At 45.4% G+C, this 144179-nt stretch overlaps 1 protein-coding gene across 1 annotated transcript; it reads left to right on the top strand.

The window, feature by feature from the left end:
- The first annotated feature begins 37256 nt into the window (after nucleotides 1–37256).
- Nucleotides 37257–102294, top strand: LOC134965256 (L-amino-acid oxidase-like). Its single transcript, XM_063941750.1, has 7 exons — nucleotides 37257–37443; nucleotides 49582–49802; nucleotides 63022–63131; nucleotides 69208–69409; nucleotides 70587–70655; nucleotides 99828–99961; nucleotides 100557–102294. The coding sequence occupies exons 1-7, from the start codon at nucleotides 37257–37259 to the stop codon at nucleotides 101338–101340; spliced, it is 1707 nt and encodes a 568-aa protein (XP_063797820.1). The 3' UTR covers nucleotides 101341–102294.
- The last annotated feature ends 41885 nt before the right edge of the window (nucleotides 102295–144179 follow it).

Here is a 144179-nt window from a genome sequence, read left to right as displayed (position 1 = left end):
GGTCCCCCCCTCCAGCCACCCAAGGGCCAGGGGTGAAGGCCAGGGGTGAAGCCCAAGGCTGTCCCCCCCATCCAAGGGCGGTGGATGGGGGGCTGATAGCCTTGTGAAAAAATAAGAATATTGTTTTTTGTAGCAGTACTAAAAGTCCCAGCAAGCCTCCCCCGCAAGCTGGTACTTGGAGAAGCACAAGTACCAGCATGCGGTGGACAAACGGGCCCGCTGGTACCTGTAGTACTACTACAAAAAAAATACCCCAAAAAAACAGGACACACACACATCGTAAAACTTTATTACATACATGCACACCTACATACATACATACTTACCTATGTTCACACGGGGGTCGGTCCACTTCTCCATGTAGAATCCACGGGGTACCTGTGAATAAAATTATACTCACACAATCCAATGTAGATCGGTCCTCTTCTACTTGTAATCCACGTACTTGGCAAAAAAACAAACCGAAAAACCCGAACCACGCACTGAAAGGGGTCCCATGTTTACACATAGGACCCCTTTCCCCGACTGCCAGGACCCCCCCTGACTCCTGTCAAAGAGGGTCCCTTCTGCCAATCAGGGAGCATAACGTCGTGGCACTCTCCTGATTGGCTCTGCGCTCCTGTACTGTCAGTGAGGCTGCGCACTGAAGATACAATGTAGCACATAGGCGCTCCATTGTATCCAATGGTGGGAACTTTGCGGTCAGCGGTTGAGGTTACTCGCAGTCAACCGCTGACCGCAAAGTGGGGGGTATTTTTTTGTAGTAGTACTACAGGTACCAGCGGGCCCGTTTGTCCACCGCATGCTGGTACTTGTGGTTCTCCAAGTACCAGCTTGCGGGGGAGGCTTGCTGGGACTTTTAGTACTGCTACAAAAAAAAATATTCTTTTTTTTTCACAAGGCTATCAGCCCCCCATCCGCCGCCCTTGGATGGGGGGGACAGCCTCGGGCTTCACCCCTGGCCCTTGGGTGGCTGGAGGGGGGGGACCCCTTGATTTAAGGGGTCCCCACTCCTCCAGGGTACCCCGGCCAGGGGTGACTAGTTAGTGATTTAATGCCAGGGCCGCAGGGACCTATATAAAATGTCCCCCGGCTGTGGCATTATCTCTCTGACTAGTGGAGCCCGGTGCTGGTGTTAAAAATACGGGGGACCCCTACGCTTTTTGTCCCACGTATTTTTGGCACCAGGACCAGGCACAGAGCCCGGTGCTGGTTGATCAGATATGGGGGAACCCCTGTCATTTTCCCCCCATATTTTTTCAACCCGGACCGGCTCAAAGAGCCCGAGGCTGGTTTTGCTTAGGAGGGGGGACCCCACACATTTTTTTTCTTAAATTTATCCCTTTCACACTCCTTCCCACTGATAAACATGCACGGATCTCACGGATCCATGCATGCCTATCAGAACACGGTAAAAAAAAGCAGGTCTATTTTAAAACTGCTTTTTTTTTTTACGATTTGTATTTTTTCACGGCAGTGTTTGGCTATTTCCGGCAGTGTTTGTGAAATAGAACTTTTAGTTAATTACCGAGTTGTATCAAATAACAACCGTATTTGACCGATGGTGTATTCATTCTTTTTTTTTTATTTTGACTTTAAAAAAAATACGAATGCCCTCATCACTGCCGAGATTTGAGTTTAGTAAATTCCCAAGATGACACTTTGATGAAAAAACACCAAATCGGTCAAAATCGGGAGCTTAGTAAATATACCCCCTTGTCTCTATTTGCCGATGATATACTCCTTACAATAACTAATCCGCTCATTTCTCTCCCTAACCTATTCTGCGAACTTTCAATTTATGGTAATCTTTTGGGGTACAAAATTAATCAGTCGAAATCGGAAGCCTTACCTCTTCACATCCCTGGGTCCACTAAAACCCTATTGCAATCGAATATTGACTTCTCTTGGTGTAAACACTCGCTTATATATTTGGGAGTTCATCTGACCAAATCTTATGATTCTCTTTACCACACTATTTATTCCTCTCTTTTTAAATCAATGCTCCGGGATCTTCAGCACTGGGAATCCTATTTTCTGTCAAAGATTGGACTTATCAATGCCATAAAAATGAACGCGCTTCCTAAGCTTTTGTATTTGTTCCAAACCCTCCCCATAAAAATTCCCTCACACACTCTCCACACCATTCAAACTGCATTTTGTAAATTTATTTGGTACCACAAAAAGCAACAAATTAAGCGTGATATATTAGCTAAACACTCACAGAATGGGGGTCTCAGGCTTCCCATCCTTCAACGTTATTTTCATGCTACTCGGTTGAGTCAACTATTAGCCTGGCATGCTGCGCACCACACTAAGAGATGGGTCGATCTGGAGAGTGATTTAATAGGTATCCACTTGATTTCCTTTCTGCCAGGGGCGTAGGCAGAAATTTTTGGGCCCCATAGCAATATTTTGAAGTGGCCCCTGTCCTAATGCTTCTAGAGATACACCTCTTCGCAGCAATTGCAAATTGTATACATTGTAATTGTGCCCTAGTTGATTTTCTGAGTCAAAGTAGTGCCTTAGTTAATGTTATGACCGATAGTAGTGCACAAGTTTATTTTATGAACCATAGTAATGCCCTAGTTCACATTATGTCCCATTGTAGGGCTGCCAGTGCACATTACGTAACACAGTAACCCAAATTCTTAGTATGACATATAGTGCCCCAGTTTATATTATGCCACATTACAGTGCCTTCACTTGATATTATGCTACATTAAAGTGCCACAGTTCATATTATGTAACATTATAATAACCCCAGTTCATTTTATACCACATCACAATGATCAAGACCAGTGGCATAACTAGATGTATTGTAGGCCCAAAGGCAAAATTTTGTAAGGGCCCCTATGTATCTACTAATGAACAATATATAACACCTGTAACTGTGACAGCTGCACTGCCTGCACCTATGGTAGCTATGCCATTCTATATAAGACATGTAACTGAGACAGGGAAAGTGGGCCCCTTTCAGCTCTGGGCCTCATAGCAGCTGCACTGCCTGCACCTATGGTAGCTACGCCCTTGCTTTCTGCCATGGTTACTACGTAAGCTTTATCCACAATTTCACTCTCCTTCCCCTACGGTTGAATTGACGCTTTGCTTTTGGAAATCTTTCGACACAAAACTAAAGCTGTCTTCAAATCTGTCTCTCCTTACTTACCTTTGGAATAATCCCACTTTCCTGAAGCACACTTTCCTGAAGCCTGATCACCCGTCGGATCCATGGGGCCAGTGCTTACTGTCACACTTGGCTGGAATTGAGAATCTGGCGACTGAGACTTGCCCGAGGAAGCAACCGCCTGTGGATGGAGAAAATGAGGGGGCTGTATATAGTTCCTTCTCATGAGACAAAGGCCAATGGAAGACATAGTCTGAGCTAGGAGTCAATGAGTAGTAGTTGAAGAAAAGAACTGCGGGCTTGTGACTGCGGTTAGAAAGACGAGGCTGAAGAGAGAGAATTGCGGAGTTATGAACTGTGGCTTGAAAGATGTGGCTGACAAGAATGAACTGCGGAATGATGAACTGTGGCTTGAAAGACGTGGCTGGGGAGAAAGAGCTGCGGAATGATGAACTATGGCTTGAAAGATGTGGCTGGAGAGAACAAGCCCTCTGCTGCAGCAGCTCCCTGCATGACGCCTCAGGTCCCCAGCCCCTGGCCACCAGCCCCCAGGTGCCAGACAGATGCGACAGGGGCCCGCGCTGCAGCAGCATCCTGGCGATGCAGCCCTAGAACCCGTCAGAGCGGTGAGACCCGGGACCCCCGCCAGAGGTGACAATCCGGACGCATGACCCATAAAGGGTGAGGTATAAGCCCATGTAAGGAGTTTCTTTCGAAGGTTCAGAACAACAAAAGTCCTTCCAGGTGGGGTAAGTGAACACGTATGGGTTGCTGAGAAGGAGGTGGGATCCAGGATGAGCTGACCTCCTGAATGGTGGATTCTTCTGAACATAGAGAATGAGACAGGGCATCAGCTTTCCTGTTAAGTGAACCTGACTGGTAGCTGAGTTTAAATCTAAAACGGGTAAACAAGAGAGACCATCTTGCTTGGCGTGGATTCAGGCATCGAGCCGATTGTAAGTACAAGAGATTTTTATGATCCGTGATGACTGAAATCGGATGTTGAGCTCCCTCCAGTAGATACCTCCACTCCTCGAAGGCTAGCTTGATGGCCAGCAGTTCCTGTTATCCAATAGCGTAGTTTTGCTCAGTGAGAGAACACTTTCGTAAGAAGAATGCACAAGGTCCTTGAAGAGCTGAGACAAACTGCTCCCACACCTACAGTGGATGCATCTACTTCGACCAGGAATGGGCGACCGAGATCAGGTTGTCGGAGGACAGGAGCGCTTGTGAAGGCTTCCTTCAAAGATGAAAAGGCTTTTAATGCCTCCGGAGACCACTTGGTAGGATCTGCTCCTTTTCTAGTCAATGTAGTGATGGGCGCTATGATGGATGAATAATTCTTAATGAGTGTTTGATAGAAATTGGCAAATCCTAATAACCATTGAATCCCTTTAAGAGTAGTAGGTAATGACCAATCCTGAATTGCTTGAACTTTAGCGGGGTCCATCTGTAACCTCTCCCTGGAGATGATATAACTGAGAAAAGGAATCGAAGATACCTCAAAAGTACACTTCTCGAGTTTGCAAAATAGCTGAATCTTCCTTAAATGGGTTAGAACCTCCTTAACTTGCTCTCAATGGGCTTTCAGATCTCTAGAGAAGATTAGAATGTCATTCAAGTATACTACCAAGCAGTTGTAAAGGAGGTCTCTGAAAATCTCGTTGACAAAATCTTGAAAGACTGCTGGGGCATTACACAATCCGAAGGGCATTACTAGGTATCGTAATGCCCGTCGTGGGTATTAAACGCTGTCCTCCATTCATCTGCTGAGCGAATGCGTATCAAATTGTAGGCCCCCCGTAGGTCCAATTTTGAGAAGACAGTAGCTCCTTTCACTCTGTCAAATAATTTGGGGATCAATGGCAATGGATATCTGTTTTTAATGGTTATCTCATTGAGACCTCTATAGTTTATACAGGGCCACAGGCCCCCATCTTTTTTCTTCACGAAAAAGAAACCTGCCTCGGCCGGAGAGGTAGAAGGCCGAATGAAACCTTTATCCAAATTATCCCAGATATACTCAGACATTGCTTACATCTCAGGGAGTGAAAGGGGGTAAGTCTGACCCCTGGGTGGAGTCTTGCCTGGAAGCAGTTCAATGGGACAGTCCCAACTTCGATGCAGAGGCAAGGTGTTGGCCCCCTGTTTGCCGAAGACATCCAAGAAGGACTAGTATTTCATCGGATGGCTGGAGGATCTAGAGGTACAGAGAGGTTTCACCGTGGATAAACAGTTCTGAAAACAAGATTCTCCTCAAGCAAGCACATCCATAGTTTGCCAGTCAATGTGAGGATTATGTCTATGTAGCCATGGAAATCCTAGGATCAGTTCATGAGAGGCTTTAGGAATTACAAGGAAAGAGATGTTTTCTGAGTGAAGAGCTCTGACCCTCATTTTAAGGGGTATAGTATGGAAAGAAATAATCCCTTCAGGAATATAACTACCATCCACCGCAGTAACAGAAATAGTTTGATCCAAACGGACCGTTGGTATTCCAGATCGTTTAACCAGAGCTGATGTAATGAAGCTTTCAGCGGCTCCGTAAGTAGTGCAGGAATGAGGAGGAGGAAGGAAGGAAGCTCCAAATGAGTTAGCAAAACAGACTCTTAATAAGTAATTCTGGGGACTCTCCTAGCTTAACCTCTCCGTCACAAGCTAGGAGCTGGCGTTTCCCGGACTTTGACTGCAGGATTTCACAAAGTGATCAGATGCGCCACAATACATACACAAGTTTCCTTGTCGCCGTCTCTGTCATTCCTCGCTGGTGAGACTAGAGCTATTGATCTGCATAAGTTCCTCTGTTGATGGAGACGGCGGCTGGGGAGGGGGGTTGAATGGGACGATCCGACCTTGCTTTCTCCAGGTAACGTATCTTAATTCTAATTTATTGCAGAGGGAGATTAGTCTATTCAATTTCTCAGGTACATCCTCAGTCACCAGGTCATTCCCGAAAGCTGCAATTAGGGCTTCTTTATTCCAGTTTAGCTCTGAGGAGAGAGTGTGGAACTGGATCACTAACTGGCTGATTGTTATGCACACCAGTGCCTGCAGGAAAGTACTGGTGTCAGGACTGTTATGCACTCCAGTGCCTGCAGGAATGTACTGGTGTTTGAACTGTTATGCAAAACAAATGGACTCACAGACAGACTAGGGAATATGACATAACGCACACAGAAGGTGGTAGGGTAACAAAATACACACAACGTGAACAGAGAAGCCCAGAGGCTAAGGAACTGGGTATCTCCCTTGTATTAGAACTGCTCAGATGTGAAAAGCAAGATGTTGTGTTTTAATACATAGAAAACCCGAAATGCTGTTGCTAAGGGCAACAGCAAAACCCTAAAGGGTTACCAACGGGTGTGGCAGTAAACTCCTTGGTCAGAGATGGAATGATAGACACAAGGAGATTCTCCACAATCCTAATTCTCACTTGCAGTGCACAGGTTCGGTTTACTGCCACTAAACTGACCCCTGACACCTAGCACAGTGAGACAGGATTAGACAGGCAAGTCTTAGAATACAGCCGCAAACTTGCTAAGTTCACAGAGTAGTAACAGAACCCCAGCAAGCTAAACGACTGACTCCAGTCTTACTGCTAGGTCTGGATTGGCAGAGTGTAATACCAAATCCCCAGGCCTATTTGCAGTAAGCAACAAACAAATACAAAGCTACACAGTACTGGCTAACTTTCAGAAACTGACTAACCAACAAAGATTCAGCAGCATCTGCTTACCCTGAAAAGAGGCCTTATAAAGCAGGTGCTGTCCATGCCCCACTCAGACCTCACAGACTGTGAGCACAAAAACCAGCACCGGATCCCCTGCCATGCACAGAGCCTATAACCACTGCACAGCAAAAGACCCGAACCGGAGTATCAGCTGCGCTCAGGTTACTCCGCTAGCACTTGTCTCCCGGTTGCCATGACGATGTGGCAGCACAGGGCAGTCTTCCATTCATCCCCCTCTCTTATTCGGATTAGATTGTACGCACCGCGTAGGTCAATCTTAGAAAAAATGGTGGCAGTACGAAGCTGGTCAAACAAGACCGAAATGAGAGGCAGTGGGTATGAGTTTTTAATCGTGATACGGTTCAATTCCCTGAAGTCGATGCAGGGTCGCAACGAACCGTCCTTTTTACCCACGAAGAAGAACCCCGACCCAACTGGAGACTGTGAAGGTCTGATAAATCCCTTAGCCAAGTTCTCCTGAATGTACTCTGCCATAGCCTGAGTCTCAGGACGTGACAGGGAGTACAACCTGCTCTTGGGAAGCTTAGCATTTGGCAACAAATCAATGGCACAGTCATAGGAGCGATGGGGAGGTAGTACCTCTGCAACTTTTTTGGAGAACACGTCCGCAAAATCTGCATAACACCCTGGCAATCCTGGCAAACTTAGCTGCGAGAACCTGACTGGAAGGCTCAAGCAACTCCTGAAACAATCAGTACTCCAACTAAGAATCTCCCCAGAGACCCAGTCAAATTGAGGATTGTGGGCCCTTAACCAGGGTAACCCCAACACCAATGGGGCAAAAGTACAGACAGTCACATAAAAGGACAATTTTTCAGAGTGTGTGGCTCCAATAAACAAAGAAATCTGGCTAGTGCAAGAGGTAATTTTACCTTGGGATAATGGTTCCCCGTTTAACCCACAAATCTCAATTTCCGATGCCAAGGGTACTAAGGGAACAGAGTGTTTCAGGGCGAATTGGCGGTCCATAAAAACCCCGTCGGCCCCACTGTCCACAAAGGCCTCAGTCTTGACAGTTTGACCGAGGATCTTCAAGGTCACCGGAATGATAAAAGTCTTCTTGGGAAATTCTGACTTCTGGCCTGACAGGATATTTCCCATCACCCTCAGGCCCTGAAGTTTTCCGGCTTTTCTGGGCATGATACTACCACATGACCTTTATTCCCACAGTACAAACACAACCCCTGCTGTCTCCTCCGCATCTTCTCACGCGAGGAGAGGCGGGTAGCCCCAATCTGCATAGGCTCCTCGGAAAATTCCTCAGAGTCTGAGGTTCCCTTGGGAAGGAAGGAAATCTCAGTCTCCCTTTCAAGCCTACGCTCTCTCAGCCGTCTATCCACCCGGATGGATAACTGCATGAGCTGATCTAAGCTAACAGGCAAGGGATGTTGTACCAGTTGGTCCTTTATCTGGTTAGAAAGACCTCTTTGGTACTGGTGTCTCAGGGCTGGGTCATTCCACTGGGTATCATGGGCCAACCTCCGAAACTCCGTACAGTAAACCTCAACTGGCCTTCGCCCTTGCTTAAGGATCGAAATCTGAGCCTCGGCTGAGGCCGTCTTGTCAGGGTCATCATACAACATGCCCAGTGCCGTAAAAAAAGCATCAACACTTTTAAGCGACGGACAGTCAGGCTGCAACCCATATGCCCAGACCTGTGGGTCTCCTTGTAGCAAGGAAATCACTATGCCCACCCGCTGAATCTCCGACCCAGAAGACTGAGGCCTAAGCCGGAAGTATAGCTTGCAGCTCTCCTTGAAACAAAAGAACTGCGAGCGATCTCCAGAAAAACGATGCGGGAGATTTACTTTCGGCTCCTTAACCCCTGCAGGTGCTGCTGCTGCGGGAGCTCCGCCAGCAGCCTGGGAGGTGTGCATTTTAATGGACAAATCATTACATTTTTGAGTCAGGACCTGCACCTGATCAACCACCTGTTGCAACGTATTTTGAGGGGTATGCTCCATATTCCCACAAAATTTCAACAGGAGTATTGGGCTGCTGAATATGTTATGCACACCAGTGCCTGCAGGAAAGTACTGGTGTCAGGACTGTTATGCACTCCAGTGCCTGCAGGAATGTACTGGTGTTTGAACTGTTATGCAAAACAAATGGACTCACAGACAGACTAGGGAATATGACATAACGCACACAGAAGGTGGTAGGGTAACAAAATACACACAACGTGAACAGAGAAGCCCAGAGGCTAAGGAACTGGGTATCTCCCTTGTATTAGAACTGCTCAGATGTGAAAAGCAAGATGTTGTGTTTTAATACATAGAAAACCCGAAATGCTGTTGCTAAGGGCAACAGCAAAACCCTAAAGGGTTACCAACGGGTGTGGCAGTAAACTCCTTGGTCAGAGATGGAATGATAGACACAAGGAGATTCTCCACAATCCTAATTCTCACTTGCAGTGCACAGGTTCGGTTTACTGCCACTAAACTGACCCCTGACACCTAGCACAGTGAGACAGGATTAGACAGGCAAGTCTTAGAATACAGCCGCAAACTTGCTAAGTTCACAGAGTAGTAACAGAACCCCAGCAAGCTAAACTACTGACTCCAGTCTTACTGCTAGGTCTGGATTGGCAGAGTGTAATACCAAATCCCCAGGCCTATTTGCAGTAAGCAACAAACAAATACAAAGCTACACAGTACTGGCTAACTTTCAGAAACTGACTAACCAACAAAGATTCAGCAGCATCTGCTTACCCTGAAAAGAGGCCTTATAAAGCAGGTGCTGTCCACGCCCCACTCAGACCTCACAGACTGTGAGCACAAAAACCAGCACCGGATCCCCTGCCATGCACAGAGCCTATAACCACTGCACAGCAAAAGACCCGAACCGGAGTATCAGCTGCGCTCAGGTTACTCCGCTAGCACTTGTCTCCCGGTTGCCATGACGATGTGGCAGCACAGGGCAGGAGACCCTAACACTGATAGCACGAGTGCCCTGACGTAGGTGCAGGATCTCCAGTGAAGCGGCCGTAGTCCTACCTGGCTCATCAAAGATTTTATGAAAAGTGGACACGAATTCTGGATAATTTGAGAGGATAGGATCCACTCTCTCCCACAAAAGTGAAGCCCATTTCAAAACTTGCACTGTGAGAAGGGAAATTATGTAGGCTATCTTGGACCGTGCCAATGGAAAATTGGCAGATTGCAACTCAAACTGGATTTTGCACTGGTTGAGAAATCCGCAGCATTGTTTCGGATTACCATCAAATTTGCTGGGTGGTGGCAAATGTAATCGAGGGAGAGAGACTGGTACAGTAGAAATTGGAGCTGGAGACGCTAATACAGGAGTGGCCGTAGAAACTTGAGGTGCCGCCATGGCTGCATGGAGAGAATCCAGGCGATGGGACATACTCTGCATGAACTGCACAATTTGGAAGTGGGAAGCCTCCTGCTTACTCAATCATGACAAAATAGCCGCTGTGGCATCGCCTACTGAAGCCAGATCACCCATCGGATCCATGGGGCCAGTGCTTACTGTCACACTCGGCTGGAATTGAGGATCCGGCGACTGAGACTTGCCTGAGGAAGCAACCGCCTGTGGATGGAGAAGAGGAGGGGGCTGTATATAGTTACTTCTCATGAGACAAAGGCCAATGGAAAACGTAGTCTGAGCTAGGAGTCAATGAGTAGTTGAAGAAAAGAACTGCGGGCTTGTGACTGCGGTTAGAAAGATGAGGCTGAAGAGAAAGAATTGCGGAATTATGAACTGTGGCTTGAAAGATGTGGCTGACAAGAATGAACTGCGGAAAGATGAACTGTGGCTTGAAAGACGTGGCTGGAGAGAACGAGCTGCAGAATGATGAACTGTGGCTTGAAAGACGTGGCTGGAGAGAACGAGCTGCGGAATGATGAACTGTGGCTTGAAAGACGTGGCTGGAGAGAACGAGCTGCTGAATGATGAACTGTGGCTTGAAAGACGTGGCTGGAGAGAACGAGATGCGGAATGACGAACTGTAGCTTGAAAGACGAGACCGAAGAACTCTGCCTTAAGGAATTGAAGACTGTGGAGGTCCTGTGGCGGCCGGGATTCCTCTGCTGCTTGGAGTCCCGGTGGACACTCTATGAGAGGAGGTGGGCTGGAGGCAATAGGACTGCTGCAGCAAAAGATAGTAGCTGGAACCAGGGCACCTGGAACAACCTAAACCAACCTCGGAGCACAGAGCTAGAGCACCTTACACAAGTAAGCAACTTGAAGCACTGGCACTCTTACTCTGGGCTAGCCCCCTTTTGTAAGGGAAGCCAGCACTGAATTGGCTGGACACAGAATGGGACTAATTGGCTTCCTTGGACTCCAATATGGTGGCCACTAGCAGAGAGGACATACACACAAATACAGGGATTTAGTATGCAGACTGAACTCCCAGACTCCCGGAAGCCGCACTCCTCACCAGAGCCCTCTACCGCAGCGGCTCCCTGCATGACGCCTCTGGTCCCTAGCCCCCGGCCGCCAGCCCCCAGGTGCCGGACAGATGCACCAGGAGCCCGCACCGCAGCAGCAGCCCGGCGCCACAGCCCTACCACCCATCGGAGAGGCAAGACCTGGGATCCCTGGCCGGAGGTGAGAATCCGGACGCTGACAGGTATCACTAATTCCCTACACTTTCAGTACTTGCAAATCTGTCATTCTATTCATTCACTATGCCTTTCATACCCACTGCCTGTTCCTTCCCACATGTAAAGATTATGTTTATAAAACCCTACTGACAATGCTGTGATCTCTGTCCTCTACAAATCTGTTCTGGCATTGGACTCTCCCCCTCTGGAGCTTCACGAACGGGCTTGGGAAACAGATATTTGGTGATGATTAGACAAGGAGGTTTGGGAGATAATTCGCTCAGCGGTATCTAAATGCTCTATTAGTGTCGCCATACGTGAAAACTCATACAAGTTTACACGTGATGGTATCTGGTACCGGAGGGGTTACACCGCATCTACCCTAATGCCTCTGACTTGTGTTGGAGAAATTGCGGACAGATAGGTTGTTTTTATCATGTGTGGTGGACTTGCCCCATGATTGTACACTATTGGAACATGGTTCATTGCCTTCTTGTCCACTTTGTTGACTTCTCTGAGCACTTTTCCCCTGTTAACCTACTCCTTTGTGATCCTATAGAACATGCCTCTGAGGATTTCAACAAACTGGTTCTTCATGTGTCCTGCACTGCTAGATATAAAATTGCCCATCATGGAAAACTCTCTGATGCACCCAGTCGTCAAGAACTCATAAATAGAATATGGTTCGTTAACAAAATGGAATACATTACGAGTCTACAAAACAACACAGTAAAACAATTCCACTCCATCTGGCTCCCCTGGTTTAGATTTCATAATGCTCCTCTACCAGGTCTTTGTTAATTACAGACCTGGATCTGTAAGCATTTGCATTTTTACCTTTTTTTTTGTTGTGTTCCCCTCCTGTTCCCCGATCCGTTAGGGGGTCCTTACCATCCTCCACTCTCTTTACCCCCATATCCCAATCTTATTTCTATTTCTCCTCTCTTTACCATTCTATCTTTTCTTTTACCACTGACAACACTCAGGTTTATATTTGTTTTTTTACATTTATGTGTGTTTCCTCATTGGATGTTTAAGACTTCTTTCAGAATTTGTGTAACCGACGTTGACTCTAGTTTTATACCTGTTTACTGTTGTCTGTTTTTATACATCTGTTACGACTGTGATTATATATCTGTTTACTGTTGTCTGTTTTTAGACATCTGTTACGAATGTGATTATGTTTCACGGTTACTATTGTACACTGATACCTCCTATCTTTTTTCTATATTGATATGTTACTTGTCTTTTCTTGCATTGTTTTTTTTTTTCTGGATGTATATGTACAACTCTTTACAATAAAATCTATATGACTTTTAAAAAAAAATGGAAAAAAAAGAAACCCACGAGATTTCACAACATAGGTCTCCAGGCTCCAGGAGGTGAAAATATCCAATCTTGATCCTGTGGTATACACCAGTTCATTTGCATCCCAACATTAAATCCAAGATTATCTTAATCCCTGAAAATGGAGACGGGGATACAAATTCGGAGGCTTTGGCCCCTATTTTTTTTTTTCTCCAGTAATGTGGTAATTAATTATATATTTGCTTGGCTGTAGTCCTTTCCATTCCACACCAATATAGGAGTGGAGGTGAAAGCCTGTGTGTTGTTCCTGATTGCGTGTGCATCTCTAATTTTTAATCACCTTCTTGACACTGTCCTCTTCCTCTTGCCTCTTCTCATAATATGAAAAATCATGAAAGAAGGAAGCAGTATGTTTGTAGCTAGCTATGATTCTGAGAACTTGGCGAGCTTTTTCCATGGGGACCAACTGTCGCTGAAATGACGGGTTTATTAAACTGTGAATGTCCTCTTTAAACAACATAAGGGTGGGTGGGAGGTCCCAAGGACAATTCCAGCTTACACCTTTTTTTTCTTTGCATTATGTGCTCTTTGGGGCCTAGTTTTTAAAACTGCCATCCTGTCTGCCACTGCAGTGCCACTCCTAGATGGGCCAGGTGTTTGTGCTGCCCACTTGTGTCGCTTAGCTTAGTCTTAGCGATCTTGGTGCAACCTATTGGCCTAAAAAAAAATAGTGTGAGGTGTTCAGAATAGACTGGAAATGAGTGGGTATGAATGTTATTGAGGTTAATAATACCGTAGGATCAAAATTACCCTCAAATTCTGTGATTTTAGCTGTTTTTATGTTTTTTTCAAAAATCATCCAGATCCTAAACCAAAACCCAAAAGGGTGGTTTTGGAAAAACAAATGCAGATCCAAAACACAAGCGGGGATCCAGATCCAAAACCAAAACAGAAAACATGAAAAGTGTCCGCCGCACATCTCTAATATATATATATATATATATATATATATGTGTGTGTGTATATATATATCTCTCTCACACGCACACACACACACACAAACACACACACACACACACACACACACACACACATATATATATTAATTCAGTTAATTCAGTGCTTAGTCATTTCCAAAAAAAAGGAAAAAATTGCTAAAAGATTTTTAAGCACAATCCCCCCGAAAATGTATATTATTTAATAAGAAATTCCTATTATTTCAAAAAGATATTAAATGGGTTTGCCTCGTTAAATCCTCTTGGAGTCAACATATCCAGTTCAAAGATCCATTTAGCTTCACATTTCTGTAGCGCAGTTTCACAATCTCCACCACGCCGTGGCTTTGGTACATAATCAACAAGTATACATTTAAGACTAGCCAAGGAGTGCCCAAACTACATAAAGTGTATGGCTACTGGTTTATCAGATGTCTTTGTTTGCAATGCCCATCTAAATCAATGCTATATGATTAGCCATCTGATCGCGGAAGCATCGCTTAGTCATCCCCACATAGTAGAGGCCACATGGGCACACTAGGACATAGATGGCAAAGTCCATCATACAATGTAGTCTGTGAGTTATGGGGATCTTTTTTCCAGTATGTGTGTGGGCCAGTGAGGGTCCTGTCAGTAAAGATCTGCATGATGTGCAATCTGTACACTTAAAACATCAGTTTTTGGGCTTTGGCAACCAACTAGCCTGTTGGATACTAGGTTTCATCATCGACTGCATCAATAGAGATTGGGTCCACACCTATAGACACATAATGATGGATCCATGCCCAAATTCTTAAGTGCTGGGTCTGAGGAAATAATAGGCCAAATCTTGGCTATGTTACAGCAGGCTTTGTTTATTGCCACTTTGTATGTACTTGTTAGCGACACAGAAACATGTCATTAGTAAGTTACTGACATGGCGGTTTTGCCTCCTGTATTTTCTGGGCATCTAACAGGAGAACTGTGTGACATCGTCTTATCACGACAAACTGACCCTGAACAGGCAGTGAGGACGAGCGGTCACTGTGAGCGGAGCAGAGCGGAAGCGGAAGTGATGAACGGGAGCGTAGACACGCGTACGTGCGGGAAGAGGAGTAGGAGGCCGAGTGCCGGGGCTGCCGGGGCTGAGCACAGCGGAGCGATCAGCGGGCAGCAGGGGGATCGCTGCTGCTGCCGCCGCTGTGTGTGTTTGAGGTCGCTGCTGTAGCTGCTGTGTGTGTGTGTGGGAGTGAGGCAGAGTGTGTGAGTGTGAGGGCCCTACCACATCTGGGCCGTTGTTGCTAGCGCAGTTAGTTTGGTGTAAGTGTGTGAGTGAGCAAGTAAGTGTGTGAGGGCCACATTCAGTGTGTGAGAAGAAGGAAGTGAGAGGGCTGCTGTTGCTGGGTGAGTGAGTGGGCACTGCTGGGGGTGAGAAAAAGTGGGAGTACTGTAGCAGGGTGTGAGTGAGTGAGAGGGTGTTGCTAGGGGAGAGAAAGGGAGTCAGGGCTGCTGCTGGGTGAGTGAGTGCTGCTGCAGCCACAGCCTGCGTGAGTAAGGACTGCGAACTGTGGACAAAGCAGGTGGCGGAAACCGGGTAAATGAAGCAGGTGGCGGAAGCCGGGTGGACGAAGCAGGTGCCGGAAGCCGGGTGTGTGGCAGCAAGTGAGAAGGAGGTGCGGATAGCTGGAGCAACTGCAAGGAGGAGTATCTGTGACGCAGGAGAGGGCCCACTCGGATAAGTATTGATTATCTACTTATGTATGTGATTGAATTGACTGTTTCTGCTGTGTGAATTTCACAGGTAAGTCATAGTCAATATCGTATTGCATAGTTTTGTATTGTTTTGCATTGTTCTTCGGAAGGTAATAGGTAGTTGATTTTTCAATAAATGGGAGGGGCCATGATTGAGAATCTCACTCAGTGCGTGTCGTGCAAAATGTATGCACACCTGGAGCAGCCGACCCAGTGCAAATACATATGCACATGATGTATGCGAACGGTTGCCTTGGAAGCCCAGTTAACTGATCTAGAGCAGACCGTTGCGTGACTGAGAGATATTCATAATCTCGAGCAAGGTTTAGATAGAACAATGGAGGAGTTGTGGGAGGGGTCACTGGTAGACAAGGATAATCAGGTAGCTGGGACACTAGAAGGAAGAATAAGAGGGGGAGGCACGACATCTCTGATCTATCAAACCCGAGCAAATTTGCCCTATTGGACGAAGATTCGATGGATGATAGCGAGGAAATGACTGAGCCGAGGTGACTGTTCCCTCTAGCAACCGGAGGAGTGGTCCCTCTGGCTCAGATGGGATGAAAGTTAGAGAGGCATCCAGGCAGATGGTGGTGGTAGGGGACTGTATCATCAGGAAGGCAGATAGGGCAATATGCTACTGGGATCAGGATCGCCGTATGGTCTGTTGTCTCCCGGGTGCTCGGGTACGGCACATCGTGTACCAGGTAGATAGATTGTTAGGAGGGGCTGGGAAAGACCCGGCGGTCTTGGTGCACGTCGGCCCCAACGACAAAATTAGTGGTAGGTGGGATGTCCTTAAGAAAGATGATAGGGACTTAGGCCAGAAACTAAAAAAAAGGACATCTAAGGTAATATTCTCCAAAATATTACCAGTGCCACGCGCTAGCCCAGGGAGGCAGAGGGAGATCAGGGAGGTAAATGTGTGGCTTAGAAACTGGTGTAGGAAGGAGGAATTTGTATTCCTGGAACACTGGGAAGACTTTTCAGTCAGGCGCCATCTTTTTTGTCGTGATGGATTGCACGTGATTGAGGAGGGGGCTGCGGTGCTGGGGGGAATGATGGCTAGTAGGTTGGAGGAGCTTTTAAACTAGGAGCCTGGAGGAGGGTTTAGTTAGGAACTATGGGTCATGCAGCAAGAATAGTAAAGATGGTGGTAGTGAGCTAAATGGGGGTGGATAAGGGGGGAGGGAAAGAGCAGCCAGCAAGGGCAAGGGTATTTGCATGGGTTCTAAAAAGGGTAGTAACAAAGGTATTGCCAAAACATTAACTAACATTTACGTGTCATCATTACAGCATATAGAAAAGGATGTATGTAGCATAACGGAAAATACTTATGTCAGGGTGGAGAATTTAGGCCGAACACTGGGTTGATCAAAGAGAACAGTAAGGGGGGCAGTATTAAGTATGGTGGGGGTGGAAAGGGAGCGAAAAGGACAGTCAGTAAGAGTAACTCTAGGGAGGCTCTAGTAAACCATGATAGGATACCTTTAAAAACAAGTGGGCAAGGGAACCACTAAACTAAAATGTATGCTTGCCAATGCAAGAAGTCTAGCAAGTAAAATGGAAGAATTGTAATTGTTAGCATCAAGGACTGAGTATGATATTATAGGTATTACAGAAACATGGTGGGATGACTCTCACAACTGGGTTGCAAACATGGAGGGGTATTCTCTTTTCAGGAGGGACAGGGCAAGCAAAAGAGGAGGCAGTGTATGTCTTTATATTAAACAATCTCTTAAACCATACTTAAAGGAGGTAATTTATGAAGGGACTGGCGATAATGTGGGGTCACTATGGGTTGAAATCTCAAGTGGAGGTACTGATGTTAAAAAAACTAGTTATAAAAGGCACGTGCTACAAACAGCCAGATAATTGCATACATGAGGAAGAACAACTCTTGCAGCAAATCGAAAGGGCTGCAGGATTGGGGGGCTTCCTAATGATAGGAGATTTTAACTATCCTGATATAAATTGGAGTAATGATTCATGTGTTAAAGCTAGGGGCAACAGGTTCTTAAATATGTTAAAGGATCACTACTTGTCTCAATTAGTTGAGGACCCAACTAGGGGTAAAACTACTCTGGATCTAGTAATTACTAATAATGTGGACATCATATCGAATACTAAAGTTGGGGAGACTTTGGTTAACAGTGATCACTATATGATCACATTCGACATCAGTTTTAGGAAACATAGCTATAAGGGGTTAACAAAAACATGTAACTTTAGGAAGGCTAACTTCAGTATGCTGAGATGTGCACTAAACGACATTGAGTGGGAAGTTTTGTTTCATGGTAAGAACACTTCGGAAATGTGGGATGCTTTAAAAGGGTTGCTAGATAGCAATATTCAAAACATTATTCCCATGGGCAGTAAGCGCAGGAGTATCAAACTTAAACCGATGTGGCTTAAAAAGAAGGTCAAGGCAGAAATCAATAAAAAGAAGAGTGCCTTCAAAGCATTTAAATCTAATGGAAAGGAGCATTCATTCCAGTACTACAAGGAATGCAATAAAAGATGCAAAAAATCAATTAGAGCAGCTAAAACTGAAAACCAATCCTAATTTTTTTTTAAATACATAAACAGCAAAAGATTAAAAAAGGAGAACATAGGTCCAATAAAAGATGAATTTGCAGTATTGATAAATGATGACGAATCAAAAGTGGAAATACTGAATACATTTTTTTCATCAGTGTTCACCAGAGAAGAACTGATTGTGGGAGTAGTACATAACGATAGTGACAGTAAAGATTCATGGTTAGATACTTGTTTAAGTGAAGAAGTAATTAGAGAGAGACTATGCAAAATAAATATTAATAAATCACCTGGCCCAGACGGACTTCATCCAGCAGTTCTTATGGAGCTTAGGTCACAACTAGTAAGACCCTTATACTTGATTTTCAAAGTAACTGGCTGGACAACAGGGTACAGCGAGTAGTGGTCAATGGGAAGTCTTCAAGCTGGACACTAGTAGTCAGCGGAATACCACAGGGGTCCGTACTCCGGCCACTACTGTTCAACATATTTATCAATGACCTAGAAATAAGCCTGAAAAGCACAGTTTCAATCTTTGCAGATGATACTAAACTGTGTAGGGTAATTAATTCAGAAATAGATGTGGAGTTTCTGCAGAATGACTTATCTAAACTTGAAATCTAAATGGGGAATGAGGTTCAATATAAAAAAATGCAAGGTTATTCATTTCAGGACTAAAAACAAACTTGCATCCTACATATTAAACATGGAAAGTCTAGGAGTAACAGTTTTGGAAAAATATTTTTGGGTACTCATTGATAATAAGCTTAATAACCGTATATAATGTCAAAGCGCGGCAAAAAAGGCAAGTAAGGTGCTAGCATGCGGAATTGAGATAAGGGGCGAGGATGTAATTCTGTCATTGTACAAATCATTGGTGCTTCCGCACCTGGAATATTGTGTTCAGTTTTGGTCACCATTGTATAAACTAGATATCAGGGAACTTGATAGGGTTCAAAGGCGAGCTACTAAATTGATTAAAGGGCTAGAGGGACTGGAGTACGAGGAAAGGCTTACTAGGTTGAATATGTATACAATGGAAAAGAGGCGTCTAAGAGGGACATTATTAATGTCTTCAAATATGTAAAGGGACACTACAAAGAGTTATCAGAGGAATTATTTATTAAAATAACTCTGTTTAGGACACGTTGGCACTCATTGAGGCTGCAGGACAAAACATTCCGTACGCAACGTAGGAAAGGGTCCTTTACCGTTAGGGCAATCAGGATTTGGAATGCCTTGCCAAAGAAAGTGGTAATGGTGGACTCTATAAATGCATTTAAAAAAGGATTGGATGAATTTCTGATTGAAAAGGATAACCAAGGTTACAACATTCAAAATATTGACATTGTTAATCTGGGTGTAACTAGTCTTCAGCAGGTACAGTAAAATAAACTCAACTTAATACAGATTACAGGTTGAACATGATGGGCATTTTGACTTTTTTCAACCTCAATTACTATGTTACTATGTTACTATACTACTATGAATGTCAGCCTCGTGGGATCTATGCCATTCTTGCAGGCACCATCATCTTTTGAGAATTTTAATCTGGCCTTAGCCAGGCATCTTTGTAGGGTGGATGGTGAGTAATCCCTTTATGTGAAGCGTTTGGACATATCTGTAATTTAGTGTTCAGCAGCCGCCGAACTAGAATTATTTCATTGAATCCGAAAAAAATGAGAGATAGGTAAACTCTCTTTGAGGACTTGGATGATGGCTCGAGGAATGCAACAAGGTATTTTCATCTGTACTTTACCAATAGAGTGTAGTACCTAATGCAGTTACCTCTCAGAATATCATAACATCCAGGAAATTAATCTCTGATGAATGAATCTAACTAGTAAAATGAATAAGTGTGTCAAGATGGTTTAAGTAGTCAACCATGTCCATGAATTGAACCTCTGTACCCGACCAAATCAGAAATAAATCATCTTTAAATCTGTTATAATACAAAATACTGGCACCAGACAATGGCTCTATATAAGTCTGCTCAAATTCGGCCATATACAGATTGGCATACGCTGGTGCCAGATGTGAGCCCATGGCTGTGCCATTATTCCATATAAAGAAATCATCACTGTCCTGAAAATGGTTCTTAGTACCACCCATGTCAGTTCAACCAAAAATTCTGTTGGTGGATTCTGCATTTTACTTAGCAATAAAGCACATCTGATCACATCCAAATCATCTTCGTTGTGGTATGACTGTATAAAGCAAAGACACATCAAGTGTTGCAAGCCACACCACTTCAGGTAAGGAGGTGACCGTCTTAAGACTAGTAGGTAAGTCATTTGTGTTCTTTAAATACCTAGGGATTTCATCCACAAATGGTTGGAGAAATGAATCAATGAACTGTGCCAATGGCTGTAACACAGCGTTTCGGGGGCAAATTATTGGCCGTCCTGCTGGCATATCCAGCTGTTTATGGATCTTAGGGAGAGTATGCAGTATGGAACACACAGGGTGCTCCACCTTTAAACAACCAATAACCTTAGTGTCAATCCAACCAAATCTGTGTCAGCTGCCCTTTCGTAATTTATCAGCCAGTGTCAGGTGACTAGTGTACCTTTTAAAAGCCATGCAGTTTATGGCAGGTACACCTTACACCAAGTGGGCATATTTGCAGTTATATTATGTGATACAGTTGCCAGGTTTTAATTTTTATGATTTTGTGATAGTGTAGGACCTGCATGAAGGTGGGGTACCTTGGTGAGCGGTATGCAGGCTTCCGTGCATTGGCCAATTCACTAACTAAACCCCCATCATTTATTCATTTATTCATTGATGTTGTGAGGATAAGTGAGCTCATTTTGGTGAGTGCTGAACTTTTTGTTTTTCTCTCTCTCTCTCTATATATATATATATATATATATATATATATATACATACATATATATATATATATATATATATATATCAAACAATGACCTGGCACTCAGTAGTGGATACAAATCGTAAATGCTGCGGTGCCATCCATAGCTCCAATGGCGTGGGCCAATATTAGGAACTGTAATGCAGCGGCACTCAAGCAGTCTGATTAAGAATATAAAATGCAGCTTTATTGGTCCTATGGCGTTTCAGGGTTTTACCCTGTCATCAGGGACAGGCGTTCTCAACTTCATTGGTCTTCGTGTCTGCTGACCAGGAAAGAGGGAGACTCCCAATGTGCATCGATAAGTGCAGCCATGATCAATGGGGTTCAGTCTGGGACACAGGAATGGGTAATCGTGGCCACGGCTTTTAAACATGGCAAGGCTGAGCATTGGAAGCAGGTCTGGATAAATACAGAAGTGGCCTGAAAGATAACAATGGCCTCTCCTCTAATCCAGGGAGCACCTCTAATTGAGTGGAGGGTGATGGAATGTCTTGAGAGTTGGTCTATATGCACAGTAAGTACCCTGAACTCTGGCACTGGGCATCCACCTAAAATCGCCACTTAGACAGGCTCCCCGAAACCCCTTTTTTTCTATGGTCCAGGATGCAACCCTCTCTTCACTTGATGAGAGATTAGATACCCTGGGAAAGGTTAATTACAAAGTTGTAGTGCTCCTCAACTTCCGCAAGATGGCAAAGAAAAGCTGCTGGAGCAGTGCCAAACTTTGAACACTCTGCTTACCCCTGATGGCGAACAGTGGAAATGCAAAATTGACCACATGTGCCATAAAACATGATAAATATGGAATCCTGAGTTTCTTACATGAGCTAAAGATGACAGAAATTTTCCCCACTATTTGGGCTGCTCTACCACTCTTACTGTTATAGTGTCTGCTGCTGAAAGGAGCTTCTCTAAGCTTAAACTAATTAATATTTACCTGAAGTCGGCTATGAAGCGAGAATGTCTCAGTGGACTTTTCATCATTAGTATTAATCATGTGCTCTCACTACAGCTGTTATATCATGGTATGATTGATGCCCTGGCCTAGCTGTCATAGGTGCATGGAGTGCAGCTGCTAAGGGGCCCAGAAGCTGAGAGGGGCCCACCTTCCCTGTCAAAGTTGCATGTATATTTTTCACCAGTGGGTGATACAAAGGGGCCCTTACAAACTTTTATCTTGGGACCTACAATATACCTAGTTATGCCTCTGGACCTGCTCATGCTAATGTGGTAAAAAATGAACTGTAGGGCATTATAATGTTATATAATATGAACTGGGGCACTGTAATGTGGCACAATGTGACGGGGAGGCACTATAGTGTAGGCATAATATGCATGAAATGAGGACATTATGGGGGTGATTCAATTGTTTTTTTTGCGCCCAATCTCCCATCTAAAGTGCTGTTTGGAGACTTTTCGCACATTTCAGCTGGCCACCTCAGGAAGCTGCAACCTGAAATGTGTACACACGCAACTTATTCACACCCAAAAGCAGCAACAATTGAATTGTTCCATCGGGCACCCAAACAAAATAGCCACTGTAAAAACAATTGAATCTCACCCTGTATGTCATAATGTGAATTGGAAATAATGTGTATTGGCAGACCTACAATGTTACATAGATCGGGATGCTTCATGCAACACATTTTGAATGTGATGCATCCTATCACTCACTTCATGCATATTGGCATTTATTAACGCCGTATGTATGAAGATTTATGCAAAGGACAGCATTTCCAGTAAGAGCTGTCCTCTGTGGTGTGGGAACTTCCAGGCTTGTGACCTTCTGTGCATGCATCATTTAGGGGGTCATTCAGGTGCAATTATTCTTCCAGATAGGAGGGTGATAGATCTACTCTAGAGATGTTTTGCTCCCACTTAAACTCCAATGTCAAAAACATTGAATTTACCTTTCAAATTAGTACAGTGGATGTAAACTTTTTAGACCTCAGAATATATCCAGAAGGTGATAGAATATACACTGAGAATAATGTAAAACCTACGGATTGTAATGCTAATATTAATTATGATAGTAACAATCATGCCAACTGGGTTAAGAGCATACCAAGGAGACAATTTCAACGTCTTCGTAGGAACTGTACCCATATTGCACGTCAAATCAGCCACGAAATGGACAGGGAATCTGTTCTAAAGAATAAACGGAACAAAATCCAGGGATAATGTTTATTACTAAATATACTGCACAACATAGACAACTGGAGAAGATCATTAAGAAACATTGGGGCATCTTAACTAAAGATCCCCTATTGCAAAGCCAAATTGCTAATAAACCAAAATTTGTCTACAGGAAGGCAGACAACTTGAAAAACATGCTAGTCAAAAGTGCTCTTGCTGTGGACAAAAGAATAGCCAGAGGTTTTTTTTCCGATGTGGGACGTGTAATTTGTGCAAACATTGTAAAACAGACAGCAAAATTACCCATTATTCATCTAATCAAACAAAATAACAGTTTCCCATTAATGATTTTATTACCTGTGGAAGCAAAAATGTTGTATATTTATTGGAGTGTGAGTGTGGCCTCCAATATGTCGGATGAACAGGACGTATGCTTAAAGAACGTATGAATGAGCACATCAGAACAGAAACATAAAGAAGGGTTTAGAACAACACAATGTTTCTCTGCATTTTAAAGATACACACAACTGTGATATAAAGTATCTCACTAGTTTCTGTGGAATAAAAATTGGCAAAAGAAATTGGAGGATAAAAAAACCTAGAGGAATCCCTGGCTAAGTTAGAAATGTAAACTATATATCAATTAAAACCATTGACCCCAAATGGGTTAAATATTGACTTTCAAACAAAGTGGTTCCTGTAATGATATATATGTATACTAACGTTGTTACAGGTTGTTAGGAAATGTTTTTTTTTTTTTATATTAACCTTATATATTCTCTATATGTGTGTCTGTCATTTCCCCCCCCTTCCTGTATGGAACAAAATATGGACTCCATCACAAATAATGGATCGGAACACTGGCAAGCACATTCCACCAACATTGTGGTATACTTTAAATAGCCCTGTCTAATCTGTCACAGATAAGGATTTAAGGCTGCTACTTTGTATTCACTCGTATTTGTGTGAGCCGGGACATGTTAATTCAGCAGGAGCTCTTAGAGAAGTGATCTAGCTGCCCTTCAGCGTATTTCAATTGGTGTGGTCCATTAGGTCGACATGCATTAGGTTGACATACATTGGGTCCACCACTGAAGGTCGACATGCATTAGGTTGACATGGTCATTAGCTCGACATGCACAAGGTTGACATGGAAAAAGGTCGACATGAGTTTGTTTTTTTTACTGTTTTTGGTATCGTTTTCTTCGTAAAGTGACGGGGAACCTCAATTAGTGCACCATGTCCCCTTGCATGGCTCGCTTCGCATGCCATGCTTCAGGCAAGGTTCCACGCTGCACTCGGCACAGGGTACCATTCCCAATTGTAGTCCATGTGGATCGTTAAGTATGAAAAAGGTGAAAAAATGAAAAAAAGTGAAAAACTCATGTCGACCTTTTTGCATGTCGACCTTGTACATATCAACCTTATGACCACGTCAACCTAGTGACCATGTCGACCTAATGCATGTCGACCTTCAGTGGTCGAACCCAATGCATGTCAAGCTAATGCTTGTCGACCTAACAACCGCCTCCCATCTCAATTAATGGTTCCCTAGGGTCACGTGATACCAGGCCCATAGATTAATGAAAAAAATAATGGATGGTTATTATTAGCCCATTGGTAATGTAGGAGAGAGGCCTGCCTTATGAACATGCAAAGGAGAGTAGATTGCAGTTATGTAAATCTAATTAGCATAATATGTTTAAAGATATTATGCGGAGTTAGAGCCTGTGATGTGTATTATACACTATAAATACTGTGTTATACTTCGAGCAGTTTATTTTAGCCTACTACAAAAAGAGGATTTGAGGCTGGATACACTGTTTTTATGTTCCATTTAGTGTCATTACAATTGTATCAATGTGAAACATTTTTGATTGTATTAATGTGAAACATCTTCATTCGGCAGGACACTTTAGAGAAGGGATTGTAATACCCTTCAGTATAAAGCCATTTTCTTTGCAGCCCATGTATTGGTTACCAAGGGTCATGGGATATCGGACCCGGAGGTAAATTGATGTTTATAATTAGTTTATGGACATTACAAGTAATAGTACTGCCTTATGAATATGCAACAAATAATGTAAGTGTGCTCATAATAAACGGGGCACATCAAAGAATGATGGGGGAGATTCCGGGATGATTGCAGCCAGCAACTTTTTGCTGCTTGTGCAATCAACTAATCCCCACCTATGGGGGAGTGTATTTTTGCTTAGCAGGGCTGCGAATGCTTGTGCAGCCCTGCTATGCTAAAAAAGTTCAGCAACCTAGGAGTAAGGCTGGAGCTATTTACCCTGTGCGACGGATCCACCTCAGGAAGCTGCAACCTGAAATGTGTACACACGCAACTTATTCACACCCAAAAGCAGCAACAATTGAATTGTTCCATCGGGCACCCAAACAAAATAGCCACTGTAAAAACAATTGAATCTCACCCTGTATGTCATAATGTGAATTGGAAATAATGTGTATTGGCAGACCTACAATGTTACATAGATCGGGATGCTTCATGCAACACATTTTGAATGTGATGCATCCTATCACTCACTTCATGCATATTGGCATTTATTAACGCCGTATGTATGAAGATTTATGCAAAGGACAGCATTTCCAGTAAGAGCTGTCCTCTGTGGTGTGGGAACTTCCAGGCTTGTGACCTTCTGTGCATGCATCATTTAGGGGGTCATTCAGGTGCAATTATTCTTCCATATAGGAGGGTGATAGATCTACTCTAGAGATGTTTTGCTCCCACTTAAACTCCAATGTCAAAAACATTGAATTTACCTTTCAAATTAGTACAGTGGATGTAAACTTTTTAGACCTCATAATATATCCAGAATGTGGTAGAATATACACTGAGAATAATGTAAAACCTACGGATTGTAATGCTAATATTAATTATGATAGTAACCATCATGCCAACTGGGTTAAGAGCATACCAAGGAGACAATTTCAACGTCTTCGTAGGAACTGTACCCATATTGCACGTCAAATCAGCCACGAAATGGACAGGGAATCTGTTCTAAAGAATAAACGGAACAAAATCCAGGGATAATGTTTATTACTAAATATACTGCACAACATAGACAACTGGAGAAGATCATTAAGAAACATTGGGGCATCTTAACTAAAGATCCCCTATTGCAAAGCCAAATTGCTAATAAACCAAAATTTGTCTACAGGAAGGCAGACAACTTGAAAAACATGCTAGTCAAAAGTGCTCTTGCTGTGGACAAAAGAATAGTCAGAGGTTTTTTTTCCGATGTGGGACGTGTAATTTGTGCAAACATTGTAAAACAGACAGCAAAATTACCCATTATTCATCTAATCAAACAAAATAACAGTTTCCCATTAATGATTTTATTACCTGTGGAAGTAAAAATGTTGTATATTTATTGGAGTGTGAGTGTGGCCTCCAATATGTCGGACGAACAGGACGTATGCTTAAAGAACGTATGAATGAGCACATCAGAAACATAAAGAAGGGTTTAGAACAACACAATGTTTCTCTGCATTTTAAAGATACACACAACTGTGATATAAAGTATCTCACTAGTTTCTGTGGAATAAAAATTGGCAAAAGAAATTGGAGGATAAAAAAACCTAGAGGAATCCCTGGCTAAGTTAGAAATGTAAACTATATATCAATTAAAACCATTGACCCCAAATGGGTTAAATATGGACTTTCAAACAAAGTGGTTCCTGTAATGATATATATGTATACTAACGTTGTTACAGGTTGTTAGGAAATGTTTTTTTTTTTTTTTTATATTAACCTTATATATTCTCTATATGTGTGTCTGTCATTTTTTTCCCCATCCTGTATGGAACAAAATATGGACTCCATCACAAATAATGGATCGGAACACTGGCAAGCACATTCCACCAACATTGTGGTATACTTTAAATAGTCCTGTCTAATCTGTCACAGATAAGGATTTAAGGCTGCTACTTTGTATTCACTCGTATTTGTGTGAGCCGGGACATGTTAATTCAGCAGGAGCTCTTAGAGAAGTGATCTAGCTGCCCTTCAGCGTATTTCAATTGGTGTGGTTCATTAGGTCGACATGCATTAGGTTGACATACATTGGGTCCACCACTGAAGGTTGACATGGTCATTAGCTCGACATGCACAAGGTTGACATGGAAAAAGGTCGACATGAGGTTTTTTTTTTACTGTTTTTGGTATCGTTTTCTTCGTAAAGTGACGGGGAACCTCAATTAGTGCACCATGTCCCCTTGCATGGCTCGCTTCGCATGCCATGCTTCAGGCAAGGTTTCACGCTGCACTCGGCACAGGGTACCATTCCCAATTGTAGTCCATGTGGATCGTTAAGTATGAAAAAGGTGAAAAAATGAAAAAAAAAGTGAAAAACTCATGTCGACCTTTTTGCATGTCGACCTTGTACATATCAACCTTATGACCACGTCAACCTAGTGACCATGTCGACCTAATGCATGTCGACCTTCAGTGGTCGAACCCAATGTATGTCAACCTAATGCTTGTCGACCTAACGACCGCCTCCCATCTCAATTATTGGTTCCCTAGGGTCACGTGATACCGGACCCATAGATTAATGAAAAAAATAATGGATGGTTATTATTAGCCCATTGGTAATGTAGGAGAGAGGCCTGCCTTATGAACATGCAAAGGAGAGTAGATTGCAGTTATGTAAATCTAATTAGCATAATATGTTTAAAGATATTGGGGTATATTTACTAAGGTCCCGATTTTGACCGAGATGCCGTTTTTTCATCAAAGTGTCATCTCGGTAATTTACTAAGCAAAAATCACGGCAGTGATGAGGGCATTCGTAATATTTTGGAAGTCCTAGGAAAAAATCACGAATCAATACACCATCGGTCAAATACGCCTGCAATTTGCTAGAAATCGGGAATTTACTAAAAAGTGCAAAACACAAACACTGACGACAATAGCCAAACACTGCCGTGTTAAAATACAAATCGTGAAAAAGTGCTAAAAAAAAACAGACCTGCTTTTTTATCCCGTGTTTGTATAGGCATGCACGGATCCATGAGATCCGTGCATGTTTTTCAGTGGGAAGGGGGGGGGGAAATGTTATAAATTTTCAGGAAAAAAAATGCGTGGGGTCCCCCCTCCTAAGGCAAACCAGCCTCGGGCTCTTTGAGCCGATCCTGGTTGCAGAAATATGGGAAAAAAATGGACAGGGGTTCCCCCATATTTAAGCAACCAGCATCGGGCTCTGCGCCTGGTCCTGGTTCCAAAATTACGGGGGACAAAAAGAGTAGGGGTCCCCCGTATTTTTGAAACCAGCACCGGGCTCCACTAGCTGGACAGATAATGCCACAGCCGGGGGTCACTTTTATACAGTGCCTTGCGGCCGTGGCATCAAATATCCAACTAGTCACCCCTGGCCGGGGTACCCTGGGGGAGTGGGGACCCCTTCAATCAAGGGGTTCCCCCCTCCAGCCACCCAAGGGCCAGGGGTGAAGCCCGAGGCTGTCCCCCCCATCCAATAGGCTGTGGATGGGGGGCTGATAGCCTTTGTGAAAAGTGATTGATATTGTTTTTAGTTGCAGTACTACAAGGCCCAGCAAGCCTCCCCCGCAAGCTGGTACTTGGAGAACCACAAGTACCAGCATGCGGCGGAAAAACGGGCCCGCTGGTACCTGTAGTACTACTACTAAAAAAATACCCCAATAAAGACAACACACACACACCTTGAAAGTATAACTTTAATACATCCATCCACACCTCCATATACACATACTTACCTATGTTCCCACGCAGGTCGGTCCTCTTCTCCAGTAGAATCCATGGTGTACCTGTAGAAAAAATTATACTCACATAATCCAGTGTTTTCGGCTCCTCGGTAACTCCTTTTGTAATCCACGTACTTGAAAAAAAAAAAGGATACCCGACCACGAACTGAAAGGGGACCCATGTTTTCACATGGGCCCCCTTTCCCCGAATGCCAGAAACCCACTCTGACTGATGTCTAAGTGGGTTTCTTCAGCCAATCAGGGAGCGCCACGTTGTAGCACCCTCCTGATCGGCTGTGTGCTCCTGTACTGTATGACAGGCGGCACACGGCAGTGTTACAATGTAGCGCCTATGCGCTCCATTGTAACCAATGGTGGGAACTTTCAGGTCAGCGGTTGACCATCAAAGAATGATGGGGGAGATTCCGGGATGATTGCAGCCAGCAACTTTTTGCTGCTCGTGCAATCAACTAATCCCCACCTATGGGGGAGTGTATTTTTGCTTAGCAGGGCTGCGAATGCTTGTGCAGCCCTGCTATGCTAAAAAAGTTCAGCAACCTAGGAGTAAGGCTGGAGCTATTTACCCTGTGCGACGGATCCAACGATGTTCCTCTCGGATTTGACGGCAGACATCCGCCCTTCGTTTGCCTGGACATGCCTGCGTTTGGACAACCACTCCCTGAAAACAGCATTCAGCGGTGAGTATCCACCCCGGAATGCCTCTCTGCTATCAATCTTCATGTGAACGGCGCTGCATCTTCTTTTTTCGTTGCGCGCATCATTGCCCGGCTACCGGCGCCACTGGGCAATGATGCGCGTGCACAATGCAAACGCTGCGCATGTGCAGTTCCGACCCATTTGCACCGCAGCGAAGAACTGCTGCGTACGAACGGGTCAGAATGACCCCCAATAAGCGGAGTTTGCAGCCTGCAGTTTAAACATGTGTTATCTGGTCTAACCTGTTGTGTATACAGTATCTATGGGATTTTTTTTTACCTAGTAATTAAGGATATATAGTGTGTCATATAGCAGAGCTGGGATGCCCATTTGTGAAAATTCATAGTAATATTCGGACTTAATCTACAAACACATGTTTTAACAATAAGGCTTTGAATGATTGTAATCAGAGGTGTTTTTTATAGCAGGTTGCAGTTAATATTGAATAGTTTTAAAGTCAAAGAGGGCGTGACAGCTCTCTTTGTCCTGGTTGGATAATTGAGATCATGTGAGGATTTTCCTAGGGGGATAAAATCCCCTTTCATATGTTCAGATGGCACTTCTTAACAAAGGGGAATGTTTCCCAGAAACGCGTTGAAACCATCACTTGCAAAGCCGGAAAAAACGTGAGGACAAAGGACCATCCTTACCATCAGTATTGAGGATTCCATGACTGCAGTGGGGACTCGTGCAGGCCCTTCATACAAAGAATCTCATTCGGTATCCGGGCTTTTGCTACACTTTTAACTAGAAAGTTTTTTGTATCTGTTTTACATTACCACATGTTGTGGAAGCATATTATGTACATTTTTAACTATTAAATACTTTTTAAATACTCACCTGGCGGACCTGTATGAACTTGGGGGAGGACCAGAAAAGATACCTTGAAGTGAAAGTGAGGCATACTATATATGTAAGTGTATTTCCTTGAGATATGGTGTGTGTTAATCGTCTGAAGCATCATTTCCATTATAAAGAAACCTTTACGTGCACTCGAGATAGAAGCGGAATGTAAGTGTCTATCCATAAGGGAAAGATGAGAACACCATCAACTTGAATATATTTTATTTACAACTGGATCATTTCATTTAAATTCTTCACCCTGATAACCAATATTTGTTTTCTATAACTCTGGTTCCTAGCATTATTGTTTTTATCTAGGATTGTTGTGTAAGCTTGTGGATTGCTTAATATGCTACTTACCTACTGCTGAAAGGGAATAAGCAAGCGCAAGGGTCGTTTCCATTTTCTGTTTGATCCGTGTTCTTCCTACTCCCATTGCAATGATTTGCCGTATGCAATTGCAATTATATGCTAATATGGGCAGAAGCTAACTCATGCAAAAGAACACCCACTGCGATAGCATTATTTGCATACAGCGCTGCATGATTGCAGAAACATTGCTCATTGAGTCACGGCGCAGTGCCTGAGAATCTCTGTAGATGCGCAGGCTGAGCTGCACAGGCCTCTCCAGTAGCAAGTGTGATCGCAGCTGCTAATATATGCATGCCCAGTAAACACCATCCAAGATGCCATTACACGCCTGCATTCACATGACCCCTACTCATTACCACCCCCAAACCCTGATTTCCTGTCACTCACTTTGCGACTAAAATCTTGCTGCGACTGCACTGTGAATCAATAGCTGTGCGTGCGTGCGCACTGCAGTTCAGACACATGCGCAGAGCGAAAACATTGGGCCTAATTCAGATATGATCGCAGCAGTAAATGTGTTAGCTAATGGGCAAAACCATGTGCACTGCAGGGGGGGCAGATTTAACATGTGCAGAGCGAGTTAGATTTGGGTGTGGTGTGTTCAAACTAAAACATAAATTGCAGTGTAAAAATAAAGCAGCCAGTATTTACCCTGCACAGAAACAATATAACCCACCAAATCTAACTCTCTCTGCACATGTTATAGCTGCCCCACCTGCAGTTTACATGGTTTTGCCCATTAGCTAACAAATTTGCTGCTGCGATCAGATCTGAATTAGGCCCATTAACTGATATGCATACAAGCCAGTTTGGTCCACATCCGATTGACCCCCTGAACCACTTAACTGACAATTTGTTTTTCCAAAAACCGCTCAGAAATTGTTGTTTTTTATGAGTGACTTAGGTGAAGAACATGTATTTGATCTTATCCAAATGATTTTATTTAAAAAAAATAAAAATAATTTTCTTTTGATATATTTAAAAAAAAACTATTTTCTAAGCATCGGACGACACCATCAGATCATTGTAAACATCAAAAACATTGTGCCCATCACAATTTTGATTTGAATAGCCGGGCAGCCACAAGGTACACAGGGAAGGGGGGGCTTGTGGGGGTATTAATTTACACTTTTCCAGCAGTTGCTATTGTATGTAGCCGCTGGGTGGGGGGTCCTGCCATGCTGACAGCAAACACTGTGGGTGGGTGCAGGAAGGCAGCAGGTCCTTCCGGTCTCTCTGAGAGCAGCAGCAAAAGGAAGTTTCTCTTCCCTGCAGCCGCACATGCTGTTTATCTGATTGGTCGCATACTGTGCGACCAGGTCAGTTAAAGCACTTGCTGGTGTGGTCGCATCTAATGCGACCATGCCAGGCAAGTGGTTAATGCACTTACCGCAGGGGATACTGGGAGGGATTCGATTGCATTACCCGCTGGATCCAAGCTCAGAATGTATTGCATTCCGGGGCTTGATGCATATGCGAAATACAACCAAACCTCCGAAAAACTGCAACTGGTTTGACCACAAAATGAATTTTGATGCATCCAGCCCATAATATGAACTAGGGCACCACTATGGATCATATAATAAACACTAGGTGATTCATCGCGCCCTACGGGCGCTCTTCACATCGTCGTTAGGGGCTACGCCCCGTTAACCGGGTGTAGCGGGGGGAGAGGTGGGTATGGGGGTGGAGTGGGGGGGTGTCACGGGTGGGGGAAGGGGCGGTTTGCCGTTGTGGTGCATTTGGGGGGGGTGGGTGGGTTTGAGGGTGCCACGGTTGCAGGGACAGGTGCTACAGGTAGGGGAGGGGTGGGGGTGCGGGAGCAGGGGTGCTGTGCGTAGGAGAGGGGCGGGGGTGCCATGGGTGGGGGGTTGGGAGCAGGGGTGATGTGGGTGTGGGAGGGCTGTGGGAGAAGCTGGTGTGGGAGTGCCGTGGATGGGGGAGGGGGTGTGCTGGGGGTGGAGGGACAGGTGCGGAGGGGGGGCAGGGGCTGGAGCAGTGGTGGTGCAGTTGGGTGGTGGGAGGCAGCTGCTGGAGTTCCGAGGGTTGGGGCGGTGGTGCGGGTGGGGGAGGGGTGGGTGCAGGAGGGGTGGGTGCAGGAGGGGTGGGTGCAGGATGGGGCAGTTGCGGTGGTGGTGCGGGTTGGGTGAAGTGTGCAGCAGGAGGGAGAGGTGGGTATGGGGGAGGGGCAGGGTTGCAGCGGGTGGGGGAGGGGCGGGGGGTGCTGCAGGTGTGGGAGCTACGGGTGGGGGCGTGAGTGCCGCGGGTGGGAGCGGATGTGGGGGATGCGTTGGGTGCCGCAGGGGGGGCCAGCGGGTGTTGGTGCTGTGGGTGGGGGAGGGGGCAGAGTGCCACAGGTGGTGCGGGTGTTGGTGCTGTGGGTGGGGGAGGGGGTGGAGTGCCACGGGTGGTGGGTGGATGCGGTGGGTGTCGCGGGTAGGTGGCGCGGGTGTTGGTGCTGCGGGTGGGAGTGCCGCGGGTGGGGGGCGAATGCGGTTGGTTGCCTTGGGTGTTGGTGCCAAGGGTGGGGGAGGGGGCGGAAGTTCCGCGGGTGGGTGGCGCGGGTGTTTGTGCTCTGGGTGGGGGAGGGGACGGGAGTGCTGCGGGTGGTGGGTGGATGCGGCGGGTGTTTGTGCTACGGGTGGGGGCGGGAGCAGTGGCGCCACAACGTGGGTGCGGGGGGTGCGGCCCGCACCCGGGTGTTACCCTCTGAGGGGTGACACCAAAGTGCCGGCTCCTGTCACAGTCCAGAAGCCAGCACTGCAGATTCAGCAGTGTCCGGGTGAAGGCCGTATGCCCCGACCCACAATGTGCCGAAAACGGGGGTCGGGACGCGGGGCCACGCCCCCTTCCGCAAAGCCACGCCCCCTTTTCACCCGCGACCGCGGGTAAGTGACGGGTGGATGCCGCAGGTGGGGGGCAGATGCGGGTGGTTGCCGCGGGTGGGAGGGGGGGGGGGCGAGTTGTGCCGAAAACGGGGGTCGGGACGAGGAGCCACGCCCCCTTCCGCGAAGCCACGCCCCCTTTTCACCCGTGACCGCTGGTAAGTGACGGGTGGATGCCGCGGGTGGGGGGCAGATGCGGGTGGTTGCCGCGGGTGGGAGGGGGGCGAGTTGTGCCGAAAACGGGGGTCGGGACGCGAAGTCACGCCCCCTTCCGCGAAGCCACGCCCCCTTTTCACCCGCGACCGCGGGTAAGTGACGGGTGGATGCCGCGGGTGGGAGAGGGAGCGAGATCAGCTGCCAGTGCTCAGCATGTCCCCCTGAACTCTGCAGCAGCCGCTAGTCTGTGAGGCGGGTAGTGTGAGTTCCGCTCACAGTCAGCGGCTGCTCTGTCACCAGAGAGAGTGTACGGGGAGAAGGGAGACAGGGGACTGGGCGGAGATGGGGAGGGGACTGGGCGGAGAGAGGGAGGGGACTGTTCCTGGCCAGATCTGTGCCTGTGACTCCGCCCAGCGTTACGGGCACAGAGTCACAGACTTGGGCAAATATATAGGAGATTAACTAAGGCACTACCATGGTTCAGAAAATGGACTAGGGCACTATTATGGGGTAAAAAAAATATCAACTTCTGCAGCAAGGTGTCTCTCTAGAAGCATTGGGAACGGGACATCAATATGTTTCTAAGGGGCCCACAAAGTTTTGTCTTTGCCCCTAGATAGATGGCTTTGCAGCAAGAAAGTCAAGATGAGTAAGGATGTAAAATAATTTTGGCTGCATCATTAACATTTATTAACATTTACTTATTTAGCGCCAGCATATTCCATTATGCTTTACAATTGGGAACAGTCACTTCCAGCACTGTGCTCTAGAAACACACTAGTTCTGATATTTTCCATTTGGTCTGTATTTTGCATAATACCTTTATTTATATTGCATAGTACCCCCCAGAGGGGTAAGTTATGAAAATGTTTTTATTTATTCTTGTGAATGGGTGTATAGGAGCCCCAGTGCATTGCTTTGCTCAGGGCCTACAATGGTGTTAGGATGGCTCTGGCCATTTATGATAGAGACCAATTGGATCTGGGCAGCAATGATGGTGTAATGGTGAGCATTACCGCCTCACAACACTGAGGTCATGGGTTTGATTCCCACCATGGCTCTGACTGTGTGGAGTTTGTATATTCTCCCTGTGCTTGTGTGGGTTTCCTCCCACAATCCAAAAATATACTGGTAGGTTAATTGGCTTTCAACAAAATTAACCCTAGCATGAATGTGTGTGCGTGTACATGTGGTAGGGAATATAGATTGTAAGCTCCACTGGGGCAGAAACTGATGTGAATGGACAAATATTCTCTGTAAAGCGCTGCGGGATATGTGTGCGCTATACAAAAATGTATCTAATTTTCTCCAAACATAACAATAAACATATTTTTGTTGCTAAAATCTTTCACAATTAAATGTGAGTGACGCTGGCTGCAGTATAACTTGCTTTTCAAGAAAACTTGTCTTTTGCAATCTTATGTCACTGCACACTCACACAGTGCCTGTACTATAATTATGTGGTTGCATATATATCAGTACTTTATAATTGTCCTTGCTAAAGACATCTCCTCACTACTGCTATTTTTCCACCACATGATCTTGTGAATTCAATATAAGAAAAATACACATTGGAAAAAGTCTACATTTGGGCAACAGGAATTAAAAGACAGCATGGGCAACTTTGGTAAGTAGTGCGTTTATAACATATCTGTATTACTTTAATCAGGTGTTATCAGATCATTATATTTTTATTAAAAAAAATACAATTTCTATTTTATTGAAGGGATATAAGGATTTAAGATCTCTGTTTACATGAACCCTGATTTAAATTTCGGGTCACCAGAACTAGAAGCTTCACAGGACAGTAGAGAATTGACTATAAATTTACAAAGTATATGATCAGCATCAGTGTGACAAAAGCAAGTCACATTGATATATTAAAAATGTATATAGAAATAATAAAAGTAAATACAAAATAAATACCAAGGCATATTCAATGAGTAAACTAATGAACAATACAATGTAAGTTAGATTCTGCAATAACAAAGCTTAAAGATTACATCCAAAATGTATTCAAAGGTATATAAAGTGAATCACATAATTTTCATGTACACTGTACTGTATATACGGAATACATGCATTATACCGGAGGCCGGGATCCCAGCTGTCATGATCCCGACAGCGGTATTCTGGCCACCAGTATGCTGGCAGTGGGACGAGCGCTAGAAAGCCCCTTGCAGGTTATATTCTCCCTCTATGGGTGGAGGGTGAAAAGCCTGTGGCGTCGGTATTCCAGCGGTGGCATTTCACCGCCTGTCAGGATTCCAGTGTCGGCATTGTGACTACTGGGATACCGACAGGCGGTCGCATGATTGCCTCCCGTATACACACATATTTTATACTGTATATATATATATATATATATATGGAGTCCAGTATATAATGGAGGCTTAAGAGATGAAACGCGTTGAGGAGATTTTTGCACTGCACCAGCATTTTCTTCACCTTAATGTAAGAACCAAGTGTTTTTATTATCTTTTACTGTTTGTTGTTGTACAATAAAACTCGTCTGTTAAATAATACACTTTGGGAGTGAATATTTTCTGTACCTACATGAAAATGACCTGCTTAATGGTCGAGTGCTGAACCTGGGAGAGAGGGATCTGATTGATTATTCTTTGAGTTTCCTATTAACCCCTCGATGACAACATTGTTGGGAGAGATGACCCCAGCAATTGTATTGCTTGGGAACCTGTTGCAGTAGAGAAAGGGTTATTAAAAAGAAAAACAAGTGTTTTTTTTGTTTTTGCTTCCTTTCTCTTTCCTGCAGTGTTAAGTCTTGGTGTGGAACTGTTACCTGCACACAAGCTAAGCAGAAGGTGTTCTGTGTAAATCCAGTTAAAGGAGAAGTTTTTTCTTCTGGTTTGTTGTTTTGTTTTACTCTCTAGGAGGCAATAATATGCAGCTGCTGCTGGCAGCTAAGACTTTACAAGTGTCGGATACTGGCTTGTTGGTGTATGTTCAGGGATGCCAAATTTAGTTATTGCATAGCCTCAGATAGCAAGATGGAGGAAATCCTCTGGGCCTTAACTAATGTGGCTGCTATGCACCCTGGGAAGGCACAACATTTTCACTATTGGCAAAATAGGCTGGGGTCTGCAATGCATGCTCAGCCGGTTGACCTGGTGAAGTTAACAAACCGAAATCTGGCCTGCAAAATCTTGGAAATTCTCACAATCGACCATTTATTTGAAGAGCTCATGATAGCCATTGACCGATATTACACTTTGGGAAATTTGGGCCAGACAGTGGAGAAGGTTGTCAGGCTAGATGTCAGGCCAAAACCAAAGATGTTGGCACAGACTGCAAGTTGACCACAGAAGGGTGCTTTGAGTGTGGCGAATCTGGCCACTTTCAGTGGAGTTGTTCAAATCACCAGGAACCAATGGATTGTTTCGTGGGTCGACTAGGTCCTGTGTTTCTGTCTGCTTGACCATGTCCACGGGTAGCCCACTGCTATTCTGGGTGCCTCTCCTGATACAACAACGGTGTTGGTAGTTATGGATTCAGCCAGTGAAGTCACTTTGCTGTCCAGCATTTCAGTTCCAGAAGGCCTGACAGACTGGCTACCACCAGTAAAAGTTCTATGTGCCCATGGGACATCTGAGGAATTTGACTGTGTCTGGCTTCCTGGTACTGTGAGGGGACAAATGATGCAAGTAGTGTGTCAGGAATCAGCATTTAGCGGTATGTCCCTTACCAGTGCACTGGTTCACAGGCCACCAGAGGTTGCTGTGTTCTCGCCATCTGCACTGCATGGGTGCCGCCATGACACTGGCGGTCAGCTGATCTGGTATCATCCAATCCTGCTCTGTGTCTACACACATGACTCACTCATCCAGTAGCTGCTGACCAGGGGGTAAATAGCCTGAGTTCCAGCTCAGAATCATTGCCTTGAACAACGGTTCACATCCTGTGAACAAGTGCCTCCTGGCTCCAGTCTCCTGTCTTCTGAGATTCCCCTGTGTCTTTGCGCCATGGATCTACAGGTACCAGCCATCTAGTTTTGTTGCAGCTCCATCTGCATTCTGCTTCAACATTTACTAGCAGTTAGAGACTCTCTCCAGGTGCTGCCTTACTATTCTCACCTGCTCGTTGCCATTCTGCTGTACTGTTCTAATTCACCTGCATGAAGAATCCTGCTCTAATTCTCAGCCTGTCTCCTGCTAAAGGCAAATCTGGTTCTGCTGCTGTTAAACACACCAACTGCCTGGGTAGTTTTATTCCAAGCTCCCATCTGCTCCAAGGCCTATCATCGGTTACTCCAGGTTACCATTGGTTCCAAGACCAAACAATCTCTAAGAGACTATATATTCCAGAGACTCTATCCGCTTCCATGCTGAATTGTATATTATTATCTTCATTGCTCCAGTTGCCAATATTAACTGTGTGTATTTATAAATAAACATCATTTGCGCACATGCACAGGAATTTCCTTCAGTCTCCTCATTTCCTCCATAGCACCCCCACTGACCCACTAGTGTCCCTTCCGGGAACAGACACTAACACAAACCTGACATAGTGGCAGCAATTAGCTGCCATATCCCCTTTTCTGGGGCTAGACTTTCCACTGTTCCAAGATATTCTACTCGACCAAATTAGTCTGGACATGCCGGCATCCAGTCACTGGCTGGATGTCTGACTTACATGATCCTGTTACTCAGACTCCAAAACTGGAGGGAGAAATCAGGAAGCAGCAATGTCTGGAACCTGGGTACCAGACTTTGGTTGCAATCAGACCACTCTCGCATTCCTGAAGACATGAGGAAGAAGGCCTGGCAAGAGAAGATTAGAAGGAAGAATAAAACTTGCCAGCTGGTAGAGAAGATTGGCCTCCTGTGTTCAGATCTGTGACACTCCAGGACTTTGCTTGAGAACAATTCAATAATTGTGTATTGGGGAGTGCATACAAGCATGTTGCGAGAGTAAATGGAGTTTGGAAGGCTGAGAGACTGGCTGAGAGAGAACCATACTTTATTATAGAAAGCAATTGATATACAGGTTAGTGGTGGTACAAGAGAGGATAGTTAAACAGCTCTTGGTACTTATCCAGGAGCCCATCCAAGAGGGCATTTTGTGTGCACATGGGCAAGGCCCTTATGATGTAATAGAGCCCATAAGACCGGTAAATTACAGAGTGTTCAGTTGGATAGATGGCAAAGGGAGCAGGTCTATCACGGTAACCAGTTAAACCCATGGGTGGAGGGAGTGCTTCCTCAACAGAAGCTTCCACCACAAAGGTTTAGTCCAGGGTTGTGCATACCTTTACGTCCTCAACCCCCACCTCAAAAAAACACAGAGGGAGGTTACAGGAAAATCAAAACTACACTATGCCTGATATATGAGTTTTGCCAAAGTTAGTGAAGCTAAAAGAGGGGGAATTAGGAAAAGGGAAATATTTTCCAGGTAAAGAGACCGCTTTGCCAAGTATGGCAAAACTAGGGGAAGCATATGTTGCAGAGGGTACTTTTCCTCGTTTTGAGGTTCAGAACAAGATAGGGTTAATAATCCTGCTGCTTATTACAGCTACACACAGCTACACTACCTGGTTGTGACTGACTTGGTGTGTATGAAGGTATAAAAGACAATGGGTGGGGGCTAATATTCATGGTGTCCATGCTTCTTCCACTGCATATGAATACTACTTACTATCTATGAGGGTACACCAGCAAACTCAGCCACCTCCTCCAGGCTATGGCCATGCTCTCAGACCAAAAACAATGGCTCCCTTTTACCACTCAGTCTCGTCACGTGTATGACCAATGGTTCCACCTGAAAAAGAAGCAATATCTCAACAAATTCACATTGGGGGTCATTCCGAGTTGTTCGCTCGCAAGCTGCTTTTAGCAGCTTTGCACACGCTAAGCCGCCGCCTACTGGGAGTGAATCTTAGCTTATCAAAATTGCGAACGAAAGATTAGCAGAATTGCGAATAGACACTTCTTAGCAGTTTCTGAGTAGCTCCAGACTTACTCGGCATCTGCGATCAGTTCAGTGCTTGTCGTTCCTGGTTTGACGTCACAAACACACCCAGCGTTCGCCCAGACACTCCTCCGTTTCTCCAGCCACTCCCGCGTTTTTCCTAGAAACGGTAGCGTTTTTTCACACACTCCCATAAAACGGCCAGTTTCCGCCCAGAAACACCCACTTCCTGTCAATCACATTCCGATCACCAGAACGAAGAAAAAACCTCGTAATGCCGTGAGTAAAATTCCTAACTGCATAGCAAATTTACTTGGCGCAGTCGCACTGCGGACATTGCGCATGCGCATTAGCGACTAATCGCTCGTTGAGAGAAAAAAATAACGAGCAAACAACTCGGAATGACCCCCATTGTATCAATACCTTAGACATTCACAATGATCATCCAATAGTTTTAGTGTCACCATCTACACGTATGTTCACATCCCACGTCATTGAACTTATACCACTTGTCTTTCCACATTCCATATTATTTTGTCTGGTGTGTTTATATATTACTGTACATATTAAAATGCATTAAAACTTTAAATTGACAATAACAGATATGCTTTCTTTTACAGGTATAAAAGACTGTTTTATTGTGTTATCAGTCAGGCTCCTACTGTAATAATAGAGGTAGAGATCCTTAGGAAACTTCTTTCCTATGTATCTCACTATCACCTGGATGTCCTGCCCCACCTCGGCAGCACAGATATTTTTTCAAGTAGTTTTTTAAGTACCCCTGAACATCACAGCTAGTACCCCGGGTTGAGAACCATTGGTTTAGTTGATTAAAGTGCTTATATACTGTACAGTTCAAATGAAATCTAATACATTGGTATAAGACTGCCACCCCCTGCCAGTCACCCCACTATCTGCCACACCTTGCCAAGCATTGTCATGATCTTCTTCTGCCACCCCATTATCTGCCACCCTCCTTTTATCCCATCACCTCCAATATCTACCACCCCTTGCCAGTCACCCCACTATCTACCAACCATTTGCAGTTACAACCATGATCTGCCACTCTCCTTTTGCCATGCCAGTAAGTCCCATTAGCTGCCACTCTTCGTCTATCCTGTCACCTCCACTCTCTGCCATCTTGCTTATACCCCCCATATGCTGCCAGCCCTACTCTGAACCCCCCCCCCCCCCTCTCCCTCCAGCCAGCAAGCATCTGCACCATGAAGACCAAAAATGGTCTTCATGGTGCAGATGCTGGCTGGCAGGAGCTCACATCCCCATTACTGTACAGGAGGAGCCCTTGGTGCACTGCAGCCTTTTATGGGGAGAGGGAGGGGGAGGTTACCCAAAGACCACTCTGTGGGAGGATTGAGGGTGGATGTTGTGTGCCAAACTCTGCTCTCATGCAAGCTGCTGTCACCGGGTGCCTATGCACACTGACTGTACTGTATAGTGCCCACCTACAGACTGCAGTATATGGTGCCCACCAGCACTACAGTATATTATGTATAGTACCCACTGTCTGGGGGGACACTAATGCTCCTTCTTGCACAAGGCACCAAAATGTCTAGGTTTGGCTCTGCCACAGAGTGATTAAACCAGAGGTGTGTCGTAAAGCCATGCACCCTTTCCAGGTGTGTGCACTGGGTGTCATCGACCCCAGTGATGCCACTATAAAAGTTCATATAAATGCTTCTTTTGTACAATCGCTTACATTTCTACAAACCTGTAGAAATGTAAGTGATACAGATAAAAACAAAATTACATTTATAGAACAGACATTTAAATGCATGTGTATAGTCAGAAAATGAAGCCAGGGTCATAGCCAAAGCAAGACATTGTCAAATCCATTCCCATAAGTACACAGAACGGGAGCAGGTAGATCAAGGGATAGTTAATACACTGCTCAAAAAAATAAAGGGAACACTTAAACAACACAATGTAACTCCAAGTCAATCACACTTCTGTGAAATCAAACTGTCCACTTAGGAAGCAAGACTGATTGACAATCAATTTCACATGCTGTTGTGCAAATGGAATAGACAACAGGTGGAAATTATAGGTAATTAGCAAGACACCCCCAATAAAGGAGTTGTTCTGCAGGTGGTGACTACAGACCACTTCTCAGCTCCTATGCTTTCTGGCTGATGTTTTGGTTACTTTTGAAAGATGGCGGTTCTTTCACTCTAGTGGTAGCATGAGATGGAGTCTACAACCCACACAAGTGGCTCAGGTAGTGCAGCTCATCCAGGATGGCACATTAATGCGAGCTGTGGCAAGAAGGTTTGCTGTGTCTGTCAGCGTAGTGTCCAGAGCATGGAGGCGCTACCAGGAGACAGGCCAGTACATCAGGAGATGTGGAGGAGGCCGTAGGAGGGCAACAACCCAGCAGCAGGACCATTACCTCCACCTTTGTGCAAGGAGGAACAGGAGGAGCACTGCCAGAGCCCTGCAAAATGACCTCCAGCAAGCCACAAATGTGCATGTGTCTACTCAAATGATCAGAAACAGACTCCATGAGGGTGGTATGAGGGCCCGACGTCCACAGGTGGGGGTTGTGCTTACAACCCAATACCGTGCAGGACGTTTGGCATTTGCCAGGGAACACCAAGATTGGCAAATTCGCCACTGGCGCCCTGTGCTCTTCACAGATGAAAGCAGGTTCTCACTGAGCACATGTGACAGACATGACAGAGTCTGGAGACGCCAAGGAGAACGTTCTGCTGCCTGCAACATCCTCCAGCATGACCGGTTTGGCAGTGGGTCAGTAATGGTGTGGGGTGGCATTTCTTTGGGGGGCCGCATAGCCCTCCATGTGCTCACCAGAGGTAGCCTGACTGCCATTAGGTACCGAAATTAGATCCTCAGACCCCTTGGGAGACCATATGCTGGTGCGGTTGGCCCTGGGTTCCTCCTAATGCAAGACAATGCTAGACCTCATATGGCTTGAGTGTGTCAGCAGTTCCTGCAAGACGAAGGCATTGATGCTATGGACTGGCCTGCCCTTTCCCCAGACCTGAATCCAATTGAGCACATCTGGGACATCATGTCTCGCTCCATCCACCAACGCCACGTTGCACCACAGACTGTCCAGGAGTTGGCGGAAGCTTTAGTCCAGGTCTGGGAGGAGATCCCTCAGGAGACTATCCGCCACCTCATCAGGAGCATGCCCAGGCATTGTAGGGAGGACATACAGGCACGTGGTGGCCACACACAGTACTGAGCCTCATTTTGACTTGTTTTAAGGACATTACATCAAAGTTGGATCAACCTGTAGTGTGTTTTTCCACTTTAATTTTGAGTGTGACTCTAAATCCAGACCTCCATGGGTTAATAAATTTGATTTCCATTGATAATTTTTGTGTGATTTTGTTGTCAGCACATTCAACTTTGTAAAGAACAAAGTATTTAATAAGAATATTTCATTCATTCAGATCTAGGATGTGTTATTTTAGTGTTTCATTTTTTTTTTTGAGCAGTGTATAATCAGTCCAAGGTGGTCCTGACTCCTGATTCTGCTTCTGATTCCCACAGACTGCATGGGATTGGCTGATGCCAGGAACTGAGTAGATGGTAGACACATTCTGGGTAATCAAGTATTTCTGAGTTGGAGCATAGATATTTATGGCTGTAGCTCACCTGCAAAAGAAACACATACCTCTAGTGCAAAAGTAATACTTCTTCAGGGCATGGGGGAGTATTGTCATTTATAGTGTACACCACAATAACTCACATTGGCACATGAGAAAAATGGTTTGCTCCTGAATGTATTGTCTAGTAAGTGTTTTCTTTGGATGCAAACACTTTGGGCCTAATTCAGATCTGATTGCAGCAGCAAATTTGTTAGCCACAGTAATCGGCAAAACCATGTGCACTGCAGGGGGGCAGATATAACATCTGCAGAGAATTAGATTTGGGTGTGGTGTATTCAAACTGAAGTCTAAATTGCAGTGTAAAAATTAGTGATGTGCACCAGACATTTTTCGGGTTTTGTGTTTTGGTTTTGGATTCGGTTCCGCGGCCGTGTTTTGGATTCGGACGCGTTTTGGCAAAACCTCACCGAAAATTTTTTGTCGGATTCGGGTGTGTTTTGGATTCGGGTGTTTTTTACAAAAAACCCTAAAAAACAGCTTAAATCATAGAATTTGGGGGTCATTTTGATCCCATAGTTTTATTAACCTCAATAACCATAATTTCCACTCATTTCCAGTCTATTCTGAACACCTCACACCTCACAATATTATTTTTAGTCCTAAAATTTGCACCGAGGTCGCTGGATGGCTAAGCTAAGCGACACAAGTGGCCGACACAAACACCTGGCCCATCTAGGAGTGGCACTGCAGTGTCAGGCAGGATGGCCCTTCAAAAAAATAGTCCCCAAACAGCACATGATGCAAAGAAAAAAAGAGACGCACCAAGGTCGCTGTGTGACTAAGCTAAGCGACACAAGTGGCCGACACAAACACCTGGCCCATCTAGGAGTGGCACTGCAGTGTCAGGCAGGATGGCACTTCAAAAAAATTGTCCCCAAACATCACATGATGCAAAGAAAAATGAAAGAAAAAAGAGGTGCAAGATGGAATTGTCCTTGGGCCCTCCCTCCCACCCACCCTTATGTTGTATAAACAGGACATGCACACTTTAACGAACCCATCATTTCAGCGACAGGGTCTGCCACACGACTGTGACTGAAATGACTGGTTGGTTTGGGCCCCCACCAAAAAAAGAAGCAATCAATCTCTCCTTGCACAAACTGGCTCTACAGAGGCAAGATGTCCACCTCATCATCATCCTCCGATTCCTCACCCCTTTTACTGTGTACATCCCCCTCCTCACAGATTATTAATTCGTCCCCACTGGAATCCACCATCTCAGGTCCCTGTGTACTGTCTGGAGGCAATTGCTGCTGGTGAATGTCTCCACGGAGGAATTGATTATAATTCATTTTGATGAACATCATCTTCTCCACATTTTCTGGAAGTAACCTCGTACGCCGATTGCTGACAAGGTGAGCGGCTGCATTAAACACTCTTTCGGAGTACACACTGGAGGGAGGACAACATAGGTAGAATAAAGCCAGTTTGTGCAAGGGCCTCCAAATTGCCTCTTTTTCCTGCCAGTATACGTACGGACTGTCTGACGTGCCTACTTGGATGCGGTCACTCATATAATCCTCCACCATTCTTTCAATGGTGAGAGAATCATATGAAGTGACAGTAGACGACATGTCAGTAATCGTTGGCAGGTCCTTCAGTCCGGACCAGATGTCAGCACTCGCTCCAGACTGCCCTGCATCACCGCCAGTGGGTGGGCTTGGAATTCTTAGCCTTTTCCTCGCACCCCCAGTTGCGGGAGAATGTGAAGGAGGAGATGTTGACGGGTCATGTTCCGCTTGACTTGACAATTTTCTCACCAGCAGGTCTTTGAACCTCTGCAGACTTGTGTCTGCCGGAAAGAGAGATACAACGTAGGTTTTAAATCTAGGATCGAGCACGGTGGCCAAAATGTAGTGCTCTGATTTCAACAGATTGACCACCCGTGAATCCTGGTTAAGCGAATTAAGGGCTCCATCCACAAGTCCCACATGCCTAGCGGAATCGCTCTGTTTTAGCTCCTCCTTCAATGTCTCCAGCTTCTTCTGCAAAAGCCTGATGAGGGGAATGACCTGACTCAGGCTGGCAGTGTCTGAACTGACTTCACGTGTGGCAAGTTCAAAGGGTTGCAGAACCTTGCACAACGTTGAAATCATTCTCCACTGCGCTTGAGTCAGGTGCATTCCCCCTCCTTTGCCTATATCGTGGGCAGATGTATAGGCTTGAATGGCCTTTTGCTGCTCCTCCATCCTCTGAAGCATATAGAGGGTTGAATTCCACCTCGTTACCACCTCTTGCTTCAGATGATGGCAGGGCAGGTTCAGGAATGTTTGGTGGTGCTCCAGTCTTCTGTACGCGGTGGCTGAATGCCGAAAGTGGCCCGCAATTATTCAGGCCACCGACAGCATCTCTTGCACGTCCCTGTCGTTTTTTAAATAATTCTGCACCACCAAATTCAATGTATGTGCAAAACATGGGACGTGCTGGAATTTGCCCAGATGTAATGCACGCACAATATTGCTGGCATTGTCCGATGTCACAAATCCCCAGGAGAGTCCAATTGGGGTAAGCCATTCTGCGATGATCTTCCTCAGTTTCCGTAAGAGGTTGTCAGCTGTGTGCCTCTTCTGGAAAGCGGTGATACAAAGCGTAGCCTGCCTAGGAACGAGTTGGCGTTTGCGAGATGCTGCTACTGGTGCCGCCGCTGCTGTTCTTGCTGCGGGAGGCAATACATCTACCCAGTGGGCTGTCACAGTCATATAGTCCTGAGTCTGCCCTGCTCCACTTGTCCACATGTCCGTGGTTAAGTGGACATTGGGTACAACTGCATTTTTTAGGACACTGGTGAGTCTTTTTCTGAGTTCTGTGTACATTTTCAGTATCGCCTGCCTAGAGAAATGGAACCTAGATGGTATTTGGTACCGGGGACACAGTACCTCAATCTAGTCTCTAGTTGCCTCTGAATTAACGGTGGATACCGGAACCACGTTTCTCACCGCCCAGGCTGCCAAGGCATGAGTTATCTGCTTTGCAGCAGGATGACTGCTGTGATATTTCATCTTCCTCGCAAAGGACTGTTGGACAGTCAATTGCTTACTGGAAGTAGTACAAGTGGTCTTCCGACTTCCCCTCTGGGATGACGATCGACTCCCAGCAGCTACAACAGCAGCGCCAGCAGCAGTAGGCGTTACACTCAAGGATGCATCGGAGGAATCCCAGGCAGGAGAGGACTCGTCAGACTTGCCAGTGACATGGCCTGCAGGACTATTGGCTTTCCTGGGTAAGGAGGAAATTGACACTGAGGGAGTTGGTGGTGTGGTTTGCAGGAGCTTGGTTACAAGAGGAAGGGATTTAGTGGTCAGTGGACTGCTTCCGCTGTCACCCAAAGTTTTTGAACTTGTCACTGACTTATGATGAATGCGCTGCAGGTGACGTATAAGGGAGGATGTTCCGAGGTGGTTAACGTCCTTACCCCTACTTATTATAGCTTGACAAAGGCAACACACGGCTTGACACCTGTTGTCCGCATTTGTGTTGAAATAATTCCACACCGAAGAGCTGATTTTTTTGTATTTTGACCAGGCATGTCAATGGCCATATTCGTCCCACGGGTGCCTGACTTAAACAAACCACCTCACCATCAGAATCCTCCTTGTCAATTTCCTCCCCAGCGCCAGCAACACCCATATCCTCATCCTGGTGTACTTCAACAGTGACATCTTCAATTTGACTATCAGGAACTGGACTGCGGGTGCTCCTTCCAGCACTTGCAGGGGGCGTGCAAATGGTGGAAGGCGCAAGCTCTTCCCATCCAGTGTTGGGAAGGTCAGGCATCGCAACCAACACAATTGGACTCTCCTTGGGGATTTGTGATTTAGAAGAACGCACAGTTCTTTGCTGTGCTTTTGCCAGCTTAAGTCTTTTCATTTTTCTAGCGAGAGGATGAGTGCTTCCAACCTCATGTGAAGCTAAACCACTAGCCATGAACATAGGCCAGGGCCTCAGCCGTTCCTTGCCACTCCGTGTCGTAAATGGCATATTGCCAAGTTTACGCTTCTCCTCAGACGCTTTTAATTTGATTTTTGGGTCATTTTACTGAACTTTTGTTTTTTGGATTTTACATGCTCTCTACTATGACATTGGGCATCGGCCTTGGCAGACGACGTTGATGGCATTTCATCGTCTCGGCCATGACTAGTGGCAGCAGCTTCAGCACGAGGTGGAAGTGGATCTTGATCTTTTCCTATTTTAACCACCACATTTTTGTTCTCCATTTTTTAATGTGTGGAATTATATGCCAGTAACTATCAATAGCAATGGCCTACTACTATATATACTGCGTACAACTGAAATGCACCACAGGTATGGATGGATAGTATACTTGACGACACAGAGGTAGGTAGTGCAGTGGCCTTCCGTACCGTACTGCTATATATACTGGTGGTCACTGTCAGCAATCTGCAAAACTAAAATGCACCACAGGTATAGAATGTAGATGGATAGTATACTTAATGACGACACAGAGGTAGGTACAGCAGTGGCCTTCCGTACCGTACTGCTATATATAGTATACTGGGGGTCACTGTGTCAGCAAACTGCAAAACTAAAATGCACCACAGGTATAGAATGTAGATGGATAGTATACTTAATGACGACACAGAGGTAGGTACAGCAGTGGCCTTCTGTACCGTACTGCTATATATACTGGTGGTCACTGTGTCAGCAAACTGCACAACTGAAATGCACCACAGGTATAGAATCTAGATGGATAGTATACTTAATGACGACACAGAGGTAGGTACAGCAGTGGCCTACTGTACCGTAATGCTATATATTATATACTGGTGGTCACTGGTCAGCAAAACTCTGCACTGTACTCCTCCTATATAATATTATACTGGTGGTCCCCAGTCCCCACAATAAAGCAGCACACTGAGCACAGATATGGAGTGTTTTTCAGGCAGACAACGTATACTGGTGGTAACTGTCAGCAAAACTCTGCACTGTACTCCTGCTATATAATACAGCTGCTCCCCAGTCCCCACAATTCAGCAGTGTGAGCACAGATATATGCAGCACACTTAGCACAGATATGGAGCGTTTTTTTCAGGCAGAGAACGGATAACTGGTGGTCACTGATCAGCAAAACTCTGCACTGTACTCCTCCTATATTATACAGCTGCTCCCCAGCCCTCCCCAAAATTAAGCAATAGTGCACAATCAATTTCAACAATAACGAAGAGGACGCTAGCCACGTCCTCTCCCTAACATTCCAATGCACGAGTGAAAATGGCAGCGACGCGCGGCTGCTTATATAGAATCCGAATCTCGCGAGAATCGGACAGCGGGATGATGACGTTCGGGCGCGCTCGGGTTAACCGAGCCACACGGGAGAATCCGAGTATGGCTCGGACCCGTGTAAAAAGGGTGAAGTTCGGGGGGGTTCGGTTTCCGAGAAACCGAACCCGCTCATCACCAGTAAAAATAAAGCAGCCTGTATTTATCATGCACAGAAACAATACAACCCATCCAAATCTAACTCTCTCTGCACATGTTATATCTGCCCCCCCCCCCCCGCACACACACACACACACTTCTGCAGTGCACATGGGGGTCATTCCGAGTTGATTGTAGCTGTGCTAAATTTAGTACAGCTACGATCATCTTCCCTGACATGCGGAGGGATGCCCAGCACAGGGCTGGTCTGCCCCGCATGTCAGTGCCGCCCCCCCCCCCCCCCCAGCACAAATACAATCGCATCGCACAGCGGTGGTGCTTTTGTATTTCAGGATTAACTCCCGGCCAGCGCAGCAGCTCCTGACATCACACAGCCGTTGCGGCCTGCCCCCCATTCGGTCCGGCCATGCCTGCATTGGCCGGACCGCGCCTACAAAACGGCGGCCAAACGCCGCCGTTCCGCCTCCTACCGCCCAGCGACCGCCTCTGCCTGTCAATCAGGCAGAGGCAATCGCAGCCCTGCTACGGCCTTCGGCCGTCTGGCATGCGCTGGTGCACTATGGCATCGGTGCATGCGCAGTAGAGACCTGTTTGCTCGGCTGCGAAAAACAGCAGTGAACGAACGGGTCAGAATGACCCCCATGGTTTTGCCGATTAGCTAACAAATTTGCTGCTGCGATCAGGTCTGAATTAAACCATTCACTTGGTGATGTATTTTGCACAGATTTCTATTTATTGTATATATGGCAAACATTTCACATAACAGTTGACCTATGGTGAGGAAGTAATGTGCAGCTATACCAGTAAATGAAAATTGTGCATAAAATTAATTGTACATTTCTCACTACAGTGTTTCTCTCCTTGGCATTCTGGGCAATGATCTGTGGGATGAGGAGTGATATGAACTTGTTGCAGGAATGTAATGAAGATCCTGAATATGAAGAGTTACTGAATATTGCTAAACATGGATTGCCTTCTACTAAGACGCTTCATCAAAAATACATTGTTATTGTTGGTGCAGGAATGTCTGGACTTTCTGCGGCTAAAACTTTACTAAACGCCGGCCACAGAGTAAGTAGATGAGTCTATGTTATATTGCAAAGCTTGTTCTCATCATAAATTAAGTATAATCATATCCAAATTCAATTTTATTGCTAGTTTTGGGGCAAAGGTGATGTACTAAGGATGTACGATTAATCTCGCAGAGAGATAAAGTACCAAACAATCAGCTTATCAGTCTTTTATCGAGCACAGCCTGTAAAATGACAGTTAGAAGCTTATTGGTTGCCAATACTTGATCTTCCCCAAGATGTTAAATTCCGGTTAGTGAACATTTATCAAGAACAGTTTAGAAATATGAGCAGGAGACTAGTTAGTGGGGGTCATTCTGACCTGATCGCTCGCTGCAGTTTATCACAGCGCAGCGATCGAGTCGGAACTGCGCATGCACCAGCGCAGCAGTGCGCTGGCGCATGGCAGCCGTTGTTGCCTAGCGATCGCCTCTGAGACAGAGGTGGTCACTGGGCGGGAGCGGGGGCTGAACGGCGGCTCGGTCCGGCCAATGCAGGCGTGGCCCGGACCGTTGGGGGGGGGGGGGGGGGCGGTCCATGGCGGCTGCGTGATGTCACACGCAGCCGATGCGGGCCAGGGAGCAATGAATAGCTCCCGGCCAGCACGCTAAAGCTGCGCTGGTCGGGAGCTACTCTTGAAGTGCAAAGGCATCGCCGGTGTGCGATGCCTTTGCGCTTCTGCGGGGGGGCCGGCACTGACATGTGGGGTGGGATAGCCCTGTGCTGGGCGTCCCCCCGCATGTCAGTGTGAATGATCGTAGCTGTGCTAAATTTAGCATAGCTCCGATCAACTCGGAATGACCCCCAATAGGCCTAATTCAGAGTTGATCACAGCAGCAAATTTGTTAGCAGTTGGGCAAAACCATGTGCACTGCAGGAGGGGGCAGATATAACATGTGCAGAGAGAGTTAGATTTGGGTGGGGTGTGTTCAAACTGAAATCTAAATTGCAGTGTAAAAATAAAGCAGCCAGTATTTACCATGCACAGAAACAAAATAACCCACCCAAATCTAACTCTCTCTGCAAATATTATATCTGCCACACCTGCAGTGAACATGGGGGGTCATTCCGACCTGTTCGCACGCTGCGGTTCATCGCAGCAGTGCGAATGGGTCGGAACTGTGCATGCGTGGAGGCCGCATTGCACAGACGCATCGTTGCCTGACGACAGCCATCGCCGGGTAGCGACGCCGCATATTGAGAGAGCGGTCGCAGCGGCGACCGCAAGAAGATTGACAGGAGGAAGGCATTCCGGGGTGTCAATTAACCGTTTTCCGGGCATGGAGATCCGAACGCTAGCTTGTCCAGGCGTTTGGAGGGTGGATTTCTGATGTCAATTCCGGGACCTTCATCGCTGGATCCATTGCACAGGGTAAGTAACTGCAGGGCTAGTCTTGTTTTACACAAAAAATTTTAGCATAGCAGGGCTGCACAAATGATCGTAGCCCTGCTATGCTAAAATACACTCCCCCATAGGCAGTGTCAAGTTAATTGCACGAGCAGCAAAAAGTTGCTATGTGCGATCAACTCGGAATGACCCCCATGGTTTTTCCCAACTGCTAACAAATTTTCTGCTGCGATCAACTCTGAATTACCCCCACTAACAATTTACTTCCTTGATGGTACCACACGGGGCACCAGATGATGTCATGATGGATGCATTACCAAGGACTATATATCAGTGGGAACAGTTCAACAGAGGAGACCAGCAGAGTCAGTCATCAGAACAGCAGTAAACCCGTATGAGTAGAGTAAATCTAGATACACACTTGTCAAATCCTCAGGAGGTCGGACTCCCAACGGAACAATTGGGAAAGTGTTTACCCTCCCCGAACGACCCATGCACCCAATCCTGGTCATCTATCGGCCAGTGTTGTAAAGTGTATGCTTTTGAGACCAGATCTAACGACTGATCTCCAGTTCCGGCAGCTCACCACACCATGTACATGGCGGCAGTGCTGGATCCATTGAAGGTTGAAGGCATAACGGCAGGCCTGGACCCTGGAGAATCCAGTCCCCTTCAGCCATTACTGCAGCGTTCGGCAGTGTGCATAGGGCAGCTGTGGTGGGTTTCCACCACTGTCCTATGGGCACAATGGCGGTGCAACCTGTTAAAAAACTGACACCATTTTTAACGTTTAAGATGTATGTGGTGAGCCAAGTGCGGATCACAGTGTCATTGCCCCCTTGTGCCGACTAATATAAGCCAGAGTGAGGCAGCAGCTGTCAGTCCAATGGCGGGGAAGGAGTGGGCAAGAGCTACTGAAGACAGAAGATGCCAGAAGTCCTGGGGAGGCAGCGGTCACACAAAAGAGTTTAAAAGCCATTGCCCCCCAAGTAAAGATGCTTGTAAAAGATGCCGGAAGTCCTGGGGAGGCTGCAGTCATACAAAAGAGCTTAAAGTCCGCTGTCCACCAGGCAAAGGTGCTGTTCACTAAATTATTTCAATATTTGGTTTCCTGTTTTTATTTTATTATTATCTTTACTGGCGGACTACAGGTGCCAGTGGGCCCTTAATGTCTGGGTTTGCTGGCACTTAAGGTTCTCCATGTGCTGCATGGCGGTTCTGGCTTCCCGGGATCTGTAGGCCACCTGTAAAGAACAATTTTAGCATACCATGAACCCTGCACTCACCATTTTATTTTTGGGGGTCCTGGTTTCTGAGGAATTTCAGCCCAGGGCTAGCCAGTTTGGGGTCGGTTAATGTGATGGCAGTGGGACTGCATGTTGTGTGTACCCCTGCTATGGCATTATCCTCTTGGTTCAGCCTGGTGCTGGTTATTGCAAAATAGGGGAAACCTAACGGAATTTATCTCCTTAATTTCCAATAGCAGATCAGGCTCAAAGGTCCAGGGCTGGTTATTGATAAGGGGGACCCCACCCTTTTTTTTTTTAGAATAACCATTAATTAATGATTAAAATAACCTGTCCCCATCGGGTCAGGTCCCCATCTAGTTAAGGTCGACAGTCATAAGGTCGACCACTGTTGGTTGACATTAACATGGTTGACATGGAAAAATGGTTGACACGTGAAAATAGTACACACGCGACAGGTTGACGCATACAAGGTTGACGTGGAATTTTCAACAGTTTTTGATGTAGTTTTTTCCGAAACCACAAGTAGTGCACCGCATCCCCTTGCATGGCTCACTTCGCCCGCCATGCTGCGGGCAAGGTGCCTCGCTCTGTTACCGCTGCACTCATCAGAGGTTACTCTTCCCAATCGTAGTCCACGTTGGATGGTAAAGTACTATATGAAAAAGTAATTTATTTATTTTTAAAACCACGTCGAATTTTTGATGTGTCAACCTGTCCCGCATTGACCATTTTAATGTGTCGGCCTTTTTTCCTATCTCGACCATGTCAATGTCAACCAATAGTGGTCGACCTATTGACTGTTGACCTAAATAGTATCCATCCGAACTACCATCCGAATACCTCCCCATCCCCCAGCCACAATGATACCATACCTCCCAACATGACCCTCTCCAGGAGAGACAAAATGCTCTGCTTCTGGACTTTTCTCTTTATGATTGCCAGCACCTGTGTTGAACAGGTTAGTGCACAGGTTCTCAAACTCGGTCCTCAGGACCCCACACAGTGCATGTTTTGCAGGTCTCCTCACAGAATCACAAGTGAAATAATTAGCTCCACCTGTGGACCTTTTAAAATGTGTCTGTGAGTAATTAATACACCTGTGCACTTGCTGGGTTACCTGCAAAACATGCACTGTGTGGGGTCCTGAGGACTGAGTTTGAGAACCCCTGGATTAGTGCATAAGAAAGGTGTTTCAGCACAGGTGATGGCAATCATAAATTAAGAGGGAAGTCCAGGAATAGAGCATTCTGTCCATCCTGGAGTGGGTCATGTTGGGAGGTATGTAATACTAATATTTTCCCCACCCCCCATTCAACATTGTCATTAATATATTTTCCCGAAACATAATAAATCCTCCTTCCCCCCAACCAAAATTATATTCTTTCAGCAGATTGTACAATATTTATGCATGGATGCAAAATCTGCCACCAGGTCTGCAGTAGGATTGTATAAACAGTCTGATCTCCTGTGGCTTAAACAAATGTGTACCCAGTCTAAGATAACACAAGTAGTTAATTCTAGCAACACAACCTAAGCAAAGCTAGATTACACAAGCAGTGTTCAGTCCAGATAGCATAAAAAGAGCAGTTTTGTTGCACAGGCAGCACACAAGGTAAAAGGGCAGGCAGGCATGGGATATTAACATACTTGCATGCACTCCCAGAATGTTGGGACGTCCGAGTTATTCCGGACTACCAGGAGAGTAGGCCAGCATCCTTCCTGATCAAAACCAGTCTTTGTTCAAGGGGCTAGTCCATTGGCGTTTCTATCATGGGTGCAATTTGTGGGGTGCACACGGTTTCCTGGGTCCAGGGGGGGGCACACCACACACAATGCACCCATGTTGTTTTAATATTTACCTTTCCGGAGTCCCGCGATGGGTGCTGCAGCTGCTGTGGCTACAGCAGCCGCAGCAAAAATCCTACACAAAATGGCCGCAGAGCATGTGAAGTATGAAATTTGTCCTCGGACCATGGCGGGTGCCATGTTTCTGGAGACCTGCACAATACCAGAACTTACGGTGCAGTGGAGAGGAGGGGGCCCACCCGGAGTCTGCCCACGGGCCACCTCCTCTCTTAAAACGCCTCTGGGCTAGTCGGCAGATATTTCTAGATTCCGCGTGAAGCTGTCTCAATCTTCACTTCTTCAGCAAAGACGCGCAATGATTTTCCATACTATATGGCAGAGCAAGTATGAAAATGAGACGAGAAAGGCCATCTTGGACATGTTAAAGGTTGTTTTGCAAAGAAGCAAAAGAAAGACTGTTTGATATGTCTCTCTGAGAGACATATCAAACAGTCTTTCTTTTGCTTCTTTGCAAAACAACCTTTAACAGTTCTTTCTGAAATAATGTCCGGGAGCACCACCAACCCTGTTCTGCCCCAAAAGCCTCTTTAGGCGAAATTGGCAGCTCTATGTTGGTCTAAATTGTAATTTGAAATTACATTGTTATTATATTTTTCTATCAAGTAATGTACAATCTGGTCCAGTGCAGACTCCAAAAAAAACCCACCCAGTATAGCCATCTTGGACATGACAGCAACTTGAATACTGTATATGTTTTACTAATTCAAACACCCCATCACCTTTACACAAATGGTAGCACTAGAATTCTGATATATATATATATATATATATATATATATATTAAAAAACAGCCCTCACTACTAGGTCGACACTGACCCACTGACCGACTCATCGCTAATTCTCTTACTACCCGATATGTTAGGAAGATTAAATTTAACATCAATAGGTATTAATTTGATTTTTAATAAACCTCCCCTAAGGGGATGAAAAGGGGGTTGTCATAATGACGTTATTACCGATGCGTAGATTTCATTACATGAATGATAACGCCCAAATGGACAATCGGATCAAAATTTGGATTGCACCTCCAGTGTGTAGAATTGAATAAACTACAAAAATGGTCCTGGCACTTTTTACTGTATCTGTACAGGTCCTCCTCAGGTAACTCCAAGAAGCATGGATTAATATTTACTTACATTAGGACATCTCAGATTTACATCTCTATAGATTTACCATATTTTTAACACTCATTTATAATTACAATCGTGAAAATCAGAAACTCCTGTGCGAAGAACAGGCAGTGCAGTTATCATTTATATGAAAGTTATTCCTGCCACAATCCTGACCTTACTCCTCTTATTCTAGCACCTGGTCTTATGAAATGGGTGTGGTATATTAGATAGACTAGACTTAGGTCGACAGTGTCTAGGTCGACCACTATTAGTCGACAGTAAGTAGGTTGACATGGGACTCTAGGTCGACATGTACTAGGTCGACATGACAAAAGGTCGACATGAGGTTTTTTCACTTTTTTTGGTGTCGTTTTCTCCGTACAATGACGGGGAACCCCAATTAGTGCACTGTGTCGCTTCGCATGTCTCACTTTGCTTGCCATGCATCGGGAAAGGTTACGGTTACAAGTTGTAGTCCATGTGGATCGTAAAGTATGAAAAAGTTTAAAAAAAAAGAAGAAAAATGTAAAAAACTCATGTCGACCTTTTGTCATGTTGACTTAGTACATGTCGACTTAAAGTACCTGCCGAGCTAGAAACCATGTTGACCTACTTACTGTCGACCTAGACATTGTCTACCTAAGTTTTGTCGACCTAAAGACCGGATCCCTTATGAAATACCCCTGCCATCAGTGCTGTAGTTCAGTGTATCCTGTGTTGCTGACTTCATTACCTGAGAAATCTCCCAGGATATAAATTGTCTGTATTTCTGGCTGCTGATTAGATACCTCAGTGATTTCACTTGTTTGAGTAACCTGCAGAATCCTGATTTCAGCAGTTTTATCCCCGACAAACTGGTCTCTCTGCATATCGCTCTCAGCTGGCAGTGAAGCCTGCACACACTGTCCCTGCCCAGCACTCTCAGTGTTCTGAGTATAATCCAAAGTGTGTCTCTCCGTAGACCTTCGCTTCCACTCAGCATTTTGATACTCAGATTGAACACCAAGTTCCCTCCGGCCAAAACTCAGACATGTTGTAGGTGGTCACCTGATCGATTTCAGCCATTCCAGTTGCTGCTCTCAGCCAGCTGTTTGCAGGAGCCAATCTCTGCTCCCTTGCAGTTATAAAAAGGGCAATCTGTGAAGTCACAAGCTGCCAGACAATGTTGTACACAGCCTAGCTCCGTGTCTTCAGTGAAAGACAGTGTCTAGGTCGACCACTATTGGTCGACAGTAAATAGGTCAACAGGGTCTCTAGGTCAACAGGGTCTCTAGGTCGACATGTTCTAGGTTGACAGGTCAAAAGGTCGACATGAGGGTTTTTGTTTTTCTTGGTATCGTTTTCTCCATACAGTGACTGGGAACCCCAATTAGTGCACCGTGCCTCTCGCTTTGCTCGCCATGCTTCAAGCAGGGTGCCTCACTGCGCTCAGCACAGGTTACTATTCCCAATCATAGTCTACGTGGATCGTTAAGTATGAAAAAAGAAAAAAATTGTGAAAAACTCATGTCGACCTTTGGAGCTGTTGACCTAGAACATGTCGACCTAGAAACCCTGTCGACCAATAGTGGTCAACCATGTTGTCGACCTAAGTGTGTTTGACCTAGAGATCGGATACCTTATTTTTTCATGCATTTCTTGAAATGAACTCACTTATGTGAAGATACTTATGTTACAAAACGTTGATTAACATGCAGGGTTAAATTATACATTGTATCCACTCTCTCAATGTGCATGCCGCTGATACTTTGTAACTTGTTTACTAATTAATATCTTTTTCTGATACGTACTACCTGAGACACTAAATTTGTATTAAACAGTGTTATTTATGAACAGGCGCTGGTATTATACTATCTCTGAATAAGAGTGTTTTCTTTTCTGAGATATTCTGCTCTTGGTATATGCTAATAACTAATATTGAGATATCTATACGTCTTACGAAAAGAAAGAACATATAAAGTATTATTTGTCTTATCTTGGTATCGGAAATATCTATATTTTGATTTAAAAATTATTTTTTCTGAGAGAAACAATCTTTTTAATGCATAGTTAATAAATATCATATGTTTTAACAATTAATGAGCGCCCCCCAGGCTGCAGGTCTGTCTATTTTGTCAGTCCCAGGCCCAACAGTTTCTGATGGTGGCCCCAGTGCCATCACCTGCTTTTTGATAGATTGTATTGGTAGAACTTACAGAGGCTGGTAGGTGTCAGCAGTGTGCAATAGATGTCAGTTCACACAGTAGATAACTTATCCAGGATTGAAGGTTTATTAACTGGTAGATAAGAGGATGCAGAGAACAAGATGGATGCAGACAGGAGAATAAGATAGGGAAGAGAATGGACGGCATACTTTACTTACAGTATTGCATGTGACTTCCAGTCCTTTATCCATTTGAGGGGTAGGAGCAGTACTTTTTCGCATGCATCATAACCCAGTTGAGAAGGAATAAAAGTGGAGTCACAGCAAAATATATGATGCTGACTGGCCCCATGCCAAGACTGGAATGAAAACATTGGAAATATGGAGCAGGCACAGAACTCAAAGCCCTGTCAGTGCTTAATTTACTTTATTTTATATTTTAAGAAAAGTGAGCACAGAGGCCCTACCTTGGATAATTACTAACAAGGCATGGACATATACCTCAGGCAGTTGTACTCTAGGAGAAATTTCCCGTGTGGACCGGTCTGACACTGATAAAACATTGTGGGCGGGATGCATCAAGCATCACATTTTGCATAGGAAGCATCCCACCAATGACCGCGAGCATAACGACATTTACTAACGCAGTATGCTTAAATAAAATCACAAATGATATCTCTCTCGGTAAGAACTGTCCTTTGCGATGGTAAGGTAATGAAGCATCCCTTGAGGAGCAGTAGATGGCATTGACTACCAGCTCCTGGAGACATGTGTACTGCATTGCATATCAGGATGGAGGCCTCATGAGAAAAATAAACTTAAGGTGTAAAATTTACAACATGAAGTTACATGAATGCAGAAGTATGAATGAGTGCAGTATATAGACAGGATGATGTCTGTTTCTCTGCATCTGTTGGTATACAAATAGAGGATGAGGAAATTGAAACTGCTGTGCTTTAGAATCTGAGGCCAGATTTTGACTTTTTAGTCATAGCATTAGAAGACATCAGTGCAATATTAACAACAGACACAGTGAGACAAAGCTACTGTATTACAGGTTCAGGAACGTGTATCATGTGAACCTATTAATGAGACCACTGCGTTGCAAGCAAAAAGTAAGATGTTTAGAAGATTCAATTCATGTACAAATGTTATAATTGTCACAAGATAGGTCACAAAGCAATTAATTGCAAACAGAGAATAGTGGATCCAGTGCAGAGCCAGAAATGTAAGAAAAAGGATCAGTCAGCCCTGAGTGACACAGAAAAGATTCTTGGTATATCGATTCAGTCAGACATTTCAGCTGCAATGAGGAGTGGTCCATCAAGGTAAGTGAGTGTGACCCTATCATGAGCAAAGAAATTGGTAATCAAATGTTGACAGCTACAAAAGTTTGGACAATTAAAGCTCGAAGAGGATTGCATCAAGATCCAAAATCACAGAGATTCGGGGGAAATGCAATAGGGTTTGACAATCAGAAAGTGGGAGATTTTGGTCAAATTCTCCTGTTTTTTTAAAGTGGCAATCATTTACACAGCAAAACCAGTTACATTTCCCCCGTAATACGTATTCTATGTAGTATAAGTGTAAAAATTCTTATCATCATTAGTGTCCTAGAACAAAGAAGTCGCCGAGTTCAATTTGCAAGAGGAAAGTGCATTGTGAGAAATAGAAGTTGGACAATCATCACTACAGGCACAAGACACCAGCAATTGTATGTCATTGATACACAGCACTGCTACACAATGATGACAAATGAGTCACAGTCATTGGAGCTCCGGCACCGAATATTTGGTCACAATGATATGACAGTATACAAAAGTTGCAGAATAGAATGGTGACAGGAATATCAGTGACTTACACAGAGATACTCATGTGTGAAAGCTGCATATTTGGAAAACAGAGTCGGCAACTGTTTCCAAAGTCAACCAACAGAGCTAAAACGTAGGGCAGTATGGATGGTGTAAGGGTTACCATTACTGCCTCACAGCACTGAGGTCATGGGTTCGATTCCCACCATGGCCCTAACTGTGTGGATTTTGTGTGTTCTCACCAGACTTTCATTTGTTTCCTCTGGGTACTCTGGTTTACTCCCACAATCCAAAAATATACTGATAGGTTAATTGGATCCCTACAGACTTAACCGTAACATGAATGTGTGTGCATGTACATATGGTATATATAGAGTGTAAGCTCCACAGGGGCAGGGACTGATGTGAATGGCCAAATATTCTCTGTAAAGCGCTGCGGAATATGTGTGCACTATATAAATAACTGGTAATAATAATAATAATAATAATAATAATAATAATAATAAAAAAGCACCAAATAGTACATTACAAAGTCTGTCAGTGGATAGAGATACTTTGTGACATTTATTGATAACTTCACGAGAATGACACACATATACAAAGAAGAAATCTGAAGTAGCAAAGAAAATTGCATACAGCAAGAGACTTGTAAAGAACCAAATAGGATGCACACTCAAAGTTCTCATAACAGAGAAAAGTATCTCAACAGGGAGGTATAACAACTCTTCATAAAATATGGAATAGAGCATCAGTTGACTATTGCTTACTGTAGTGAACTAGCAAATTGTACACTAGTGGAAAAGCAAAGTGTATGCTGAAGGAAGCAGAGTTAGAGAACAGTTATGGGCAGAAGCTGTGTTTACAGCAGCCTAATTAATTAAACCTTCTCCAACAGTTTCCAAACAGGATAAACCAGCAATTGAGGCCTGATCAAAAAGAAAACAAAGTGTAAAGATTTCCAAATGGCTCCTAACATAACAGATTTCCATCTATCGCCTGGACATTTGCTGGCATCAGGAGTCATGACCTAATTAACAAAACACATTTTTAAAGACAGCAGACACGGTGAAGTGATTGGCCCAACTGTGGCTTAGATGAGACTTGGCTAAAACCCAGACTAGGGGGGTAATTCCAAGTTGATCGCAGCAGGAAAATTTTTAGCAGTTGGGCAAAACCATGTGCACTGCAGGGGGGGGCAGATATAACATGTGCAGAGAGAGATAGATTTGGGTGTGGTGAGTTCAATCTGCAATCTAAATTGCAGTGTAAAAATAAAGCAGCCAGTATTTACCCTGCACAGAAATAAAATAACCCACCCAAATCTAACTCTTTCTGCACATGTTATATCTGCCTCCCATTGTTATGGTCTCCTGCTCTGTGCTGCCACGTCGTCATGGCAACCGGGAGACAAGTGCTAGCGGAGTAACCTGAGCGTAGCTGATACTCCGGTTCGGGTCTTTTGCTGTGCAGTGGTTACAGGCTCTGTGCACGGCAGGGGATCCGGTGCTGGTTTTTGTGCTCACAGTCTGTGAGGTCTGAGTGGGGCGTGGACAGCACCTGCTATATAAACCCTCTTCTCAGGTTAGGCAGATGCTGCTGAATCTTTGTTGGTTAGTCAGTTCCTGAAAGCTAGCTAGTACTGTGTAAACTTTGTATTTGTTTGTTGCTTACTGCAAATAGGCCTTGGGATTTGGTATTACACTCTGCCAATCCAGACCTAGCAGTAAGATTGGAGTCAGTCGTTTAACCTGCTGGGGTTCTTTTGCTACTCTGTGAACCTAGCAAGTTTGCGGCTGTATTCTCAGATTTGCCTGCCAAAATCCTTTCTCACTGTGCAAGGTGTTCAGGTGTCAGTTTAGTGGCAGTAAGCTGAACCAGTGCACTGCAAGTGAGGACTAGGATTGTGGAGACTCTCCTTGTGTCTATTATTCCATCTCTGACCAAGGAGTTTACTGCCACACCCGTTGGTAACCCTTTAGGGTTTTGCTGTTGCCCTTAGCAACAGCATTTCGGGTTCTCTACGTATTAAATCACAACATCTCGCTTCTTTCCATCTGAGCATTCCTAATACTAGGGAGACACCCAGTTTCTTAGCCTTTGGGCTTCTCTGTTCACTTTGTGTTTATTTTGCTACCCTATCACCTTCTATGTATGTAAAGTCATATTCCCCAGTCTGTCTGTGAGTTCATTTGTTTTGCATCTCTCTCCGTTCAGACACCAGTACATTCCTGCTGGCACTGGTGTGCATAACACCCCTGCAGTGCACATGGTTTTGCCCAACTGCTAAATAATTTCCTGCTGCGATCAACTTGGAATTACCCCCTAGATTCATTCAGACCTGTTGCTGCTGTTCCAATCCTGCAAAAGCCTGCTGTTTCACATTAACCTCATGTGGAATCATGCTGTTCCTGCCACAATACCAAAGGAAAGAAGATGCAAGCTGGTCTCAAAGTCATTAAAGTGCATAAAGCTCAGATATTGTCTTGAGAGTAAAGGCTACAGATTGAGAAATCCAATTACTTATTATGTGAAGGGATGATGTATTTAAAGAAATAACACAAGTTGCAGAAAAGCTATATTTTGACATGCAGAGCAATATGTGTCATTGGACACAGCAGCTGGAGACAATTCTGAGTCAGAAACTACCAATCTGGAGTTCAAATCACAACAATGGTCATCTGCTAAACAAACATCAGCAAGCCAATCAGGAGATATTATGAAGAGTTTGCAAATATTGCATTTTGTGTACCCCAGGAGATTCAAAATCAAAGTCAAAGACTGAATGGTGTAATTGGATATCTACAATAAGAAAAGAGACTTTATAAAAAATGGGGTTGTTCAAAGTACAAAAAACATGAAGCATCACGACATTGACAACAGTTCAAAAGTTTCAAGTCCAGTGACTGTTTTTAAGGGCTATGTTGTCATGAAGATGGACTTTATAAATTTCCAGAGAAGTAGGCCAAACCCAAGTTGCTTAATTTAATGATGTTCTTTCAGGTGTCTACACCTTTTTTAGAGGTTGCTACGATGAAGCTTAGTTTATATGTTTGTCTAACATGGAGATCTTTGTAGCAAGGGGTGGTGTGCTACTGCTCCTCAAGGGATGCTTCATTCACTTACCAAGATGGGTGCTATAGTGTATCAGTGCATGTGCGGCACCATCTTTCCACTGCGTATGAGCAACATGGTGGATGATGGACATCCTTCCTTAAGCTCCTGAGACCCGTGACATTACGCTGCTTCATCCACTGTTCCAGAGAGCAGCACTGCTACACTGAGAAATGTCAGTCACCGGCTGGTATGAGGTCAGAACTCTTGCTCCACTATAGGCTCCGCTTCACTGTTGAACCAATAACTGTAACATAAGTATAATGTAAGTATAGATCCTCTTCACCAGCACCCTGTGTTTAACCAGTTACTTTTATTGTATAATCTCTGGAAAGCTACACCTAGGCAAATATAACAATCAGTGGTCTTGCTCTAGTTGTCAAGTCACTGCTGATTGTTTGAGACACAATAATGGAGATATTTTAAGTTATATTTTCCTAAGTGAAGAGGTTACACAGAAAACAGATGGTAAGAGAATATGGGAGGAATTGGGACCTTACTGCGTGTAAATATATACTGTAACTATACTTATGAGGATGAAATTAAAAAGAAATGTAAAATTAGTCTTTTCTATTTCAGGTGACTGTATTAGAAGCCAGTAACCGTGTGGGCGGCCGTGTGCTAACATACAGAGACCCAGAGGGCTGGTATGCAGAGCTGGGAGCCATGCGTCTGCCCATAACACACAGGTAAAGCTTGACACCTATGATGCAATCTATGTATTCTGCTTAATCACAAAACAGGATCATTGAGTATTCTGACCTGCACGTATATCCGATTGTGTAGGAAACAGGCTAAACAACATAATGGAAACATACTGTACAGTACATTTAGCTGCAAACACTCCTTACAACTGAACTGAGTTTCCAAACTGATGGATCAAATTTGTTGTTGATTTGGTCACACCTGTTTTTGTCAGACAATGTAATCAAATTGTCCAATCTGACCTACATGTTTTGGTCATCTTAACCATATTTGCAAATAAATTTACCCCCTCTCCTAATCATACACAAGAACACAAATGAACTGCAAGACTTGTACTGAAAAATTCCTATGAACAGCAGATTAGCAACAAGTACAGTAGTTTAATTGGGATCAGTACGTAATCCCGCTGGACGGGATCCCGGCGGTCGAAATCCCGACGCCGGAATCCCGACCACACAATCCCGACAGGGGTGGCGAGCGGAACGCAGCCCCTTGCGGGCTCCCTTCGCTCACCACGCTGCGGGCACGGTGCCTCGCTACGCTCGGCACAATATTATATTCTCCCTCTATGGGTGTCGTGGACACCCACGGAGGGAGAATATGTCGGGATTCCGGCGTCGGTATTTCGACCGCCAGGATCCCGTCCAGCGGGATGTTGACCGCATCCCGTTTAATTAGGTATGGGTATTTCCATTATTCCGGTGCAAATTAACTAACCTCTCTGTACATCCAAATTATGGGCCTAATTCAGATCTGATCACAGCAGCAAATTTGTTAGCTACTGGGCAAAACCATGTGGGGGGAGGGGGAGTGCAGATATAACATGTGCAGAGAGAGTTAGACTTGGGTGGGTTATTTTCTTTCTGTGCAGGGTAAATACTGGCTGCTTTATTTTTACACTGCAATTTAGATTTCAGTTTGAAAACGCCCCACCCAAATCTAACTCTCTCTGCACATGTTATATCTGCCCCCCCTGCAGTGCACTTGGGGGGGTCTTTCCAAGTTGATCGCTCGCTAGCTACTTTTTGCAGCGCTGCGATCAGATAGTCGCTGCCTGTGGGGGAGTGTATTTTAGCTTTGCAAGTGTGCGAACGCATGTGCAGCCGAGTGGTACAAAAAAGTATTGTGCAGTTTCTGAGTTGCCCAGAATTTACTCAGCCGCTGCAATCACTTCAGCCTGTACATGTCCGGAATTGACATCAGACACCGGCCCTGCAAACGCTTGGACATGCCAGCGTTTTTCCAACCACTCCCTGAACGGTCAGTTGACACCGCCTTCTTCCTGTCAATCTCCTTGCGATCGGCTGTGCGAATGGATTCTTTGTTAAATCCATTGCTCAGGAACAATCCACTTTGCACCCATATGACGCGTCTGTGCATTGCGGTGCATACGCATGCGCAGTTCTGTCCTGATCACAGTGCTGCAAAAAACGTCAGTGTGCGATCAGGTCAGAATGACCCCCATGGTTTTGCCCATTAGCTAACAAATTTGCTGCTGTGATCAGATCTGAATTAGGCCCTATGGGGGTCATTCCGAGTTGATCGCACGCTAGCTGTTTTTAGCAAACGCACAGTCGCCACCCACGGGGGAGTGTATTTTTGCTTTGCAAGTGTGCGAACGCCTATGCTGCCGAGCTCTGCGAAAAACATTTTGTGCAATTTCAGAGTAGGTCTGAACTTACTCAGCCCTTGCGATCACTTCAGTCTTTTTGGTGCCAGAATTTACATCACATACCCGCCCTCCAAACACCCGGACACGTCTACATTTTACCTACCACTCCTAGAAAACGGTCAGTTGCCACCCATAAACTCCCTCTTTCTGTCAGTCTTTTTGCGATTGACTGTGCGTATGGATTCTTCGTTAAATCCATAGCTCAGCAACGATCCGCATTGTACCCGTACGACGCACGTGCACATTGTGGTACATACACATGTGCAGTAGAGACCTGATCGCAGCACAGCAAAAATCAGCAGCGTGCGATCAACTTGGAATGACCCCCTATGTACAGACCATTAACATAACAGAATTCCTCATTACATTGCATATTCTCTCTTACACTCCAAACATTCATTTATAAACCAATTCTCTTTTAACATTTTTTTTATTTCAATTTCTATTTGCCTAGTATAACCATTAATTTTGCTAAACTAAATGATGTAATGTATTTAAAAGTATCGATAATGTGAAAAAAGGAACACAAGGGACAGTGTGTAGGCAGAACAAAAAATCCAAAAATGGATCCCAGTGACATATTTTCGGTATCACTGGGAGAGTTATAGGGTATTCAATTATACGTGGTAAAACATTGGACGAGTGTGTAAACAGTCTTGGCTCAAACTGACATTGAGAAAAACAGACATAAAACAATAATGTGACACAGGTGGTAGAAGTGGGAGGACAGGAGGGGGAGGGGTAGTAAAAGGAAACAGAGATTTTGCAAGTGAAAAAAGTCCAAATAAAATGAAAAAATGTAAAATAAATGAAGAAGCCATGTATTGCAGTATATAATAATAGCAGGGTCATGTCCCACTCTAGACCATTGATGGCCAACAGGTGGCTTATAACACGTTTAAAAGGCCAGATGATATGTTACTACAGATGTATGTCGCTTTAATTGATTAAATGCATACATTTAACTTACAACTGAAATAAAGTGTAATGTGAGGCTCAGAAGTGTATCAATTTGCCTATCACTACTGTAGACAGCCAACCTTCCATATAGTTGTCGGATGCCCATCCTAGATGGAGTACAACTAGTGATGTAGCAAGTCGGCTGATTGGAAGAAAGGATTTTGATCACATGACGTGGTCCCAGTACTGGTTCAAGTGGACACTGTCATTTTTCCTCCTTATAGTAATGGCCCTTGCACAATTTGCCACTCACAATAATGCCCCTTACACCATACTGTATGCCACACACATAATTCCCCTTATACAAGATGCCACACACTGTAATGCCCCTTACACATTATGAAACACTGCAATACCCCTTACACATTATGCCACACACTGTAATGCCCCTTATAACATTAAGTGCCCCTTACACCTTATTATGCCACACACAATAATGCCCCATTACAGTTATGCCCCACACAGTAATGCCCCTTACATATTATGGCCCACACAGTTATGCCTCTGACACCATAGTATGCCCCACATAGTAATGCCCCTTACAAATTATGCCACACTGTAAGGCTACACCTACTTTTAAACTTCCTGCTCATCGTCAGGGGTTTCATGCCACCCCTCGTTTTGCGGCTGTGGTCACCTGTATTACTGCAGCATCTTCCTCTGGTGGGTCAGCGTTCCAGGCATTTCTGGGTACCGCTGCTCGTGTCTGCGCCTTTCCGTTACAAGAGGTACCTTTGGTCCTCTAGCTTTGTTATGATCCTGTCTGCAACAATCACCTGGCCTGCATGTCAGGTTTCCTGTTTGTCTTGTGAACTATTGCTGTTGGAGCATATCAACTGATTGCATTCCCTCCAGTCAGAATGCTCTTTGCCTCAGCTGACATTAGCAATCTGCATATATAATGGTAGATGCTCAATTAGCTTAGTGATATCATTCAGGTGCTGGGGGAAACAAAATGCCTTTTTTCTTTCTTTCTGACTTTAGCAACCTATCAGAGACTTGCAACCCCTATGTATATCCTGCCTGCCTTTTATTCTGTGCCAGTGCATAAGTCATTCTGACTCCTAGGAAGCCACAGCCTGACTTCCTAGCTTCTGAGTGTATTCCACAGTTAACAGGGATGTAACCCTTTCTTGCCATATTCCTGGTCTGCATTGCCTGCTGTCAACAGTGCTTCATTCTGCTTTTGCTACAATAAGGTTACTCAGACTTCAGCCATTAATTTCTACCTTCAGCAAACCTGTAAGCTTCCTAGTTCTCAGTCTGCACAACAACAGATTAGTCAAGTGACTGTGTTTCCACTGCAACTTCACTTTCAGGTTAAAGCTCTGTCTGAGTCTCCACCTGTGTCTGCAGCCTGCTCCTGATAACAGTACTAACCACAGTCCTCCAACAAGGCTGTTGTAGTGATTCTGGACTGCCATGTGATTAACCTTTGTTTTACAGTGAGCTATCTTGGTTCAGTGAGTACTTTACCTCCACATCCAACCACTGCACAAAAACCCAGCAGCACAGTCTCTCTCCATCAGCATCCAGTGACAGTTTGCTCTTGTTCAAGCACAGCCATTTACATTGAGTACATTGTGGCACCTTACCTATTTTAGCTTGCACTCCTGAACTCCTTAGTGCTACACTTACTAACAGGTTGCACACCAGTACAATATCATCCAAGTCTGACTGTATCCATTCTGGTTAACGTTTCCAACTCCAGTTCAGTACAAGTATGATCCAGCTCAAGTATTTGACTCCAGTCCAGTCTAAGTCCAGTTCCAGCCTGGTCCAGCACTTGCAGTTCAGTTCCAGTCCGGTCCAAGCCCAGTTCCAGTCTGCTCTATTATTTTGTTGATTGCAGTTCAGTTCAGTATCCAAGTCCAGTTCCAGTCTGACACTGGAAGCAACCCAGTGTCCAGTCTATTCCAAGTTAGTATAGCAACTACCCAGGGCGGCCTGATTCTGTATTCGCTAACTATACTGATGGAGTGGGACAATGGTGGATACTGAGAATCTGTCTCCTCTGAGGAGGCAGCCATTTTGGGAGGGACATTTTCAACAGTTTTCTATAAAGTTGGCCAGACCACATGGAATTCTGCCACATAGACACTGGCCGCAACACCTCCTCCCTCTGCATCAGTGGTCACTTAGTGTCCAGCGAGGCTGAATGTGGGCAGGATCTACTGTTACCAGCGCCAATGTCCCGCACTGCAGGGAAGAAACTCAAAATAAACTGCTCCCGGCAGCAAGGACTGTCTGCTGGAGCTATAGTTTATTTTGAGTTTCTTCACGGCAGTGAAGTGCACCTGGCTCCTTGTCAGGTGGCAGCTAGCAGAGTCTGGAGCTTTTCTGCCTTCCAGTTCCTGCATGGTGCACTGAGTGTAGAGCTGCGGGTACCCAGAGTAGTGGACGCTAGCAGCAGCTGGATGAGTCACCCTGTGGAGGTAAACGGGGACCTTGACTTGCTCAGTGGTGTTCATGGGGAAAAGTTACAAATGTCTCCACTTCACTCCTGATTGTCATATTTAACATTTGTTTATCTGCTAAAAAATGATGAGTGGTTACTGGTATACTACTGTCCAGTACTGGTATACTGTGTATAAAGGGTACTACCACGGCAACTGGGACACTCATGAATTATACAGGTTCTGTGGCTGATTAAACCAGGTGAAATGCAGACTTGAAGTCGATTAGCCACAGAACCTGCGTAATTCCTGTGTAATTCCCAGTTTAAAGGGATAGTATGGTAAGCCTACTGCAAAATAACGCGTATAAAGGGTGCTACTGTTGCATAATGTGTATACTATTACAATATACAGGCAATTGCCCAGTTAGGACATATGAGCTAAAAATAAAAATGTAAAAAAAAGGGGGGTTTGCCAAATTACTGCCTTGCCTTGGGTGACAAAATGACTAATTTCGTCCCTGCCTATTGATTGGTTAATATTGTCACTTAGTACAAAAAAGGACAGTATCACTCAGCATGTGGCTCTCAAGCAACCATTTTTTCAATCAAAGTTTATTTGGGAATGTATATTTCTTATGGATGTGTATATGTACTCACAATGCTATAGCAGATTTCAAGTAAGTTATTCTGCTGATCATCAACTAACAAGATCATGTTTATACAGTACTCACCTTCTAACCTAAGTTTTTCCATGTTCAAAGCCATACTCCAAGAATAGATGTGATAAGATCTCGATACTTCTACAAAATATTTTGGATTGTTACTAGTGAGATGCATTGTAGCTTTAACAAACCTTTAAAATAGTAAAGCTATATTACACTTTCTTACTAGCGTACTATCACTTACTCAGTGTGATGAAATAGAACATTGATAATTTGTGAATAAATTATGGTAATTTGTGTATTGCCATCACTGAATAACAGTACTATATGTGCTGATTGGGTATTCGTGTTTCTGTTAATTTTTACAGGATTGTGCGTGAATATATTCAGCAGTTTGGTTTGAAACTGAACCCTTTTATTGTATCAGATGACGACAATTTTTATTTTTTCAACAATATAAGAAAAACATACAAGGACGTTGAGAAGACACCAAACCTGTTTGGATTCCAACTGACATCTGAGGAAGAAGGAAAATCTGTTGATGATCTGTATTCTGGGTCAGTAGCCAAGGTACACTATACAATTTTCCTGTTACACGTGCTCCTTCTTTATACACCCCCCTTAAATTGCTAGCCTCACTTGCCACCTATACTAGCCTTCTGCACATGAATATGTTTTAATTCCACTTTCTCTCACCCTCTTTATAATACCACTCTTGCTGTAATATCACTTTTTCTAATGGACGTGTTTCATATGCAAAAGCCTGTACATTTAGGCTCTAACTGTAACATATATTAATGTATAACTAAAGGCTTTTTTATATTTTGTTATATAAAATTTTAAAAAAAGTTTGGTAACTGCTCTTATCCAATAAGTAATGTCATTCAGGTGCATGAAAGGGAGGGGTTATTCTGAACAAGAAACATTGGTATCCCCCAGCACACTAGATGACATCAGCAACAGGATTTCATAACTACATGGTGGTAGGAATTGCAGAGATCTCAGTTGCACACATTTGCAAAGGTATGGGAAGCCCCAGGCCACTTCAAGGCGTCTCTGAGTACTGGGGGTACTTAACATTAAGTCTAAGACCGGGGCGTGACACCCCACAAACCGTCAAGGGCCAGGCACCCCAGAGCAGTACACCTGTGTGAGGTTAAAGTGTAAGTGAATATTAGGAAGCAGAGGATATATATAAAAGAAGATACATGTGAAAAGTATAATTAAAAAGTGACATTAGTAGAAAATTATATGAAAGTGATATATAAAGTGCTAAATTAAATGTTACAGTGTGCTACCCCAAAGCAGCCCAGCCCCACCAGTCCAGAGAACACCGCGCCCCAAACTCATCCTTTAAACTAATACAGCATAGTTAGGAAATCTTGTTTCTGATGTCATCCAGTGTGCTGGGGTATACCAATGTTTCTTGTTTAATATAAAATAACAAATATTTGCATATTACATTAACCTTCTCATATTTGTGATCTCAATTTGTGATCCTCTCCTGGGTAGTCCATCACATCCTCCCTCCTGTCCTGTAGCATTATTACCCACCAGTTGTCATAAAGATACTCTTACATACAGGATGACTTTGGTAGTGAGAGCGAATGTTACCAGCTATTGGTTTAAAAATAAAGATTTTTGTAGACATGTAATATATTTGTTATCTCATGTGACTCCATGTGACTTCATCTTACTGTTTACTCCATAAGAAGGTATTACATCTGTTCTTATTTATCCTCTGTAGTTTCTGAAAAAAATTAGTGCCAGGTATTGCTCTGAAATGTGGAAGAAATTTGACAAAGCTTCTGAACAGGTAACTGACTCTGGCCAGATTACAATCACTGAAAACCTATCTGTAAAATGATTTCAATTATTATTATTAATTATTATTATTATTATTATTATTATTATCCTTTATTTATATGGCGCCACATGGGATCTGCAGAGCCCAATTACAGAGTAATCAAGCAAAACATAAAGACAGTGACTTACACTTCTATACAATATAGGGCCTAATTCAGGCCTGATTGCTGGGCAGCGATTTTTGCAGCCCTGCGATTAGATAGTCACTGCCTACTGGTGGAGTGTATTTTAGCTGTGCAAGTGTGCAAACGCATGTGTAGCAAAGCTGCACAAACTGATTTTGTGTAGCCACTGTGCAACCCAGGACAATCACTTCAGCCTGCGCGGGGCCGGAATTGACGTCAGACACCCTCCCTTCCAACGATTCGACATGCCTGCATTTTTCCAGACACTCCCTGAAAACGGTCAGTTGCCACCCACAAATTCCCTCTTCTTGTCAGTCACCTTGCGATCACCTGTGCAATTACTTTTTTCGCACCATCCCGTTGCTATGCACCGATCCCCACTGCTGCAGTCTGTTGCGCTGCGCATACACATGCGCAGTTGGGACCTGATTGCAGGCTGTGAGAAAATGCAGCCTAGCGATCAGGTCTGAATTACCCCCATAGTACAAGTATAGGATATATAAACATAGCTGCGTCAGTAAACAGCACTGAAATAAGCATCAGGGTGGCAGAAAACCGAGGGATTTGGTGCCATCAAAGGGAGTATTGAAAAGAAGATAGGTTAAGTTAGAGACGTAAAGGCACATGAGGGAAGAGGGCCCTGCTCATGAAAGCTTACATTCTAAAGGGAATATTCTTTGTAAGATGCAAAAAAATTAACATGGTTTGGTCTATGGATAAAAAAAAAAAAACCCCAAAAAACCCAGAAGACATGCACTAGGATATGTATAGCAACTCTAGTCAAGGCTATAATGTAAACATTTGAAACAAATAGATGAGTGCTATAATGGGGTGTAGTACGGGTGACCGGCGGTCTCCTGACCGCCGGTCACCTTACCGACGCCGGGATCCCGGCAGCATACCGACGCCGGGATCCCGGCGGGGAGGGGCGAGTGCAGCAAGCCCCTTGCGGGCTCGCTGCGCTCGCCATGCTGCGGGCTCGGTGGCGACCTGCGGTCGCCACTGGTTCTATTTCCACTCTATGGGTGTCGTGGACACCCACGAGTGGAAATAGTCCCTGTTGGTCGGCATGCCGACCATCGGGATAGTGAGCCGTCGGGCTCACGGAGGAGGTCATGTGACTGTCGGTTAGCCGACCGGCGGTCACATGACTACCACCCCTATAATGTATGCAATAAGAAAACCTTATGAAACCTTCATGAGTTAAAATGCTACACAGGATTGCAACAGAAATTACCTTGCATACAGACAGTATTTAAGATCTTTTTTGAAATGATCGAGTTTGGGCAGTGCTTAAAGTAGGGTGGTATGGGGTAGTACGGAGTACCATTAATAAATATGGTGGTGGTACTCTGTACCACCAGCCCACAGCTGGGGCATAATTTATAAGGAGCATTTTTGTTTGTGGGACATAAAATGGTGTCAGGGCATAACTGTGTGTGGCATAATATGTAAAAGGCATTATGTTATGAACTGAGTATCTGGAACTCAGGGTAGTGGTTGGCAACTGGGGAGTTCCAGTACTCAAGAGTGAAGCTGCGGCTAGATAAGGATGACCGTAGCTAACCCTACCCTAACCACTGACTCCGTTATTCCTCCCAGTGGTTCGTTGGTGCCTGCAGAGCTAGTCTTCTCCTATAGCAGCAGCATTTGAATGGGCAAATTAGGTCTGCCCAGACTATGATGCCCCCAGGTCTTACAAAGTAACAAGGCACCGACTGAGACTGAGGGTAAAAAAGGGGAAAGCTAACTAAGACTAGCATGACTATCAATGGGAGAGAATACAGGGAAAAAACAATTAATAGATTATGTGCGGTGCAGCCACCAAAATCCCAATATAGGAACCAAGATACAGTGGGGTATATTTACTAAGATTTGTAATTGTCGGAATTTGGTTAAAGATTAAACACGAATGACATCGGCAGTGATAATTTACAACTTTTTGGGTTTTTTTTACGCCTCATTTACTATGCTGTCGTATTCTGCATTGTCGTGTTTTCCGATGTCGATGTCATTCGCAATGTCTGGCAGTGTTTTACGGGAGTGATTAGTAAAACACTGCCGGACTTAACACAATGAATCCTGGCTGGATCAGTGTGATCCGTGCAGGGCTTCATTGTGTACCTTAAAAGAAGTATGGAAAGTATTAAAAATCAGGAAAAAAATTGGCGTGGGGTCCCCCCTCCTAAGCATAACCAGCCTCGGGCTCTTTGAGCCGGTCCTGGTTGTAAAAATACAGGGAAAAAATTGACAGGGGTTTCCCTATATTCTAACAACCAGCAACGGGCTCTGCGCGTGGGCCTGGTACAAAAAAAATGGGGGACAAAAGACGTAGGGGTCCCCCGTATTTTTAATACCAGCACCGGGCTCCACTAGTCAGAGAGATAATGCCACAGCCGGGGGACACTTATATTGGTCCCTGCGGCCCTTGAATTAAATCACCAACTAGTCACCCCTGGCCGGGGTACCCTGGAGGAGTGGGGATCCCCCCTCCAGCCACCCAAGGGCCAGGGGTGAAGCCCGAGGCTGTCCCCTCCATCCAAGGGCGGCGGATGGGGGGCTGATAGCCTTTTGTGTAAAAATAAGAATATTGTTTTTTGTAGCAGAACTACAAGTCCCAGCAAGCATCCCCCGCAAGCTGGTACTTGGAGAACCACAAGTACCAGCATGCAGGGGGAAAACGGGTCCGCTGGTACCTGTAGTTCTACTACAAAAAAATACCCAAATAAAAACAAAACACACACACCGTGATAGTACAATTTTATTACATACATGCACACTTACATTCATACATACTTACCTATGTTGACACGAAGAGTCGGTCCTCTTCTCCAGTTGAATCCAGGGGTACCTGTAAATAAAATTATACTCACAACAATCCTGTGTAGATCGGTCCTCTTCTGTTTGTAATCCACGTACTTGGCAAAATAAAAAAACGGATTACCCGGACCACGCACTGAAAGGGGATTCATGTTTACACCTGGATCCCCTTTCCCCGACTGGCGGGACCCCCGTGACTGCTGTCAAAGAGGGTCCCTTCAGCCAATCAGGGAGCGCCACAAGAGTGACCCCACTTAACCTCGCGGTCTATCGCAGACCGCAAAGTTCCCACCATTGGATACAATGGAGCACCTATGCGCTACATTGTATCTACAGTGCGCAGCCTGACTGACAGTTCAGGCGCGCACACCCAATCAGGAGAGTGCCATGACGTGGCGCTCCCTGATTGGCTGAAGGGACCCTCTTTGACAGCAGTCACAGGGGGTCTCGCCAGTCGGGGAAAGGGGATCCATGTGTAAACATGGATCCCCTTTCAGTGTGTGGTCCGGGTAATCAGTTTTTGTATTTTGCCAAGTACGTGGATTACAAACAGAAGAGGACCGATCTACACAGAATTGTTGTGAGTATAATTTTATTTACAGGTACCCCTGGATTCTACTGGAGAAGAGGACCGACTGCTTCATGTCAACATAGGTAAGTATGTATGTAGGTGTGCATGTATGTAATAAAATTGTACTTTCAAGGTGTGTGTGTTTTTTTTATTTGGGTTTTTTCTTTGTAGTAGAACTACAGGTACCAGCGGGCACGTTTCCCCCCCGCATGCTGGTACTTGTGGTTCTCCAAGTATCAGCTTGCAGGGGAGGCTTGCTGGGACTTGTAGTTCTGCTACAAAAAAACAATATTCTTATTTTACACAAAAGGCTATCAGCCCCCCATCCACCGCCCTTGGATGGGGGGGGGGGCAGCCTTGGGCTTCACCCCTGGCCCTTGGGTGGCTGGTTTATTGATTTAAGGGGTCCCCACTCCTCCAGGGTACCCCGGCCAGGGGTGACTAGTTGGTGATTTAATGCCAGGGCCACAGGGACTAGTTTAAAAGTGTCCCCCGGCTGTGGCATTATCTCTCTGACTAGTGGAGCCCGGTGCTGGTATTAAAAATATGGGGGACCCCTACGTCTTTCGACCCCCGTATTTTTTGCACCAGGACCAGGCGCAGAGCCCAGTTCTGGTTGTTAAAATATAGGGGAACCCCTGTCAATTTTTTCCCTGTATTTTTACAACCAGGAGCGGCTCAAAGAGTCCGAGGCTGGTTATGCTTAGGAGGGGGGGACCCCACGCCAATTTTTTTGGGGGAATTTTAACACTTTCCCACTGATAAACATGCACGGATCTCACAGATCCGTGCATGCCTATCAGAACACGGTAAAAAAAAGCAGGTCTACTTGAAAACTGCTTTTTTTTACGATTTGTATTTTTTCACGGCAGTGTTTGGCTATTGCCGGCAATGATTGTGAATATGAATTTTTAGTAAATTACCGAGTTGTATAAAATAAAAGGCGTATTTGAGGGATGGTGTATTAATTCGTATTTTTTTTCTTTGACTTCCAAAAAAATACGAATGACCTCATCACTGCCGAGATTTGTGTTTAGTAAATTCCCGAGATGACACTTTGATGAAAAAACACCAAATCGGTCAAAATCGGGAGCTTAGTAAATATACCCCAGTGTGTGTGAATGCAACAATGCATAAGATGTAATAAGCAACTTAATAAACTGTGAAAGCAACAATGCTCAAAGGTGTTATAATACAGAAATGCAGGCAAGCAGTGTCTGTGTGGAAACTCCACAATAACCTGGATACAAATGACTACCAATGGGAGAGAATACAGGGAAAAAGCAATTAATAAATTATGGGGGTAATTCCAAGTTGATCGCAGCAGGATTTTTGATAGCAATTGTGCAAAACCATATGCACTGCAGGGGAGGCAGATATAACATGTGCAGAAAGAGTTAGATTTGGGTGGGTTATTTTATTTCGGGTGTGGTGTGTTCAATCTGCAATCTAATTTGCAGTGTAAAAATAAATCAGCCAGTATTTACCCTGCACAGAAATAAAATAACCCACCCAAATCTAACTCTTTCTGCACATGTTATATCTCTCCCCCCGCCTGCAGTGTACATGGTTTTGCTCAACTGCTAAAAAATTTCCTGCTGCGATCAACTTGGAATTACCCCCTAAGTGCAGTTGCCCTGCTGCACGTACCAAGAACCTAAGCAATGAGGAATGCCTACTGCTTCTGGTGTCCCCGTCAACAAGGAGTGCAGTGGCCCCCAGTGCCCGGCATCAGCCTTTTCCTAGGTGCCAGGGGTGGGGACAGGAGCCCTTGCGCCTGGTGTCCGCCTGTTGCTAGGCGCCGGACGGGGGTCAGTGGGAGGCATGGCATACCGGCTCCTAGGCAGCAGCCGGGACACGTGCCTCCTGGCGCTAACACATTATGGTATGTGGTATAATATGTAAGGCATTACAGTGTGTGGCATAATGTTTAATGGACATTATGGTGTATGGCATAATGTGTAATGGGTGTTATGGTGTGTGGCATAATTTGTAATGGGCATTACGGTGTGTGGCATAAAGTGTAATAAGCATTATGGTGTGTGGCATAGTGTGTAATGGTTATTACGGTGTTTGGCATAATGTGTAATGGGCATTACGGTGTGTGGCTTAATGTGTCCATGCTCTTATTCTCATGTAGCCACTCCCATAGTCTCGTGTGACCATGCCCCTCATGACTCATGACTACTCCAAATTTTACTATCAGTACCACTAATTTCTACCTGCACCACTGAGATTGGGTAAACAGCAACCAGGTATATACAGGAAGCGGTGATCAGGGCCATATCTAGCAGTGTGCCAGTGGTGCCTGGCACACAGCGCATATGCACTGTGGGCACAGGACCACCATCAAAACCCACCTGGCCATGCTGCCGCCGCACTGTGAGGTCCCCGGCTACCTCTTCTCACATAGGTAGCCGGGCAGTGCTGCAGCTCATTCACCTTGCCTCCCGGCTCCTCCTCCTCTCACCCCCCCTTGTGTTCTTGGAGAGATGATGTCTCTCCCAGATCACCCCAAGCCCACCCACATTGCCCTGTGCTGTGGAGAGCCACAGTGTTAAGAAGTGAAGGGCAAGAAAACTGACAGCTGGTCAGAGCTAAGTATAACACACACTCTCTTTCTGTGTTCTTTTTCTCTCTCAAATGTGGACTCTGCTGCTGTAATATGTAAAAAGGGGACTCTGCTGCCATAATGTGTAAAAAGGGGGACTCTGCTGCTGTAATGTGTCAAAAGGGGACTTTGTCTGCCTTAATGTGTAAAAAACGGGACTCTGCCTGCCATATTGTGTAAAAGGAGCTCTACCTGCCATAATGCGTAAAAAGGGGCTCTGCCTGCTGTAATGTGTGAAAAGGGGACTATGCTGCCGTAATGTGTAAAAAGGGGACTCTGCTGCTGTAATGTGTAAAAGGGGACTCTGCTGTCATAATGTGTATCATTATGGGGTATTCTTTGTAGAATTCTGAGGGGAAACTTATGATAATGTCGATTATCTTACAGGAAAGAAAGCTATACCTTATACACACTTAGAATACACTTTACCATGGAGCCGCTGCGGCCGCTAAACTTAGTACACACGCTACGTACTTTATACATTGTTTGCGTACGGAGTCCCGTATCACTGTACGGACTTAGCGTACAAACGCCGCGCTGGGGGTACAAAGTACACACAGCGCACACACACCCAGAGATACACTTTAAACCTTCACAGTAATGCAATGCAATGATAAAACACTTTAAACCTTAGCAGGGCAATGAAGACACGACACCAATTGTGATTTCACCGCTGGGTTCCGACACCACAGTGGATTATTGCTGAAAGGGGGTTACAATACAAATAATACAATACAAGGGCCCTCATTCCGAGTTGTTCGCTCGGTATTTTTCATCGCATCGCAGTGAAAATCCGCTTAGTACGCATGCGCAATGTTCGCACTGCGACTGCGCCAAGTAACTTTACTATGAAGAAAGTATTTTCACTCACGGCTTTTTCTTCGCTCCGGCGATCGTAATGTGATTGACAGGAAATGGGTGTTACTGGGCGGAAACACGGCGTTTCAGGGGCGTGTGGCTGAAAACGCTACCGTTTCCGGAAAAAACGCAGGAGTGGCCGGGGAAACGGTGGGAGTGCCTGGGCGAACGCTGGGTGTGTTTGTGACGTCAACCAGGAACGACAAGCACTGAACTGATCGCACAGGCAGAGTAAGTCTGGAGCTACTCTGAAACTGCTAAGTAGTTAGTAATCGCAATATTGCGAATACATCGGTCGCAATTTTAAGATGCTAAGATACACTCCCAGTAGGCGGCGGCTTAGCGTGTGTAACTCTGCTAAATTCGCCTTGCGACCGATCAACTCGGAATGAGGGCCAATATAACAGAGTAAATGGCTACATTCAATGGTACATACTTGAGTAGATTCGCTTGCGCTTCCCGGCCTGGTCCTCGGTCATCAAATAGATAACTTTGTGAGTCTTGTGATTTACCAGACCAGAAGCAGGCTCTCTTTATACACTTCTTCCAAAAGCAATACAATAGATACTGTAATCCCTTTGTCCATTGGACACAGGAATGCACTTTTACAGTACAGGAGAGGTCATAGGTCGGTTTGAATAGGTAGGCGATGTCTTTCCCAACTGCTCTTGTGGGTGGTCTCCTCTGGATTCCCGCCGCATACATAATGTACAGTAAATACAGTTTATTTCTATATTTTGCTTCTGCACATAACTATCCGCAGGAACATGCGATCTTCCTCAAACCAACACCGGAATGTTACCCTTAAAATACCCTGCAGCTGGATACCAAACACCACCTTATGACCTTGTTATGTCCCCTCCTATTCTGTAAAGGTGAATCCCTTTGTTCTGAAACCATTTAAACTGTTGTTAATTTCATATGTGGTGCACGGGGACTATGTGTACTTTGTGCACTATTTGGATTAAATATGTAATGTGTTTTGATAGCTCTCCATGCGTTCACAAACTCTACCGAAAATACCCATACCACGCGCTGATGCGCATGACCGCGGGAGCAACCATACGCAAATTGCGAATATGTGCACGCACAGCAGAACAAGTACACGCGCGGAGGCCATCTGTGTGTTGTTTGTACGTGACGTGTGTACTGCAATATTTTTCGACTTTGACAGTCCACCCTTTGGCAGTCACCAATAACTGCCACTATCTAATCACTAAACAGAAAAATATCTACACAATATCTACAGAAGTTTGGATAGTCGGGAGAGAGGGGTAGGTAGGAAATGTATGACCTAGTGGGATAGTAAAAAGCATGTATGTATGAATCCATGTCTGAGGGGCATGTATCATGTATATGTTCTAAATGAGCTTCGAGGTATTGCGAAGTATACATTAAATCCTTCTCATCCCATACTAAGGGTCTGTAAATGGGCCAACAAACACTACCGAGCTCTTTTCGGCTTCTTGTTAAAACAAATGGGGTGCACATTTAGTTGATGATACACGGAGGGGAGACATATGTGAGTGCTAGTATATGTGGATATCACCTGTCGACTATGTGTGCTATTAACTGGAGGTTGCAGAGATGAAGTTAAGACACATATCTAAAATACATTCACATAAACATTTTGGGTAGGGCAGATGTCTTTTCCGGATGGATGTATCTGGGCAGAGGGGGAAACACAAGAGAAACGGGTGAAAGAAACAGGCCATGAAATTCATTTACAATCCTTATCATATCACTTTCTCTATGGATGGGTCATAAATTAAATCTGCTGCTATAACAGCACTCTTGCTCCTTAGACTCATCAATTTTGTGCCGTGCTTGCGCCACGTCAGAATTCGAACACACCTAAATATCAAACCAATAATTATGACGACTCCCAGGATACAAAGGAGAAACTTCCCTACACTCATAATAACATTTTGAGCCCACTCTCCTAAACCTGAGAACCAATTTTGTGGGTTCAACCATGAGACCCAGCCGGTCAGTTCATTGCTCACAGTCGCCAAGGTAAGGTTGTGTTTCCTCCTGAACTCCCACTTCAACTGTAAGATATCATCCATATTTTGATCGATAATCTCCGTTGGGTCATCAGTGCTGTTTGTAATATACGTACAGCACTTCACCCCATATTGAGTTGCCAGAGTAACACAGTACCCACCTGTCATGGCTGTGATATAATTTAGGACCATCCTGTGCTGAATCAGTTCCTTCTTGTAAGCTTGTAACTCCCTTCCCGTATACCTGAAGGTGTCGTCATACATCTCAGTGATATTATCTATCAAGTTTGCTAGTGCATGGATATACCTATAATTTATAATTCCTCTGGCAGTACGGGTGATGTCTAATGCGAGAAGGAATTGAATCCTGGTGGATCCGTGGATCAAATCAGAGGCTGCATGCTCTGTCCTATCTATTAGATGTCTCTTGACGATGTGTTCATAGTGAGTATGAGTATAAGGAGCCTGAGCACTGCGGTGAACGTCTTTCATCTTATCATGTGTTATGGTCATGACCTCTGGCAGTACTCTCCCAATATAACACAATCCCTCTAAGCTCGGGACAAGCCACTTGTACGCCTTCCTCCCACATATAAAATAGGCATCATCTGGGAGAACATAGGGGACAAAATATAACATCACCATATTACAAACTTTCCAAGTAAAGAAACCCATCCCCAGTTCTCCCATCTGCTCAGTACAAGTATCGGGCTGGATGATATGAGCACAATACCCTGGCGATACTTTTCCAACCCACATGGTCTTGCTTCCACGAGTATACCTATACCAAAAATACCTCCCACTGTTGGCTATTTGGCGTACAAGTTCAGAGTCTATGGGTATCCTATCAGCTCTGTGTGAAAAGGTCATTGTCTGGTTATTCCACGTCACTTCCCAATTTCCCGGTTTTCGGTAATTGGAAATATTAAAACATAATAAGGATCTATCTACATGATACTGGTGGAGCTTCAAACTAGGGGGCCTAGAAATATTGAATTTCTTGTCCACCGGTCTCCCACCCCGTATATCGAGTACCTCATCTATTGCTAAAGGGTATGGTACTAATCGTGACTTGCTCTGACCTTGAGGTACCTGTGAGCACACCCTGCATTCTGTCTGGTTTAAGACCTTACCCACTAATGAGTGGTAATCACTCAACGGATGCCGGTCCATCTTGATATTAAGGTTGGACTGACATCTCTGGATGCACCCATCCTCAACTATATTCTCACAATTCCTACAAATACAATATTCATCAGACATTAACCCCTCACAGTGCCTCCGAGCTCCTTGACTACCAGAGCGCTTACTGATGCCAGCCTTTACCAAAAGATGTGCTGATCCTGAGATCCTACAAATTCGTACTTGCCATCAGAACCCATTCCAGATCCCTGCTCGACCTCTCTGGGACCCTCACCAAAACAAACTGTCCTTATCAAAACCAGAATTACTAACAGAACCCGAAACACAGTCTCTTGTGATCGATCCATTTCGTAAGGGGAAAGGAGGAAAATAAGGAGAAAAGAAATGAAAAATGTAGGGGGAGGTGAAAAAAGAAAGTGGTAAGACAACCGTTCTAGCTCTTGTTACTCTCTGTGCTCAGATATCTTTCAACAGTCCTGCCTCTCAACTTTCCCGGAACAGACACTCCAGTGATATGAGATTCTCTACACTCTGCTCTTTGTCACGAGTTCTCTCCGGGTCAGCGACCTTCTTGCAGTGGGACGAGTGGATCCACGTCTCTCTTTCGGCGACTTTCAATGCTGTTGTGCTGGTTAACAAGACTTGATATAGTCCTTCCCACCTGTCTATGAGGCAACCTGAGCGTAAGAAATTTTGAATCATCACATAATCCCCAGGTTCAATGTCATGACAATTACTGTTCGGCAGGTCAGGAATCACCAGCTTTAAATTTCTTTGTTGATTTCTCAGCTGCTGGCTCATCCCAACCAAATATTTCACAGTCACTTCATTATTACATTTCAAATCATCCTGGGGGTCTATCATTACATGAGGTTGTCGACCAAAAAGGATTTCAAAGGGTGATAGGTTAAGGGGAGACCTGGGATTGGTTCTGATGCTGTACAACACTAGTGGCAAAGCTTCTGGCCACGACAATCCAGTTTCAACCATTAATTTGCTCAGCTTGTTCTTAATAGTGCTATTCACTCTCTCCACCTTTGCACTCGCCTGTGGATGGTACGGAGTATGCAGCTTGCTATTAATTCCCATCAGTTTGCACATGACCTGAAAGATTTCACCTGTAAAATGGGTACCCCTATCACTTTCAATTATTCTAGGGATACCATATTTACACACAAATTCCTGCACAATTTTCTTTGCAGTGAACGTAGTGGTATTTGTGGCAGCAGGGAACACTTCTACCCAATTGGAAAATACGTCAATTCAAACTAACACATATTTTAAATTCCTACAGGGTGGTAACTGTATGAAATCGATTTGTATTACCTGAAAAGGACCGTCTGTCGGAGGGATATGGGATGGCTCTGTTGGTATTGACTTTCCAATATTCTTCCTCAAGCAAGTAAAACATGTCATTGCTCTCTTACCTGCATGAGAAGAGAATCCTGGCGCACACCAGTAGGCTCTCACCAGCTTACACATACCCTCTTTACCCAGATGAGTCAGACCATGTGCCGCCTCAGCTAAGCTTGGAAGATATGCTCTGGGGGCTACTGGCTTACCTTGTCCACCTGTTCACAGTCCCGAGGGTTCCTGGCCATATCCCTTTGACCTCCAGACTGCCCTTTCCTGTGAAGAACACAAATCTTGCATTTCAATTAATTGTTGTGTATTGATCGTGTTAAATGTCATCAGTGATGTGATGTTCATTTGTATGGGGGTGCTGGCTGCTGATTTAGCAGCTTTGTCTGCCCGGCTGTTACCAAGTGAAATTGAGTCTTGGTTGTAAGTATGTGCTTTACACTTGATAACAGCCACTCTGTCTGGTTCCTGTATCGCTGTTAGGAGCCTTTTTATGTGGGACGCATGCGCTACAGGTGTGCCAGCTGCCATCATGAAATTTCTGAGTTGCCATAGGGCCCCGAAAATCATGCACCACTCAAAAGGCATACCTAGAATCTGTGTATATATTAGCTGACTTACCCTTGGCCAATTCACATGCTCTGGTAAGGGCGACCAACTCAGCAACTTGTGCTGAGTGTGGTGGGCCCAGGGGTTCAGCTTCTATGATACCTCTGTCATCTACAACTGCGTATCCAGTACACAGGTCTCCCGAGACCGTCTGTCTGTGGCAACTACCGTCAGTGTAAAAGGTAAAATCTACGCCTTCCAGTGAGTTGTCACTAATGTCAGGTCTCGCAGTGAAAGTCTGATTCAGGTATTCCATACTGTCATGCGTATCAGTGTCTGCACTAAATCCTCCTTCACCATCATTCTCATCCTCCACCCTTTGTGTCTGTCCAGGCACACTTGGCAAGTAAGTTGCAGGATTTAGTGCGCTGCATCTCTTAATGTTGATGTTTACAGGGGCCATCAGTGATAATTCCCACCTTGTAAACCATGCGGATGAGACATGTCTGGTTTGGGCGGAGTTCAGTAAGGCTGATACAGCATGAGGTGTATGGATGGTCAGGTTGTGTCCTAACACTACGTCTTCTTTTTACTTACTAGCAAAGCTATCGCTGCAACACTTCGCAAGCATGTGGCGAGAGACCGTGCTACGGTGTCCAACTGTGCACTGTAGTAAGCTACCGGCCTGCTGGCATCACCATGTCTCTGGGTTAAAACTCCTGCTGCGCACCCTGCACTTTCTGTACCATATAATTCGAAGGGTTTCCCATAATCTGGCATACCTAATACAGGTGCCTGTGATAGGCACTGTTTGAGTCTCTCAAATGCCAGCTCGGACTCATCTGTGTTTGTTCGAAGAGACTATCTCTTGCAAAGGTAAAGCCAGTGTGGAGAACCCTGGGATCCAGTTTCGGCAGTACCCACACATTCCAAGGAAAGTGCGGATCTGTTGCTGCGTTTGTGGCAGAGTCATGTCGCAGATCGCCTGTATTCTATCAGCAGTGAGGTGTCTAAGTCCTTGAGTAAAGCAATGTCCCAAATATTTTACCCTGGTCCGGCACAACTGCAACTTATCCTTTGAAACCTTGTGTCCCGTTTGGGAAAGATGAAACAGAAGCTGTTTCGTGTCTTTCAAGGACGATTCGAGTGAATCAGAACACAACAATAAGTCATCAACATACTGTATTAGCACTGATCCACTCTCAGGTTGAAAGGATTGTAAACAGTCATGCAAAACCTGGGAGAAAATACTTGGACTGTCAATGAAACCTTGGGGGAGACGAGTCCAGGTGTACTGTACTCCCCTGTATGTAAATGCAAAGAGATATTGGCTGTCAGGGTGCAGAGGGACAGAAAAGAAAGCAGAACAGAGGTCAATAACAGTGAAAAATTTCGCAGTAGGGGGAATTTGCATGAGGATGACAGCTGGATTGGGCACTACGGGGAATTAGCTCTCAACTATCTTGTTTATCCCCCTTAAATCCTGCACTAGCCTGTAACCCCTCCCCCCACTCTTTTTCACAGGGAAGATGGGACTATTGGCAGTGCTGGACGTCCTGACTAGGATGCCCTGTTGTAGCAACCGCTCTATGATGGGGTACACTCCTAATTCTACCTCTGGCTTCAGAGGAAACTGAGGGATTATTGGAGCTATCCTACCATCTTTTACTTGCACTACTACTGGAGCTACATTCGCCATCAATCCAGTGTCTTGTCCATCTTTGGTCCAAAGCAAACCCGGTATTTGTGAGATCATTTCCTCTACCTTTGATGGACACTTGTCTATAACAGCAGAGTGCGACATTAGCCTTTGAGGGGTGTCTAATATATCTTGCACTTCTTGAACGTGATTCTCGGGTATATCCAAGAAGACACCCTCAGGAGTACAATATATGACACACCGCATTTTACACAATAAATCTCTGCCGAGCAGATTAGTCGGAGCCGATGCATCCAGCAGAAAAGAGTGTTTGGTCTGCAGGGGCCCTATCGTAATCTCTGCCGGTCTACTCAAAGGGTAGTGTTGCACCGTTCCTGTTACTCCCATTGCTGAAATTGTTTTACCCATGGTTTTTATACCTACAGTCGAATTTAGCACTGACCTGGCCGCCCCTGTATCTACAAGAAAAGGTAGTGGTACACCAGCTACATCAACCGTGACCTCAGGTTCACTACCAAGGCTAGCAATCAACTTCACTGGCTGCAGACTACAGGTGTGGCCCAACCCCTATTGTGTGGTGAGACCCTCCCACAGCGCATTGGCAGCTATGATATGTGGGGGAGGTAGCTGAGAATTTTCGGAGGTCTGCCCATCTCTCCTTGGTGGGTACCTCCTTATTTCCCCTGCATGTGGCTCGTAACTTCTCCTATGTGGTCCCTGATCCCAATTATGTGAGTAGTAGTGTGGTTCGTATTTTCTGTCTAGGGGTCTATCTTGGCTATGCGCTCTACTACTCTTACAGTTTTTGGCAAAATGCCCTTCCTTCCTACAAGTGTAACATGTTCTAGGTCTGTCCAAAATAACAGGGGTCCGGGTTTTCGGCTGATGGGGTTTTGCCGTAAGGGCCTGTATACTTACTGTCATCAGTTTTTCCCCCTGTGACTCCCTGTATTTAATGATGTTCCTATCATGCTCGATAGCGGACTCTCTCAATGCAGCCACCGAGATACCTCTCCAGTTTGGTAGAGAAGTCTGTACCCTTGTTCTGAGTGCCTCCTTCAACCCGTCCATTAATACTGAAACAGCTACCTCCCTGTGATATACATTGTCTCTAATGTCCTCGATCCCAGTGTATCTAGCCATTTCCTGCAGTGCTCGATGGAAATATTTGGATGCCGTTTCACCTTCCTTTTGTCTTATGGAAAAGATTTTATTCCATTTGACAACAGTAGGTAAATATATTCCTAATTGCAGATTGATTTGTCGTACATTCTCCTGAGTGTACTCATCAGTGAGAAGTACTTCTGCGTCTAAGTTGCAATCAGTTATAAATTTCGCGGGGTCAATATTTGAGGGTAAACATACCCGTAGCACTGTTCCGCCAATCTTTGTTTGTGGGTTCGGTGGCATTACCTAACTCTTTAATGAACCTCTGGCATGCAACTAGATCTTTTCTGGGATCGGGAAATTCTGACATAATTGACCTTAATTCTGTCCGGGACCAGGGACAATGCATGGCAATGTTCCTGATGGGAGTTACTCCCTGAGCGTCAGTCTTCCCATTGGGGACTGCGATCACCCTGACAGGATTAAATTCAATTACATCATTTTGAATTGACTCTACAATGTGAGGTGCTATGGTTTCTGCATAATATACGGTACCGTACTTACCTGTGGACACGACCTCACTTATCCTTCCACTAGGGGGCCTGACTACTGCTCTTGCTGGTTGGGCCGTGCCCACCTGAGTGTCTTGTATGGTGGCTGCTAGAGAGAGTGCCGATATCGTGCTGGACTCATCCTCTTGTTCGCAGTCCTGGGGAAAATTTAAAACAGGGTACAACTGGCAAGGGTTAGCGTTAGTACATTTTGCAATTACACTTCTATTCTATACCAATGTATCATTGCCTGTAGCTATTTTCTCCCCAACAATTTATGGTGGTGGTGGTGGTGCAGTCGCCATTGTTTTCCCGCTAGGTTTGGAACCTGCTGCGCAAGCTAATTCCCTTTGCATATCCCCCTCCTGTTGCCACAAATGTAAACAATCTGTATGTTTAATCCTTCATTTCTTGGATTTTATCAGACAAATCCTTAACCTTAAGTTCTGTAATACCTCTGGTTCAAAGCTGCCCACCCTAGGGAATGGTTCCCTATCATTGTTAGTCATACATATCCACTCATTGCATAAAACTTCTGTGTGTAAACCATATTTTTCACACATGATAAACCTTGCTGAGCCTTTTGGCCACAATTCTGCCTGAACCCTGTCTAAACGTCTCTTACTTGAGCAACTGGCTCCCATATTTGTGGGTCTCTTCTAATATCTTTAAAAAAATTCCCACAAACACCAAAATACTCAATATAAGTAGACGGTGGAAGTATACCTGAGCGCCTTCCACTCGCTCTCAGCCACGCTGGCCAATACTTAGATACACTGTTGATAGCGGATCGCAATGTAGCCAACTTAGGGCTCCTATCAGACCTTACACCGTAATTTCTTTCGGTGGAAGTTCTGTTTGGAATATTTTCCTGAGAGAGGCAGTGAAAATTTCCTTTTCGGTATCTTTCAACTGGAATTGTTTGTAGGGTGAAAAACAGAGAAATTAGATAACTAACTTTCCAGTGAAGCCCACCAGGGAGATTTCCCGAAGTTATCAAAGAAAAACCCCTTTGTCTATACAATCACGTCTGCGTATGCTCTTCCACAGCGCATATGACACAATAATCTCACGTTGCTCTGTGCTGAACAAACGGACATGTGATGCAATAGCACAGCCTATAGATACTAGTTATCTATATGCCCTACGATTGCTGTAGACCACCTAGCTTAGACCACCTAGACCACTAAGAGTTGTATGGGATACCACTCAGTCCACTAAGACCACCTAGTTAATAACGCAGGTTTGCGAACCCTACGCCACCGGGCCTCTACTAACCCAGTGTGTCCACTTAGACCACTTAGACCACTTAGTTCTTGGGTTCAGTATCCACTCACTCCTGCATTCGCTCACTCACATACACGTTATTTTTTTCTGTACAGAAAATTAGGATTCATTCAAGTTGGCAGCTTTACCCCCAGAGGCAATTAAAATTTTTTTTATTTATACTAAATTTTGTTTTTATATTAAATTTCTTTAGAAACCGGGTAGTTTGGTGCTATTGTAGCGTAGCTACTGTCCCGCCTTTAAACTAAACGAACTATTGTGTAATTTGTGCTTAGCGACCGTAGTTCTTACGCAATTTGCGTAAACACGCGATCGTGCGTGTCTTCTTACGCTGCGTACGCAGTCCCGTACTTTGTCCGAGACACGTGTACAAAACCGTACGTGCGCAATCAAACAAATTCCACAACTTCTATAAATGTGAGCAATACTAACTATAATTGCTCACTTAACACAACACACAGTTTCTTTCTGTATAAACCTTTATTACTAGGCCAGGCTGCGTGTGTGTCTTACACTTACTTCCTTAACATTTATTTTAGTTTTAACTATATAGCAACAAATATCTCCGGTTTCACACAAGTTTAAATGAATCTAGCAATCTGAATGTTAAGGCAACACTGTGAGAGAGTATGCAAAAAGTATGGGTGCTGTGTACGCTTTTGGCACCAAAAGAAATTTCACAGATTTTAAATAGCTTTTTTCCTGTTTACCTTACGAGTTCTACCAGCATCTCTACAAACCATACAGAGCAGACGCCATCTAATCAGCAATTAAGTAGGGTTTTCAGTGCATCCATCGACCAAGAAAAGGATACGTAGGATAACTTCCCACCCTTTGCTGATAGATTACGTCTGCTGTGACCTGTTAGGTAGTAAGTATGTGGAAAACCGGAGAGCCACCAATTGATAATGTCGATTATCTTACAGGAAAGAAAGCTATACCTTATACACACTTAGAATACACTTTACCATGGAGCCGCTGCGGCCGCTAAACTTAGTACACACGCTACGTACTTTGGCCCTCATTCCGAGTTGATCGGTCGCAAGGCGAATTTAGCAGAGTTACACACGCTAAGCCGCCGCCTACTGGGAGTGTATCTTAGCTTCTTAAAATTGCGACCGATGTATTCGCAATATTGCGATTACTAACTACTTAGCAGTTTCAGAGTAGCTCCAGACTTACTCTGCCTGTGCGATCATTTCAGTGCTTGTCGTTCCTGGTTGACGTCACAAACACACCCAGCGTTCGCCCAGGCACTCCCACCGTTTCCCCGGCCACTCCTGCGTTTTTTCCGGAAACGGTAGCGTTTTCAGCCACACGCCCCTGAAACGCCGTGTTTCCGCCCAGTAACACCCATTTCCTGTCAATCACATTACGATCGCCGGAGCGAAGAAAAAGCCGTGAGTAAAAATACTTTCAACATAGTAAAGTTACTTGGCGCAGTCGCAGTGCGAACATTGCGCATGCGTACTAAGCGGATTTTCACTGCGATGCGATGAAAAATACCGAGCGAACAACTCGGAATGAGGGCCTTTATACACTGTTTGCGTACGGAGTCCCGTATCACTGTACGGACTTAGCGTACAAACACCGCGCTGGGGGTACAAAGTACACACAGCGCACACACACCCAGAGATACACTTTAAACCTTCACAGTAATGCAATGCAATGATAAAACACTTTAAACCTTAGCAGGGCAATGAAAACACGATACCAATTGTGATTTAACCGCTGGGTTCCGACACCACAGTGGATTATTGCTGAAAGGGGGTTACAATACAAATAATACAATACAATATAATAGAGTAAATGGCTACATTCAATGGTACATACTTGAGTAGATTCGCTTGCGCTTCCCTGCCCGGTCCTCGGTCATCAAATAGATAACTTTGTGAGTCTTGTGATTTACCAGGCCAGAAGCAGGCTCTCTTTATACACTTCTTCCAAAAGCAATACAATAGATACTGTAATCCCTTTGTCCATTGGACACAGGAATGCACTTTTACAGTACAGGAGAGGTCATAGGTCGGTTTGAATAGGTAGGCGATGTCTTTCCCAACTGCTCTTGTGGGTGGTCTCCTCTGGATTCCCACCGCATACATAATGGCCCTCATTCCGAGTCGTTCGCTTGGTATTTTTCATCGCATCGCAGTGAAATTCCGCTTAGTGCGCATGCGCAATATTCGCACTGCGACTGCGCCAAGTATCTTTGCTATGAAGATAGTATTTTTACTCACGGCTTTTTCATTGCTCCGGCGATCGTAATGTGATTGACAGGAAATGGGTGTTACTGGGCGGAAACAGGCCGTTTTATGGGCGTGTGGCTGAAAACGCTACCGTTTCCGGAAAAAACGCAGGAGTGGCCGGAGAAACGGGGGAGTGGTTGGGCGAACGCTGGGTGTGTTTGTGACGTCAAACCAGGAACGACAAGCACTGAACTGATCGCACAGGCAGAGTAAGTCTGGAGCTACTCTAAAACTGCTAAGTAGTTTGTGAGCGCAATATTGCGAATACATCGGTCGCAATTTTAAGATGCTAAGATACACTCCCAGTAGGCGGCGGCTTAGCGTGTGTAACTCTGCTAAATTCGCCTTGCGACCGATCAACTCGGAATGAGGGCCAATGTACAGTAAATACAGTTTATATCTATATTCTGCTTCTGCACATAACTATCCGCAGGAACATGCGATCTTCCTCAAACCAACACCAGAACGTTACCCTTAAAATACCCTACAGCTGGATACCAAACACCACCTTATGACCTTGTTCTGTCCCCTCCTATTCTGTAAAGGTGAATCCCTTTGTTCTGAAACCATTTAAACTGTTGTTAATTTCATATGTGGTGCAGGGGGGCTATGTGTACTTTGTGCACTATTTGGATTAAATATGTAATGTGTTTTGATAGTGTTATGCACACCAGTGCCAGCAGAAATGTACTGGTGTCTGAACGGAGAGGGATGCAAAACAAATTAACTCACAGACAGACTGGGGAATATGATATTACATACATAGAAGGTGATAGGGTAACAAAATAAACACAAAGTGAACAGAGAAGCCCAAAGGCTAAGAAACTGGGTGTCTCCCTAGTATTAGGAATGCTCAGATGGAAAGAAGCGAGATGTTGTGATTTAATACGTAGAGAACCCGAAATGCTGTTGCTAAGGGCAACAGCAAAACCCTAAAGGGTTACCAACGGGTGTGGCAGTAAACTCCTTGGTCAGAGATGGAATAATAGACACAAGGAGAGTCTCCACAATCCTAGTCCTCACTTGCAGTGCACTGGTTCAACTTACTGCCACTAAACTGACACCTGAACACCTTGCACAGTGAGAAAGGATTTTGGCAGGCAAGTCTGAGAATACAGCCGCAAACTTGCTAGGTTCACAGAGTAGCAAAAGAACCCCAGCAGGTTAAACGACTGACTCCAGTCTTACTGCTAGGTCTGGATTGGCAGAGTGTAATACCAAATCCCAAGGCCTATTTGCAGTAAGCAACAAACAAATACAAAGTTTACACAGTACTAGCTAGCTTTCAGGAACTGACTAACCAACAAAGATTCAGCAGCATCTGCCTAACCTGAGAAGAGGGTTTATATAGCAGGTGCTGTCCACGCCCCACTCAGACCTCACAGACTGTGAGCACAAAAACCAGCACCGGATCCCCTGCCGTGCACAGAGCCTGTAACCACTGCACAGCAAAAGACCCGAACCGGAGTATCAGCTACGCTCAGGTTACTCCGCTAGCACTTGTCTCCCGGTTGCCATGACGACGTGGCAGCACAGAGCAGGAGACCCTAACAGTACCCCCCCTCTGACGAGGGGTCAAAGAACCCCTACCACCGGGTTTATCGGGGAACTGCGAGAAGAAAGAGCGTAACAGTCTGGGGGCATGAAGATCACAACTGCACACCCACGACCGCTCCTCCGGGCCATATCCCTTCCAGTGCACCAAAAATGACAGCTGACCCCGAACCATCTTGGAGTCAAGAATCCTTTCAACAACAAACTCCCTCTGGCCACGTATCAGAAGAGGGGAAGGTCTTACACTGGAAGAAGGATTACTAATCGCCCGTTTTAAAAGGGAACAATGAAATGTTTTATTGATACCCAAAGAACGGGGTAGATCTAACTGAAATGCCACCGGATTGATAACCCTAGTGATCTTATAAGGACCGATGAACCGGGGGCCTAACTTATGAGATGGCTGTCTCAACTTCAAATTCTTGGTAGACAACCAGACGAAGTCTCCTAATTTGAAGCTGCAGGGTCTTTTCCGCTTATCAAAAACCCTTTTGGTCACTAATGACACAGACACAAGGGCTTTCACTTTCCTCCAAATACCTCTAAGGACCGAAACCACAGAGGAACCACCAGGCGTGGAGTCCTGGGGGTCAAAAGAATTGGCCTTAGGATGATGCCCATACACACAAAGGAAGGGAGAGATCCCTGTAGCAGAGTGAGCCGCGTTGTTATAGGCAAACTCCGCCATGGACAGATGAGCAACCCAGTCAGTCTGACACTTGGAGACATAACACCTGAGGAACTGCTCCAAGGACTGGTTCACTCTTTCAGTCTGCCCATTAGACTGCGGATGGTAGCCTGACGACAAGCTGACAGAAATCTGGAGATCGGAACAAAATGCCCTCCAGAATTTGGCCACAAACTGGGATCCGCGGTCAGAGACCACATCAAGTGGCAACCCGTGGAGGCGCACAACATGCAGCATAAATAATTCAGACAGGCATCTGGCCGATGGCAGCCTAACCAATGGAACGAAGTGCGCCATCTTCGAAAACCTGTCAACGACAACCCAGATGGCTGTCATCCCCGAGGATTTGGGCAAGTCCACCATAAAATCCATTGAAATGTGGGTCCATGGCTTAGATGGAATAGAGAGTGGATGTAATGGGCCAACAGGAACCCCTCTAGGAGTCTTATTTCGGGCACAGATGTCACATGACCGAACCCACTGATCCACATCCCTAGCCACCGAGGGCCACCACACCGCCCTAGATAGCAACTCCCGAGTTCTGGCAATACCCGGGTGACCTGCCGACTTCTTGGCATGGAATTCCAGGAACACTTGCTGTCTTAACCTAGGAGGCACAAACAAAAGACCTACCGGAAGGTCTGGAGGAGCCTGCTCCTGTGCTCTAAGGACTAATGACAAGAGGTCCTGGGTAATGCCCACTTTAATACATGATGGGGACACAATGGGCAATGGCTCCTCGGTGGTCTCCTGGATTGGAGCAAAACTCAGCGAGAGCGCATCAGCCTTGATGTTTTTTGACCCAGGGCGATATGTTATCAAAAAATTAAACCGAGCAAAAAACAAAGCCCATCGTGCCTGCCTGGCATTGAGGTGCTTCGCTGACTCTAAAAATGCCAAATTCATATGGTCGGTGAGAATTGAGACCACAAACTTAGCCCCCTCAAGCCAGTGTCTCCACTCCTCGAGTGCATCCTTAAAAGCCAACAATTCCCGGTTACCCACGTCATAATTCATCTCGCCAGGCGAAAATTTACGGGAAAAGTAAGCACAGGGATGAAGGCGATTATCAGATACCCCCATCTGAGAGAGCACTGCCCCAATACCCATCTCAGAGGCATCCACCTCCACCACAAAAGGACGCTCTGGATCTGGGTGTCGCAGCACCTTGGCCGAGACAAATGCCCTTTTGAGACAGGCAAAAGCCGCTTTGGCCTCACAAGACCAGTGAGCAACATCCGCCCCTTTCTTAGTGAGTGCCACCAAGGGTGCCACTATAGACGAAAATCCAGCGATAAATCGTCTATAAAAATTCGCAAAGCACAGAAAACGCTGAAGCGCCTTCAAACTAGTGGGCTGCACCCAATCCAGGACTGCCTGTACCTTGGAACCCTCCATTTGGAAACCTTCTGGGGAGATAATATATCCTAGAAATGCGATTTGCTGAACTTCAAATTCGCACTTCTCCAGCTTCGCCCCAAGCCGGTGGTCTCTGAGTTTCTGGAGGACTAAGCGTACATGCTTCCGATGTTCCTCCAGGGAATGGGAGAAGATTAGGATGTCATCTAAGTATACAACTAAGAATCTATCCAAATATTCCCTGAGCACATCGTTCATGAAGTCCTGGAAGACTGCCGGGGCATTACAGAGCCCAAAAGGCATCACCAAATATTCATAATGCCCTGATTGGGTATTAAAGGCAGTCTTCCATTCATCCCCCTCTCTTATTCGGATTAGATTGTACGCACCGCGTAGGTCAATCTTAGAAAAAATGGTGGAAGTACGAAGCTGGTCAAACAAGACCGAAATGAGAGGCAGTGGGTATGAGTTTTTAATCATGATACGGTTCAATTCCCTGAAGTCGATGCAGGGTCGCAACGAACCGTCCTTTTTACCCACGAAGAAGAACCCCGACCCAACTGGAGACTGTGAAGGTCTGATAAATCCCTTAGCCAAGTTCTCCTGAATGTACTCTGCCATAGTCTGAGTCTCAGGACGTGACAGGGAGTACAACCTGCTCTTGGAAAGCTTAGCATTCGTCAACAAATCAATGGCACAGTCAAAGGGGCGATGGGGAGGTAATACCTCTGCAACTCTTTTGGAGAACACGTCCGCAAAATCTGCATAACATCCTGGCAATCCTGGCAAACTTAGCTGCGAAATCCTGACTGGAAGGCTCAAGCAACTCCTGAAACAATCAGTACCCCAACTAAGAATCTCCCCAGAGACCCAGTCAAATTGAGGATTGTGGGCCCTTAACCAGGGTAACCCCAACACCAATGGGGCAAAAGTACAGACAGTCACATAAAAGGACAATTTTTCAGAGTGTGTGGCTCCAATAAACAAAGAAATCTGGCTAGTGCAAGAGGTAATTTTACCCTGGGATAATGGTTCCCCGTTTAACCCACAAATCTCAATTTCCGATGCCAAGGGTACTAAGGGAACAGAGTGTCTCAGGGCGAATTGGCGGTCCATAAAAACCCCATCGGCCCCACTGTCCACAAAGGCCTCAGTCTTGACAGTTTGACCGAGGATCTTCAAGGTCACCGGAATGATAAAAGTCTTCTTGGGAAATTCTGACTTCTGGCCTGACAGGATATTTCCCATCACCCTCAGGCCCTGAAGTTTTCCGGCTTTTCTGGGCATGATACTACCACATGACCTTTATTCCCACAGTACAAACATAACCCCTGCTGTCTCCTCCGCGTCGGCGGGTAGCCCCAATCTGCATAGGCTCCTCGGAAAATTCCTCAGAGTCTGAGGTTCCCTTGGGAAAGAAGGAAACCTCGGTCTCCCTTTCAAGCCTGCGCTCTCTCAGCCGTCTATCCACCCGAATGGATAACTGCATGAGCTGATCCAAGCTATCAGGCAAGGGATATTGTACCAGTTGGTCTTTTAACTGGTTAGAAAGACCTCTTCGGTACTGGTGTCTCAGGGCTGGGTCATTCCACTGGGTATCATGGGCCAACCTCCGAAACTCCGTACAATAAACCTTAACTGGCCTTCGCCCTTGCTTAAGGATCGAAATCTGAGCCTCGGCTGAGGCCGTCTTGTCAGGGTCATCATACAACATGCCCAGTGCCGTAAAAAAAGCATCAACACTTTTAAGCGACGGACAGTCAGGCTGCAACCCATATGCCCAGACCTGTGGGTCTCCTTGTAGCAAGGAAATCACTATGCCCACCCGCTGAATCTCCGACCCAGAAGACTGAGGCCTAAGCTGGAAATATAGCTTGCAGCTATCCTTGAAACAAAAGAACTGTGAGCGATCTCCAGAAAAACGATCCGGGAGATTTACTTTCGGCTCCTTAACCCCTGAAGGCACTGCTGCTGCGGGAGCTCCGCCAGCGGCCTGCGAGGTGTGCATTTTAATGGACAAATCATTAAATTGTTGAGTCAGGACCTGCACCTGATCGACCACCTGTTGCAAAGTATTTTGAGGGGTATGCTCCATATTCCCACAAAATTTCAACAGGAGTATTAGGCTGCTGAATATGTTATGCACACCAGTGCCAGCAGGAATGTACTGGTGTCTGAACGGAGAGGGATGCAAAACAAATGAACTCACAGACAGACTGGGGAATATGACATTATATACATAGAAGGTGATAGGGTAACAAAATAAACACAAAGTGAACAGAGAAGCCCAAAGGCTAAGAAACTGGGTGTCTCCCTAGTATTAGGAATGCTCAGATGGAAAGAAGCGAGATGTTGTGATTTAATACGCAGAGAACCCGAAATGCTGTTGCTAAGGGCAACAGCAAAACCCTAAAGGGTTACCAACGGGTGTGGCAGTAAACTCCTTGGTCAGAGATGGAATAATAGACACAAGGAGAGTCTCCACAATCCTAGTCCTCACTTGCAGTGCACTGGTTCAGCTTACTGCCACTAAACTGACACCTGAACACCTTGCACAGTGAGAAAGGATTTTGGCAGGCAAGTCTGAGAATACAGCCGCAAACTTGCTAGGTTCACAGAGTAGCAAAAGAACCCCAGCAGGTTAAACGACTGACTCCAGTCTTACTGCTAGGTCTGGATTGGCAGAGTGTAATACCAAATCCCAAGGCCTATTTGCAGTAAGCAACAAACAAATACAAAGTTTACACAGTACTAGCTAGCTTTCAGGAACTGACTAACCAACAAAGATTCAGCAGCATCTGCCTAACCTGAGAAGAGGGTTTATATAGCAGGTGCTGTCCACGCCCCACTCAGACCTCACAGACTGTGAGCACAAAAACCAGCACCAGATCCCCTGCCGTGCACAGAGCCTGTAACCACTGCACAGCAAAAGACCCGGACCGGAGTATCAGCTACGCTCAGGTTACTCCGCTAGCACTTGTCTCCCGGTTGCCACGACGACGTGGCAGCACAGAGCAGGAGACCCTAACAGATAGCTCTCCATGCGTTCACAAACTCTACCATAAATACCCATACCACGCGCTGATGCGCACGACCGTGGGAGCGACCATACGCAAATTGCGAATATGTGCACGCACAGCAGAACAAGTACACGCGCGGAGGCCATCTGTGTGTTGTTTGTACGTGATGTGTGTAGTGCAATATTTTTCGACTTTGACACTTAATTTATTCCATTTTGGAATAAGGCTGTAACATAACAAAATGTGGAAAAGTGAAGTGCTGTGAATTCTTTCCGGATGTACTGTATACAAAAAAACTCAAGGACCCAATATTTTACCAACTACCAATGTTTCATAAGCACATCACCAATCTGGAAGACCTATCGTGTCAGATGGTTGGGTATGAAATGCCGGCTGTCGGGTTGAGAGTAAAATCCTTATAAAAGATCGGTAAATAGTCTAACCCTCTCCCTACCCTAACCTTTTAAGTGCCTAACTCTAACCCCTGACATCCCCCCCTCCTGCAGCCTAACCCCCATGGGTAGTGCCTAAACCTACCCCCCCCCCCCCCTCGATACCGGCATCCCAAATATCTGGAGTCCTGACAGGAGTGCAGGAGGCTGGGACAGCTCATTCTAACCCTTCCCCTAACCCCCTCCCTGCAGCCTAACCCTCCCTCCCCACAGCCTAAACCTAACCCTCCCTCCCTACAGCCTAAACCTAACCCCCACCACGCAGCCTAACCCTCCCTCCCCACAGCCTAAACCTAACCCTCCCTCCCTACAGCCTAAACCTAACCCTCTCTCCCTACAGCCTAAACCTAGCCCTCCCACTGGCAGCCTAACCCTCCCACTCACAGCCTAACCCTAACCCTACTCCCTACAGCCTAAAACTAACACTCCCTCCCTACAGCCTAAACCTAGCCCTCCCACTCGCAGCCTAACCCTAACCCTACTCCCGCAGCCTAACCCTAACTTTCCCCTGGATACTTACGTTCAGGATTCTGACAGTTGGGATGCTGGCATCATCATTCTGACAAGTGTTGTGATTCCGTCACCAGCATTCTGACTGACAGGATCTCGAACGTCGGGATCCCAACTACATGATGCATATTGTAGCTGCAGGTAGACATCCTCTCCTAGACAGCACATAGAATTGCAGCCACAGATGGCAGCTCTCAGTATGCACTGTTTGAACATTGATTTTCAATCATCCAGACTGTGGTAATCTGGTTATAGCTGCAAGTGGTCTCCCCACCTTTCACATACTATGGAGGTTGTGCTATACCGCAGGAGGCAGCTTTCAGTGTGTGCTTTACAGCTAAAGGTTATAGCCATTCAAAATCCCATGGCACGGACCTTGCGTGTGTGTGTGTGTGTGTGTGTGTGTGTGTGTGTGTGTGTGTGTGTGTGTGTGTGTATGTATGTATGTATGTATGTATGTATGTATGTATGTCTACAGAGGACACTGATCCTTAGTGTGAACCTATACTATAAGGAGATACATTGTTATTCAATTCACTTGTGGAACAAGAAAGATTTCCTGTTGGATATACGTATTTGAGAACTGGAAAAACATATGCCATGTATGTGGTGAAAGTACTCCTCACCATCTCTATGTGTCCACAAATCAATTACAAACAGTGGAAGTGTGAAGTCAGCTTTCTTGGCCATTAGAATTTAAATTACTGCACTAAGGGGGACATTTACTAAGCAGTGATAAGAGCGGAGAAGTGAGCCAGTGGAGAAGTTTCCCATGGCAACCAATCAGCATTAAAGTAACATCTATAATTTGCATACTATAAAATGATTCAGAGCTGCTGATTGGTTGATGGGGCCACTTCTCCACTGGCTCACTTCTCCGATCTTATCACTGCTTAGCAAATGTCCACCTAAGTCAGTGATTTTGATCCATAGTACTTGTTCCTCCACAAATGCATAGAATCTTTATACTACTTTATATATTTATTTTATTATATTTAAAGCAAACGATTTCCTACTACAGTATATGCTAAATGTTATTTAGAGTATTAATGAATAAATTATGTTTTCTTTACATATATATTTTTATATTATTGCAGCCAAAATAGAATGTTTTTTTGTTTTCATAAGCTCAGTACCATTAATATGCTATCTTCCCATAAATACCACGTTGCTGTTTACCCAGACTCAATCATTTCATAATAGATCTTACAGTATACATTGTTTCTATGCAAGGTAATTTCTGTTACAATCAAATGTAACAATTTAACTTGCATAGCTTCATATGGTTTTCTTATTGCATACTGTACATTGTAGCGCTCGTGTCATTGTTTCAAATGGTTTGGGCTACAACAGTATACCACTGTAGCAATGCTCAGGTTCTTCATAGCTTTGGCATCCAAATATTAAAGCTGATTCCCCTATGACTGTAATGCACAGGACACAGTAGCAAAAATAAATACAAATCGGGAAGCTGTGCCACCCACTGATTTTACACCAACCGCCACATTCATCACCATTAGTATTGGCACTTGCACCAGCTGCATGCTAGGTGAAAGAGATCTGTCAGAAACAGGCTTCTTCTACACATTTGTTTGACTCCTACATACATGCACACAGCACTTCTATGATACTCCCATGGCACTCCCACCCACAAGTCAGGGTGGTTCTGTGTGATCACATTGTCTCCACCCATTTCCTGCCCTGAAATGTCTAATTTAATGAAAAGACTGATATGACCAGGTTCCTTCCAACTCATACTAGGACGGTCATAAGTGTGTAAGCTCTAATTGGTGCATTCACTGTATGCAAACATTAACTGTTTGCATCCATGCACAGAGATCCATCTGACGTAGAATTGTCACCATAGAGAGTGGCAAAGTAAAGGACTTAAGGGCCCCATACACTAGAACGATTTTGCTCAAATTCAGCTCAGTTAGGTCATTCGGGCAGATATATAGGGGGAAATCATGCATTTTTGCTGTGTATCCAATCCGATCCAATCCAATGCGCGGTCCCGTGAGCGTCAGGTGGACTCCTCCAGGTCGTTGGTGCTGCACTCATTATTTGTCGTGATCAAATGGAATTGTATGGAATCGAACGGAAAAATTTGTTTTTTGTGCTCGCGATATATCGCATGAGATCTATAGTAGGAAGTTTGAAGCACCCTAATCCAGCCCATAAGATGTATCTGATGGTACCTGTGAATGCATGCTATATATCCCATGCGATATGTAGGTGCTTGACATATTGTATGCGATGTATAGCATGCTCAAAAAAGTCAAATTGTACCAAATCGTTTGGACTCATATGTAACACTTCCGGGAAGCTCCCGGGAGAGTTCAAGGGAAATCACCCCGACTTCAGCCTCTAGACATATCGTTCTAGTGTATGGGGCCATTTACCCTATGTGTTTGGAAGAGATTCTGCTATCACTCCTGCTGGGAGATTACTGAACCAAAAATACATTGTGAGCATCACCTTAGAGACATTAATGCCACAATATATGTATACATTGTTATTATATCTTATATATTATATCTATATTATGTATTAAAGTTTTTTTTATGATTTCCTTTTCAAAATTAACTAAATGCTGTATACAGTTAGTTTTGAGTTGTGTCTTTTTATCTTCTTTTAAAACAGTCTTTCCTGGAGAATGAATTAGGTTTGAGCACAGGAGCTGTTGAAATGCTTGGACACTACATGAATTTGAATAGTCAATTATATATCTCCTTCATGGAGTCACTGATGGACGCCGCTGTATTTAACACTACCAGGTACAGTAAAGAAGATCATAAAAATTGCTTTTTCTTTTCTTTTTTGCTTTTCATTATTAGCCTTGTACCTCAAAATAATAAAGATGTCGTGTATTAAAGCAAACGGAGAGGTGAATGCTATATGGTGCGAGAAGACAGAGACACAGGAGATTGTGCTAGATTGGCTGAATTTTTAAAGCCGCAGTCATTTACAAGGCAAAACCAGGATACACATTATGCCTCACCGAACTGCCCCTTACACATAATGCAGCAAAGTAATGCCCCTTACACATCGTATACTTTCCAAGGACCAACTTCTACAACTTCTAAATAATTCGAAAGCATTTTTTGGTCTTTTTGTCCTGTTTGAGTTGTTTAAAATCATCAGCTTTATACATATTTTATAACATGTGTTATAGAGGGCTTAGGCTATCTCTCTGCTGCAGAACTGCAAGTTCCAGCATGTACTTGTGGCAGTAATTTGACAGGAGGTGTGGATTTACTATGAGTACAAAAGTTGATCAAAATCAGTATACAGTAGTACAATAAGAAAAGATAATACACATAGAAATAAGGCTTTAAATAACTGTTTTACATTTTCATTGTGTTTCCCTAGGTTTGATGAGATCACTGGTGGCTTTGATCAGTTGCCTGTGGCCTTTGCCCGCCGTCTTGGAAGTGCAATCAAGTATAATTCCACTGTAGTTAAAGTCATGAGGAGGCAGAAATCTGTGATTGTCCAGTACCGCAAAGATGAGTCCTCAGTTCTCACCAGCATAGCAGCAGACTATGTCATCATCACCTCCACTGCAAAAGCCACCAGGCTCATGGAGTTCAGCCCTCCACTGAGTAATGAGAAGTACAATGCATTGAGTTTTGTTCACTATACAAGTGCAACAAAGATTTTCCTAAAATGCAACGAGAGATTCTGGGAGAAGGATGGCATAGTGGGTGGCAAAAGTGTTACTGATCGCCCATCTCGGTACATCTACTATCCAAGTCATAATTTTGCCAAAGGTATAGGTGTTCTCCTCGCATCCTACACCATTACAGATGATTCAATGCTCTTCGCAGGACTCAGTGATGAAGACTGTGTGGATGTGGTTCTGGAAGACTTGGCTGTCATCCACAGGAGACCAAAGGAGGAGCTCAGAAAACTCTGCCCAAAATCAGTGGTGAAGAAGTGGAGTCTGGATCCATATTCTCTGGGGGCATTTGCTTTCTTTACCCCTTACCAGTTTGGTAACATGTATGAAGCATTATCTCAACCTGAAGGCAGAATATATTTTGCAGGAGAACACACATCTTCTCCTCATGCCTGGATAGACACTGCCATAAAAAGTGGTCTGAAAGTGGCAAGAGACATCCACAGGGATGCCAGTATGTTTCTCCATAAATAATCCTGTGCCCGCACAGACACACACACACACACACACACACACACACACACACACACACACACACACACACACACACACACTTGAATAAATAATATATAGGTACCCAGTGTCTCTTCAGCCCCCCCTTACTCTCCAAACTCCCCAGTGTCTTCCCAGCCAGTCCATTTCTGTTTCTCCTTCTAGCCCCCTTCTATCTCTCCAGCCCCCCAGTGCCTCTACAGCTCCAGCCAGCTCCTTTCTGTTTCTTCAGCTCTACTGTAAAAACAGAAAAGGAGGCAGCGCTAAAGAAATAGGATGGATGTCTGTAAAAGTGCACACAATTTAATCAGTATAAAATACAAACACATATATCACAGAACATTGAAAAAAATGTTAAAAAGTCACCCAAATTTTATGCATTCACAAGTGTGCCAATTCTGATGCTGGAAATAACATGAATGAAAGTGGACGATTCTTACTCCTATAGAACTGACAGCCCAGTCCAATATAGCATGAATCCGACTGTATAACACCCGCTGGAGGTTAGTCACAAAGGTAAGTATTTCCAAGAGGGTCCTTACCAGAGCTCACCTATAGGTACCTTGAAAAATCTGCAAGGCTTGGCAGCGAAACGCATTGGTGGGCCACCCGTCAACCCAATTTGCTGGATGCCTTTATATGTGCCGTTTCTCATCTTTGGATTGGCCATTGATACATATGCAGATGATCTCCTACCACCTGCTTCACTACAGACTGTAGCGTTCAAGACATCCGTAGCTCTGGTGAGGACCCTCTTGGAAATACTTACCTTTGCACCTATTCATCACTATCCATCTATTTAGCAGCTATCACTGATATTTTGTGGATTACGGAATTAACATCTAGGATATAGCTGCAGATAAGCATAAGCTTTAAGAGACTTTTAGACACCATTAGACAACCTTAGTGTGATCCCCTTTTTATTGGCATTGATTTATCGGTATATAACCTTTTACTCTTTTATCATTTTATCAAATAAACACTGCATTCTTTATACGTTGGCTCTCCTTTCATATATATTATTCCTGATATACAGCGCAGCCGCTCCCCTTTTGTTCTTTCATCTTCTTCAGTGTCTTCTGAGCAACACTTCACGATGTGACTCCTCTGTTTTTTAGTGGTGTGCCATGATGTCAGGTGTGATGTCATGATGTCATGTGTGCCATGTTGCAATAAAATTTTTACATTTTATCACAACACCTGTCGCTGGCAAGTGACAGCATCTCCCCGGACCCCACAGATAGATCCATCTATTACTGCTGCATATGCCACTGCAGTGGTCAGCAGGGCACCGGCAGCAGTTATAATATCTATGCTCCTTGTGCACCTGACACCTGGCATCCGGAGGCCAATCAGTGGTGCAGAGAAGGGGGGAGCAGGTACTGATTTCCCGGACCCGGGCTTCTTAAAGGGGGGGTCTGTGCATCCCCACCTTCCTCTCTACCCCTACATGTCAGCTGGCAGCCACAGCCACAGCCTCTTTCATGTCAGCTGCAGCAGGTCCAGAGAGGCTGCTGCTGAGAGCAGAGGGAAGTCTTCTCTGGCTGGAAGAGGGGGGGGGGGGATCTCACGATTGTGCCCCCTCCCTGGATCTGACCCTAAATCTCACTGCAGGTCGGCGCCCCCTCCCTGGATCTGATCCTGGCTCCCACTGCAAATTGGCGCTGCTTTGCAGTGCATAAAAAGTATTTCCTACACTTATTTTTTTATAAGGAGGGGTGACCAAACTGTCACAATTAGGCCATGGCCCCTTTCATTACCGAGGCCCAGTAATCCTTTCTACAGGCCTGAGGCCAATGCTTCCATTGCCTTTGGGAGTTCCACCACTGTATGCAGGAAAATTTAGAAGTGGCAGCAGTGCTTGAAGTGTGCTAGTATGACATACTGGCACTTCTAAATTTGCACTGTTCCTGAGGTTACTCCACAATTTACCAGTGACGTGTGGTGGGGTGAGGCAGGTGAAGAAGAGCCTTTTCTGTCATACTATCATGCAAACCAGAGGTTTGACTATATAAAATATATGAAAAATACAAAGAACATATTAGAAATATCATCTTTGTATTATTCTAATCATTTTTATAGTCAAAACTCTGGCGCAGAAAGTCTATGGCAGGTGAGGCAGTGCCTCCCCTGCCTATCTTGTCTGCACATCTCTGATGCACCAAATTTCCAGCAATATAAACTGCTGCACCTGTGTATAATGCCCACATGTACCCTTTGGCTCATAAATTGTGTTTAAATCTGGCTCTGGTACTTGCCAGTGCTTCCTGAGCCATTTTTCCTCACCGCACGTCCCTGCAATCTACAAACAATTATTTGTTTATCCATTATGGTTGTAAATTATCTAATAATCGCCAGTTCTTGATGAGTGTCCCCCCCATCCATCGCTCAGGACACATCGTGCTGAGTGCTGAGCGGGGGAAGAGATGTGTGCTGAGCGGTCTGTGATAGATCGCTCAGCACACATCTCTACGTGTGTACCCCCCTGTAGTTGCCAGGAAAGTGTAGATAAAAGTACCCATGATGCTTGGAGCACGAGAAATGTAAATCATACACTATGCACATATAATATGTTACCTTGTTTTTTAAAATTTATACTAATAAATATATACTAATAAATATATCAGCAACCTTCGCCTTCCCAAAAACATGCTTTATTTTTAATACAGTTTTACTACATATACTTAATGAAGGGTATATTAGATGCATTCAGTGAGTCAGACACGAGCTGCAGCCATCATCATCATCATCATCATCAGTTTCGCAACTTGCACCAGGTTTTGAGAACTCACAAGACTTGTCCTCCAGTCAGGGGCATTTGTGTCTTTTAGCAGGCTTCTTAGATGTGTTTCATGCTGACATGCCCTCACTGTCCTTTAGCCACAACTACACTCTACCTCTGACCCACATCCCAGTCCCCTTGTTGCAAAGAGTCATGTTATACTTGCCTGGAAAAAGAGATGTGCATATTGAAAAGACACCAACCTGGTTCTGGTCTAAAAGTGAAATGTGAACAAAAATGTTTTACAAAGTGGGGTTGGTATTTTCTGCCCAATAATTGTAACTTTTTTTTACCACTTACTAAATGTACAGTCACCAAGCTTAGTTCATTTTTCAGTTGCATAATAAAGTATTCATTTGTTAAAGCACTATACACTCTAAACTGAGAGCAAGAAGTCATGTTTATTGGTGTATTAAGATAAGGCTGTGTGTCAGTTCTTTTGGCGGCTGTCGGGATCCCGACGTTCAGGATACCAACGTCAAAATCCCAACAGCCGTCAATACCGACAGCCGGAATCCCGGTGCCCCAGGGCTATTACCACTCGTGGGCGTCCACTACACCCATAAAGTGGGAATAGATCCTGTGGCGAGCATAGTGAGCCCGCAAGGGGACTCAGTGCTCGCCCTGCGGCCGGCATTCTGGCAGGCGGGATGCCGCTTTCAGGATATTGACGGCCGGCATCCCATCTACCAGTAAAGTATATGAAATCCATTTGAAAGCTTCCGCAATAATACTCTGTTGTTGTATCATTTGCTAATAGTGGCAGCCTTGAAATGTTATCTGTATGCAACTACTATTGATCAGTAATGGTTACTTAATTATATTCTTAAGGCTGAAACTTTTGGCTACTTATAACTAGTGATGAGCACCGGAAATTTTTCGGGTTTTGTGTTTTGGTTTTGGGTTCGGTTCCGCGGCCGTGTTTTGGGTTCGAACGCGTTTTGGCAAAACCTCACCGAATTTTTTTTGTCGGATTCGGGTGTGTTTTGGATTCGGGTGTTTTTTTTTAAAAAACCCTAAAAAACAGCTTAAATCATAGAATTTGGGCTTCATTTTGATCCCAAAGTATTATTAACCTCAATAACCATAATTTCCACTCATTTTCAGTCTATTCTGAACACCTCACTCCTCACAATATTATTTTTAGTCCTAAAATTTGCACCGAGGTTGCTGGATGGCTAAGCTAAGCGACCCAAGTGGCCGACACAAACACCTGGCCCATCTAGGAGTGGCACTGCAGTGTCACGCAGGATGGCCCTTCCAAAAAACACTCCCCAAACAGCACATGACGCAAAGAAAAAAAGAGGCGCAATGAGGTAGCTGTGTGAGTAAGCTAAGCGACCCTAGTGGCCGACACAAACACCTGGCCCATCTAGGAGTGGCACTGTAGTGTCACGCAGGATGGCCCTTCCAAAAAACACTCCCCAAACAGCAGCACATGACGCAAAGAAGAAAAAAAAGAGGCGCAATGAGGTAGCTGTGTGAGTAAGCTAAGCGACCCTAGTGGCCGACACAAACACCTGGCCCATCTAGGAGTGTCACTGCAGTGTCACGCAGGATGGCCCTTCCAAAAAACACTCCCCAAACAGCACATGACGCAAAGAAAAAAAGAGGCGCAATGAGGTAGCTGTGTGAGTAAGCTAAGCGACCCTAGTGGCCGACACAAACACCTGGCCCATCTAGGAGTGGCACTGCAGTGTCACGCAGGATGGCCCTTCCAAAAAACACTCCCCAAACAGCAGCACATGACGCAAAGAAGAAAAAAAAGAGGCGCAATGAGGTAGCTGTGTGAGTAAGCTAAGCGACCCTAGTGGCCGACACAAACACCTGGCCCATCTAGGAGTGGCACTGCAGTGTCACGCAGGATGGCCCTTCCAAAAAACACTCCCCTAACAGCACATGACGCAAAGAAAAAAAGAGGCGCAATGAGGTAGCTGTGTGAGTAAGCTAAGCGACCCTAGTGGCCGACACAAACACCTGGCCCATCTAGGAGTGGCACTGCAGTGTCACGCAGGATGGCCCTTCCAAAAAACACTCCCCAAACAGCAGCACATGACGCAAAGAAGAAAAAAAAGAGGCGCAATGAGGTAGCTGTGTGAGTAAGCTAAGCGACCCTAGTGGCCGACACAAACACCTGGCCCATCTAGGAGTGGCACTGCAGTGTCACGCAGGATGGCCCTTCCAAAAAACACCCCCCAAACAGCACATGACGCAAAGAAAAATGAAAGAAAAAAGCGGTGCAAGATGGAATTGTCCTTGGGCCCTCCCACCCACCCTTATGTTGTATAAACAGGACATGCACACTTTAACCAACCCATCATTTCAGTGACAGGGTCTGCCACACGACTGTGACTGAAATGACGGGTTGGTTTGGACCCCCACCAAAAAAGAAGCAATTAATCTCTCCTTGCACAAACTGGCTCTACAGAGGCAAGATGTCCACCTCATCATCATCCTCCGATATATCACCGTGTACATCCCCCTCCTCACAGATTATCAATTCGTCCCCACTGGAATCCACCATCTCAGCTCCCTGTGTACTTTGTGGAGGCAATTGCTGCTGGTCAATGTCTCCACGGAGGAATTGATTATAATTAATTTTAATGAACATCATCTACTCCACATTTTCTGGATGTAACCTCGTACGCCGATTGCTGACAAGGTGAGCGGCGGCACTAAACACTCTTTCGGAGTACACACTTGTGGGAGGGCAACTTAGGTAGAATAAAGCCAGTTTGTGCAAGGGCCTCCAAATTGCCTCTTTTTCCTGCCAGTATAAGTACGGACTGTCTGACGTGCCTACTTGGATGCGGTCACTCATATAATCCTCCACCATTCTTTCAATGGTGAGAGAATCATATGCAGTGACAGTAGACGACATGTCCGTAATCATTGTCAGATCCTTCAGTCCGGACCAGATGTCAGCATCAGCAGTCGCTCCAGACTGCCCTGCATCACCGCCAGTGGGTGGGCTCGGAATTCTGAGCCTTTTCCTCGCACCCACAGTTGCGGGAGAATGTGAAGGAGGAGATGTTGACAGGTCGCGTTCCGCTTGACTTGACAATTTTGTCACCAGCAGTTCTTTGAACCCCAGCAGACTTGTGTCTGCCGGAAAGAGAGATCCAAGGTAGGTTTTAAATCTAGGATCGAGCACGGTGGACAAAATGTAGTGCTCTGATTTCAACAGATTGACCACCCGTGAATCCTTGTTAAGCGAATTAAGGGCTCCATCCACAAGTCCCACATGCCTAGCGGAATCGCTCTGTGTTAGCTCCTCCTTCAATGTCTCCAGCTTCTTCTGCAAAAGCCTGATGAGGGGAATGACCTGACTCAGGCTGGCAGTGTCTGAACTGACTTCACGTGTGGCAAGTTCAAAAGGTTGCAGAACCTTGCACAACGTTGAAATCATTCTCCACTGCGCTTGAGACAGGTGCATTCCACCTCCTATATCGTGCTCAGTTGTATAGGCTTGAATGGCCTTTTGCTGCTCCTCCATCCTCTGAAGCATATAGAGGGTTGAATTCCACCTCGTTACCACTTCTTGCTTCAGATGATGGCAGGGCAGGTTCAGGCGTTTTTGGTGGTGCTCCAGTCTTCTGTACGTGGTGCCTGTACGCCGAAAGTGTCCCGCAATTCTTCTGGCCACCGACAGAATCTCTTGCACGCCCCTCTCGTTTTTTAAATAATTCTGCACCACCAAATTCAAGGTATGTGCAAAACATGGGACGTGCTGGAATTTGCCCATATTTAATGCACACACAATATTGCTGGCGTTGTCCGATGCCACAAATCCACAGGAGAGTCCAATTGGGGTAAGCCATTCTGCGATGATCTTCCTCAGTTGCCGTAAGAGGTTTTTAGCTGTGTGCGTATTCTGGAAAGCGGTGATACAAAGCGTAGCCTGCCTAGGAAAGAGTTGGCGTTTGCGAGATGCTGCTACTGGTGCCGCTGCTGCTGTTCTTGCGGCGGGAGTCCATACATCTACCCAGTGGGCTGTCACAGTCATATAGTCCTGAGCCTGCCCTGCTCCACTTGTCCACATGTCCGTGGTTAAGTGGACATTGGGTACAACTGCATTTTTTAGGACACTGGTGAGTCTTTTTCTGAGGTCTGTGTACATTTTCGGTATCGCCTGCCTAGAGAAATGGAACCTAGATGGTATTTGGTACCGGGGACACAGTACCTCCAACAAGTCTCTAGTTGCCTCTGCAGTAATGATGGATACCGGAACCACGTTTCTCACCGTCCAGGATGCCAAGGCCTCAGTTATCCGCTTTGCAGCAAGATGACTGCTGTGATATTTCATCTTCCTCGCAAAGGACTGTTGGACAGTCAATTGCTTGGTGGAAGTAGTAAAAGTGGTCTTACGAGTACGACTTCCCCTCTGGGATGACCATCGACTCCCAGCAGCAATAACAGCAGCGCCAGCAGCAGTAGGCGTTACACGCAAGGATGCATCGGAGGAATCCCAGGCAGGAGAGGACTCGTCAGAATTGCCAGTGGCAGTGACATGGCCTGCAGGACTATTGGCATTCCTGGGGAAGGAGGAAATTGACACTGAGGGAGTTGGTGGGGTGGTTTGCGTGAGCTTGGTTACAAGAGGAAGGGATTTACTGGTCAGTGGACTGCTTCCGCTGTCGCCCAAAGTTTTTGAACTTGTCACTGACTTATGATGAATGCGCTGCAGGTGACGTATAAGGGAGGATGTTCCGAGGTGGTTAACGTCCTTACCCCTACTTATTACAGCTTGACAAAGGCAACACACGGCTTGACAAATGTTGTCCGCATTTCTGTTGAAATACTTCCACACCGAAGAGCTGATTTTTTTGGTATTTTCACCAGGCATGTCAATGGCCCTATTCCTCCCACGGACAACAGGTGTCTCCCCGGGTGCCTGACTTAAACAAACCACCTCACCATCAGAATCCTCCTGGTCAATTTCCTCCCCAGCGCCAGCAACACCCATATCCTCCTCATCCTGGTGTACTTCAACACTGACATCTTCAATCTGACTATCAGGAACTGGACTGCGGGTGCTCCTTCCAGCACTTGCAGGGGGCGTGCAAATGGTGGAAGGCGCATGCTCTTCACGTCCAATGTTGGGAAGGTCAGGCATCGCAAACGACACAATTGGACTCTCCTTGTGGATTTGTGATTTCGAAGAACGCACAGTTCTTTGCTGTGCTTTTGCAAGCTTGAGTCTTTTCATTTTTCTAGCGAGAGGCTGAGTGCTTCCATCCTCATGTGAAGCTGAACCACTAACCATGAACATAGGCCAGGGCCTCAGCCGTTCCTTGCCACTCCGTGTGGTAAATGGCATATTGGCAAGTTTACGCTTCTCCTCTGACAATTTTATTTTAGATTTTTGAGTCCTTTTTTTACTGATATTTGGTGTTTTGGATTTTACATGCTCTGTACTATGACATTGGGCATCGGCCTTGGCAGACGAAGTTGCTGGCATTTCATCGTCTCGGCCATGACTAGTGGCAGCAGCTTCAGCACGAGGTGGAAGTCGATCTTGATCTTTCCCTATTTTTGGAACCTCAACATTTTTTTTCTCCATATTTTAATAGGCACAACTAAAAGGCACCTCAGGTAAACAATGGAGATGGATGGATACTAGTATACTTATGGATGGACGAGCGACTGCCGACACAGAGGTAGCTACAGCCGTGGACTACCGTACTGCGTCTGCTGCTAATATAGACTGGATGATAATGATATAAAAAATATATATATATCACTACTGCAGCCGGACAGGTATATATTATATAATGACGGACCTGCTGGACACTGTCAGCAGCACTGCAGACTCCTAAAGTAAGCTACTAGTAGTATCAAGAAGATAGAAAAAAAAAAACACCACAGGTAGGTGGTATACAATTATGGATGGACGAGCGACTGCCGACACAGAGGTAGCTACAGCCGTGGACTACCGTACTGCGTCTGCTGCTAATATAGACTGGATGATAATGATATAAAAAATATATATATATCACTACTGCAGCCGGACAGGTATATATTATATAATGACGGACCTGCTGGACACTGTCAGCAGCACTGCAGACTCCTAAAGTAAGCTACTAGTAGTATCAAGATGATAGGAAAAAAAAAACACCACAGGTAGGTGGTATACAATTATGGATGGACGAGCGACTGCCGACACAGAGGTAGCTACAGCCGTGGACTACCGTACTGCGTCTGCTGCTAATATAGACTGGATGATAATGATATAAAAAATATATATATATCACTACTGCAGCCGGACAGGTATATATTATATAATGACGGACCTGCTGGACACTGTCAGCAGCACTGCAGACTCCTAAAGTAAGCTACTAGTAGTATCAAGAAGATAGAAAAAAAAAACACCACAGGTAGGTGGTATACAATTATGGATGGACGAGCGACTGCCGACACAGAGATAGCTACAGCCGTGGACTACCGTACTGCGTCTGCTGCTAATATAGACTGGATGATAATGATATAAAAAAAATATATATATATCACTACTGCAGCCGGACAGGTATATATTATATAATGACGGACCTGCTGGACACTGTCAGCAGCACTGCAGACTCCTAAAGTAAGCTACTAGTAGTATCAAGAAGTTAGAAAAAAAAAAACACCACAGGTAGGTGGTATACAATTATGGATGGACGAGCGACTGCCGACACAGAGGTAGCTACAGCCGTGGACTACCGTACTGCGTCTGCTGCTAATATAGACTGGATGATAATGATATAAAAAATATATATATATCACTACTGCAGCCGGACAGGTATATATTATATAATGACGTCCCTGCTGGACACTGTCAGCAGCACTGCAGACTCCTAAAGGAAGCTACTAGTAGTATCAAGAAGATAGAAAAAAAAAACCACCACAGGTAGGTGGTATACAATTATGGATGGACGAGCGACTGCCGACACAGAGGTAGCTACAGCCGTGGACTACCGTACTGCGTCTGCTGCTAATATAGACTGGATGATAATGATATAAAAAATATATATATATCACTACTGCAGCCGGACAGGTATATATTATATAATGACGGACCTGCTGGACACTGTCAGCAGCACTGCAGACTCCTAAAGTAAGCTACTAGTAGTATCAAGAAGATAGAAGAAAAAAAAACACCACAGGTAGGTGGTATACAATTATGGATGGACGAGCGACTGCCGACACAGAGGTAGCTACAGCCGTGGACTACCGTACTGCGTCTGCTGCTAATATAGACTGGATGATAATGATATCAAAAAAATATATATATCACTACTGCAGCCGGACAGGTATATATTATATAATGACGGACCTGCTGGACACTGTCCGCAGCACTGCAGACTCCTAAAGTAAGCTACTAGTAGTATCAAGAAGATAGAAAAAAAAAAAAAACACCACAGGTAGGTGGTATACAATTATGGATGGACGAGCGACTGCCGACACAGAGGTAGCTACAGCCGTGGACTACCGTACTGCGTCTGCTGCTAATATAGACTAGATGATAATGATATAAAAAATATATATATATATCACTACTGCAGCCGGACAGGTATATATTATATAATGACGGACCTGCTGGACACTGTCAGCAGCACTGCAGACTCCTAAAGTAAGCTACTAGTAGTATCAAGAAGATAGAAAAAAAAAACACCACAGGTAGGTGGTATACAATTATGGATGGACGAGCGACTGCCGACACAGAGGTAGCTACAGCCGTGGACTACCGTACTGCGTCTGCTGCTAATATAGACTGGATGATAATGATATAAAAAATATATATATATATATCACTACTGCAGCCGGACAGGTATATATTATATAATGACGGACCTGCTGGACACTGTCAGCAGCACTGCAGACTCCTAAAGTAAGCTACTAGTAGTATTAAGAAGATAGGAAAAAAAAAACACCACAGGTAGGTGGTATACAATTATGGATGGACGAGCGACTGCCGACACAGAGGTAGCTACAGCCGTGGACTACCGTACTGCGTCTGCTGCTAATATAGACTGGATGATAATGATATAAAAAATATATATATATCACTACTGCAGCCGGACAGGTATATATTATATAATGACGGACCTGCTGGACACTGTCAGCAGCACTGCAGACTCCTAAAGTAAGCTACTAGTAGTATCAAGAAGATAGAAGAAAAAAAAACACCACAGGTAGGTGGTATACAATTATGGATGGACGAGCGACTGCCGACACAGAGGTAGCTACAGCCGTGGACTACCGTACTGCGTCTGCTGCTAATATAGACTGGATGATAATGATATCAAAAAAATATATATATCACTACTGCAGCCGGACAGGTATATATTATATAATGACGGACCTGCTGGACACTGTCCGCAGCACTGCAGACTCCTAAAGTAAGCTACTAGTAGTATCAAGAAGATAGAAAAAAAAAAAAAACACCACAGGTAGGTGGTATACAATTATGGATGGACGAGCGACTGCCGACACAGAGGTAGCTACAGCCGTGGACTACCGTACTGCGTCTGCTGCTAATATAGACTAGATGATAATGATATAAAAAATATATATATATATCACTACTGCAGCCGGACAGGTATATATTATATAATGACGGACCTGCTGGACACTGTCAGCAGCACTGCAGACTCCTAAAGTAAGCTACTAGTAGTATCAAGAAGATAGAAAAAAAAAACACCACAGGTAGGTGGTATACAATTATGGATGGACGAGCGACTGCCGACACAGAGGTAGCTACAGCCGTGGACTACCGTACTGCGTCTGCTGCTAATATAGACTGGATGATAATGATATAAAAAATATATATATATATATCACTACTGCAGCCGGACAGGTATATATTATATAATGACGGACCTGCTGGACACTGTCAGCAGCACTGCAGACTCCTAAAGTAAGCTACTAGTAGTATTAAGAAGATAGGAAAAAAAAAACACCACAGGTAGGTGGTATACAATTATGGATGGACGAGCGACTGCCGACACAGAGGTAGCTACAGCCGTGGACTACCATACTGCGTCTGCTGCTAATATAGACTGGATGATAATGATATAAAAAATATATATATATATCACTACTGCAGCCGGACAGGTATATATTATATAATGACGGACCTGCTGGACACTGTCAGCAGCACTGCAGACTCCTAAAGTAAGCTACTAGTAGTATAAAGAAGATAGAAAAAAAAAAACACCACAGGTAGGTGGTATACAATTATGGATGGACGAGCGACTGCCTACACAGAGGTAGCTACAGCCGTGGACTACCGTACTGCATCTGCTGCTAATATAGACTGGATGATAATGATATAAAAAATATATATATATCACTACTGCAGCCGGACAGGTATATATTATATAATTAATGACGGACCTGCTGGACACTGTCAGCAGAATGCGTTTATAGAATAAAAACACCACACGACGAGTGTTTAACTTTTTCAGGCAGACAATCACAATATACTGGTGGTCAGACAGTGGTCACTGGTCAGTCACACTGGCAGTGGCACTCTGGCAGCAAAAGTGTGCACTGTTAAATAATATGTACTCCTGCTACTGCTCCCCAGTCTCCCCCACAATTAAGCTGTGTGAGCACTGAGCACTCAGCACAGTCAGATATACATAGGTGATGCAGCACACTGAGGCTGAGCACAGATATGGTATACTGTTACTGTGTCACTGTGTATCGTTTTTTTTTTAGGCAGAGAACGGATTATATTAAATAATAATATAATAAAAAAACTGCACTGGTGGTCACTGGTCAGTCACTAGTAAACTCTGCACTCTCTGAGTACTCCTAAGCTCCAGTAAATCAAGTGTCTCACTCTCTCTCTTCTAATCTAAATGGAGAGGACGCCAGCCACGTCCTCTCCCTATGAATCTCAATGCACGTGTGAAAATGGCGGCGACGCGCGGCTCCTTATATAGAATCCGAGTCTCGCGATAGAATACGAGCCTCGCGAGAATCCGACAGCGGGATGATGACGTTCGGGCGCGCTCGGGTTAGCCGAGCAAGGCGGGAAGATCCGAGTCTGCCTCGGATCCGTGTAAAAAGGCTGAAGTTCGGGGGGGTTCGGATTCCGAGGAACCGAACCCGCTCATCACTACTTATAACTTTCTATAACTTTCTACCTACCCTTCGTGAATGATTCTGTTCTGTCTGATAATTGGCTATATGAAGTATCTATCTCTCTGATCTCTATTTGTTCCTTGCCGATCTTTGCATTTCTAAATGTAGTTCTACAGCAGCTTATTCAATCTGTGGGTGTTTCGGAGTCGGACGCTGCAGCAGTAACAACTGTGACTTTGTCTACTGTAAATTTATGCTAATGCTATAGCCAATGGGCTGCCTAGTGAGATGCCCACTGACTGCTGCTCTAATCTGCTGTGGTGCGCAATAAGATGCACCATCGGTTGGACATCTGCCACACCATCAGACTTCTGTGCAACCCTATGGATGGTTCATAGTGCCTAAGGCAAATAAAAAAAAATGACACCCATTGAAACTGATCTTTAAAATTCAGGCTGAATTCTTATATTGGTACTCAAATAAACACACACTGGACAACTATTAGGGAAATGCTAGAGCAAGGCAAAACATCAAAATGACAGCATAAAATACCATGTGCACACACCATACAATATATGCTTGTGTAATGGTGTGGGAGCTGCCAAGGCCTATGGACTTTGATAGAGTAAAATAGTGACACCAGCTGAGATTCAAATGCTAAGATTTTTCTGTTGTCTTCTTATGATGACTTATGTACAACTTTTCATGCCTACCATGTTCATTACTCTCATTAGGCTGGCAGAATTACCTACACCCAGTAAGCCCCGTTGAAGCTGGAGAGAACTATTGCATACACTCCAATATGGCTCCTTTAGGGAGGCTTTAACCCTTATCCAAATATGGCCACCTTCTGTAGTTCTGTGCATGTGTTGGACCATCTTGTGTCTGTGTTAGAGTGCCACAGTGAGAGATGGACATCTTCCACTTAACTTAGAGAGACCCTGCTAGTTACTGCTATAAAGATGCTGCTACCGCTTGCATCCTGCTCCACTACCCTGATACAGTCACCAGCTGCTGTCCTGCTTAAGCTCCGCTCCATGAAAAGAGTCTGTGTATGCATAACTGTGAGGGGATCCGGTCTGAAGATCGACACTATATAGGTCGACAATGCTTAGGTCGACCACTATAGGTCGACAGCCACTAGGTCGACAGGGTTTGAAGGTCAACAGGGTTTCTAGGTCGACATGTGCTAAGTCAACAGGTCAAAGGATCAACATGAGTTTTTCAGATTTTTTTTTCTTTTTTTAAACTTTTTCATACTTAACTATCCACGTGGACTACGATTGGAACGGTAACCTGTGCCCAGCGAAGCGGTAGCAGAAAGAGGCACCTTACCCGAAGCATGGCAAGCGAAGTGAGCCATGCGAGGGGACATGGTGCACCAATTCGGCCACTGTACGCAGAAAACTACAACAAACCCCCCAAAAAAACTCATATCGACCTTTTTACCTGTCGACCTAGCACATGTCGACCTAGAAACCCTGTCAACCTTCAAACCCTGTCAACCTAGTGACTGTCGATCTATAGTGGTCGACCTAAACATTGTCTACTTAGACACTGTCGATTTGTTGATCCACATCCACTGTGAGCAGGGGCGTCAGAACATTTTTAGGTTGGGGGGGAAGATATAATCTCATTTTGGTGCCCCTAAATTGCTGAATCGCTAAAGGCCAGATAAACATGAAATACATTAAGAAGGCCAGATCCACACTAAATTCCCACACCCAGAAAAGCATACTATTGTTTTGGCTGCCTTATGTACAGATGTAGCCACGCTCATCAACACGGCATGGATGGCATAGCTAGTGTACCTGCATCTATGGCATACACGCCATAGACTTCAATGGTGCAATCGCCGGCTGTGACTAGTTGCAGCACGGCGTACGCTGCAGCTTGCCACAATGCGTATGCCCATGCATATGAATCGCAGCAACGATGAGCATGGCTACATCTGTAATTAGTGACCAGAATGTCTGATTGCATGATGTCCCTTCAGCTCTCCCATGTTACTCTAGTTTTCCATCACATGCCCCATGTAGCAGGGAGAGTAGATAAGCACTAGCAGTGACCAGTGCAGTGCTGGCGATGATATGACTGATAGTGGTGGTCGTGGGAGTTACAGGGAGGACGAGGGCAGGGATGCTGAGGGGGAGTTACAGTGAGGGCGAGGGCATGGATGCTGAGGGGGAGTTACAGTGAGGTGAGGGCAGGGAATGCTGAGGGGGAGTTACAGTGAGGGTGAGGGCATGGATGCTGAGGGGGAGTTACAGGGAGGGTGAGGGCAGGGATGCTGAGGGGGAGTTACAGTGAGGGTGAGGCCATGGATGCGGACAGGGAGCTAGAAGGAGTGCGAGGAGCACTGAGGGATGGTGAAAAAAGGGGCACACTGGGGGGAGTTACAGGGAGGGTGAGGGCAGAGGCACTGAGGGTGGAGTTAGAGGGAGAATGAGGGCAAGGACGCTGACAGAGGAGATAGAGGGAGGGTAAGGGTTGGGACCCTGAGGGTGAGTTACAGGGAGGGTGACAGTAGGGACGCTGAGGGAGGAGTTAGAAGGAGCGTGAGTGCACACTGAGGGGGAGCTACATGGAGGGCGAGGGCAGGGACACTGATGGGGAATTACAGGAAGTGTGAGTGCATGGATGCTGATGGGGTGTTAAAGGGAGGGTGAAGGCAGGGGCACTGAGGGGGGAGTTACAGGGAGGGTGAGGGCAGGAGCACCGAGGGTTTTACTAGAGATGTGCACTTGAAATTTTTCGGGTTTTGTGTTTTGGTTTTGGGTTCGGTTCCGCGGCCGTGTTTTGGGTTCGACCGCGTTTTGGCAAAACCTCACCGAATTTTTTTTGTCGGATTCGGGTGTGTTTTGGATTCGGGTGTTTTTTTTAAAAAACACTAAAAAACAGCTTAAATCATAGAATTTGGGGGTCATTTTGATCCCAAAGTATTATTAACCTCAAAAAACATAATTTCCACTCATTTTCAGTCTATTCTGAATACCTCACACCTCACAATATTATTTTTAGTCCTAAAATTTGCACCTAGGTCGCTGGATGACTAAGCTAAGCGACCCTAGTGGCCGACACAAACACCGTGCCCATCTAGGAGTGGCACTGCAGTGTCACGCAGGATGGCCCTTCCAAAAAACACTCCCCAAACAGCACATGACGCAAAGAAAAAAAGAGGCGCAATGAGGTAGCTGTGTGAGTAAGATAAGCGACCCTAGTGGCCGACACAAACACCGGGCCCATCTAGGAGTGGCACTGCAGTGTCACGCAGGATGGCCCTTCCAAAAAACCCTCCCCAAACAGCACATGACGCAAAGAAAAAAAGAGGCGCAATGAGGTAGCTGTGTGAGTAAGATAAGCGACCCTAGTGGCCGACACAAACACCGTGCCCATCTAGGAGTGGCACTGCAGTGTCACACAGGATGGCCCTTCCAAAAAACCCTCCCCAAACAGCACATGACGCAAAGAAAAAAAGAGGCGCAATGAGGTAGCTGTGTGAGTAAGATAAGCGACCCTAGTGGCCGACACAAACACTGTGCCCATCTAGGAGTGGCACTGCAGTGTCACGCAGGATGGCCCTTCCAAAAAACCCTCCCCAAACAGCACATGACGCAAAGAAAAAAAGAGGCGCAATGAGGTAGCTGTGTGAGTAAGATAAGCGACCCTAGTGGCCGACACAAACACCGTGCCCATCTAGGAGTGGCACTGCAGTGTCACGCAGGATGGCCCTTCCAAAAAACCCTCCCCAAACAGCACACGACGCAAAGAAAAAAAGAGGCGCAATGAGGTAGCTGTGTGAGTAAGATGAGCGACCCTAGTGGCTGACACAAACACCGTGCCCATCTAGGAGTGGCACTGCAGTGTCACGCAGGATGGCCCTTCCAAAAAACCCTCCCCAAACAGCACATGACGCAAAGAAAAAAAGAGGCGCAATGAGGTAGCTGTGTGAGTAAGATAAGCGACCCTAGTGGCCGACACAAACACCGGGCCCATCTAGGAGTGGCACTGCAGTGTCACGCAGGATGGCCCTTCCAAAAAACCCTCCCCAAACAGCACATGACGCAAAGAAAAAAAGAGGCGCAATGAGGTAGCTGTGTGAGTAAGATAAGCGACCCTAGTGGCCGACACAAACACCGTGCCCATCTAGGAGTGGCACTGCAGTGTCACGCAGGATGGCCCTTCCAAAAAACACTCCCCAAACAGCACATGACGCAAAGAAAAAAAGAGGCGCAATGAGGTAGCTGTGTGAGTAAGATAAGCGACCCTAGTGGCCGACACAAACACCGGGCCCATCTAGGAGTGGCACTGCAGTGTCACGCAGGATGGCCCTTCCAAAAAACATTCCACAAACAGCACATGACGCAAAGAAAAATGAAAGAAAAAAGAGGTGCAAGATGGAATTGTCATTGGGCCCTCCCACCCACCCTTATGTTGTATAAACAGGACATGCACACTTTAACCAACCCATCATTTCAGTGACAGGGTCTGCCACACGACTGTGACTGAAATGACGGGTTGGTTTGGACCCCCACCAAAAAAGAAGCAATTAATCTCTCCTTGCACAAACTGGCTCTACAGAGGCAAGATGTCCACCTCATCATCATCCTCCGATATATCACCGTGTACATCCCCCTCCTCACAGATTATCAATTCGTCCCCACTGGAATCCACCATCTCAGCTCCCTGTGTACTTTGTGGAGGCAATTGCTGCTGGTCAATGTCTCCACGGAGGAATTGATTATAATTCATTTTAATGAACATCATCTTCTCCACATTTTCTGGATGTAACCTCGTACGCCGATTGCTGACAAGGTGAGCAGCGGCACTAAACACTCTTTCGGAGTACACACTTGTGGGAGGGCAACTTAGGTAGAATAAAGCCAGTTTGTGCAAGGGCCTCCAAATTGCCTCTTTTTCCTGCCAGTATAAGTACGGACTGTGTGACGTGCCTACTTGGATGCGGTCACTCATATAATCCTCCACCATTCTTTCAATGGTGAGAGAATCATATGCAGTGACAGTAGACGACATGTCCGTAATCGTTGTCAGGTCCTTCAGTCCGGACCAGATGTCAGCATCAGCAGTCGCTCCAGACTGCCCTGCATCACCGCCAGCGGGTGGGCTCGGAATTCTGAGCCTTTTCCTCGCACCCCCAGTTGCGGGAGAATGTGAAGGAGGAGATGTTGACAGGTCGCGTTCCGCTTGACTTGACAATTTTGTCACCAGCAGGTCTTTGAACCCCAGCAGACTTGTGTCTGCCGGAAAGAGAGATCCAAGGTAGGCTTTAAATCTAGGATCGAGCACGGTGGCCAAAATGTAGTGCTCTGATTTCAACAGATTGACCACCCGTGAATCCTTGTTAAGCGAATTAAGGGCTCCATCCACAAGTCCCACATGCCTAGCGGAATCGCTCCGTGTTAGCTCCTCCTTCAATGTCTCCAGCTTCTTCTGCAAAAGCCTGATGAGGGGAATGACCTGACTCAGGCTGGCAGTGTCTGAACTGACTTCACGTGTGGCAAGTTCAAAGGGCATCAGAACCTTGCACAACGTTGAAATCATTCTCCACTGCGCTTGAGACAGGTGCATTCCACCTCCTATATCGTGCTTAATTGTATAGGCTTGAATGGCCTTTTGCTGCTCCTCCAACCTCTGAAGCATATAGAGGGTTGAATTCCACCTCGTTACCACTTCTTGCTTCAGATGATGGCAGGGCAGGTTCAGTAGTTTTTGGTGGTGCTCCAGTCTTCTGTACGTGGTGCCTGTACGCCGAAAGTGTCCCGCAATTCTTCTGGCCACCGACAGCATCTCTTGCACGCCCCTGTCGTTTTAAAAAAATTCTGCACCACCAAATTCAAGGTATGTGCAAAACATGGGACGTGCTGGAATTTGCCCATATTTAATGCACACACAATATTGCTGGCGTTGTCCGATGCCACAAATCCACAGGAGAGTCCAATTGGGGTAAGCCATTCCGCGATGATCTTCCTCAGTTGCCGTAAGAGGTTTTCAGCTGTGTGCGTATTCTGGAAAGCGGTGATACAAAGCGTAGCCTGCCTAGGAAAGAGTTGGCGTTTGCGAGATGCTGCTACTGGTGCCGCTGCTGCTGTTCTTGCGGCGGGAGTCCATACATCTACCCAGTGGGCTGTCACAGTCATATAGTCCTGACCCTGCCCTGCTCCACTTGTCCACATGTCCGTGGTTAAGTGGACATTGTGGGTACAACTGCATTTTTTAGGACACTGGTGAGTCTTTTTCTGACGTCCGTGTACATTCTCGGTATCGCCTGCCTAGAGAAGTGGAACCTAGATGGTATTTGGTAACGGGGGCACACTGCCTCAATAAATTGTCTAGTTCCCTGTGAACTAACGGCGGATACCGGACGCACGTCTAACACCAACATAGTTGTCAAGGCCTCAGTTATCCGCTTTGCAGCAGGATGACTGCTGTGATATTTCATCTTCCTCGCAAAGGACTGTTGGACAGTCAATTGCTTACTGGAAGTAGTACAAGTGGGCTTACGACTTCCCCTCTGGGATGACGAACGACTCCCAGCAGCAACAACAGCAGCGCCAGCAGCAGTAGGCATTACACTCAAGGATGCATCGGAGGAATCCCAGGCAGGAGAGGACTCGTCAGAATTGCCAGTGACATGGCCTGCAGGACTATTGGCATTCCTGGGTAAGGAGGAAATTGACACTGAGGGAGTTGGTGTGGTGGTTTGCGTGAGCTTGGTTACAAGAGGAAGGGATTTACTGGTCAGTGGACTGCTTCCGCTGTCACCCAAAGTTTTTGAACTTGTCACTGACTTATTATGAATGCGCTGCAGGTGACGTATAAGGGAGGATGTTCCGAGGTGGTTAACGTCCTTACCCCTACTTATTACAGCTTGACAAAGGCAACACACGGCTTGACAAATGTTGTCCGCATTTCTGGTGAAATACTTCCACACCGAAGAGCTGATTTTTTTTGTATTTTGACCAGGCATGTCAATGGCCCTATTCCTCCCACGGACAACAGGTGTCTCCCCGGGTGCCTGACTTAAACAAACCACCTCACCATCAGAATCCTCCTGGTCAATTTCCTCCCCAGCGCCAGCAACACCCATATCCTCCTCATCCTGGTGTACTTCAACACTGACATCTTCAATCTGACTATCAGGAACTGGACTGCGGGTGCTCCTTCCAGCACTTGCAGGGGGCGTGCAAATGGTGGAAGGCGCATGCTCTTCACGTCCAGTGTTGGGAAGGTCAGGCATCGCAACCGACACAATTGGACTCTCCTTGTGGATTTGGGATTTCGAAGAACGCACAGTTCTTTGCGGTGCTTTTGCCAGCTTGAGTCTTTTCAGTTTTCTAGCGAGAGGCTGAGTGCTTCCATCCTCATGTGAAGCTGAACCACTAGCCATGAACATAGGCCAGGGCCTCAGCCGTTCCTTGCCACTCCATGTGGTAAATGGCATATTGGCAAGTTTACGCTTCTCCGACGACAATTTTATTTTAGGTTTTGGAGTCCTTTTTTTACTGATATTTGGTGTTTTGGATTTGACATGCTCTGTACTATGACATTGGGCATCGGCCTTGGCAGACGACGTTGCTGGCATTTCATCGTCTCGGCCATGACTAGTGGCAGCAGCTTCAGCACGAGGTGGAAGTGGATCTTGATCTTTCCCTAATTTTGGAACCTCAACATTTTTGTTCTCCATATTTTAATAGGCACAACTAAAAGGCACCTCAGGTAAACAATGGAGATGGATGGATACTAGTATACTTATGGATGGACTGCCGAGTGCCGACACAGAGGTAGCTACAGCCGTGGACTACCGTACTGTGTCTGCTGCTAATATAGACTGGATGATAATGAGATGAAATCAATATATATATATGTATGTATATATAATATCACTAGTACTGCAGCCGGACAGGTAGATAATATATTTATTAGGTAATGATGACTGATGACGGACCTGCTGGACACTGTCAGCTCAGCAGCACCGCAGACTGCTACAGTAAGCTACTATACTATAGTAGTATGTACAAAGAAGAAAGAAAAAAAAAAACACGGGTAGGTGGTATACAATTATGGATGGACTGCCGAGTGCCGACACAGAGGTAGCTACAGCCGTGGACTACCGTACTGTGTCTGCTGCTAATATAGACTGGATGATAATGAGATGAAATCAATATATATGTATGTATATATAATATCACTAGTACTGCAGCCGGACAGGTAGATAATATATTTATTAGGTAATGATGACTGATGACGGACCTGCTGGACACTGTCAGCTCAGCAGCACCGCAGACTGCTACAGTAAGCTACTATACTATAGTAGTATGTACAAAGAAGAAAGAAAAAAAAAACCACGGGTAGGTGGTATACAATTATGGATGGACTGCCGAGTGCCGACACAGAGGTAGCTACAGCCGTGGACTAACGTACTGTGTCTGCTGCTAATATAGACTGGATGATTGATAATGAGATGAAATCAATATATATATGTATGTATATATAATATCACTAGTACTGCAGCCGGACAGGTAGATAATATATTTATTAGGTAATGATGACTGATGACGGACCTGCTGGACACTGTCAGCTCAGCAGCACCGCAGACTGCTACAGTAAGCTACTATACTCTATAGTAGTATGTACAAAGAAGAAAGAAAAAAAAAACCACGGGTAGGTGGTATACAATTATGGATGGACTGCCGAGTGCCGACACAGAGGTAGCTACAGCCGTGGACTACCGTACTGTGTCTGCTGCTAATATAGACTGGATGATAATGAGATGAAATCAATATATATATATGTATGTATATATAATATCACTAGTACTGCAGCCGGACAGGTAGATAATATATTTATTAGGTAATGATGACTGATGACGGACCTGCTGGACACTGTCAGCTCAGCAGCACCGCAGACTGCTACAGTAAGCTACTATACTATAGTAGTATGTACAAAGAAGAAAGAAAAAAAAAACCACGGGTAGGTGGTATACAATTATGGATGGACTGCCGAGTGCCGACACAGAGGTAGCTACAGCCGTGGACTAACGTACTGTGTCTGCTGCTAATATAGACTGGATGATTGATAATGAGATGAAATCAATATATATATGTATGTATATATAATATCACTAGTACTGCAGCCGGACAGGTAGATAATATATTTATTAGGTAATGATGACTGATGACGGACCTGCTGGACACTGTCAGCTCAGCAGCACCGCAGACTGCTACAGTAAGCTACTATACTATAGTAGTATGTACAAAGAAGAAAGAAAAAAAAAAAAACACGGGTAGGTGGTATACAATTATGGATGGACTGCCGAGTGCCGACACAGAGGTAGCTACAGCCGTGGACTAACGTACTGTGTCTGCTGCTAATATAGACTGGATGATTGATAATGAGATGAAATCAATATATATATGTATGTTTATATAATATCACTAGTACTGCAGCCGGACAGGTAGATAATATATTTATTAGGTAATGATGACTGATGACGGACCTGCTGGACACTGTCAGCTGAGCAGCACCGCAGACTGCTACAGTAAGCTACTATACTCTATAGTAGTATGTACAAAGAAGAAAGAAAAAAAAAAACCACGGGTAGGTGGTATACAATTATGGATGGACTGCCGAGTGCCGACACAGAGGTAGCTACAGCCCTGGACTACCGTACTGTGTCTGCTGCTAATATAGACTGGATGATAATGAGATGAAATCAATATATATATATATGTATGTATATATAATATCACTAGTACTGCAGCCGGACAGGTAGATAATATATTTATTAGGTAATGATGACTGATGACGGACCTGCTGGACACTGTCAGCTCAGCAGCACCGCAGACTGCTACAGTAAGCTACTATACTATAGTAGTATGTACAAAGAAGAAAGAAAAAGAAAAACCACGGGTAGGTGGTATACAATTATGGATGGACTGCCGAGTGCCGACACAGAGGTAGCTACAGCCGTGGACTAACGTACTGTGTCTGCTGCTAATATAGACTGGATGATTGATAATGAGATGAAATCAATATATATATATATGTATGTATATATAATATCACTAGTACTGCAGCCGGACAGGTAGATAATATATTTATTAGGTAATGATGACTGATGACGGACCTGCTGGACACTGTCAGCTCAGCAGCACCGCAGACTGCTACAGTAAGCTACTATACTATAGTAGTATGTACAAAGAAGAAAGAAAAAAAAAAAACCACGGGTAGGTGGTATACAATTATGGATGGACTGCTGAGTGCCGACACAGAGGTAGCTACAGCCGTGGACTAACGTACTGTGTCTGCTGCTAATATAGACTGGATGATTGATAATGAGATGAAATCAATATATATATGTATGTATATATAATATCACTAGTACTGCAGCCGGACAGGTAGATAATATATTTATTAGGTAATGATGACTGATGACGGACCTGCTGGACACTGTCAGCTCAGCAGCACCGCAGACTGCTACAGTAAGCTACTATACTCTATAGTAGTATGTACAAAGAAGAAAGAAAAGAAAAAAAACACGGGTAGGTGGTATACAATTATGGATGGACTGCCGAGTGCCGACACAGAGGTAGCTACAGCCGTGAACTAACGTACTGTGTCTGCTGCTAATATAGAGTCTAGACTGGATGATAAATTATTGATAATGAGATGAAATCAATATAATATCACTAGTACTGCAGCCGGACAGGTACTATATATATTTATTATGTAATGACTGATGACGGACCTGCTGGACACTGTCAGGTCAGCACAGCACCGCAGACTGCTACAGTAAGCTACTATAGTAGTATGTATAAAGAAGAATGAAAAAAAAAAAAAACCAACGGGTAGGTGGTATACAATATTATATATATATATATATATATTATATACAATTATATATATATATATATATATATATATATTAAACTGGTGGTGATTGATTATTAAACTGGTGGTCACTTCAGGTCACGTTGCAACTTGCAACTAGTACTCCGAGGCCTAAGCAGACAATCACAAAATATATTATTATACTGGTGGTCAGTGTGGTCACAACAATGGCAGTGTGGCACTGACTCTGGCAGCAAAAGTGTGCACTGTACGTTATATGTACTCCTGAGTCCTGCTCTCAGACTCTAACTGCTCCCCACTGTCAGTGTCTCCCCCACAAGTCAGATAATACACTTACAGTCACACTATCTATTATCTAATCTAGTATAAATATCACTTCAGCAAGTAGTATAGTAGTATACAGTATAGTAGTACTCCTCCTAATAATGCTCCCCAAAATACTGTGTCTCTCTCTTCTCTAAACGGAGAGGACGCCAGCCACGTCCTCTCCCTATGACTCTCAATGCACGTGTGAAAATGGCGGCGACGCGCGGCTCCTTATATAGAATCCGAGTCTCGCGATAGAATCCGAGCCTCGCGAGAATCCGACAGCGTGATGATGACGTTCGGGCGCGCTCGGGTTAGCCGAGCAAGGCGGGAAGATCCGAGCCTGCTCGGACCCGTGTAAAAAACCTGAAGTTCGGGCGGGTTCGGATTCAGAGGAACCGAACCCGCTCATCTCTAGTTTTACACATTACACCAGATAGAGCCCCTATCACACATTACAGCAGGTAGAGTCCCCTTTTACACATTACAGCAGGTAGAGACCCCTTTTACACATTACACCAGGTAGAGCCCCTATCACACATTACGCAAGGTAGAGTCCCTTTTTACACATTACAGCAGGTAGAGTCCCCTTTTTACACATTACAGCCGGTAGAGTCCCCTTTTACACATTACAGCAGGTAGAGACCCCTTTTACACATTATGGCAGGTAGAGTCACAAGAGAGAGAGAGAGAGAGAGAGAGAGAGAGAGAGAGAGAGGAAAGAAAAGAGAGCTATGGTTGGGGGAGAGAGAAACAGTGGAAGGTGGCAGGTAGAAAGACAGAAAGTGGTGAAAAGGAGACAGAGAGAGAGAGGTAGAGCACATGGGACACACACACACGCTGATACACAAAACACACACACTACCTACTGTATGTGATGATGGCAGCGGCTCCCAGCATTTCCTGCCCGGCTCCCATCATCCCCTGTGCAGCTCCCTGCAAGGAGGAGGCGCAGTCCTGGGCAGGTACAAGGACACTGTTGCACTAGAGGGGATGAGAGGGGCGAAGCACATGGGGAGACCGAGCAGCGCTGCTGGCTATAATGTACAGCAGCAGCTGTGCATCTGGCAGAGGAGCCGAGCGCAACACTACTGTTTGTTATGAGCCACGGCTGTGGCTCCTTCCTGTTTTGCATTTTTGTTCTGTATTTTATGTTATACTTCTGTTTATGTTCCCCGTGGGTGTCATGGGGTGCTCGGAGCTCACCCTTAAGGAGGGGATACTGTTATGAACCACAGGTAGTGGTTCATTCCTATTTTATGTTTATAAAGTTGTCTTGCATGCCAGGATTTCCCATTGCTCTGTTTTAGAATACTCTTGTCTGCTGCCGCTGGTGAGTCTGTGTAATTGCAGCTTGTTCCCATGTGTTCAGCCTCACCTGGCTGCTAATTGCATCTTGTCAGTTTAGAGTCATGCAACAGGGCAGCTGCATGGGATTATTAATTAGGCCTCTCTGTTATATGCTGGCTGTTTGCAATTCACAGATGCTGGTGATATTTCTTGGTTTTCAGTCTGCTTGAAGTCTGACCTGGTTCCTGCCAGTCCCTGAGCTCCTGTATAGCAGTGTCTGACTAGCTGCTTCCTGTGTTGATTCCTGTGTCAGTCCCTGTGTCGATTCCTGTGTCTGATCCCGTGTCCTGCTGTGAGGCGTTCCTGCCCTGAGGTCCAGTGGCTTTGCCTATCCCTGGTCAAGTTCCTGGTTTCCTGGTGTCCACCGGCCTGTCGTTTGGGATTCTGCCTGTCCTCCAGTTCTGAGAGTGTGTGTCGGCATCATTGAGGGTTCCTGTCCGTTTGCCAGTATTCGTACCGGTTCCGGGAGTAGCGGCTCTACCGCGTCCGTTGGCCTAGGCCGCTGTATTTCATTATTGTTTCTGTCCCTGGTGTTTTGCAGAGGGTTCTGCTTATGCTGTCACCGCCGGTACACAAAGGTCAAAGGTATTGTGTCGGCGTGTGATCAGCATTTCCTTTGTTGTTATTTTCCTTTGGCGGTTTCTCCGCACATACTTTAGGTTTTTAGTTAGCTTGTAGCCCCTGGCCTGTTTGCTTAGTTAGAGGGCCTCTTGTTATCATCCTGTCTCGGATTTCCCTTTGTCTCTCACTAAGACCGGGGGGCATCGGAGTTGGGCAGACATAATCCGCCCTTCAAACGCGGCTGCCAAGGGCTCAAGAAACCATAGTCTCGCAAGGGATTTCTGACAGCACGGGTGAGACAACAGAGTTAGGGCGCCAGGGGCTATTCCCTTTCCATTCCCCTTTCCCAGCGTTACGTCCTGGTGCTCTGGACTCACTTCATGAACATCTCCCTTGTTCTGAGCACCAGGAACCTAACACTGTTATGGCGGGTAGCGCTGCAGCTGCCAGTGGTCAATCATGGTGGATGTGGATGGTGTGCCCACAGCTCAAATGCGCTGTGTACAAAGCACCATCCGCCCACACCTAGTTATGGCCCTGTGGGGAGGTACAGTCAGAGATAGGGAGGTACTGACAGAGGGGGTAGGCACTGGCATAGAAGGGGAGGCATAGGCAAAGAGTGGGGATGCAGATGAAGAGGGAGGTACCGGAATATGGGGGGGCGGGCACCAGCAGAAAGAAGGGAGGCATTGGCAGAAAGGGGGGGGGGGGCAATTGCAGAGGCAGAGAAGAAAGGTACTGGCAGAGGTGGGGAGGCACTGACAGAGAAAGAAGGAGGCACTAGCAGAGGGAGTCACTGATAGGAAGAAGGAGTACTACCAGAGATGGGGATGCACTGGCACAGAGGTAGGGAGGCACTGACACTGTCACCAGAACTACTTACAAATTCCTTGGACTTCTGAAGGGCCTCCTCCATAGTTACAGTACCTCCCCCGGTTGGCAGATCCATACTGCCGGCTCACGGTCCCTGGGGACCTCACTCACGGCCTAACAGGGAGTGCTAATCCCTTCAAATGCAGTGGCTGCCGTAATCCCGCGGGCCGCGACTGCTTACAACAGGATCCGGCACACTGACAGATAAATCAGGTGGCCAGGCGCTGCAATACTTGCATGGCATGCTGACAGCTTCTGTTACGATAGACGCTGGCAGTAGCGGCAGGACAGTGCGGCTCCTCCAATGCATGATCGGCGCCTCTCTATGTTTTGGTGGGGGGGGCGAGCTGCCCCCTTGCCCCCCCAGTTCCGACGCCTCTGACTGTGAGTAAACAGTCAGATGAACAATTCACATTACTGCTCAATAAAACATCTCACTGGTTAAGTACTGGGCTGTTTGCTGAATCAAGGCATCCGCTGTCGTTCACTCTGCCATGCCACCACCACTTGTAACACATATTTTAACAAGCCCCTTCCACATTTTCAGGTTATGGACTTTCTAAGGCCCCCATGTCCTCCTAAAGTGGTTTCTTATATTGTTTTGTTATTTCTACACACTTGTCCTTCCTCCCCTTTATTCATACCCCCTTTCGAAAAGCTGTCACGGTTAACAGAGATTTTATTCAGGAGCCTCATTTAAGGCACGCAGCACTCCCACCACATTTTGCTTATCCCCACTGCTTATTTCTGCAACATTTTCCAAAGAAAAACAAATATGTGGTGTGGCCGGAGAGACTAACCAGCCACACGTGAAATGGCGGCCGCGGCACTGAAGGGGATTAATCCTCAGCTGCCAGGCACCATTTGGACAATAGCCGCTTGGCGTCGCTGTTAAACGTACTTACGGCGCTGGGCGCGGACTGTTTAAAAGTATGTTTAATGATGTGTTTTATCATGTCTTATGTAGTGCTCTGTGCACAATTGTAGGATTGCATGTTTAACTGTATTTATATTCAAGATATGGTCACCTGTATTTTAAAGGGGAAAATGCACTTACTATATCTGCTTTGACTAAGGATCTCCTATCCTCTGGAAATAAGAAGTTGCATGCTAATCGCCTCTGCTATGTCAGGAATCGACTTACCAGGCTGACATCCGTCCGCCGCTGCGGACTCCGTCCTGGCTCCCTGCGGTCACCGGCCGCCTATGCCCCTGCCATGGGTCATCATCTGGATCCTGGGGGCACTGCTGAGACAGCAGGCGTGTAGCGCGCCGCGTCCCCGCTGGGCCGCGGCGTGGGCGCCGCCATGACAGTCTGCAATAGCCAGTATGCTACGGCCAATCCGGTGCGTGGCCGCACCCACCTTTCCTGCACTCATCCAATCCCTGCGTACCATGGGGTATATAGGAGGCTACAGGTACAGCTCACAGGCATCCTGGACTTTGTGTCTATCTGCGACCTACATGAAAGGATCGGTTCCTGTCTCTCCTGAGTTCCTGGTTCTCTGCTAAGAACATTATACTCCTGGTTACTCTGCATTCTCCCGTGGAACTTCAAGGCTCAGCAATACCTGCAACCTGCATAAGGCCTCACACTCATCACCACCTTGTGTGCTTCAGCCTGCAGTTGAAGACAAACTCCAGGTGCGTTCATTTCCTCCACCTGTGACACAGCTTGCTGCTGCCAGTGCCCATCACCTGCACTGTGAGTCGGTCTCCTGCTTATGCTCAGGTTTGCCATATCATCTACTGCCTAGTTTCCCGTTTTAACCCTGCACTGGTTTCCAAGCCAGAACCATTCCATAAGACATTCTGCTCTTCTGATTTATATTCCGGATATTATTTCTCAAATTCATTTATCATTCATTTGCCATAGACTTTCAGATTCATTACTGAGTGATTGACTTTTTTCACCTGTTATTATTATTTCTGCTGCAATAACTGTTATACATCTGCCTAATAAAAATACCTTTGCGCTCATGCGCAGGAACGTTATTCAACCTCCTCGTTTCCTTCCTTCCACCTCCACTGACCCACTAGCGCCCCCTCCGGGGACACAGACCGAACACAATCTGACAGTAAGTCCAGGATCGATGGACTCGGATGGTGGACGGAGTGTGGGGTCAGAGGCCTTGCAAGATCTGGTCTCCCGTCTGGATGGTCAAGAGGTTGCGCAGCAGCAGATGCTTCACTTTCTACAAGGGATGTCCTCCCGATTGGATACACTGCAGCAATCCCTGCCCAGTGTACTTTCACCTACTGTTCCAGTTACTCCAGCACCTGCCAGTGCTGTAAATTCTTCTACGTCGGCTGCATCAGTTCCAGTATCACGCCTGCACCTGCCCGTGCCGAGCAAATATGATGGCAGTCCTAAACTATGTCGCGGCTTTCTCAATCAGTGTGAAATACAGTTTGAGTTATTGCCACATAACTTTCCCACACCAAGGTCCAAGGTTGCCTACATCATTTCCTTACTCTCTGGTTCTGCTCTGAGTTGGGTGTCTCCTCTGTGGGAACGTGCTGACCCTCTGATCAACAACTACTCAGACTTCGTGTCAACCTTTAGACGGATCTTTGACGAACCTGGTCGAGCAACATCAGCTTCGGCAGACCTGATCCAACTTCGTCAAGGTAACCGAAGCATGGGACAATATGTCATCCAGTTCCAGACGTTGGCTGCAGAGATCCAGTGGAACAACCAAGCTCTGGTAGCAGCCTTCTGGCACGGACTTTCGGATCGGATCAAGGACGAATTGACAACCCGTGACATTCCTGTTCAACTGCCTGATTTGATCTCCCTATGTATTAAGCTGGACTCTCGCATCCGCGAACGCAATAATGAACGCGCTCGGAGTGAGTCTCGCAGACCAAGGTACATACCTCCTGTACAGTTCCAGTCTCCCTCTTCTGACGAGCCTATGCAGATTAATAGGTCCCGCCTATCTCCTGAAGAGCGGGCAAGAAGAATACGGGAGAGGCTCTGCCTGTACTGTGCTGCTGCGGGTCATCAAATTAACTCCTGCACGATGCGTTCGGGAAACGCCAGATCCTGACTTGTAAGGGAGGAGTCAAGTTAGGATCTCTCAGTCAAGCTCCTTCCCAACAAGACCTCATTCTTCCAGTGACGCTAGAAACCTCCGTTGGGCTCCAGTCTGCGTCAGCATTAGTGGACTGCGGTGCTGCAGGAAATTTTATCACCCAAGCTGCCGTAAATAAATTTCGTCTGTCTACCTGTGAACTTTCTTGTCCTGTATACATTACTGCTGTGGATGGTAGTAGAATCTCTAAGGGGAACATTTCACATCAAACTACCCCAGTGGTTCTGGGAGTTGGATTTCTTCATTCAGAACTGATCAAGTTCCTGGTCATCCCTCAGGCCACCCAGGAGATTGTCTTGGGCATGCCTTGGCTCCAGCTACATAACCCACAGTTCAACTGGACAACGTTGCAGCTTACCTCATGGGGTTCACATTGTCACCAATCCTGCTTAGCCCAAGTGTGTCCCATTAAATCAACCGAAGTAAAGTCACAGCTAAGTCTTCCAGCAGTTTATCAAGACTTCGCAGACGTCTTCTGTGAAAAGGCTGCTGATATTCTACCGCCCCATAGGGAATGGGATTGTCCCATCGATCTCCTTCCTGGCAAGAAGCCACCTAGGGGGCGCACCTACCCTTTATCTGTTCCTGAAACAGAGGCGATGAGTAATTACATCAGAGAGAATCTCCAGAAAGGATTCATCCGTCCGTCATCATCACCCGCTGGTGCAGGTTTCTTCTTTGTCAAAAAGAAGGATGGAGGACTGCGTCCATGCATTGACTATCGGGGTCTCAATGACATTACCATCAAGAATAGTTATCCTTTACCACTCATTACCGAACTTTTTGATAGAGTTAAGGGGGCCCGCATTTTCACCAAGTTAGATCTCCGCGGTGCCTATAATCTCATCAGAATCCGGAGTGGTGACGAGTGGAAAACAGCTTTCAACACTCGAGATGGCCATTATGAATACCTGGTAATGCCATTTGGGTTGAGTAATGCTCCAGCGGTATTCCAACACTTTGTGAATGAAATTTTTCGAGATGTGCTGTATAAATACCTCGTTGTCTACCTAGATGATATTCTTATCTTTTCTCAAGACCTTCCATCTCATCGCCTACAAGTCTGTGAAGTTCTCCGACGTCTTCGTGAGAATCGTCTCTACGGGAAACTATCTAAATGCACCTTTGAAGTTCCCTCTATACCCTTTCTGGGTTATATAATCTCCGGATCGGATCTTCAGATGGACCCGACGAAATTGGAAGCCATTGCCAACTGGTCCATTCCAACTTCCCTCAAAGCTATCCAGCGGTTCCTGGGTTTCGCCAACTACTATAGAAAATTTATTCGAGGATTCTCCACTCTCATCGCTCCTATTACCAACCTGACTCGGAAAGGGGCAGATCATTCCAACTGGTCAGAAGAAGCCTTGGCAGCCTTCCGGAAAATCAAGCTAGCCTTTATGTCTGCTCCAGTGCTGTCACAGCCAGATGTCGACAGACCATTCGAGTTGGAGGTAGACGCCTCTACAGTTGGGGTAGGTGCTGTTCTCTCCCAGAAGGGATCTGATGGGAAAGTCCACCCGTGTGGATTCTATTCTCGCAAGTTTCTTCCTGCAGAAGCTAACTACTCCGTGGGAGATCAAGAGTTACTGGCAATCAAGCTGGCTCTCGAGGAATGGAGATATCTCCTAGAAGGGGCCAAACATCCGTTTAACATCTTCACGGATCATAAGAACTTGCTTTATTTAAAAGCAGCCCAGTGCCTTAACCCTCGCCAGTCCAGGTGGGCTATGTTTTTCTCACGTTTTAATTTTAAGCTTCATTTCCGCCCAGGTTCACAGAATGTGAAAGCCGATGCATTATCCCGATCCATGGAATCTGAAGAAGGAACATCTGACTCTGTGCCACATTCCATCCTGAGTCCCGTGGTTTTCGCTGCCTCTCAAGTCTCCCCAGCTCCTCCTCCTGGTAAGACTTTTGTTTCCTCAGAGCTCCGTCCCAAGTTGCTATCTTGGGCCCATCAGTCCAAGTTCACTGGTCATCCTGGTGTCCTGAAGACATTCAAGTTCCTTTCCGCATCATATTGGTGGCCAAAGATGAAAATGGACATCCAGGATTTCGTGGCATCCTGTCCTAAATGTGTGCAGCACAAGACTCCTCGTCAGTCACCAGCAGGTCAGTTACAACCCTTGTCTGTCCCTAGTCGTCCTTGGTCTCATCTGTCCATGGATTTTATCACTGACCTTCCATCTTCTCAGGGACATAATACCATTTGGGTTGTAGTGGACAGATTCACCAAGATGGCTCATTTCGTTCCCCTCCAGGGTCTCCCTTCTGCCCCGAAACTTGCCCAAATCTTCATACAGGAGATTTTTCGCTTACATGGTTTACCCTCTGAAATAATATCTGATCGGGGGGTACAGTTTGTAGCGAGGTTTTGGAGGGCCCTCTGTTCTGCCATGCAGGTAAAATTGAAATTCTCGTCATCATACCATCCTCAGACGAATGGGCAGACAGAGAGAGTCAATCAAGAACTTGAGACTTTTTTAAGGTTATATGTGTCATCTTCCCAGGATGATTGGTTCAATCTGCTCCCGTGGGCCGAGTTTGCCCATAACTTTCGATATCATACTGCCACTGATACGACACCATTCTTTGCAGTTTATGGGCAACATCCCCGTGTACCTGAATTCCAAGAGCTTCCTCATATGGATGTTCCAGCTGCCACTTCTGCACTAACTCAGTTTTCAACCATTTGGAAAAAGATTCACGTTTCCCTCAAAAAAGCCTCCAGTCGATATAAGATCTTTGCCGACCGCAAGAGACGTGCGGTTCCCTATTTGAAACCTGGGGATCGAGTTTGGTTATCAACCCGCAACCTTCGTCTCAGGGTTCCTTCCATGAAGTTTGCACCACGCTTCATTGGTCCTTACCCTATTGAGAGTGTCATCAACCCAGTGGCTTACAAGTTGAAATTACCATCTTCACTTCGTATACCTAATGCCTTTCACATTTCTCTCCTCAGACCTTTAGTTCTAAACCGCTTTCAGAATACTCTTCCAGCAGGTCCCAAGATCCGAACTCAGCGGGGCGTGGAATTTGAGATCAACAAGATTCTGGACTCCCGTTGCCGGTATGGACGTCTCCAGTACCTGGTCGATTGGTGCGGTTATGGCCCAGAGGAGAGAAGCTGGGTGAATTCATCTGATGTCCATGCTCCTAGGTTGGTCCGTGTTTTCCACAGCACTCATCCCTCCAAACCACGTGGGTGTTCGGTGTCCACCCCTAAAGGAGGGGGTACTGTCAGGAATCGACTTACCAGGCTGACATCCGTCCGCCGCTGCGGACTCCGTCCTGGCTCCCTGCGGTCACCGGCCGCCTATGCCCCTGCCATGGGTCATCATCTGGATCCTGGGGGCACTGCTGAGACAGCAGGCGTGTAGCGCGCCGCGTCCCCGCTGGGCCGCGGCGTGGGCGCCGCCATGACAGTCTGCAATAGCCAGTATGCTACGGCCAATCCGGTGCGTGGCCGCACCCACCTTTCCTGCACTCATCCAATCCCTGCGTACCATGGGGTATATAGGAGGCTACAGGTACAGCTCACAGGCATCCTGGACTTTGTGTCTATCTGCGACCTACATGAAAGGATCGGTTCCTGTCTCTCCTGAGTTCCTGGTTCTCTGCTAAGAACATTATACTCCTGGTTACTCTGCATTCTCCCGTGGAACTTCAAGGCTCAGCAATACCTGCAACCTGCATAAGGCCTCACACTCATCACCACCTTGTGTGCTTCAGCCTGCAGTTGAAGACAAACTCCAGGTGCGTTCATTTCCTCCACCTGTGACACAGCTTGCTGCTGCCAGTGCCCATCACCTGCACTGTGAGTCGGTCTCCTGCTTATGCTCAGGTTTGCCATATCATCTACTGCCTAGTTTCCCGTTTTAACCCTGCACTGGTTTCCAAGCCAGAACCATTCCATAAGACATTCTGCTCTTCTGATTTATATTCCGGATATTATTTCTCAAATTCATTTATCATTCATTTGCCATAGACTTTCAGATTCATTACTGAGTGATTGACTTTTTTCACCTGTTATTATTATTTCTGCTGCAATAACTGTTATACATCTGCCTAATAAAAATACCTTTGCGCTCATGCGCAGGAACGTTATTCAACCTCCTCGTTTCCTTCCTTCCACCTCCACTGACCCACTAGCGCCCCCTCCGGGGACACAGACCGAACACAATCTGACATGCTAGCAGAGAGGTGTGAATGACAAAACCTTTTGATGTGTAAGTTCCTTAGAGAAAGATCCCATATATAAAGTCTATGGGCTTGGAACCTGTTTCATGTAGCTGATTTAATTGATATATGAATCCTGAATGGCAGATGCAGGAAGGAAGACTGTTTGTGTTGCAGCCTTTCCTGTTGTAATCCCAAACACACTGGGTTTGCCTGGAGATGTGAATGACCAGAAACATTTGTATTTTGAAGCTATTGATAAATTTATCAATAGTGAATGTTAAACTGATACCAAACGTTGTCTGTGTGACAGGAAGGAGGATATTGTTTTATTGCACTTATCTCCTTTTGAAATGTAATTTATTTATTTGTATTTTGTAAGATATCCTGATTGGATAGAAAGGGCTCAGGCAGGACATGACCCCCTGTTGTACTGTGTGGAAAATTGACATAAAAAGGATGCCTGTGAGCATCCAGAGTGTATTATACCAACTACTTTCTGCTGTGAACATCTTGCTGTATGCTGTTTCCCCTAGCAATAGGGAAGAGTTCTCTTTAGAATTATTTGTTGGCATTAAAACATCATCTGCCTCAAGAAGATTGCGTCATCTTGTGACCTGCAGGCCTATGCAAAACATAGCCCCGTTCACCGGCTGTCTAGGGTGAATCAGCGTCTCCAAGTTCCGCCTTCCGCCAGCTACCAGTAGAGGACTAGTGGGGATTCGTCCATACCACACAGGTGTGGTAAGGCAGCGTGTCGGCACATACAGAGCAGAACCATGGTTCCAAACTCCACGGCAGGTTAGGAGTTTGGTGGTGGCAGCATAAACCCGCCCACAGCGCAGTGGGTGGAGTCAGTAACAGGCGGTTACTGATGGTAAGCGGGAATCCCCTATGTGGTCAGGTCCTGTTTGACCTAAGCATCCATTCTGTGTACTGGGGACGAGACCGTCCGGTCACATGTGGTTAATTTGTTCACCAGTTTGCTGCCCCTGTCATATGTTAGTAAGTATCATTTGGAGGAGAGACGCTTGCCTGTCAATTGTACTATCATTAGCCATACTTTCAGCTTTGGGAATATTTATGATTTTTTTTGACATGATTCTGGACAAAGTTGACACACTACAGGAGGGCATTTTGAGAGTTGGTGGGAACTTCAAACGGGCAATTGATCCGCAGCAGGGCTCATGCTTCTTTATGATATTGCTTCTAGGTTGTACCATTTTCAGGGGAAGACATGCATTCCATACCCACCTTCTGTCCTATATTTGGTATATACTACACCCGTCAGACAGAGACATCCAAAAGAGACTAAGGGGGAAATTTACTAAGCAGTGATAAGAGTGGAGAAGTGAGCCAGTGGACGGAGATAAAGGGAGACATTTACTAAGCAGTGATAAGAGCGGAGAAGTGAGCCAGTGGAGAAATTGCCCCATCAACCAATCAGCAGCTCTGTATCATTTTATAGTATGCAAATTATAGCTGTTACTTCAGTGCTGATTGGTTGCCATGGGCACTTCTCCACTGGCTCACTTCTCCGCTCTTATCACTGCTTAGTAAATGTCACCCTAAGAACCAGCCAATCAGCTCCTAACTAACATTTCACAGGCTGGGTTTGAAAAATGACAGTTAGGCGCTGGATGGCTGGTAGTTTATCTCCATGCACTTTATATACATCTAAGGCTTAGTAAATAGACCCCTTAGACCTGCACAGATTACTTATGTCTAGGAAACAGACTCCTACATTGGAAATTCAGTTACTCCCTTTTTCATGACATTTATTGTAAATCCCATTTGTTGTTTATGGAATATCCATTAAATCAGGCACCTACCTTAAGAAAAAAAGATTAGAGCAACTGGAAGCCTTTTAGAGGCAATTAAGGCCTTGGGGATCACCAAAAAGGCATTGCTCTGCCACAATGCTCGGGTAGACCTGACTGTCATCCTGCTTTTGCACTGATTACCTCCTCCCACTGCTGTATCCAAGATTTCTCCTGTGCTGCTAATCCTCATCTGAATTTCACTCTGCTCTATCAGACTATATGGTGGTGGTGGTGGTGGGGGGCACTTGGATTGCACACCCTAATTGTAATCATAATGAGAGATGCTACTTGTGGTTGCGCTCAGAAAAAGAGAATATGCAGATGTACAATCTAAATACTAAACACTGCTAATAAGAATATTTGTAGTAAACTCTACAATACAGTATAACATAGAGATGCTTACTATAATTATGGCCAAAGATATGGCCACTAACCACAACTTGGTGAGTTCATCTGGTTATTAATTATTAAATAATTGTAAAAAATAATAATTATAACGAAAGCCATCTATTTTTAGGGTTACTTAAGGCCTTATTCATCTACTTTACCAGTGTCATCACTGGGATACACTGGAAACCTGCAATCTCATAAAGGGTTAAAATTAGAGATGAGCCGGTTCGGTTCCTCAAGATCCGAACCAACCCGAACTACACCCATTTTACACGGTTCCGAGGCAGCCTCCGATCTTCCCGCCTTGCTCGGTTAACACGAACGCGCCCGTACATCATCATCCCGCTGTCGTATTCTCGCGAGACTCGTAGTGCATATTAAGAGCCACGCGTCGCCGCCATTTTCACACGTGCATTGGAGATGATAGTGAGAGGACGTGGCTGCGCTCTCTCAGTTTCTGTGTTCAGTGTGCTGCAAATATCTGTGCTCAGTGTGCTGCACATATCTGCGCTCAGTGTGCTGCAAATATCTGTGCTCAGTGTGCTGCAAATATCTACGTTCCCTGCCTGAAAACGCTCCATATCTGTGCTGCATTGTAGTATATAGTAGGCGGACAGTGCAGAATTTTGCTGACCACCAGTATATATATAGCAGTACGGTACAGTAGTCCATTGCTCTACCTCTGTGTCGTCAAGTATACTATCCATCCATATCTGTGTTCGCTTTCTCTGCCTGAAAACGCTCCATATCTGTGCTGCATTGTAGTATATAGTAGGAGGACAGTGCAGAATTTTGCTGACCACCAGTATATATATAGCAGTACGGTACAGTAGTCCATTGCTCTACCTCTGTGTCGTCAAGTATACTATCCATCCATATCTGTGTTCGCTTCTCTGAATCTACCTCCTCTTCGCTACCTCTTTCAGTTGGAGTACCGCAAGGCTCAGTCTTGGGTCCTCTGCTTTTCTCTATCTATGCCTCATCTCTTGGTAAACTAATCAGCTCTTTTGGTTTTCAGAATCATCTGTACGCAGATGATACTCAAATCTACCTATCCTCCCCTGACTTGTCCCTATCTATACTGGACCGTGTCACTGAATGCCTTTCTGCCATTTCATCCTGGATGACATCTCGCCACCTCAAACTGAAAACAGAGTTAATTATATTTCCACCGGCCAATAGTAGGTACCAACCTGATATCTCTATCATTGTTGAAAACTCGACTATCTACCCTACCCCACAAGCTCGCTGCCTAGGTGTCATCCTTGACTCTGATCTGTCCTTTCTTCCCCACATTCAATCTGTCTCAAGATCATGTTACATGCATCTAAAAAACATATCCAAAATACGACCATACCTTACACAAGACACTGCTAAAACTCTAATCCACGCTCTCATTATCTCCCGCATTGATTATTGCAATAGTCTCCTAACTGGTCTTCCCAAAACGAGACTCTCACCACTACAATCCATTCTGAATGCAGCGGCGAGGCTTATCTTCCTCGCTAGACGTTCATCGTCTGCAGATCCACTCTGTCAGTCCCTCCATTGGTTACCTGTACTCTACCGCATTCAATATAAAATACTTTTACTCACACACAAGGCCATTAACCAAACTACACCAATGTACATCACTTAGCTTATCACAAAATATCTCCCAACCCGACCTCTTTGCTCTTCACAAGACCTGCGTCTCTCATCCACACTCATTACTCGCTCCCACTCACGACTGCAGGACTTTCATCGGGCTGCACCCACTCTGTGGAATGCCCTACCACGCACAATAAGACTCTCCTCTAGTCTCCAAACCTTCAAGCGTTCCCTGAAAACTCACCTCTTTGGGCAAGCGTATCAAATTCCAGAACCGCCCACATAACTTTCATAAACCTTCCTATCAAATTGCATCCACTCTGTACAGTCCACATATATCCTCACATGTCTTCTTTTTCTATGCAATAGATAGGCATATGTACACAAGGAAAGGTGCTATTTCCCTATAGATTGTAAGCTTGCGAGAAGGGCCTTCCTACCTCTATGACTGTTATCACCCAGTTTGTTATTAATAATTAAAATTGTAAAGCGCAACGGAATTTGCTGCGCTATATAAGAAACTGTTAATAAATAAGTAAATAATAAATATCTGTGCTGCATTGTAGTTGTGCGCAGTATATAGTAGGAGGACAGTGCAGAATTTTGCTGACCACCAGTATATATATAGCAGTCCGGTACAGTAGTCCATTGCTCTACCCCTGTGTCATCAAGTATACTATCCATCCATATCTGTGCTGCATTGTAGTTGTGCGCAGTATATAGTAGGAGGACAGTGCAGAATTTTGATGACCACCAGTATATATATTGCAGTATGGTACAGTAGTCCATTACTCTACCTCTGTGTCGTCAAGTATATTATCCATATCTGTGCTGCATTGTAGTTGTGCACAGTATATAGTAGGAGGACAGTGCAGAATTTTGCTGACCACCAGTATATATATAGCAGTATGGTACAGTAGTCCATTGCTCTACCTCTGTGTCGTCAAGTATACTATCCATCCATATCTGTGCTGCATTGTAGTTGTGCGCAGTATATAGTAGGAGGAGAGTGCAGAATTTTGCTGACCACCAGTATATATATAGCAGTATGGTAAAGTAGTCCATTGCTCTACCTCTGTGTCATCAAGTATACTATCCATCCATATCTGTGCTGCATTGTAGTTGTGCGCAGTATATAGTAGGAGGTGTTAGGCGCCGGGGTCCGCTCGTCGGTGCGGCCTAGCAACCAGGGACGCCGTGCGCGTACAGCCGCCGGCTCCCTGGCAACGCTAGACGCCGGGCGCACGGAGCCGCACGGACCCTAGCAACGGGGACGCCACTTACGGACTGCGTTTCCCCGTTGCTGGGTTCAATTTAATTAATAGATATCTGTTTTCCTGGCCATGCAGCTTGGCAGCTGTATGGCATCTAATCCAATCAGCCTCCAAACAGCTGATTGGAGGACTCCCTGTTAAATACACTTCCTGGGCTTCTCACAGACGCCGGTAATAGCTTCCTGCATGCTGAATCTGTTTGCTGTGAGTGTTTCCAGTCCTACTGTATCCGGTCGTTCCTGTTCTCAGTTGTCCTGTACTCGGAAGTCGTCATCTGTTCCTGGAGTCCTGACTGAGCACCTTTTGAACATCCAGTGGTGTTCGTGAGTCACGGCGTAGCCGTGTGTTGCGGCTTGGGCCGCTTTATTATTTGTCATTTATTATTTGTGTTTCGGAGCTTTTGCGGAGGATTCCGCTCCCACAGATCCACTCTGGTATCCAGCGGTGCTGGGTAGGAGTACGGACTAGTGGATTTTGGTTGTCCTTTACCCTGGCGGGTTACCGCACATACCTCAGGTTTAGTCAGTTAGCTTGTAGCCCCTGGCCTGGTTGTTTAGTCAGAGGGCCCCTTGTTATCACCATGTCTCGGATTTCCCTTTGTTTCCCATTAAGACCTGAGGGGGCATCGGAGTTGGGCAGACATAATCCGCCCTTCAAACGCGGCTGCCATGGGCTCAAGCAACCATAGTCTCGCAGGGGATTTCTGACAACACGGGCGAGACAACGGAGTAAGGGCGCCAGGGGCTACTTTCTATTCCCGCTCCCTTCCCCAGCATTCCGTTCCAGTGCTCCGGTCCTTGCAATAGGACCACCTCAGACCAGAGTGCTGGAATCATAACATTATTACCGGCCAAACCAAAACTTAAAATTAAACAGGGTTTGATTTTTTCCCTTATTAAGTTTTGTAAGAATTGTCGGCCCCATGAATCCCACTGGTTTAGGGCCAAATCCTGGCCAGCTTCTAGTTAGCCAGATTCAAGAACTTACTCAAATGGTTCAGGATCTTTCCCTTCGGGTGAAGTCGCAGGAAGATCTTTTACGAACTTCCCCGAGGGTAGTCCCTGAACCAAAAATGCACTTGCCTGACCGTTTTTCTGGTGATAGGAAGCAGTTTTTTAATTTTAAAGAGTCCTGTAAACTTTATTTTTGTTTAAGACCAATCTCCTCAGGTACTGAATCTCAGCGGGTCGGAATTATTATTTCTTTGCTCCAGGGGGATCCCCAGACCTGGGCTTTTGGTTTAAAAGCAGAGGATCCGGCATTGTTGTCAGTAGACGCCTTTCTGGGGTCTTTAGGGCTTTTGTATGATGTCCCTGATAGGGAGGCATCCGCCGAGACTCAGTTACGCGCTCTCAGACAAGGTAGAGATCCTGCAGAGGTTTATTGTACAGAGTTTCGCCGTTGGTCGAACGACTGTGGCTGGAATGACCCAGCTCTGCGCAGTCAGTTTCGCCTCGGCTTATCTGAGTCTATAAAGACAGTCTCCTTCAGTATCCCACTCCTGAGACGCTCGATAAACTCATGGAGCTTTCTATTAAGATTGATCGTCGTCTCAGAGAGCGGAGGGCTGAAAAAGGAGCACCTGTCAGGTCTACTCCTTGTGTATTTTCCATTCCTGAAGACATAGAGGAACCCATGCAGATGGGTCTCTCCAGGCTGTCTCCAGAAGAAAGAGCCAGAAGGCAAAACTCTGGTCTTTGTTTGTACTGTGGGGGTAAGGGACATTTTGCCCGTAATTGTCCGAACAAGTCGGGAAACGCCTCGACCAAGTGAATTGTGAGGGGGTTCACTTTGGTCTGCAGCTTATCTCCTCGAGTAACTCCCTGTTAGTCCCAGCTAAAGTTTCCTTTGGCAGCCTCAGTTCTTTGGTGTCGGCTTTTGTTGACAGTGGAGCTGCAGGGAACTTTATGGACTTAACGTGGGCCAAGGCCTTAGGTATTCCTCAGTTAACCTTGGGTAGGTGTATCACCATGCATGGTTTAGATGGGAGTCCCTTGTCCAATGGGGTTATTTCCCTCTGTACACCCCCTGTACTACTTACGGTAGGAGCTCTTCATTCCGAAAAAATTGAGTTTTTCCTTACCCATTGCCCAGCAGTTCCAGTGGTTCTGGGTCACCCTTGGCTGGCCTTTCATAATCCCATCATTGATTGGCAGTCGGGGGAGATCTCACAATGGGGTACCATCTGTAATAAGGAATGTATTACGTTTCCCGTTAGAATAGCTGCTGCCATTCCTGAACCCATTCCCGTGGAATACCAGGACTTTGTTGATGTATTTTCCAAGGGCAATGCGGACATTCTGCCTCCCCATCGGCCTTATGATTGTGCTATTGAGCTAATTCCTGGTGCCACATTGCCAAAGGGAAGGTTATATGCATTGTCCGGACCAGAAACTGCGGCCATGAATGAGTATGTTAAGGAGAGCCTAGAGAAAGGATTTATCAGGCCATCTAAATCCCCTTTAAGTGCAGGCTTCTTCTTTGTGGAGAAGAAAGATGGATCACTCAGACCTTGCTTTGACTTTAGAGCTCTGAATAAGATCTCAATTAAAAATACTTACCCTCTGCCGCTGATTTCTGTCCTCTTTGATCAGCTGCGTTCGGCTGTGATTTTTTCTAAGATTGACCTGAGGGGAGCGTATAACCTCATCCGAATCAAGTCGGGAGATGAGTGGAAAACGGCGTTCAGTACTCAGTCGGGTCACTACGAGTATCTGGTGATGCCGTTCGGCTTGTCTAACGCTCCGGCAGTTTTCCAGGATCTCATTAACGATGTGCTCCGTGATTTTCTTGGAAGATTCGTGGTCGTTTACTTAGACGATATCCTGATCTATTCTGACTCTATAGAACAACATGTTACCCAGGTGCGTCAGGTTCTTCAAAAATTACGTGAAAATCACCTTTATGCCAAGCTGGAGAAGTGTGAGTTTCATGTCACGGAGGTATCCTTTTTAGGGTACATTATTTCCCCTCGGGGATTCTGTATGGAACCAAAGAAGCTCCAAGCCATCCTTAGTTGGGCGCAACCCACCAACTTAAAAGCAATTCAGCGCTTTTTAGGGTTTGCGAATTATTATAGAAGATTTATTAATACTTTTTCCGACCTGGTTGCTCCCATTGTGGCACTGACTAGGAAGGGAGCGGATCCTACCAACTGGTCACGTGAAGCGGAGTTATCATTTCAGGCCTTGAAACAAGCTTTCGTCTCAGCCCCAGTCCTCAGACATCCCAACCCAGAATTGCCCTTCATTGTTGAGGTTGATGCCTCGGAGGTTGGAGTGGGGGCTATCCTATCTCAGATGGATTCGGACTCTCTAGAATTACATCCTTGTGCCTTTATGTCCAGGAAATTCTCTTCCGCTGAATCCAACTACGATGTTGGTAACCGGGAGTTACTGGCTATTAAATGGGCTTTCGAGGAGTGGAGGCATTGGCTTGAGGGAGCAACACATACCATTTCAGTATTGACTGACCACAAAAATCTTCAGTACATCGAATCAGCTAAACGGCTGAATGCCCGGCAGGCTCGTTGGGCTTTATTTTTTACTTGTTTCAAGTTTATTATCACCTTCAGGCCAGGTTCCAAGAATACCAAGGCGGATGCCCTGTCACGCAGTTTTCTTTAAGTTCATAAAAACAGTCCTGT

The sequence above is a fragment of the Pseudophryne corroboree genome, chromosome 10 (assembly GCF_028390025.1).
Source record: "Pseudophryne corroboree isolate aPseCor3 chromosome 10, aPseCor3.hap2, whole genome shotgun sequence".
NCBI lineage: Eukaryota > Metazoa > Chordata > Amphibia > Anura > Myobatrachidae > Pseudophryne > Pseudophryne corroboree.
This window is presented reverse-complemented; position numbering and strand designations above follow the sequence as displayed.

Excerpts from the sequence above, each read along its gene's own strand:
- LOC134965256 (XM_063941750.1), top strand. The coding sequence starts at position 37,257 with ATGGATTCAGCCAGTGAAGTCACTTTGCTGTCCAGCATTTCAGTTCCA. Across the intron at positions 69,410-70,586 it reads ATTCTGGGTCAGTAGCCAAG|TTTCTGAAAAAAATTAGTGC; the intron begins GTACACTATACA and ends TATCCTCTGTAG. Across the intron at positions 99,962-100,556 it reads GCTGTATTTAACACTACCAG|GTTTGATGAGATCACTGGTG; the intron begins GTACAGTAAAGA and ends GTGTTTCCCTAG.